The 143,460-nt window shown below is 40.4% G+C and overlaps 6 protein-coding genes and 1 pseudogene across 13 annotated transcripts; 5 read left to right on the top strand and 2 right to left on the bottom strand.

The window, feature by feature from the left end:
* The first annotated feature begins 41,711 nt into the window (after positions 1-41,711).
* Positions 41,712-44,245, top strand: LOC124069524 (aquaporin-1-like). The gene is made up of 4 exons (XM_046408749.1): positions 41,712-42,149; positions 42,870-43,031; positions 43,268-43,348; positions 43,672-44,245. Exons 1-4 carry the CDS (start codon positions 41,787-41,789, stop codon positions 43,849-43,851), a joined length of 786 nt encoding a protein of 261 aa, XP_046264705.1. The 5' UTR covers positions 41,712-41,786; the 3' UTR covers positions 43,852-44,245.
* A 5,974-nt stretch (positions 44,246-50,219) lies between these two features.
* LOC124069414 lies at positions 50,220-51,678 on the top strand (annotated as a pseudogene).
* A 15-nt stretch (positions 51,679-51,693) lies between these two features.
* LOC124069523 (aquaporin-1-like) lies at positions 51,694-54,374 on the top strand. Of its 2 annotated transcripts, none has more exons than XM_046408748.1 (5): positions 51,694-52,265; positions 52,412-52,573; positions 53,526-53,606; positions 53,700-53,982; positions 54,304-54,374. In XM_046408748.1, the coding sequence occupies exons 1-4, from the start codon at positions 51,900-51,902 to the stop codon at positions 53,892-53,894; spliced, it is 804 nt and encodes a 267-aa protein (XP_046264704.1). In that variant the 5' UTR covers positions 51,694-51,899; the 3' UTR covers positions 53,895-53,982; positions 54,304-54,374. The 2 variants fall into 2 exon arrangements, with proteins under 2 accessions (XP_046264704.1, XP_046264703.1); XM_046408747.1 differs by having other exon boundaries at positions 53,700-53,985; positions 54,307-54,374.
* Positions 54,375-59,020: 4,646 nt separating this feature from the next.
* Positions 59,021-65,338, top strand: thoc1 (THO complex 1). Its single transcript, XM_046407348.1, has 21 exons — positions 59,021-59,168; positions 59,390-59,463; positions 59,569-59,629; positions 59,725-59,794; positions 60,429-60,547; positions 60,653-60,701; positions 60,786-60,881; positions 60,992-61,074; positions 61,163-61,236; positions 61,326-61,434; positions 61,572-61,706; positions 61,920-62,020; positions 62,137-62,203; positions 63,019-63,069; positions 63,202-63,272; positions 63,393-63,488; positions 63,788-63,853; positions 63,992-64,075; positions 64,172-64,319; positions 64,439-64,523; positions 64,895-65,338. The coding sequence occupies exons 1-21, from the start codon at positions 59,121-59,123 to the stop codon at positions 65,170-65,172; spliced, it is 1,965 nt and encodes a 654-aa protein (XP_046263304.1). The 5' UTR covers positions 59,021-59,120; the 3' UTR covers positions 65,173-65,338.
* A 56-nt stretch (positions 65,339-65,394) lies between these two features.
* usp14 (ubiquitin specific peptidase 14 (tRNA-guanine transglycosylase)) lies at positions 65,395-72,153 on the bottom strand. Its single transcript, XM_046407349.1, has 16 exons — positions 71,974-72,153; positions 70,974-71,119; positions 70,513-70,545; positions 70,262-70,366; positions 69,844-69,947; positions 69,608-69,666; positions 69,369-69,499; positions 69,167-69,247; positions 68,973-69,055; positions 68,672-68,786; positions 68,373-68,438; positions 68,170-68,262; positions 67,935-68,063; positions 67,234-67,294; positions 66,622-66,729; positions 65,395-66,485 (listed from the first exon to the last, which is right to left on the bottom strand). The coding sequence occupies exons 1-16, from the start codon at positions 71,987-71,989 to the stop codon at positions 66,340-66,342; spliced, it is 1,476 nt and encodes a 491-aa protein (XP_046263305.1). The 5' UTR covers positions 71,990-72,153; the 3' UTR covers positions 65,395-66,339.
* A 443-nt stretch (positions 72,154-72,596) lies between these two features.
* rock1 (Rho-associated, coiled-coil containing protein kinase 1) lies at positions 72,597-100,402 on the bottom strand. Of its 3 annotated transcripts, none has more exons than XM_046407344.1 (33): positions 99,527-100,402; positions 90,908-90,989; positions 88,933-89,033; positions 88,639-88,776; positions 88,229-88,404; positions 87,157-87,241; positions 86,833-86,977; positions 86,459-86,597; positions 86,119-86,210; positions 85,432-85,591; positions 84,979-85,054; positions 84,750-84,838; positions 84,352-84,400; positions 84,017-84,152; positions 83,537-83,628; positions 83,194-83,440; positions 82,554-82,660; positions 82,298-82,448; positions 81,493-81,653; positions 81,219-81,403; positions 80,547-80,616; positions 80,354-80,457; positions 79,997-80,162; positions 79,799-79,892; positions 79,631-79,719; positions 79,338-79,529; positions 79,087-79,252; positions 77,245-77,315; positions 77,023-77,111; positions 76,839-76,917; positions 76,139-76,400; positions 74,859-75,066; positions 72,597-74,652 (listed from the first exon to the last, which is right to left on the bottom strand). In XM_046407344.1, exons 1-33 carry the CDS (start codon positions 99,626-99,628, stop codon positions 74,601-74,603), a joined length of 4,155 nt encoding a protein of 1,384 aa, XP_046263300.1. In that variant the 5' UTR covers positions 99,629-100,402; the 3' UTR covers positions 72,597-74,600. The 3 variants fall into 3 exon arrangements, with proteins under 3 accessions (XP_046263300.1, XP_046263301.1, XP_046263302.1); XM_046407345.1 differs by having other exon boundaries at positions 72,597-74,649; XM_046407346.1 differs by having other exon boundaries at positions 72,597-74,194.
* A 1,841-nt stretch (positions 100,403-102,243) lies between these two features.
* greb1l (GREB1 like retinoic acid receptor coactivator) lies at positions 102,244-142,519 on the top strand. Of its 5 annotated transcripts, XM_046408514.1 has the most exons (35): positions 102,244-102,458; positions 102,590-102,810; positions 120,610-120,721; positions 123,900-124,059; positions 124,640-124,813; positions 125,039-125,215; positions 126,222-126,398; positions 126,528-126,650; positions 127,537-127,659; positions 128,731-128,868; positions 128,986-129,111; positions 129,845-129,982; positions 130,468-130,653; positions 130,897-131,196; positions 131,321-131,449; positions 131,786-131,920; positions 132,266-132,466; positions 132,592-132,772; positions 133,360-133,549; positions 134,668-134,804; positions 134,986-135,328; positions 135,662-135,777; positions 136,182-136,414; positions 136,740-137,305; positions 137,714-137,825; positions 137,926-138,066; positions 138,217-138,356; positions 138,561-138,722; positions 138,894-139,098; positions 140,222-140,384; positions 140,587-140,814; positions 140,896-141,037; positions 141,140-141,340; positions 141,958-142,096; positions 142,333-142,519. In XM_046408514.1, the coding sequence occupies exons 4-35, from the start codon at positions 123,903-123,905 to the stop codon at positions 142,494-142,496; spliced, it is 5,847 nt and encodes a 1,948-aa protein (XP_046264470.1). In that variant the 5' UTR covers positions 102,244-102,458; positions 102,590-102,810; positions 120,610-120,721; positions 123,900-123,902; the 3' UTR covers positions 142,497-142,519. The 5 variants fall into 5 exon arrangements, with proteins under 5 accessions (XP_046264470.1, XP_046264472.1, XP_046264473.1 ...); XM_046408516.1 differs by lacking the exons at positions 102,244-102,458; positions 102,590-102,810 and adding an exon at positions 117,718-117,979 and having other exon boundaries at positions 134,671-134,804; XM_046408517.1 differs by lacking the exons at positions 102,244-102,458; positions 102,590-102,810 and adding an exon at positions 117,719-117,979 and having other exon boundaries at positions 132,269-132,466; positions 134,671-134,804.
* Positions 142,520-143,460: the final 941 nt, after the last annotated feature.

Genomic DNA, 143,460 nt, shown 5'->3' with positions numbered 1-143,460 from the left:
CTTAATTTGTCTATTTAAATTGGGAAGAATTTGCAGTGTGCTGCCAGGGAAGGCATTACAACTATTAAAAAATATTTCTTCACTTATCTAAAGGCATGTAACTCAATAAACAAAACCTCTCAGGCTGGAGGTGGTGCTGCTGTGCGGAGAAGCTCTCGTATAGCATCACAAGAAAAGTGCCACTCCACTCCGTGAGGCTGCTTGTGTTAACTGGCTTGTCGAACAGTACGTCTGCTCACTGAGGACAAAGAAATATGTTGATAGCAGCAACTTTATTTCCCAGAGGCTGATTTCTTACATGCACTTCATCACAATATTGCATGCTAGACTGACATGCCCTGGGTGCCTTGGTGAAATTGCCTGACAAACAGAACCGCCTTATTGGACGTCACTCCCACCGCTTCAGATTAACCTTGGGTGAATTTGTTTTGGTCTTTTTTTAGACTATGGTGTGCATCATACGTATTACAGTGTTTGAAATTGTTCCGATGTGTTGCACGAGATGTCTGTTTGAGACCCTGCTTGGGAGCTCTCAGCGCCAACTCGGTGGAAGAGCAAAGCCACGCATTACCCAAGGTCAAGATTCATTTTGACTGCAATGCCATATTACGCCTCTCGGTCCATGACACAAAGAGATTAAGCTGCACCAGGATGCTCTCATTCAAGCCTTTACAGACTCTAAACAGCTGCTACTCTTCTACTTCTACTCTATCACTAAGTTTGAGGTGAAATGATATGGTTTAAGCTTTTCATTAACCATCATTTCTATATGAAGAGGATCATGACCATGTGCTACTCCCAGTTGTGACTGAAAGCACTGTAACTATTTTCTCTTTTAATATGCTGGATGCCTTGGGATCTGCCCTTGTCAGAGGTCTTTTGTAAATTGTTTCCTCTAAAGCAGAGTTTTACTCTGGAGGAATATTTGAACGGTTGACTATACACGCATCATCAGTGAAGAGTGAACGACAAACATCATCCGCATCATCCTCTTTGTTTTGTCTTTACCTCGTGCGTTTATGTATTTGTGACTGTAAGAAAGTCAAAACTGTCTCCTGAAGCGCAACATCAGATTGGGCAGAATTACACAAATATGCATTCAAAATGTATGACGTATAATTTTGTACGTGTAGGCTATTAAACAGTTATCTGTTTGAGGATACTGCAGACACAAGTGCAAGAAAACGTTCATTTGTTTTCATGCTTTTGGCAATCTAGCTTTGCAACGACTTTAGGAAGAAGGATACACACAGTGTGTTTCTGTGAGTAACACTGAATGCAGTCTTTGTTTATGAAGAATCGCACGTGTAGTGTCCTCCTATTATGGGACTAATATGTAAGTATAAGGAAAGAAGACAAGAAGTTAGTGCCTGAGAGGCAACAAATTCATGTTTTCTTTGATTTCTGTGTAGGTCAACCATTTTGTGATTATGAGGTCATCACCTGCCATTGTGATCAACATCTGCCTTTTGTTCTCACTGGAAAAGAGTACAAGTGGCAATCATTTCTGAATCAAATTACTTTGCGGTAGTCACAGGTGTTTATCGGCTCCGACTCCGATCAGCAGTGATGGAAACATGATACCCGGGTGGACACGCTAATTTTTGCACCTTTTCTTGTGCAATGCTATAGCCAAGAACATTATTAACAACGTGCAACTGTGATTTTGTTCTCTGTATGATGGGAGATGTAACAGTGGCAAGACATAAAGGTGTTAGAGCTTCTCCTCAGACGAAAATGAAAGATGTGGCATGCTGGCTTCCACTCATCAGCTGACAGTAGGAAAGGAATGAATTGTCTATTTTTAGCAGGATGTCCTACATTAAAAAAACAAACAAAACAAAACAAACAATGTTGCTGGTAGAGAGCAGAGTGCTGAATGAGATTAGATATCAATCATCTTAAAATTACGCTTTAGTTACAAAAAATCACTAGTTCGTGAGTGCATTTCCCTCTGCCCACTTGTACTTCTTCCCATGTACCTATCGAGTGTTTAATTAGTACCTCACATACAATTTGCTGGCTATCCTTGATTTATGTTGTAGGATTTGAAGCCTGTTATGTCTGTGTTGAGTACACAAATTTAAATACAGTCCTCATCACAAGCAAGGCTTATCACGTAAATAAATATATAGAGAAATAGATATCATAACTACTGATAACCAGTCTTACTGGCTACCACGAGGAGGGCTCACTTTCTGCATCATCGTCATAAATTTGCTGCAGCACCTTAATGAAGAACCGATTGAATGGCGCTGAGGTCCTCACCATCTGGGTAATAGAGGTTATACTTTTGCCACTAGCTGTCATATCATGGGTGAAGCAATTCTGTATTCCCAACTCCTATGACCAGATGTCATTATTCAGGACATTTCTCCTTCCACTTGTCTCTGAATTGAAGACTTGCGGGCCAGGGTGCTGAAGAAGTCTAAATAGGATTTTTGATGTAAGCCCTCCTGGGTGTCTGAGGGCATGAACAAAGGAAAGAAATGTTAAAAAACATAGCAGAGTTTAAGATACTTCATCTCACCATGTCTTTTGCCAGTGGAATGAAAATGAAATCCAAATTTATGTTTGTGTCAGTGATTTTCATCGTGCTAGTTAAAGTGCTATTGTTCTTAATTTCTTCGTGCTGAGGCCGTTAGACCTCTGATTAACAAGGGTTTATTTTCTAAATGTTCAATTTACAGAGCATTCTCTGGATTGCCGTGCAGCACAATAAGCAGACAAAAGGAGGCTTTTTCAATAACGACTCTTCCATCCTCAAAATAAATCAGGCTGTGCTTTTCAGCTCGTCTCCAGCATCTTGGCCTGCTGTACTGTGTGCACTGTATGTTTGTTGTTGTTGTTAAAGCCACATCACTGCAGAGAATTCATGATGAAGCTCTTTAATCCACTGCCCTTAAAAAATGCTCAATTATAAATTTTAGTAAGCACAATAATTAAACTGGTTTCCATTTTATGGCCATATATTTCATCAAAATATCACTATTAAATGCTAGTGTTTTTCTAAATAGAACACAGACACCTCATCCCAAAATATGGATTATCTTTGTCATACTATGATAAATGAAGTGTATTATAGATGATTAGCCGGAGCACTGCCCTTGGAATTTTTCTGGATCATATAATTTGAGAAATTTATAAAAATTCTCCCTCAAAGATGATCCTTAAATTGTTGTTGTTTTAATGGTAACCTCTAAGAAATCATGACAGCTCTTAAATGAAAAAAAAAAAAAAAGCTGGTGTCACATATCAGCTGGAATTTAATCTGTGATGTGGTTCATTGCGGGAAGCAGATGGCACTTCAGTGAAGTCCCTAATCCCTTAAAGACATATGATAGCTGCAGTTTGGGTCATTTATTTCCACCTTGTATCCAGGCACACAAAGACTTGTGAGCTTGAAAAGCTAGAAAAAGCGACAAATATGTTTGGGGCATAACATGACAGAAAAATAATCTTATATTGTTCTGTCTTTAGCCTTAAAATACTGAGCAGTTGTGTTTTAGCCCCAATACCATTTAAATCATATATGCAGTATATTGGATTGTGATCCCTGCCATCTGTCCTGTGCTGTTTTCAATGTGCCGTAGGTACCACAAGAGCAAAACCTCACTGCCTTCAGGCTTCAGCTTCCCCAGAGATGTCAAGCTCATGCTGTACAGTCGAGCTATGTGAACAGAATGCAGCAATGGACATATAGCACTGAATTTCTTCCCTGAGGAAGTTTACATGTCACCACAGACAGTTTTTTAATGCAGTTAACTGCAGGTATCCAAAGTGGACTTCAGCATTGCTTGCAACTTTTTAAAATAAACATGTGGATATTTCAGTATATTAAATAAGGCTGTTAGCCTTGAGAACACAAAATGTTTAATATAAGGGCAACCCAAGGCCCACAAATTTGTGCTGTAATTAACACAAAAACAAATGAGGTGGGAATCAGTGACTACCTGTGAGTAATGAAAATCTAAATAAAATAGACACACCACCCATAAAATGTCTGATGTGAGCAATTTGTCGTCTGTCAGCGTGGAGAAACAGTAAATGTCCTGTGGTAGGACTTGAAGTCTCAGCATTAATTTTGGCCGCTGCTGGTTCAACGTGTAACATGCTTTTTGGGCCATGTTTAAATTGTCCTATAGAAGTTGTTGAAATAACAATGTTATGACAACTCATTCTTGGTTAAACCATGAAGGTTTTACTAAAATGTTCACTGTCATCCATCACATAGTTGAGTTATTATATATTGAGTTGTAACAATGTGGCACTATAGAGAAAAAGTCAAAGGATCATGAAAGTCATCACAATACACCTTCTGGGCTATTGCTATTGGTCAGCAGCATGATCACCTGGTAGCAGTATTTCCAACGGAGTCAAATGATTTGCATGACTAACAAGTCAAACGTGAGATTCTGCTTCCATTCCTTCCATTCTAAGTAGCCATATTTGGAACAATAAAAAAATCAAGTAAATAATATAAACTTATTGGAGATCATGAGATCTATTGGAGTTGGTTAGTTTTCTAAGAGCGTATCATTAGTTTGCAAAAGACACAAGCCAGACACAGCAGAATCTTACATCTTTTCCTAAAGAACGTATTAGGGCACATTTACATTCAGCTCTACGCATACTCTACACATTCATATCTAAATGTCATGTCGTATTAGTGAACAGTCCTGTCCCTCTGAATACAGAGCAGCAACACCATAACATGATGTGACAGCAGCAAAGGAGGAGGCTCCTCTTCTTTCTCATCAGGCACTCATCTGTTTTTCAGGGATTAGTGATACTCCAGAGGAAAGTGTAGAATACATTATTTAAAAAAGTCAAATTTGTTCTAAGGTTTGAACTTAACTGAAGAACCCACAAATACAATTAGACTTAAATTATTAAATTATAAAAATTTAATGAATAGACAGATGTGTGAGATGTATGTTTAAACTTTTCTATCATGTATCTAATGCTAATCTCTTTTATGAAATTTATTGTCCATGATCCCTAATCTGCATCCATTCAGTTTCTCGTACCATTCAACAGCTAAGATAAGATTTCCTTTTATTGTCCCACAATGGGGAAATCCACAAAGAAACAACCTCTGAACAATAGATTGTTGTAACATATGGATGCACATTGCACGGCGTGCAGAGAAATCGAAAATCTATGCATTATTTTGAATTTAAATGGGAACCTGCTGGTTGAATACGCCAGCATTCAGCCGCTTCAGTGATTGTTTCTCCACCTATGACACACACACACAAAATGTGGACGAAATACAAGATTCCACCAACCTCTTGAAACCCTTCCATGTTGCCTCAAACCTGTAATTTGTATTCGTATAACACATGACATGAATATTTAAAGTTTTGAAGGATTATGTGCTCGCAGGAAAATATAAGACTATGATTGCTACATTTTCTCTTAAACACTAAGACCTTGCTAATTTCAGGATTTTATTTTCCTTCACATTATAGGTGGTACTCTGTCTGCCTAAAAACATGCAGGGCAATATTTCCCCTGCATGCTTTTCATCCTTCTTCTGTCCATCCTTCCCCTCTATCACTTTCACTGCAGTGGTAGCATTGATTCATCTCCAAGACAGGAGAGACACCTTTGGCCCTCTGCTCAGATTTGTAATTGAACAGTTAGTGTTTGCACCTGTGAGTATGGAGTGCAGCCAGCTGGAGATTTAAATTTTGCATTTTGAACAGCAGCAGTCTTGCTAAAGTAAGATTTCAGTCAATAGGGGAGTTGTTTTTTTTGGGTTTTTTTTCTTATAAATAAAGATAAGATGCTTTTACAAATGATAGCTACTTTTTCAGATATGAATCAGCACGAAAGATGGGCATGTGTGTGTGTGTGTTCAGTCTCACTGTCCTGTCAGTGTTAGCTTTATGTTTTAATTTCCTGTCTTTTCTTGTGTCTGAGATGGAATCACAAAACTGATCCTTCGTGTTTTTACACAGTATACCACGTGAAAGGTGGGTTTATTGATATCCGGTGATGCACAGTTTTACTGTGTTATTACAATAGAATTATATGTTATATAATATGAAATGAAACATTTATAAATCATTTCATAATGATTCTTCCCGTAAGTCGGTCTGTCAGGCCTTCACCTGACCTATGCCATGTCACATTTTAATGGTTATTCGCAGTAAATCCTCCATTAACTTGCAGCTGTGCAGACTTTTTTTTTTTGTTTGCTTGCATGTGAATTACATTTTCCAGACTCGGTAATCTGTAATCTGACCCTCTTTATATTCAGCAAACATGAAAACATTTACATGAATTTGGAATTTGCATGATGTTTGTTCAATTGTATTATGGCAGTAAATTAGTTCCAAAGTTTGATTGCATAACTGTAATGTTATTATTATAATGTACATGTTTAGTTTGTGCAAATGGACATACTAAACATGGCTGGACTCCAATACTCTCTCTCTCTCTCTCTTTTTTTTATATAGAGATTAATCTCCATGATATCATGGACCTCAAATGAGCTCTCTGAATCCACCATATGCCATGTCCCCCTGCCAGTTTACGTTTGAGTCACAAAGAGATTACTATAAAATGTCTCTCAGAAATTATTTATAAACAGCATGAGATCCATTCCTGTTATGAGTTTACACACTGTCTTCTGTTACCATCCAGAAAAGTGATGCACAATAATCATATCTGTGATACAAGGATCGCAATTGGAATAGCAACTAAATTTTTACTGAATATTTTACAGAGATCAGTCTTTACAAAGCGCAGTCTATTATGTTACAAATGTGTTATTGTCATTGTAAAGTAGCTCAAAAAAACATCAATGAATGGGCTCATGGATGAATGCATGGACGGACAAGCCATGAGCAGGAACGAAATCGTGAAGGTTCCACCGAAATTCGGCATTTGATGACCTGAGAACAAAATTATGCTTGCGTTTACAGAAAGCATCACACCTTGACTGTGGGATTATTTGTGTTTTCTTTCATGAGTGTGAGCAGTTGAACAGCAGCTCTGTCTTTCCTCTCGACTCAGTGCTCCCCACACAACACTCTCAAGTCGAATATTTCCAGTTTATACAATAATATATAATGCAAAAGAAAAGATAATGCAAAAGAATTATTTTCCAGACAGATTTATTTTTATTTTGGTAAAACCAACAACTGGCAAACAGAGTGGTGGTGAAACTCCATGGAGCATTTAGCAGCTTATTGATGTTAGTGGAGATCAAAACAGAAACAAAAGGAGAGTGAATACTGGACTTCCATTAGGCGGACAATTTAATGCTATATGATGTTCAGTGTCTCCTGGATGCATGAATAGGCAATTGTTTGCTAACATGTACACCATAACAACTTTATACTGTAACATAACATGTCAGTGGAATGAACACTGGTTTTAAAAAATACCATGGCTAAAAAGTATATTATGAATCTCCTACATCCTCCCCTACAGACTAGCTTTAGCAGAGCAGTTAGCTGCAGCAGCTGGAGCTCATCATCCACATCTGTTGCAAAGACACGTGATATGCTCAAAAACATGTTTTTCCATTTCCAAAATTAAATAAACTGCACAAAAGTTATTTTATGTCTATGTATTTAATCAGCTCCTTTAGAGTTTGACAGTATTACTGTGAGGTTGTTCCCCTCTGAGGGGGCATCTACTGCAGTCTGCAATGTCCACCGCCTTGTCTACAAGTATTAGATGATACCCCGTCATTTAAATTATGCCAAGCACGCAGTTTCCCCCTTTCAACATCCATGAAATTCTCTGCTGTGCCCTGGACATCAATTGCATGTCTCTGTCATACTTTAAACTTTCCATCTCTCTGCCTTGTCCCCCTCCCTGGTTGGTTTAAGACACAGCCCCGGTCCATTAACACTCAGCTGTCATTCCTCTAATCTCTCTCAGCACCTGTTTCAGATGCCACCTCTCCTTGAGTGTCTTTTGAAGAGGAGATTCAAAAAGGTGGACAATTGAAAGTCTCTCTATCAGTTTTAGAGTCAAACAGCAGTCACAAATATACTTGAAAAGGATCTGCAAGAGTCTTGTCCGTCAGCAGGTGTTATTCTATCAATGACTTCAACAGCTCTTTGCATGGAGAAAAGTGAAATCCCCACCGGGATCCGGGGGCGGCAGCAATTAGAAAGATGTTCATTTTGCACCCAAAGCTTCACTTCAGACAATTTAAATTCATTTAAGATCTTTCTTGTAAGAAAAAGAAAAAAGAAAGTTTTAATTGGAATTTTATCATGCAGGTTTCCTAATTCCTTTTTGTCCGTGGCCTACTGATAGACTTCTGTCCCTGACTGTGAAATATTTGTCTTTCAGTTAATCTTTTTCATCCTGAAACCCTAATTTATGTCAGTCATGCATTTACACTGCCACCTCTCATTTTTATAAGGCTCTTTTCAACAGTGTAGTTACACCAGTCCACCTTCAATTATATCCAGTATTAATCCCTGTCATGTAGCTGTGGCAACAGATGCCTCAGAGGTGCTGACATTAATCTGGATATTACTGCGTGTCTCACTAAATAGCCTGCCTCTGGAACGCAAACATACACATGTCACACAAACAACAACTGTGAGCAGTAATTCTTGTTCTCTCTGTTGGGCTTTTGTTTACAATTAATTTCCCCTTTATGTGAATCTAAGACATTTGTATTCCTTTGTGTCTTTGGGCAGAATAATGCAGGCCTTTACAATGGCAAGTATGTACAGTAACTATAGCAACATAACATAAGAAGCAGTACTGAAATTAACAAACTGAAAATAGTCCATTTTTAATATTTGCTGTGGGGATATTGGAGTTATGGAGAGAAGAACACAACAACAAATATCATATAAACAAGAATTAGAAAAATAAATAATACTGAATTCAAGCAACTAAACCAATATGTCAGGAACATACAGTATAAATCAAATGTATTAAGTTGAGTTGGAAAATGTAGACAACAACAAACCAAAGAAACCAAAGAAAGACAAATTGCGTAAAACAAAATGACTGAAAAACTGGAATCTTGTCATATGCTGAATATATGAAAGACTGTAGCTTTGACAGAAGCTGTTAAGATGAATTCACGGCCTGAGGGAACTGGGGTGAAGTGATTTTATTTATTTATGTTACATTTTACAAACATTTATTGTGAAAACAACAGGTCAAAAAGATCCCTGTAGGAAACTGGATTAAATGCATCTGAACTTTATCAGGAAACAACAAACATGGAAATTCACCTTTAGTTTCACCATAAAACAAGGCATAAAAAACAAACAACCAAATAAATAAACAGACATACAATCATGCAATAAGACATACCGATACAAAAATCCATATAGAGCTACATGCATGAAAGAGGAAATGTAAAACACAAGGAATAAAAACAAAACAAATGAAACAAATACAACTCACAACTGCATCAGAGTCTTAGAAGCTCCAACCCTTTTCACAATCTTTGGTGCAGGTCTTGTTTTCATTTATAATCTTAATCACACTAGGGACAATTGCTATTAACCATCAGTAGTTTATAATGTTTCCCTGAAGGTAAAAGTTGGAATTCATTGTGCAGTGGATGAATAAGTTCATAAGGTTAATAATTCTGTTTGCCTCATTTGTTGAGAGTTCATCATACTGCTGGCCCTGAGTTTGGTGTATGTGGAGTTAGATGATAATATTTCCTATACATCAATCTATGAAGTCGGGCATACTGGAAACCATGTAAAAGCATGAATCAAACTATACCATTAATCTGATTAATCTGATCAAGTTACATGGTAAGTGCATGTAAATGAACTCTATGATAGCACACTTTTGTTTAAATCTAGGACGTGGGCCACCTTTTCTGTCAGCCCTCCCTGATGTTGTTGTTGTTAGTGAATGGAGAGTACTTTGTGTGCTGCTTACCTATGAACAATAGACTTGGTACTTGATTTGCATAGGCTACTTACACTTATCATTCAGCTTGGCAAGCAGCCTTTTTGTTCAACAAGGCATCTTTGGAAAAATAGCACACTATACGCTGCCACATTACAGATTCATCATTTTCCACACGGAGATGAATTCCACTATAGCCATATATATATACATATTTGCACACATCTCATTCACGTGATTTATAATTCTAATTTAGAATTAGTGGATGAATGTATGAGCACTGCCCTTGAAATCTCCAGACCATATTTTATATGCAGCTCACACCAGCAATTCAATTAAGAACGCACTGTATACTTACATATGTTAAATCTGTGGCATGCAGCAGTCACGAGCGGCTTTCTAATCAGCTTTCGTGCCTTGAAGAGATAACATGTCAATCACATTCTTCTTCTGAATTAAATTACACAGAGGTGAGATGTGTGCCGCGCACACAGGAGATCACTCTCTCACTAATTTTGTGCAGTACACTTCGAGTATTTGCCTGAAGGTCTTTATGCATTTTCAAAACAGGCTAAACCAGCTTGGAGCCAAGTACAAACTTTCAGAAGCTGACTGTTTCTGTAATACCTTTGGAACATGGATTTTCTGCAAAGCTGCCCTTTAGTGTCAGAAAGAGGATGCTGTTACATCTTCAGCTCATTTTCTCTGATCTTAATCACAGAAAATGCACTGTAAATTAAAGTTTACTTTTTATTTGCATTCTGCTTGAGTTCAAATTCAAAGTTTTAAGCACAAAAAATGTGCACACAAAAACCGCGTAGACTGAGAAGTAGCTGTGTAGTGGACGTCACTAGATGTCATTCTGAAAGGTTAGAGACAGCAGTGACAAAATGTTCTCACTTCTAAAGCTCCGGACTAAAGTCTGAGGACTGAGACACATACTTTCAGCCGTCTCGACGGAGATCTTTGGTCCACGGTTGACTTTGATTGGCATTGATCTCCCCTGCCACCTGCCAAAGGAAAGAACAGAGATAAGATAAACACTCAAAGGTTGGAATAGACCTCTCAAAATAGACTTGTTGTATATGTGCCCTCAGTGCCTTTCCACTTCCACCCATTAAGATGCTTGGTGACATTATGGTACTGCCACAGAGCCCAGCATTTTCATCTTCTGTGGAAATGTTCTTTTGTTTTCAGGATGTTCACAATCCAATTTTCACACCTTTACAGAGTCAAGTTGCATGCCATTCAGCAGTATCTGCATATTAAAGTAGGCAGTGTTGACAGGACACAAAGAGATGCTTGTTGTAAAATGTAAGCAGGTTAGGGATAAATAGCAGTAAATGAGATGTTTGGCAGAGGGCAACTGGTGTAACTACTTCGATCCTGTGGTTTTGTTATGTAACCACCTCATTAACACCCTTCTCATTCCATTGTCAAGGCAAAGACCTGAGGAAGATATGGGGAGATTAACATAATGAAGTTCTCTCTAATAATTGACTTTTGTGTAAACACTGGTTCAATAGCTGCGCAGACATGTAAAGATTATATCTCAGGAGATTGTTAGAGATATCTTCCAATCCAAAGATAAAATGAAAAAAGTACACTTAAACTCCAGAGAAAATAGCTCAGAAATTTCACCTTTCTATCTATCTAAGAACTGCATCTCTCATTAATATGCTAGTTTAAACTATACCAAGACTTGGACAGACTATCTAGTCACTTTTTGCAGTAGGTAGCAGTCATAGTGGAAGTGGTCCAGAACAATGTTTAAGTTCATTTAAGTTCCATTGATAAAGCAATTATGGAATGATAAATAGTTTCCTTAGCATCATAATGTAAAAGACTTTCTGAAAATATTACATATTGTTTCATGTAACACCCATGAACAGATGGAAGCTTTTTAAGCTTTTTGAAGCTGTTTAAAGTAGCCCATCTGACAACACTGGTCACAATTTGTTTACCCCCATCGGACGGAAGATCAGAAATGACACAGATGTTGCTAGCCTCGTTATTTTCATACTGCCACACACCCTAAGTGCTAAGAGTGCACATTGAAGTGTGCCCACAGGTTGTAACGTCTTTTCCCAAGTTTCTCCTCTAATATCTTAGATAACAAGCAAGCAAGCACGGATCAGATTAACTGATTAACAACTGTTAGTTACATATTTTGTGGAATTACAACATCGTCTTGATCTTGGGATAATATTAATACATTTGCTTTTTTTTTATAACAAATCCTAAACCCTAAACATCCTTTGTTTAGCTGACATTTCATTTTAGGATGAGGGAGGACATGCCTTATTCCTTTATACATTTGTCATTACTGTTGATGATCAATTTATGCAGTAAGTAATGTTAATGTTCTTATCCTTCATTTAATTTGAAGCTGTTCTTCAAAAGACTCAGATGAATAATGAAGCTGAGAATCCCAGTGAGAAAGGGAAGAAGGAGGGGAAGCCACTTGTTGCTGGGCGCATTGTGAATACCGGCTGTTATCTGGTAAAAAGGAAACACCAGCCTTAGTGATGGGCTTAGCTTCAATGAAGAGATTTCATTTCATGTTCCTCTGTGGGCTGCATGGGGAACCCATAATTTCATGAGACAATAGATGAATGGAAAAATGTATGAGGATGATGTGAAGCATACCAAAGCTGACGTGTGTGTTGTCTTAACTACCTTTTATAACTAAATGGACTAAATTTTAGCTTGGGGTGTTGTTTAACAAACCCATCTATTTTTTAAAACAGCATTTTACACTATTAGTCTAATCCTTCTTTTTACTTTTACTCTTTTTTTGAACTGTTTCCAGCCTTGCGTCAGATTAGGTTATGATAACACTGAGTGGAAGAAGCAATTGAATCCTTTTCTTAAGTAAAAGTAACGATATCCTTGTGTAAAAATACTTTGTGCAAGTAAGCATTACAACTACTCATGATATAAAATGGCCCCTTTCCTAATGTCTAATTGTGGAGCCTTCAATGTCCCAAAAACAGATCTAAATATTTTAATCCTGTGCAATGTAATAAGATGATAACACACACAAGTTCGAATTCTAAACCACATCAGAGTAACGCAAGAATGAAATTTACAGCTGAATAAAATTCTGAACAATTTACTTCTGTTACAGTCTCTTACCAACATTTAAAGGATGTTCCTGGATTTCTGTCAAGCATTTACAAATCAACTGTCTTCATAATTCCTGGGGAGAACGAATCTTTTATTAGACGCTCATTTTACAGTCAATTTAACTAACTCCCTTTTGAAATGAGATCATCGCAGGGGCCATCACCACTGACCACATATATTCATTTTGCATTCTGTGATAATCAGAACTCATGTTGAGCAATCAACATTTTTGACAAATGATCAATTAAGTGGAGACTGCGGTCTGTGTACAATAGCCATCACGACTGATACCTGGTAATCAGTCCAAACCTCTGACTCAGGAGCGTCACCATTAATTCCTTTTCATCTATCATGTTGTGCTACTTTGTAAATAATAGCTAACGCACCGCCTGCAGTTCAGCCTCTCTGCTCCACTGTCTACAGTCTATATTATGAATGTATCTATGAAGAAAAGGCTCCCTGATTGGGGCAAAAATCACTGGCTCAAGGGAGATGATAGAACATCCAGTGCAGCACACTTCAGGAGACAATAAGCTGATTAGCTTTGCTTTGTGGCCACATGCTTTCCACTTGAGTTAGAACAAGAATGCAAAATGTGAGTGAAGTAGGCTCAGTAATTCACCTGCTGACGTTGTTGCCGCGGTACTCTTTGGACTAATGCATAAGAGTTGTGTCTTCAGAGAAATTCTCAGAACCCTGGAGTCAGAGGAGGATTATTCATATCCATCACAATCACTTTATTTCACATCACAGTGCTGACGCTCAGTGTTTTTCATGCATACAGCATATATGCGCCGAACATGTTCTTGTTTTTAATGTACCTGTGTTTTGATTCAGTTTAAAGGACCAGTCTCTGGGATTCAATAACATCTAGTGGTTTGGTTGCAGATTGCAACCAGCTGAATACACCTTATCTCACCTTCCCCAAAGGTGACCACCAAAAAGAAGAAAAATTCTCTGGAGCCAGTGTTTCTTTTGTCCATTGTGGGCTATTGTAGAAACACGGCACACGCCATGGAAGAGGAGTCCGCTTCCTTTGTAGATGTAATGGGCTCATTCTCTGGTAACAAAAACACAACAATTACTATTCCAGGTGATTATACACTAAAAAAACACATAATTGTGAATATTATATTTCATTGCTGTCTTCACAGTCTCGGTCAGTCGGTCTGTCTACCACTTTGACGCAGAATAAACTATTACAATAATTATTAGATGGACTGAGATGAAATGGTAGGAACAGGTAGACACGGTTCACAGAGTATCAGCACTGCTGACTATTGGAGATCACTTGACTTTTTCTTGCCACCATACCACATCAAAGTCTCAACAACTATTTTATACAGACATTAATTGTACCCAGAAGTTGAATTCTGGTGAGTTTGGAGATCCCCTGATTTTTCCTTAACTCCCACTACTGAGTGAAATGCCTGGGCAACTCTTTGATATATTGTTGTGGTACATAATTTATGCCTCCCACAGGATGAATAGTCAACATTTTTAAAAGAAAAATAAAATAATCCGGTCACAGTTCCATTTTTTCCAATTCTTTATGAAAATAGGACTGCTTGCAAAAGTAATTCCATTCCCATTAGCCTTACCTGCACATTGTGTTTTGAACTCATGAACAAGTTTAAGCAGGCGAACATGTTTAAACATGGAGAATATGAACATCTTACCTGCTGAACATCAGCATGTTAGCAGTGTCACTGGGAGAATTTTTGCATGTTGATTAGCATTTAGCTCAAAGCACAGCTGTGTCTCAGTGCAGCTTCACATAGCCGCGAGCCATGACTGTAGACTCTAAGTGCAGTTACACACTCTGCATCCTATTATATCACTGCCATGTGATGCCAGTGTGCATTCTAATACATGATCAGTGCTCTTCTTATCAATCTAGGCAAGATGTGAAAACAGTACAGAAACAGTGACCATGACTTTCATAAATACTATTCTTTACCAGCAGGAAAGATGAGCTGCATAGCCCCTCTGTAAGTTAGCTGGTCCCCCACTTTGGTCCAGATTGAAATATCTAACAACCATTAGATGGAATGAAATGAACTGTTGTAGAGACATTCATGTTCCCCAGGGGATGAATCTCACTTACTTTGGTGATCCCCTGACTTTTCCTTGCTTTCCAGTATGTTTGCTCAAGGTAATTAAGCAGAGCCTTGTGACGTCAGATGAAATGATAGCTGAGAAATGATTTCCACTTCTTTCATCGGTACTATTCTTAATCTCCTGTTAAGATGAGCTGCACAGACAATAGAAAATCCCTTAAATGTGGTATCAAATAACACAAATTTTCAGAGAGAATATTTTCAATAATTTAGTTTCTGAGAAAAATATCAAATATTCACACGGTGTCTTCATTACAAGGTCTGATCAAGCTGTTAAACTGTGTAAAATACTGTCTCTATCTTTCTGTATCCCCTTCAGACACAGTATCACTATTTAATGGCATAACAGCTTGTTTCAGAAATTAGCATTTTAATTTAATCACGTTAAATACTGCAGATCATTCAGTGAGGTGCTCCTTTGTCGACTTAATGTAAGGTTTATGAGAGCTTTTTGTGGTCTTATTACATTTTATTAATAATTGTATATTTGATTGTGTATTTGTCTTGGAGTAATCAGAGTTGTGGTGTTGAGCTTGTTATAAGTCCATGAAGATCTGTGTCGGTTGGTGTTCACATTCTGAAGACAAAATCACACAGTGTGCGTGTTTTAATTGCTCTGTTGTTTTACTAGCCATTATGGTCATGCCATAATTTCATGGTGTGAAACATGTTTGATTTGTACATCTGTGAAAGGAACTGCCAATGTCAAAGATGTGAGCGAAAGTAATAATAATAATAATAATGCTTACAAACCTGGCCAAAAATAGCAAGAAAAAATACTGCAATGTTCCATGAGTGAGAGTATTATTTCATAATCCAGGTCTCATCCAGTTCCATCTGGATTCCACTGCAAAGTCACTTCTCTCTGCAGCCCTCCCTTTGCTGCCAACATCCATCCTCCAAGTCAAATTCTTTATTCCTGGATTAACTGCTTTCCTGCCTGCACAACATCCACTGCACGTCTGCCTGTTCTGGGTGAGGGATCCAATTTTTTCCTTGTTAAAGGTTTTTCTGGGAGTTTTTCCTTAGTCGATGTGAGGGTCGAAGGGCAGAGGATGTTGCTAAGATGTTACGTAAAGCCCTTTGAGACAAACTGCTAAAAATGGGCTATACAAATAAAGTTGTCTTGTCTTGTTTATGTTTTAGTCGTGTCATGTTCTTGCAGAATTTCAGACTGCAAATAAAACTTTTAAGCTATAATACACACCTACAACACATTTACTCATCTGTTCAGTATCTGATCCTTTCTAACCATTAACATTGTGTACTGTATTTGGTGGAAGTAGGTCATTATGTGGGGGGCCATCCGGTCTCTGTGGGTGTCAGTAAGCGTCCGGTCACCATAATTGTGCATCTGCATATCACTACAGGGTTTTTCAAGTACTTCTCAAGTCCAGTTACCAAAACAAGTGCCTGACGTGAAATGTACCCCAAACAACAGCTGGAGTGTTACACAACAATAGTGCTGTGTTCCTGCCTCATTGTGAGCTAGCATTGAGTGATTATTAAATGTGTGATATTTCCTTTAATTATGTATGCCACTTGTATTTTCTGACGCCATTTCCTCGATGTTGCATTGAAGAACCTCTCATGCAACTGTTTAGTGCCACTGGATCCATTCTCCGTGTATGTGAAGTGCCTTTTCAGAGCTTTGAAATGCATTACAAACAAAGTCCAATGAGAAATGGCAGTTTTAAAGTCCTCAAGTATGACTTCATATGACACAAGTGGGACCGTTTCACTCAGTATTAAAAAACTCTGACTCTACTGCTGACTTATATCACAAATCTTACTGGATTCTCTTTTTAAAATAAGCATTATACTACCCTAAATCATCACTCCAACGATGGAAATGTCGTTCTGCCAGCTGGTCGATCCACCACTTTGGTCCAGCCTGAAATATCTTAAATGTTGTACAGACATTTGTGGTCCCCAGGGGATGAATTTTACTGACTTTGGTGTTGCCCTGAGTTCTCCTCTAGCACCACCACGAGACTGACATTTTTGTTTTTTCACTGAACTGTCTCAATCAACAACTTTGGGATCAAATGTAATGAAATTTCGTATTACCCAGATTCACGTTCCTCTTAAGATGATTTGAACTGACTTTGGCGATCACTTGGCTTCATCTAGTGCCAACATCACGTCAAACAAACGTGAAATAATCTCATGTAGTTTCACCAAGAAAATTGTTGTTTGTGTATTTCTCCTCCACATCCTCCAGACAATGTGGAGAACATCCCTGTGCACATCAGAGGAATAGTTACTTTTGTATTTGACTGTGCAAGCGTGGTGAATATCTGTGTGTGCATGTGGGTGTGCGCACACATGTGAGTCTAATTGCAGCAATCTGCCAAGTGTGGAAAAAATACATCTGTTTAGCTGTGCTGTACGGTCCTGTAGGTATGGCAACAAAGTGGATTATCAAATAATGGAGATTATCCAGTCATCACTAAAGTGACATTGGTGTGAAAATGGTTGGCATGCAGATAGAAGCCATCATGGGGTTTGACAGAGTCAGACATATTTCAGACTGAACAGAAGTGCAATAAACCAGAGCTGAAGTGCAAAAAAACTGCAGGCTGAGTGTGGGATTGAACTTTAAAGCTTAGCTAAAGACTCGGGAACACTGAGAGAGCAAGAGAGGGAGGAAGTTGGATCAACATGTGCTGCAGATTATCCTGTCATCACAATCGAATAGAAGTGTTTCCAGCCTCTGCATCACATCAGACACACCAGACATCTCGTAACTGACCTGATGCCCAGTTGTAAATTTGGGTTGTTGTCAAGTCTAAGAGTCCAGATCTACATGAGAGTCTTAATTACAACAGCACATACATTATGTGTATGTACCATGATGAAGAATTGTGATACATTTTGTTTCAGATATTATACCTCAAATCTCAAACATAACACATGCAAATGATTCAAAAGTGCACATACATTGATGCCAACTTATTAGGTCTTAGCATTCACAATATTAATGTTGTGTCCTTTGTAGTTTTTGGCACACACTGCGTTGCTGTGAGTTCACCCAGCATGTCGCAATAACCCCTCTGATCTCAGACAGCCTGTTGAATAAACATTATTTTGATGTGGAATATTGTAGAGCGGCTTTAAAAGCTGAAGCATCACAACTTGGTTTTCATGGAGTTCACAGACTATAGACTTGTGTGTGTGTGTGTGTGTGTTGGGGGGGCGGTATAGAACACTGAACTGTCCTGTATGTGAAAGCTATTACAGTTGTGTGCCAGGTAGGAAACTTTAATTGCTTTAATTTCATATGATAAGCACAAATATGCAGATTCCTTCACCTGAAGTTCAAATAAATCCTTGGTGGATTAATAGTTGTGTGTGTTTTATGAAGATCTGTTCAGAGGTATTTATATTATGTCCATAAACCTCAGTTTCTGAATGCTACATACCAATGAGGGGAGGAAAACTGTAAATCTAACCTCCATTTGCAAGAGGCAAGTAAATTGAAAACTGAATTTTACTTGCGGTGAAGGTCTAAAATGAGTAGAGATTGTGAAGAGGAGTGAATCAGAAAAAGCAGAGAGACGACACAAGCATGCCGCTGGCAGAAGGCAAAGGAACTTCAAATCACTGAAGTAGACAGCAACGGTGGAGCAAGACACAGGTGTAAGAGACAGCAAGACTACTTCAAATGATATATGACAGAACATATGCAAATGTATTTGTCAAGATCATGCAAAGGGTGTGAGCAACATTAGGAATGTAGAGAATATTAAAAATGAATTATTAATCCATTATTGCCCTCTGCTGGACACTGGCCTCACCCTCAGTGACAGGGTTAGGGTTATGATTAGTCATTTCATTCATACAAGACAGCTGTTCTTAGCTTGTTTTCATCTTGAATCCATTTTTTCCCCTTGATTTTCTTCTTAGGGCTATTGTAGTTATGTATGATTTGCTTACAAGTTTTTCTGTGTATTTTCTCAAAGTATTTCTTGCTTTTGAAGTAACTTTTCAAAATCCTCTGTGTGTGCAATGGAAATTTGTAAACTTTTTCTTATTTCCAGTACAACTGCAACTTTCCTAATAAAGTACATAGTAGAGCATGCAATGTGTAGGACACTGGGACATACCACTTTGTCATAAACTGCTCCTTAAACTTTGACATCTTGGTCTTACATTCACTGCAGTCTGTGCTGATTATACACAAATGGGGAAAAAAAAATTGGTGCTTTAACTTCAGCTTTTAACTGTTTAACTATCTTAAATAATAACATTTCTTCATTATGTTAACATCCATCCATTTTCTACACCGCTTACTCATCAGGGTCACGGGGGGAGGGGGGGGTGGCTGGAGCCTATCCCAGCTGACTACGGGCAAGTGGCGGGGTACACCCTGAACTGATCACCGGTCAATCGCAGGGCCGACCATTATGTTAACAGAAACCAGAATTTTTGACCAGTTCCCTTGTAAACATATTTATTGTTGCAGATTAGCTCTAGGAGACATGTCTGTAGCCTAAGACCATTAAGTATCAGCGTGTTTTGAGAGAAATGCATTACATTGCAGCATACCTCCACTGACAAACATTTTCTACATCGTTTGAATAGTTAACGCACTGCTATACTAAGCATCTAAGATAGAATGCATAATCGGCAGAGGTGCAAGCATTTTGTATCCATCATTGATCTGGTTGTTTCTTTTGTGTTCGTGTTTCCAGCTTCCAAGAAGACTTGTGTCTCATTATAACTATCAGTGGTTTGAAAGCCCAGTCACTTTTAATCTATGCAGACGAACTCAAGTCAAGAGGAATCAATTTCACAGTGAGCTGATATAAAACGATACTGCCGGAATGATTCAGCTCAACTTGTGGCAGTGAAATAAACTCAAATTGAGATCTGTGAAGAGATGGGTGATTAGATAATCCTTCCCCCCCAGCTGCTCTGGTTATTTATTGTATTGTTTTGGAACAATGTGGCTCAAATCAAATTTGCATGCTTAAAAAAATAACAGCAGTTATGCTTAGGATGGATGTACTGTGGCCCCTGCTGTGATGAGGAGAGAAAAAGTCAAAATGTCAGGATGTCAGGGGAAAGATGGTACAGTGACTGACTGTGCATATTTTTTTACAGACATGCTTGCCAGTAAAATATAATAAAAACTTAAGTGCTTTGGATAAATATACCCAGTCATTTTCAGGGGCACAAGCAGCCATTTAGCAAAGGACATGATGTGATTAGACAAGAGCTTCAAGTGCTGCACAAATACTGTTGATAAAAAAGTTCAAAACAGATGCGAAATTGTCCTTTTAGCTGATGGACAAACAATTCACACAAGCTAGATGAGTATTATTAGCAGTGTTTGCTGTTACATTAGTAACTTTTTTGAGATTGTACTTTTTGAAATAGTTTTAATGCTGCATACTTTTACATCCATCACACTGCTTTTATTTATTGATTATTTTTATTCCTTTATGCATTTTGATAAGAGTCAGGTGGCCAACTGGTCCCAGGTCTGCTAGCTCTCCAAAATGTTAATACTTTTCATACTATATAATCTACGCATGGTAGATCATAATTCAAAAGTAATGATATTTATAAGACAACAATGACACATCACAGCTTTATCTCCTAAGTCAGACCTTTGATGTGAGACATATTCAGAAAGATAAGAGCATAATTTGCCCAATTCCCTAATCTTATTGTCTCCATGTTATTACAGAGATCTGAATCTAGGTGGTCACACCTGACCTGTGCTTGTCTCTGATGGGATCCAGCACTTGTAACATCTGTATTGGAACTATCAAAGTTTTATAACACTCTATCATGTTAGCCCTCATTCTATTTACCGTTGTACATTTAGACCTGCTCTATCATGCTATAATATAGGAGACAACAAGCAAGCGAAGACTCAAGACTTGACAGTTGAATGCACTAGAGTCAGTTGTCTGCCTCTGCCTCAGTTAACTGCCTTGTTTACCTCAAAGCACTTCATGTTCACCAGAGGGCAATGGTGAGGCTCGGGGATGAGGGCAGTCACCCAGAAGTTTAGTGCTGACCCTTTATTTCATGCTGCAGGAACATAGTACATATTTTGTATCTCAGGCTGCATCTGGAATGAGTGGAATTCAGATAGAAATCAAGGAGTCTTGCAAATGCTATGTTGTCCACATTGAAGAAAAGTCTATTTGGAAATATCCATGGACATGTTTTGAAGTCGGATGCAATCACAAAACATAATGCAGAGGAAGTTCAAGCACTCTGCTATTTAAAGTTTTTGCACCACAGTAAACAATGAGATCTATTCAGAGGGAAATTGTTGGGGCACTATGTTGATTTCAGTCAATCTGACCTGTGTCACGTGGAGTAAGTATGTGACTGAAGCAGTATTGTATCCCAACAGTCAGTTGCACATTAGACCCCACCTTGTTGCTATAAATGCTTCCATAGCCACCAATGGCTACACCATCTGGTGGAGGGGGAGACAAATTCCTGCTGGTTATTCCCCAGTGTGCCATTTCTGAGGGTCAAGGAACTGTGCATTTCCCTTAGGCTGAGGAAAGAAACAAATCATATATAAATAAAACAAATATTTCATGCCTCACTCCCTGATAGTTTGATTTTTTTTTTTTTTTCATCAAAACAAGGACTGATATGTGGGCAGAGGGAGATGAAAGTCAGGACAGAATATCCAGCACACAGTAACTCCCACAAGATACCAATAAAGCACAGCATGAGGCTTCTCCCAGCTCTTTTTCTCTTGCAATAGCAGACGATGATTCCAACAAAATGCATGAGAAAGGTCGCCGTATCAGCACGTCAGCTTAAGCAGTTCATATCACCAGACAGAAATTAAACGTCTTCCAAGATAGTTTTGTCAGGTTGTTCTGACCAACCGACGCAGAACATGGGTTTCACCCCATGGAGACATCTTTGGAGACATAAATAATCAATATAGACCCATCAAGCCACGCCTGATAGACCATACTCAACAATGTATGGAATTAAGGAGGTTCACTAAGTTGTAACAACATCATAAATACATAAAACTTTTTTCATTTGTCACAATCAAACTCACTCAGGATTTTTTTTGTTCAAGCTTGCAGTTTTTTAATCTCTCCTCCTGGAAATCCCTTTCAGTGTGCACTAATTTTCATCTCCTCTTGGAATGCTAGAATGTAGCATGTTGGCTGTTTTATTTCACCTTTCAGCAATCATCGATGTAAATCTGTGTCATGGTTGCGCACCCGTTGACAGCCTTTTCATCTGAAAAACTCACCTCAGCAGTTGTGACCCACCAGAGAACCACCAAAATGTCCTCTTTGTTTTTCTTCTTAAACACAGAACTTTCTCACTGCTTACAACAACCGAGCTTATCATAGATTGAAAATAACAAGAGGGTGTTGAATGAGCTTTCCCATTTCACCTAATGCAGTGATAAATAATACACATCATTCATAGGATTTGGTTTCTTGCACACTGACAAATCACAAAATTCCATTAATGCGAACCTGGTGGGTGGCCTGATGGGCCTCTGCTGAATGCAAGGTATGTCCTGATAGCAGCAAAGATAAAGTGTTCTATATAAGCAAGTCCTGACCTCGGAGGACACCTATAAAGTCTCTCCAGAAAGTCGTAGTTGGTATGTAATGGTATAAGTTTACTCTTAATAACTCTAGAGATCATATAAGCCAATACACACCTGGATCTACATGAAACTGTCTTAGATCACAAAGATATCTTTCTTCACTCAAATGATCACAGGCTTAGTTCACAGACCCAGTTTTGCAGTCCATATTTTATGTGGTCTGCTTCAGGGAAAATCCCATTATAAACTGCAACTGAATCTTTTTACATCAATTTTTGCTCCTCAGCTCATTTTCCCATCCTAGCCCATCTTACAATGGCAGGATACTGAGCTAAAATAACATGCAGCCCATACCTTCCTTATTTTGAGTTCAGCAAAGTGTTATCCTAATATTTGTGCAAGTGCTTTGTAAATAGTGATGTTTCCTGTCTTCTTATTTTACTTTCCCCAAATAATTTCTATCATGAGAAATTTGTAGCCAAATCTGAACTTCAATGTTCCAGTCATACAATTCTGAGGGAATCGTTTCGGTTAGGGCCAATGCATAAACCAGCGGTTAAACAAGTGTAAAAAGTAATCTTAGCTTTTCTGGGTATATTAATTCAGACAGGAATGGGGAGGCAAGGGGAGACAGTGAATGTGACAAGGAAGGGCATGGACTCACTGACAATATCTCTGTGAAGCAGTTTAAAGTATAAAACTTGACAAGGTCAACAAAAACAGCTCTAGATGGCCAAAGGATTTTTACCATCAATCATTACTGGATGAGTCTGCTGATTCTACTTAATGTATAGTGGGCCCTGTTCACATATCATCTTAGTCAAAATTAGTTGGTCTGGTTACTGCAGCTTTTAAGTGTTTGCATGTTCTTGGGAAGCAGAATAATCAGAACCTGTGCACTATGGGTAGAGCTTGGTTCCTCTGTGTGAAAATGGACATATTATCTGATGTGAAGGGATTGTTTCTGGTCTGTTATGGTTGGCCCTGTGCAATAGTGTTGCGTAAGAAACCATGATAATGTTTTATCTATTGCCTGGCTACAAAAGAATGAAATCAGTCCCTCAAGGCCTATAGTTTGCAAGACAATGTCTGACTGCATTTCTCTGTAATGCAGGCCTAAGTGTTTTCACCATTCAAGTTTTTGGTGGATTTAGTGAGACCACATTAGGCAAGTTTTTTTTTTTCTTTTTCTTTTTTGTAGAAATTACCAAAAAAAAACCAAAAACAATTTGTGGATTCTGCACAGGAATAAAACAAGTTGTAAATAAATGTGCACTAGCGAATGGAGCTCACCAGCTACCCACTGAGACAGGATGCAATGCACATATCAGACTTTCCAAAAGAAAACAAGCTAACCAGTCCAGTCTGGAAAGCGTGTTCTGAACTTGGCAAAAAGCTGTCACAATGACTGGCCCTATGCCCTGACAGGTCTTGATTTGTAGACGACATCTGCTCTGCTGCTACTATAACCCATTGTGCAAAGTGCCCTATGAAAAAGAAAATGTTAAAGAAAACCTGCACTGCACAAGCATGCACACATCTTCAAGGTGTACGTATAATTTTATCAGGAGAGCTCAGGAGAAGAATTTGGTCATTTAGTGATATTCTAACTCGTGCTCGTGCTAAATCTACAGGCCTTTGTTACACAGGAAGTAAACTGTGTCAGCCCTCAGTAAATTTGTTGACTGAGATGTTGCTCTAATCACAGCTGCCTAATTTATTCTGTGCACATAGGGTGCATCGAAAAGACCTCCCTGTATGCTCTGAGTTACAATGACTCACTCTTCCTTCTTTGATTTTTCATTTTGGCAGAGACACTCGTCAATGAAATATGACAAAGTGCTTTACCTGCCCAAATGGGAGGCTCATTTCCGAAGCACTTATGTTACTAATAGAACTTCAGTGCAGAACGGCTGGTCATCATTTCTACTTTTATATTTCAGCAGTACAGCTGTATACCATGCATTGATGACATGTAAAGTGCAATCCAGGATATGACTGAAAACATTTTGCTGTGTTTTCTCTGAGCTTTGTCACAACTGTTTATCTGTTCAGTTTAGGTCTCAGTCTTTTTCACATCCTGAGTCTGAGCTCCTGCAGCAACAGCCTCTTGGCATTGCTCTCTCATTAACATATACATCTGAAACAGCCTTCTGCTCACACATTTGATCCCTTTTCAGCTAAGGGGCCTAACACCCGAGTTGCCTCAAAAGCTTTTATTTGTCACTATGGGGGGGTTGTTAGGAAACTGCATTAAAAACAGCAGCAGATCCTTTCATTACTGTGTAGCAATGAGAAAGAGCCAACATCTCATCAGTGATTTCTATAAAAAAAGTAAAAGTGACCTTTTAAAATACCAGGGATTTTGTAATTACACTTTGTGATATTTATATTCTGACCTGCTCCCATTGAAAGAGGTAAAGCACAAAGGTGAGCTGAAGCAGTCAGAGGATTTTATGTCCTCAGGTTCATGCCCCTTGCAGTTTTGCAACCTCATTCTGTGCAGCTTGAAATTGACATGTATCATTTTCCATATTACTGCTGTCATTACATGACAGGCTGCATCAAATGCTGTGGCATTCAAAGTAATGGCCTGAAAAATGCACCCTTCTAACCCCATTAAACTAGTGGGCAGGGGCAATGCTGTGACCATTTTTATTTATCTGGAAGGAGAGATATTGAATTAATGTTGTTAAGCCTCCCAAGATTAATCAACACTCTCCCCCTCCATTAGTAATAGCTGAGGTGCCCTTGAGCAAGGCATCCAACCCCCCAACTGCTCCCCAGGCGCCTGACATGGCAACCCACAGCTTCTGTGTGTTTCACTGCATGTTGCATGTGTGTGATCAATCAGTGATGGGTTAACAATTCCTCTTTTGCTCTTCAGCCTTTGAATTTGGTTTTCTAAAGACTGAAAGAAGACAACACCCTCCAAACTCTGTACATAGTATGTACGCTGCTTCACTATGTGAAGAAATTGACAGGATTGACAGGCCTGGTGTTAAAATGCTTTCTCAGGCCATGATTGAACAATCACAGTTTGGGAAAGGGGCCTAGCTGACAGTCAGTTTGTTTGAGACTGATTTTCTTGCTGACAGAATAACGAAAGGATTCCAGATATGTCCTGGCCAGATGATAAGAATATCAGGAATAGCCTTAGAATTGTTTTAAACATGCACTGTTAATTTGACCATCTATGGGTAAAAGGAAGGTTTGGTGTGTTCTGGAAAAACAGATCTAATAAGGTGCACCATTCCCAACACAGGGTGATGGATCAAGTTTGACTTTCAGGGTTAAGTGTAGATCAGGTTACAAGTCTGATTTATCTCAGGCAATTCAGACAATATAGGGGCCTGAACAGCAGCCCACCAATTCATGAAGCAGAGAACATGAATACAGCTGTTCAACCTTTTAACAGCCCTCCAAACATCTTAACAAAGTTGAGTGTTACTATGCACAATAGGGATACTGAGTCATCCCTCTGTCCTCGCTCTTGCTTTTAAATATTGGAGTGAATATATTCATATTAGCAAAGCAGCAAGACTGTGTGTGTGGAGGACATCTTGACAGAGAAGTGATGCTTAAAAGTGTCAGTGTTGTGATAAAGTGGATTCCTACTGTGCTGCTATCCATTCAAGAAAAGGAAAAGGACATGCTCTGTTCCTCTACCAAGTTGGCAGAGTGTATTTTTTTGTCAGGGCTGTTTGCCAGTGGAAGTGAATGGGCAGGCCTCTTATTATGCAGATACACAGCTCAGCTGTTAAGTGAATTTCAGGTGGAGGAACAGTCATGTCATTTATAGTTGGAAAATAAAAACTTGGCTTTTAAGAGCACCAAATGTGGCAACTTTGTTTTGATGAGTATGTAGGAAGATTCATGTAAAAAAAGATGACTGAATTTCTTACCCTTCTTATCTCACCTCTTATATTTATAGCTCTGTTTTCACCTATACTCCATATCAACTTCTGTATAATCTCTCAGATTCCTGTATTTGTTTCCGATATGTCATAACAACTAATATTCCTCGAAAGCGTAATCAAACTTACCTTGAGGCAGCCCTAAGCATTATCTTCCTCCTGCTGACTAATGCAACCTCCTCTCACTTGGGGGAACAATAACACACAATGCAGGGAAGCAGCTTCCAGATTATTTCCTTCCCTTGATAAGGCAGTGGCTACTACAGAATAGGAGAAAGGAGAGTCCTTTTTGCACCCCTGGGACCAGGACTGTGTGAGAAGATCCTGTGCCTTTGGAGCCAACACCTGCCCTGTTGCCACCCACAAACTCCTGCTACAGTTCCCAGTCGACCTCCTGCTGATTATCTGCCCCCACTGATTTCCACCACAGCGTACACAATGCTTTGTATGTAAGATTTAATGCTGACATTCAGGCATCTGGGAAATGCTTGCAATGTCATATAACTGTCTGTCTGTGGTTTTGGGAGGAGTACACATACTTAGTATGTACATACAGTACCTACTTGCCTTTTTGTAAGCAATCAAGATAAGTAACATAAAATAAGTTACTTTTAAAGACATTTTGGTCAATTTGTTTGAAATCCTTGATTAAAACAATCCATAAAACCTTCATACTTTTCCAAAATCTACTTTTTTTGTGGCTTATATATACTATATTTTGTCAAAATAATGCTAAATAGGGTACTTCCACCGGATCTTAAGAGTTGCAAAGAGTATTACAGCATGGCACGCGAGAATTATTTTTATAGCCACAAAAAATACAATAGAGTCACTGCATATAATAGCTTACTGGGATATTTTATTATTCCCTTTAGAGGACTTTTGTTTGCACTTACATCAGACCAGGAACTGGCAGGGATGTAGTGCCTTGTTTAAAGCCACTTGAGTACGTCAGGCACCTTTTAACACAAATGCTGCAGCCACTTTCCCCTATGTGGTTCAAAGACAGTTCCTCTGATCACAAGGCCACTCAGAGGAACCTGAATCCCTAATGCGACTCTCTTCCTCACCCAGGAGCTTCTTCTCAGAATACTGTCATTGATCATTACTAAGAAGCTAGTAGACAGTATGGGACACTGTCCAGCACACCCGTCAGCCAGCATTCCCCCACATTGTTTTAGTCACTGTTTTCCACCACATCAAAGACCTTGACGTTCATCAGCAAGACAGGATTTCTTGGACTAGCTGGTCGACATGGGAAGGGAAAAAGGGGTGTTTTCTCATTACCCAGTGGGCAGAATTGGCTCTGTGTAAGTTGGAAGAAGTGAGTGGAGTCATTCAGACAATGGCTGATTTTATTGCATTTAGCTTAGATGTTGTTGAGGATATGGTTTACTTAAATAATACAGAACCTGAACATTGTAATGCCTCTCATTCAGTCACAGTGCTCAAAATACTTTTTTTAATTTCCTCTTTTTACTGCATTTTACATATTAACAAGATACAGCAGTAGCCACAAAGGTCAACCTGTGGTCAACACCAGTGTTTTTTGACAGTAAGGATTCCTCATACGTTACCTTAAATCGTCATAGTCATTGATCAACAGTGACTGACACAATGTCACTATTAGTGAGTCCAAAGAGGAAATCACAGCCCTGCCCAAATGTCAGCAGTTTGCTATGTTCAGTCTGAATCCTGGCTGACTTTCCAACTGTCTCTGTCTGCTTCATACCTTCTCCAGACAGCATTAATTTGTCTGCTCAGTCCACTTGTCAGCAATGACAACATTTTTACTTTTCTGAAAAAAGTAAACACCTTTGCGTTTGTGATGCAGTTTAACGCGTCTTCAAAATGAGGCAGGAATAAAGTTTATAAATGAAAGATTTTGCATGATACAAACTGTAATTAATTAAAGAATTCAAAGAGTCTTCCTTTTTTCCCTGAACTGCAAATCCCACAGCTAAGTAGCATCATCACTTCCAGTTTTGATGTTTAGCACTGGCGACATCCCTCTCCCACCCGTTTTCCACTCAAAGTAAAAAGAGAAACCAATCGTGGAATAAACCTGTTGTGACGTAGTTTTCTATTGTACTATCTGATCTCTCACTGCCACCAAGATCTCATGTCAGATTAACCACATCTGCATCCCAATTCCTTGTATTGTCTTCTAGTCAGAGCCATGAAGGCCTCTTCAATCACCTCCATCAGACCAATAATGGTAAAAGAGCTTTAAAGCTGCCTTGGCAACAAGTTGTACCAAGGTCCTCTTCTAACACACAAAAGCATTAAGATGCTGATTAATTTATTCATAAGCCTCTGTGTGCTGTTTGAATAAAAGCATTATTATAAAGGGTTATTACGTGTGGCAATTATGAGCAAATTTAGAAAACTGGCTAAAAATAAAAGATGAGGTTTGAAGGTTATGTTTACTGTAAAAGAAAAAAAAATGTAAATCTTGAGAAGAACATTGTGCACACAAAGAAGGATGCAGCTCTAAACAAGCAATGAAACAATGATCAAAATGAAGCATTGGTGACTGCTCAGTGCCACATAACTTTTGAGTATCAAACACATTTGTAGAAGAAAGGTTGTTTATCTTGCAGGAGCAGTTTTTCCCCCAAATCGAAATCATATAAAGTCATAATTGAGGTATTAGGATAGTTAATAATTAGATGAATGAACTGTATTTATATAGCTCTTAACAGTATTTCCTCTTATTCACCCATTCACACTCACATGAAAGGCACTGGTGTGCCCCTGTGGAGCAATTCAAGGTTTCTTGATTCAACACATGGACAAGAGGAGCTGGGGATCAGACTGCCAAACCCAGGATTAACTGATGACCCATTACACAAACTGAGCCACAGCAGCCATAATTAAAACTAACTTCAAGAACCAGATACTTGAATATCTCTGACAACAAAAAGCCTGCCACTATGAATAAAAACAGCATTGGTGTGGGTACTTTGTTTCCACCACCTGTCATCTTGTCAGTGTTGGAGTTCATGTCAGTGAATCCAGGCTGCCTCAAAACTCCACAAAGTGCAAAAACTCCAAAGACTTTACAACCCTCTTTCAAGTACAGGGGATTGGTGTTTCTAAACTATAAAGGTCCTGAGTGGAATATCACTTTGAATGTAGACATTGACACTGCAGACGCATGTAAAATTTACATTCGCATCCCACTAAAATCACTAACAAACACAAAGTTAGATGTAAAAGACATCTTCTAACACCTTAGAAACCTAACAAGTCACTTGTGCAATGACTTGGCTTACTTAAAGGCTTCTGAATGCATCAAATTTACAGTCTATTCATTTTTTGCAGTATTATATTTTATACTGTACCAATGAGGCCAGTTGCTGCTCTATCAGTATAATGATCTACCCTTTTTAGTCTGTCTGGTCTCTCAGTCCTGCAATTATTTCCTGCAAGTGGTCTGGTCATGTAACTGTAGCTTCCTCTGCTTCTGCTACTCTCAGTGACGTATCTTTCGTCTCCTCTCTTCTCAGAATTTTGCCTCCCTGTGGGTTTGCTTGCATATGCTGTGCCTGTGCTGATGCTGTCACTGCTCTTGCTTGGCTGTTTGTTCACTGTTTCCTCTTCTTGTGTCGTGTCTCGATCTTCTGCGTGGTTGCTGCTGATAACCATTCCTTCTGTTGTTGTTTCCTTGAACCCAGTAATTGTCGATGGGTGAAGCCTGCGATACATCCTGCCAGAGGGCATCAAGGTGGTTCTCCTCGTCATGTAGCTCCTGATGTAGTTGGAACATGAGGCTGAGTGCCAACCTGTAATCTGTCTGGATCTCTGGGTCTTAGTGGAGCTATACACTAAATTTCTGCCTTTTGTTTTGCCTCACTGAGAAGTTCTCCCACGGTTTCAGTCTTGCAGTTAGTACACGGTAGTCTCTTTAACCATCTACACCTCTCTGGGACTTACCTGCACATCATGTAGTGATGTTGAAACTTCTTGCACATGTAGAAGAACTAAAACTGTTTCTTTGTGGACTGATCCAGGAAACCTGACTGTGATGATTTAGCAAGTGATTTTTTCCCCATTCACCTTTAATGTTCCCCACTGAGTGTGCTACCTCATCTGACTTCAGAAACGCTCCCAAAGCTACAGATTGCATTGTCTGTGATGAGAAACTATCGTTTACGCTCAAATGACATGGAACCCATTGTGTGAAAAATTTACATTTCAGTACAAAATCATACTTTTCTAACTCTGTATACTTTAATGTGCTTCATGATAAGAGAGAAAGAACAGACACCAGAGGATTGGAATACAAGATACCTTATCAACTTATCAGTAAAAGACTGATGACCTTAGCATGTACAAAATCTGTAAAGGTATAACTTTTTTTAAAAAAAGTAATTCACTGGTTTTCTCAGAGGGATGAAAGACTTTGATAGAAGACCAGAAAATGAGAGACATACAGGCAGGCTTTTGCAAGGACAGTCCTGCAGATACCAGATTCTTCCACTGCACATCATGATCAATGGAGTAACTTATTATATATTCATCCATTTATTATAGTTGTTATACAACCCTGTGTTATATAATGACAATTAAATGAACCTTGTACCTTGTTAATGCCTAGATATGGTGTCTGCTGTTACTGTTTCAGTATCTATTCTCAAATGATTGGATCATGAAGACAGCATCCACAAGAAACATATAAGCAGTCCAGACAAACTTGTGGACACGGTTTCAATGACTGCTGGGTTTAGGTGTAGATAATGATGATACTATGGCTGCATTTTCTATGGTCTCTGATGTTTCTTTTTTGTTACATCATGAATAAAGCCAAATTTGGAAGCTCACAGTAATGACAACTGGAAGACAGGAGGTTGCAAATTTACATGGGAAGATCTTGCCCTTATTCTGAAACATTGCTGGACTGTCGTCATACTACCAGTGCCACCAGAAACACTTCAAGAAAGAAGGCCTGCATCACTGTTATATTAGTTGGTTGTTGGTCAGCATCATGCTTGTTCTGCCATTATACAGATCTGTTCACCATGATGTCAGATAGGGATCAAATGGAAAGATGAATGTGAACAGTCAATGCAAAAAAAATCAGATTTGAGGAAAAAAAAAATCAGAATTGGACAACCATAGTGTGAATGTTGTCATCCAAGCAGAGTTTGTGAAAACAAACCAAGATAACTCAAACAGCAAATAGAGCACTATTATGCAGCTGAATCTAGCAAAGAATCTCCACCTCTCAACACTCTTGTTTAACTTGTTTAAACCAGCAACAACTCGCAACTGGCCCACAGTTAAGTGGGACTTTTATTGCTTTTTCTCAATGTCACTTTGATCAGACATGAACTGCTACATGAAGTCATTTTGTTTTCAACTAAAGAACCACAAGGAAAGAAAATTTATGGACCCTTTGTATGGGGTGGGACTCGAGACTGAGTGAAATTAAAAATATTTTAGGACGTCCTAAATTATTGTTGACAATTTTTACAACCATTCTCTTCTAAATACTGGCTTATGAAATCTTGGTTTGAGGCATATGACACAGAGACCAAATGACCATACCAGTCATTTTTGTTACTACTAGACTCACCCACTGGCATGAGTGTCACATGCCCGATCCCAGTGTCAATACATAGCCTTGTACATAGCCCTACATAGTTTTGCCCACATCCTCTAACAAGTAACCAAGTAAACTCACTGTTTTTATGTTTGAAATGTTTGCATTCTCTTCACCTCACCAATGCCTAGATCTACTAGTTACCAGATCTACTAGTGTGCAGTCTTCATTGTGGAGCCCTGCTATGTGATAAGGAAGTCAGTTTTATTGTCATCATCTGTGCACCTCAGCTGATTGTCTCGTAGGACATAGTCTAATTTAGTTTTGTTTCCCCTCTCAGTATGAAAACAGATGGCCTTACACGCCCATACACACCCCCCACACCTACTCTCTTGTGCATCCACACACTCTGGCCTGAACAGATTCTTCACATGGAGTGATGTTGCACTTACTGACCCCTCTTTAGTCAGATAGGTTGTATTTGTCTCTTCACACTACAGGAGCATATCAGCTGTGATCTGACAAATATGACATCACGGTCTTTTATAAAACTGTAGTTTTCTGTGAATTGGAATCAAACCAGGACATAAGTTAGAAAATCTCTGTTATCATATTTTATATTTAGTCAGTTAGCAGTAGGCTTAGAAAGAAGGGGGTCTCTCCATCACAACTCTCAGAGGGTGAACTGTCAGCCATCTTAATCTGTACTCTCTAACTCTTTGCTCTGACATTGCTCTGTTGGTTACACAAAGTTTTGGCCCTTACATGTGAGGGTCGAAACAGAGAGATTAGACCATCAGTGCTGTTATCACAAAAGCACAAATGTAGATGTCTCCACTCTGTCTAAGCTTAGATCGCAGCTTGACAAGAGAGACAAAGTGTGAGTTGTCATGTCACAACATCAGTGGCTGCTTATGTTGTATGTCATATGTGAACATATATACATTTTTATTTTTTAAATATATTTGCTAATTTGATTTTTTTCTCTAAGTGACATCTGTGTTATATGATAATAATATACCAAATGTTAATATTAATAATATTTTAGAGACACATTTTCACCATAAAATGTACGTTCATTTTCTTTACTTTTCTTTTTTTCCTAGTCCAGGTCCTCCAGCTTGATGGCTATTTCCGCTTAGTTTTTATTAGGAAGTGTCTTTCCTGGACATTAAATTTTTTTATGGGCTAATAAAAACTGTAGGTATGCTTGTAAAATCCAAGCAAACCTGTAAAAGATCATTATCTGATCTGTCCTGTCTGAGTAGTATAAAATAACTCGGATGTCAGTGGCACCACCAGTTACTAGTTTGAATGTATTAATGTTGTAATAATATATACAGTATCAGTATTACGATTTACTATACATGGTATATGGAGAATCCCACTTTGACCACAGGGAAACCTGTCCACTGTCATGTCCAAGAGATGATGTTAAGTTTGTTTAATCAGTTTTTGTCTCGTGTCTGCATTGTCTTGTGATTTCCTGTTTTATTTTGTCCCTACTTCCTGTCTGTGTCTATTGTTGTGAGCTTTTCTTTCTCCCCTTGTCTGTTTTCCCTCCTTTGGGATTACCTGTCTCCGCCCTGATTGTTTCCACCTGTGCCCTTACCTTGTGTGTATATATAATCTTCGTCTCCCTTTGTCCTGTGCCACTTTGTGTTGTCCCTTGTGTCAGACAACTGGTGTCAGGTCTTGTTATTTTGATACTTTGCTTTAGTGATTTGATTTAGTGCAGGTTTTTTCCTTTGTGAAGAGTAATTTTCAGTTTGTGCATTTTTGAATAAAAGCTTTATTTTGAAACTTTGAGAGTAGTGCATTTGGGTTCTGGTCCATAGTTCAGTCATGACAGTCCACAGTTTATATAGACAGATCAGTGCATAGCCTTTCCTCCCAGTGAACCACATTTTTTTGCCAAGGAACCATCTTGCAAGAGTTTTTGACAGGGTCAATGACAATTTTCAGCTCTGGATCCCCTCATGTATACTTCCTAACCCAGCACCAAACAGTTGACAGTAGACAAAGTTATCGACTAGCTGGTGAACAGAATGGGGCACCTTGCCAGCTAAAGAACCTAAACAGTAGAGTAGTGGATATGGAGTACCTCCTAAATCAATGAGAACAATTTCTTCTCTCCCAGAGCACTTTATATTCCAGCTGTTACCAGACTAAGAATGTAAATAAACACAAACACATCAAATTAAGTTGGCCTCATGTGGGAGTTTTGGGCTAATAGTGTATCATTATCTGTTGGATTAAAGCCAGAGATGAGCTAGCCGACAGTACGAAGTCCATCCTTATCAGTTGGCACACTACATTTTATTATTTTATTAACTTGTTTTCATGCCAGAGAAGTTAATGTTACCCCAAAGAATCCAGGATGGCATAAAGCCATAAAGCCATCATAAAGTTTAGAGTTTTCTGGAGAGGAAAAAGGTTTTATTGGGTGACAGCTACAATATACATGATATCATTATCCTGCCACAGGGGAAGCCATAATTGTCCATATTTGAGAGCAAATATTTGATCAATTTTACCACCAATGCCTCAATTTATTTGGTTTTCAAACATGTCACTTCTCATGATGTCCTTATTGTACTTTTACAAATCCTCTGATCGATTTCACATCTCAGTTGTCTTGGTCACATCAATCAATATTCAGCAATGAGCCACTGAGCTGCTCCTCTGTGCCTGCTTCCTAATGTGGTTGGTCAGAAAGGTCTCCCTGGTGATCTCGCCACAGAGATGCGTAAAACATGATATGGTCTCTGAAGCGGGAAGAAGTCTATAATGTTGGACCTGTTGTCATGGCATCACAGACCCCTGACTAAGCCTTTCAAAAATGTTTTTGTATAGGTTTGTAGAGGTGGAGGACACAGGCTGGGGGCTTTACAATGGTAATAAATAGGCAAAGAGCCAGGAGCCACATGTAACAATTGAGGAGAACTGATCTCCCTAATAAAAGCCCCCCCTATCTGTTTTGTGAGTCTGACATGCTCGAGAGAACACATAGAGTGGAAATATAAATCTCTTCACAGATGGATATATGTAAGCATCAACCCGGGACCACATTGCAGAGGTTGGTTTGAGTCATCCAATCGCTCAGAAACTTGTGACCACACAAAAAGATTTGGTTAGAACTGAGATAAATCTTGACAATTTAAACACATTTAAAAATATAGTATGTAGTTCTGCTGCCAGGGGTCTCTCAAAAACAAAAACAAAACAAAAGATGCAAGTGGTGCGGGATTATGGGAGTTCATCATGGCAAATGTGATGTGACAGAAATGTTCACAAGACAAACGTGATTTTTTATTCATAATACATTTAGTCATGTTCGTCAGCTTTCTTCTTCACTCAGTGACTCTGCCCTGGAAGTAACAGGTGACCAAATGAAATGAAAACTTGACTGAAGTTTCAGTACTTCTCTGGGTTGAAACATTGTTGAAAGGACCCAACTCAGCAAAATTTATAACAAGACAACAAGTTTAGTAATTTTTAGACATTTTAATTGTACTTGCTGGTTGAAGCTCCGTTTCATCTGGCAAGTACAAAATCCCTTCACAGACTAATCGGTTAATGTTTAAAGGTATATGAACCTGCCGCAGATAAGACTACTTTGATGGTGTTGCAACTGTCGTAAAACAATTTGAGGGTGCTAGCAAAATCATTTGATTCACTGAAGAGGTTTAGACACGTTTCCTCCACAGTGATAAAGTATATTATCACACACTGCGGGTGTTATAATGAGTTATAATACATTAGTTTATCAACAAAGCTGTTACACCAGAATCGACTGTAGGAACAAACAGCAGATCTGCACAGTTGGCCTGAAAGGAATTCTACCATCCTGCCATAATCACTGATGAATGTTAAGAAGAGGCCTGCAAATTTACTACCGTTCTCCTGTCATGAGACACATGCAGAATAAGAGGATATCCCACGATGGCTGTTGCAAAAATAAACAGTTTCACATTATAACTCTCTAATTACATTCCTACTGTGGAAGTCAGATAAGCCAAAAACCATTAAAGCGACATTAGACCTGCTAATGTTTCCTATTCTGAGCAGCCACACCAAACATTACACCTTGGATATTTTATAAACAAATAAAAATGACGCAGAGGCAACAGGAAGTTCCTGGGATGTCATAACTCACCTGTCGTTTCTAACAATATCTGGACGCAAGGCTCTTTCACCACCTTGACACTGTTGAGAAAAACTGATCAATCAGGACGTAAACAAACGTCTTAAAAATAGCCCATGAATGGTGCCTGCGAACCTACAGAATCATTTTCTGACGATTCTGATATTTAAAACCCCAACACTGAGAATAATGGGCCAAGAAGAGGCTAATTTGGGCCTATTCATTTGCAGGCTCATGTTTGTTACATAACTGATTCCAGTCCAGTCTGTGGGCAGTTCGTCAGTGCGCTGACCCAAACTCGCTAAGCAGCAGCGATCTCATGATTGTGATTTGTGAGTTATACTGTCTCCAGGGGCTGGATGGAAGCCTTTGAAGGAAGCAGTTCACCAGTGATGATTTTAGAGTGTGTGTGTGTATTTTGGCGCTTTCTAGGCAACATGACAGTCAAACACATGAGTCTAAGCTCTGGCAAATTATTTAACCAGTCATTTGTCTCTTTTGTCTCTGTCTGCTTTCACGTGCTTATAGCGAAATTCCTCTCCTTGTCTGTGAGAGGTCACTGTGAAGAATGACCTCTCTTTATCCCAGCAATTAAAACATCTGTTAAGGATCAAATTTATCAAAGTGCTTTCTCTTTTTTGTTTCTATTGTAGCCTTAACATAAAGTTGTTGTTTTTTTGTTTTGTTTTTTTTAACGGAAATGATGCAAGCAGTGATGCTAATGTGCCGTATTTGTCTGGCGGTGAAGAATGCTTCTTTTGGACACAAAATACCTTGTGACCAAACTGTAATTAGATAAGTCTGAGCAATTAGTAAAATGAGCTTCTAACTGTCACAGGAGGTTTTTCAGGTCACCGGATTTCTGTGTCATCCATGTTCCTCAACCTTTAACCCGTCAGTCTGTTTGTTTAACAGCCACTCACAGTATTCTCAACAAACACTTGGAACATGTGCATGCTTTGGTTTCATCTTTACCTTTATGAGTGAACTGTACAGAAACAGTGAGTAAAGGGAGGGAGGAGCTCTCAAATTTGGCAGTGAACTGAAGTACTGAAGCAGAAAGTCTGGAAAACAATTTTCAGTTTGAATAACAGTTAAACTTGAATATATCTCGATTTTTTGAAAATTAATGCACAATTTCCCTCAAAGCCAGAGCAGGTTTCACTTTACAGATTTTTACTACGTTTTCTGATATCAACCCACCAACTTTTACTGCAGTTTGTACTGTCATTTATGGCTGTATGTCCAATCTGCATGCATGGTTGGATTATTATGGTTTAATAGCCACAACCTCTGTTTACAGTGTGCGTCACCTTTGAACCCGAATACCAAACAAACTCATGTGATAATTAAGCCCACCATGACCTTGACCTCCCTTTGGCATTTACTTTCTGCTGTTGTTATAGCAGTATCGTCCATTAGCTGGAAGTTTTAACAGTTTTCAGAACATTTATTTCAACTCTTACATAAATCACTCCCACTGTGATTCTCACTGTGTTCATTTTTTGTGTGTTTTTAAGCATTCTCCTCATTCCTTCTTCTTGTTCTTCTAGTGGTCGCAGTTCTGTCTGGTGTGACGTCTCTCCACAATCTCCTGCCAAGGTATTTTTCCGACAAGATTTAAGCAGAGGCAAAGCTTGAGTGGTCTGAAAGCCTGATAAGACACAGAGACATCTGTCAGATTGCCAACTGTGAAACGTTTGTGAAAACACTTATTGTAAAATTTAGGAAAGTTTTGCACTTAGCTTAATGTCAAAACAGGCTTCCCATCATGACTGCTGATGTTCATGTTCTGTATGTGTGCAGCAGGTATACAAATTCCAACAGCCAACAGCCAGGCTCATCATGTTCATGTTTTGCTGTCTTGTGTCTGTATTTTTTTTATTTCTGTCTTTAATTTGTTACAGTTGACTTCAGATTAGGGAGATGGTAAAAACAAAAAAATGAAAGTATCAGAATACCGGTGACAAAATGGATACGTACAATTATGCATTTTTGAATCTCTTCTAAGATTTAGCTGAGTCCACACTTCATCTGTACATGAAGGCTCATTAACTTATTTTTTGAGAACAGAACAGTCTAATGCTTTCCTCAGAGGTGATATGGTTTGTGTTTTTGCACTTCGGGGGGTCATCTGGGTCATCTTGATGTTCATGCATTTCAGTTATCAAGAGAGATAATCTTGGTCACCACGGGATTGAGCGTCTTGAGTTTTAAATAAGCTAGTTAATGACTAAACTGCAGAATTTTGCAGCCTGTATTAGTGCTTTCACAAATGCATGTGATGTTCTGTGCCGCCAGCAATATTCTGGAGAAATAGAGAGTTGAGATATTTTCCACTTGTTCCAAATGAAATCCTCATTCTCTGTCATTGATCGTAATTTTGGATGCTTTTCCAAAATGTCCATAACTGCTCGCTTTGTAGATTTGTTGAACATTCACTTCATTCTGCCATTTTCATACTAGAAAAGGTGGCTGTAGAGGAGGAAGGCATGCTTATTAAAGGTTTATCAGATGTGACTATTGAGATATGACAAATGGTAATTAATAAATCATTTATTAGTTCCTTTATAAGCCATCAAGGTTTCTCCTTTAAATGTTAGTAAGTCATTACTCGTGGGGCCTTCTGCTCCATTGCAAAGCTGTCCTTTCACCCAGGCAGTACACTGCTTTTAAAGGGACTGAGAGAAGCTGGTTTGACTGACAGTAAGTGATGCCAGGTTTGACAATATACTGTGTGGCTCCCAATTCCAACTCATTTTGATTATCTGCTGTCTGTGCAGTGCACTCCTCCATCTGTGAAACTTTCCAAACTTTCACCTCTCCGGCATACACACAGTTTATTCAGCGTTTCCATACTAGCACTATTTCTCAACCTTGTCCTCAGGCCACACCTGTCCTGGAACTTTTTGCTCCAGTGCTACTCACTAGATATTGTAAAGGAGTCATGAACATTTCTAGCATGTTGCATCACATATGCAAAAGGACACAAGCAAGTAACAGATTAGAGGAAGCTGGTCCTCCATGCATCAGTCCACAGTTATAAATACATTTAGTTGGTTACATTTTTTAATATTGTTATGGTGATTCTGTGTTTGTGCTGAAGTAAGATTTGGAATGTGTGACTATTACTCGTAATTTGGTATTTTTACAATACTGCATTGGATCTGAATTCCTCTTCCATGACAGGGCTGTACTGACAAAAGCAAAGCTGGTGCGCTGAGCTTGAAATGGAAAAATGGTGAAAAGGCTTCATTCGTGAATCCTGTGTAGTGATTTAACTGAGTGTGCTGTGGTATATTTTGCATATTTTTCAAATCAAACTGTATTTTGTGCAGGACTGAAGAGGATATGTCATCATTCCTTACTGACAAACTGTGCTTATCTACATCCTGTTCCTGGGCAGCAAAGCACAGTACAGGAACATACAAAAAACCTCAGCTGTAGGTGTGTCCCAGTCAAAAACTGTGATGTGACATAATACAAAGTGGTATTTTTACATGCAGAAACACTTTTCGCTTTTGCTCTTGTACATAACAACTACTGATACGTTGTTGTTTAATTATCCCTGGTAAATGCAAGGGATGATTGCATTTACACATATAAAACACTGATTTATATGTGTTTTATATACATTACTTCATATATGACAGGGCAGCTTCTAAGTTTTGGGGACGTTGGGGATCTTTACAGACTCATACTGATATAGTTATATCATAATTTATTTGTAGATCACATTTTAGATTATTAATCTGAATCCTTAAAGTACCTCGTAACCTCAATGTGATCAAATATGTACTAAAAGTAAGTCTAGGAGTATAAAGTGCCAGAAAACGGAAATACCTTAAAATTGTACTCGTATTGGTTACTTTCCACCACCGTATGTTGCAAGGGAATAAAAATGCTTGGAACAGGTCAACTAAAGCATCTGATGATCCAAAATTCCAATGAAATCAGAAAATCATGACACAACGCCAACGCACTCACTGCTGACTGACACACATTTTGAGGTGAATGCACAGCACTGAGCCGAGCAGATTAGTCCATCTAGAATTAGTCATTGTGGTTTAAGAGCATATTGCTCTCTCATTGTCAGGAATATGCCAAACCCCATTGACTGTAAGAGTACAGGCTGTAACAGTTAATAATTAAAAGGTCATAAAACAGTTTAAGGACAGAACACTTTCCCTCATCTGCCTTTGATGCTGCTTAAAAATAAATAGAAATATATTGAAATGGCAAAATTAGTCACCATTATATATTCTGTAAATCCAACCGGCTGACTCAGCTTCATAATGACTGTTGCGCCACTGGGAAATTATGTGTTTCAGTAACACAGTTAAATTTGTTTGATTTGAATCGGATCAGACAATTAATTTCCTCTGTAACTGAAAAAATAGATAAACTTGTTAACTGGAGAAGCAGATCACACACGCAGGCATACAAACTCCCACAGCAGGAGCAGCAAAGTAAATTCCAGGGCAGATTTTGCAGTGGCCTCGCTGCTGTTTGCTGTCACACCCCCCTGAGTTGGGGACCAGGTGCAGCAGGCAGCTCATTTCTCAGAGCTGATCTTTTACTCTGCTCCAACTTTTTGCTCTACAAAGCATCTAAAAACTATTTATCAAATGTCCTTCCAGTTAATGAAATGCTACATCCTACACATTTTAATTGATTTGTTTAGGAAAGAAATAAAAAAAAAAAAGAAAAAGAGGCTTTTTGTTTATTTGTCACAGACAAATTTTGTTGTGGTTGGTGAAAAATAAAAGCGAGATTTTATTTTGTCTTTGTCTTTTTATTTTGTCTCAAAGTGCACCTCGGAGCTGGCATGCAAGATGACGTATGGGTGGTCTTGTAAAAGCCAGAAAACTCTGTCTGTGTGTCTGTGGAAGGAAGGGTGAGACCTGAAATTGTTATTTGGGAGTTGTCTGGCTTCTGTCTGGCTATCCCCTATGTGCTATCAGTCATCCGTGGTGTGATTAAATCCACAGGAGCACAAGACACAGTTGAGCAAAGTTGCATATTTTTTCCTGCAACTGAAGCACAAACTTAATTAGGACAAATTAAATGTAAAATACTTAAATGTAAAATAAAAATAATTGATCTGGATTTAAAGTAAAAATATTTTCCTTTTGAAAACTCTATGAATGCTTGTGTGAGTGGAAAGTGTACCTTTGGATTCAGCTATTTCAGGACCCAGTACTCATACTCGCAAAAGTCCAAAGACCAGAAAGTGGTGCACAGGGAGGTACTGGGAGAGGGGCCGGAGGACAGGGAGAGGAGGGGGGAGAGTGGGGGAGCAGAGGGAGGGCAGTAAGAGACCAGTCTTTTGGATTTCTCATTAATTCAGTGTGGCCCTCTCTTTCAGTTTTTTTAAAGCCCGCCCCCTGACCATTATCAGTCCAGGCCTTATATATGCAGCCTGTCACTGTTGTTTGTGAGTGCACCCACGTTACAGAGCTCCAACCTGCAGCCTGACAGCCACACTGCCACCACCATGAGAGAGTTCAAGAGCAAGGACTTCTGGAGGGCCGTTCTGGCTGAACTGGTTGGCATGACCCTTTTCATTTTTCTCAGCATCGCCACAGCTATCGGAAACAAGAACAATAGCAACCCAGACCAGGAGGTGAAGGTGTCACTGGCCTTTGGATTGGCCATCGCCACGCTGGCCCAGAGTTTAGGCCACATCAGCGGAGCCCACCTGAATCCTGCAGTCACCCTTGGGATGCTTGCCAGCTGCCAGATCAGCGTGTTCAAGGCCGTCATGTACATTGTGGCCCAGATGCTGGGATCAGCCCTGGCCTGTGGCATTGTGTATGGAGCACGTCCAAGTACCACAGATGCACTGGGGCTCAACTCTGTAAGTGAAACATTTCATATTGCTGTTGCTGACAGAATATGTGATAATATGTGATTCAGAAGTGGGAGTTCTAAAACATCCCACACTTAGAAGAAATGGGATGCCACAGTTTGTATTTAAAGTGCCTCTGTAGTCCAAAGTTGACCTCCCATTGAAAACTCAGGCCTTTTTGAGGATGTAGACACTGTTTGTGCTGTTCTTTTGACATTCTGTCATTGCTTATAATTGAATAGTGATGACACATGATTAAAGCACACCGCACTGCAACAGCTGAAAGAATCTGCAAATAAAGATATGCAATGTCAACTCTTTGACATTTCTACTCAGCTATCCCTGGACAGTTTGGGGTTTTTGCTTAGTAAAGCTGTTGAAATGCTACACTTTTTCATTATCATTACCTGTAATGAGTAACATCAGCTGTCCTCTTACCAAAAAGCTTAAGAGACTCAAGTCATAATATCTACTCAGTGTGGAGAAACTGCACTGCCCATGCACGCTTTACCACAGCTAAATTACACTGAATAACAATGATCAAGTTTTCCATAAATGAAAAATGAATAAGCAATGTGGCACTTTAGAGTCTCTGCCAAATTAGTGTCAGACTTCCAGGGCAATGCCAGGAGCAGCCAAATGGGAAGTGGTTGTGATGGGAAACTATCCATCTATCTGACACAGACTGACAAACTGTTGTTGTTTTGAATTCCTCCCTAACTCTCACAGCTCAACGGTGTCACGCCCAGCCAAGGCGTGGGCATAGAGCTCCTGGCAACCTTCCAGTTGGTGCTGTGTGTCATTGCAGTCACTGATAAAAGGCGACGTGATGTCACTGGCTCAGCGCCCTTGGCCATTGGCCTCTCGGTCTGCCTGGGACACTTGGCAGCAGTAAGTTGCACCACACAATCCATCCCCAGAACGGTGTAATGTTTATCAGGGATTAGACACAGTACATGTGAGCAGTGTGAACAAGCAACAGACACGATAGAGCTCTTGGAGTGAAAGAATTTCATGCATTTTTATTATTTCAGTTTATGCCCCTCACTCCTGCCAGGCTCTATCATCCCATCAGATCATGTGGCCGAAGAAATCCTCTCATGTTGTCTCTTTGTTGTTGATTACAGATCAGCTACACGGGCTGCGGCATCAACCCCGCTCGCTCCTTTGGTCCGGCTTTGATCCTGAACAATTTCACAGACCACTGGGTAAGTCAGACAGGGAAGCACACAAGTTCTTTATGCATGCCTCACATTTTTCTGCATGCATGTTACATGTCAAGCTTAAATAATTCAATAAATTCAGAACAGACAGACGACTTGTGAATCCTCTTGCATGAGTTAATCAGTTATTAATCAGTCAACACTCTCATTCTTTCACTCTGTTGGATATATTGGAGATATTGACAAAACCTTTTGAAATCTCTGGGAATCTTTGTGTCCTGCTATTTTTTCTGTGATAACAGAAGTTGACATGTGGCAGGTGTTAACTAAAGCCCAGTCCAGAGATTGATCAGAGTTATCTATTGCAGGTATACTGGGTGGGGCCCATGTGTGGTGGTGTAGCAGCAGCACTGGTGTATGATTTCCTGCTGTCCCCAAAGTTTGATGACTTCCCTGAACGCATGAAGGTCCTGGTCAGCGGCCCAGTGGGCGACTATGACGTTAATGGAGGCAATGACGCTACAACTGTTGAGATGACATCAAAATAGTCCCACACAGTTAAAGCCACTTACTTTCATTGTACATGCCTTTACTCCTGTAAAATAAATAAAAGAATTTAGTGTAGTGTGTTTTTGTGCTATTGTGAATATCAATGAAGATTGTGGCAAAGGGTCACTTTCCAGTTCACTCCTCTGTTTGACCCCATACACAGTTTTCACCCAAACTGCCGCTCGAACAAACATACAAGCCGAGGTCGTGAGAATCTTGACATAGCAGTTTGTTGAAATTTTGTCCCATATCAGTATTCTATGACGAGCCATTTTTTTTAATGTATAATTTCTGTGTCTGTATCACTTTTTACTTCTGATGGATTATGTACTGTGTGTCCATTCCTGAAATGTCTTTCACTTTTTTAAGTAAATAAAACACTTGTTGATAACAGCTTTCACTCAATGTGTTTTCTTAATGCACAATGAAATGATGGTATTTGATGTTATAAACGGGATTTTTTCTTCTCTGTTCTCTGTACAAAAGGCCTTTAAATTATGGCCGTGAATTCAGAAAGTGGAAAGCATCAACACATAGTCATCAAATCTGTTTAACCAAATTACAGTACAGTATAAAATTGAGATAAAAATAAACAGTCCATCCATGGCCACAGTAAACTATACAGTTAACCTTTATTTATAAAAATGCACTGCATAAGCACAATTATAAATTAATTAAGGTATCAGGGCTAGATTTCGACACAAGGCCATTGAACAAGAACTTCACAGAACAATGCAGAAGCCTCATTTGCTGATGCTGTATGTTAGTGATGCAAATTTCCTTAAAACAAGTGATCACATTATGAAAAACCATTTCATAAGCACTGAACCGGGGGCAGTCCTGGATTTATCTGATAAGTCATAAGTGTATGAAAGTCTGCATTTCTGTAGAAATTGGGCCAGATCATTTGATTTATTATTTACTGGCCACTATGTTTCAGCTTTTGTATTTCTCAAGGCTGTGCAGGAGAGAAATATGTGAAAGAGAGCAGGTTTCCTCACAGGAATTCCCTCATCATGTTAACACAAATGTTAAGCCCAAGGAAAAAACAGCAACACATCCATGGTTGGTTACCACAGTAGTGACAGGAAAATTAAAGACATCTTAACCACTAAAGAAAATTAAAGCATAGGATCAGAAACTGCTATCAGCACTCAGTGGATTGACTGATCTTTAAACACTCATTTAAGAATAGACAAGAGATAAGTCTGAGTTGTTGACATTCTGTCACGTCAAAGCTTGATTTAATCAGCTAAGTATGATCATTTTGAGAGAGAATGTCAAATTTTTTTTATCTTCCATAATTAGTTCAAGTTCTTCAGTTATATTTGTGAATATGCCTGTGATTCACGTGGTCAAAATAGCTGATGTGACCCTGATTGGCATACGCTACAATGATCAGTTGCACAAATATATGAATGAAGTTGAGAGGATACTGAAAACGTGGTCAATCTGATGATACATAACATCTTTTGCCATCCCAGCTATCTGGTCTATTTTGGTTTTCTTCGTATTGTCCAGTTGTTGTTAATGATTGACAGATTTCCCTCAGTTTTCAGCAGGTGATGCATCCAGTGGCGGGTTGCCAAGTTGGTGAGAATTTCTCCCCAGTGGCCAAGAAGCAGCGCATATTGGAGGTTTTTCTGACTCACCCTTTTTACAGAACTCCCCCGTGCGTCTGTTGGTCAGCATGTGGCAGTTTGCCAGTGGGGAAAGCCTGGATGGCTTTTTGGCTTTGTTCCCTGCACCCTTTTGCTCATCTTTTGACAGAGGATGCCTGTACTAAGCCTCCAAGTGTTCTCTCCAGTGAAATTAAGGAGCTGCACAGAGACTTTCAATGGATTTGGGCAAAGATGAGAAAAGTGGCGCCTCCACAGCATGCAGGGTATAGGTCGGGCATGGGCTTCACATTTATTTTTGTTTGGATTGCGTGAGCTGCATGAAGAGACATTAGCCGTTATCATAGTTTTTTGGAGGCATGATCAGAGCAGGTCTGTCAGGCTCTTGGGCAGAGCAGAGTCAAACTTAGGCTGAAAATGTGCTTCTCTGTAGAGGATCATGTATGCACTGAAGTGTCTCATTTGGGAACCAACATATCTTGACTGGATTCAGGTCTTTAATACAGATTCAGAGTGATAAGATCCGAGTCAATTAGCCTTATTCTGCAGCAGCAGGGAGTTTGCTGCAAAGAACTTGATAAGATATGTTGTCTAAATTTACTTGAGATGTTTTCAATATCGGGCGGCACGGTGGTGCAGTGGTTAGCACTGTCGCCTCATAGCAAGAGGGTACCCGGTTCGAATCCCGGTCTGGGCCCTTCTATGTGGAGTTTGCATGTTCTCCCTGTGCCTGCGTGGGTTTTCTCCGGGTTCTCCGGCTTCCTCCCACAATACCAAAAACATGCACATTAGGTTAATTGCTAACTCTAAATTGCCCCTAGGTGTGAGTGTGAGAGTGTGTGGTTGTCTGTCTTTGTGTGTTGGCCCTGCGATTGACTGGCGACCAGTCCAGGGTGTACCCCGCCTCTCGCCCGTAGTCAGCTGGGATAGGCTCCAGCTCCCCCGCGACCCTGACGGATAAGCGGTATAGAAAATGGATGGATGGATGGATGTTTTCAATATCACTCAGCAACAACAAGAACAGAACTGCCTACATGTGGTCTACATCATTAGGCCAGAAGAATTCAAGTCCATCCATGGCATTAAGGTCATAGTGAACCTTTTGCAGTCAGCCTTGTTTTCAGGCATAAAGCCAACTCCCTCTAGCAATCATTCCAGTTGCTCCCAGATGCAAAAGAGCCCCAAGGTATATGAAATAAACCAAATGGCATAACTTAATTTTTGTCCAAACCCCCTCTCTCAGATCATCAGTATGATAAACCTGATACGGTGATGTTCTGAACAAACAGCTGATTGGTTTGGCCCTGAAAGGCTTGTGAATACAGGACTGCACAAACTAACCTGAGGCCTCTGGTGTTCCCCCACTAAGATGTACACATGGGTCATTTCTTCATCATGTCACCAAGTCACAATCTTGATGTGATAGGAGGAACAGTGCAGAACAGAATTGCCAGACTGCAATGGCTTTGTTGGCTGGTGTTTTTAGGTACGCCTATCAGTGCAGAGGGAAATCACCACCGCTTATGCAGTTTTCCAGGAAGGAACCATTTTCTATGAATCTCAAGTCGCAATTTAATGGTGCTTTAAAAGTTTGCATTGGCTCACAGCCTGTTTTCAAGGAAGCAACTGTTTTCCAAGAATTTGCTGGTTCCCTATTTCATGGAGCCTCCAATGGATTGTTTCAGCTCCTCCTATGTAAAGATATTTATCTGGCAAATTATTATATTTAAGTGTTAATCACGTCTTTTTACACATCATATGTCTGCAGTACCATAGCTGTACTATTGAAATCTATTTTGTTTTCATATATAGGGTTATTTGAGCTCTCCTTTATAGCAACATGACATTGTGGGAGGTGACAGAAAGGTTTCTAGGAAAAATGTGATAGGGAATAACAGGTGATTAAGGTCCGTATTTAAGGAACACTGACAAGGCTCAGCAGGACTGTTTTTCTCGGCAGACTGGATGCACAATTGGGACTGGGATTAGGACTGAGATCTCAGCTCAAGCTTTGGACTGGATGCACTGAACTTTTCTGCGGTTACACTTGCTGTTCACCACATTATGGTTTTATGTTTGTCAATGGTTCTAGGCAACTGGGAGGGAAACCTTTGATGCTGTAAGTATCATTTTACTCGGCTTAACAGACCAGTATACATATTGATTATTTACTTGACTTGCTTCCATTTCCGCATGGTTGAATATAATCTCTGAGTTAGCTTAAGGTCCAACTCTTATGATAGACCACAGTAATAAATCCTTTTGGGGGCTCTCAGAACACCTGTATGTTGATGTTTTTTATTCCTCTGGGAGAAAAAATTTGGGGAGTAAGTCACATTCGAGTCTTATTTACATCTGCAAAGCCGGGGGCAAGAACATCATGGGTGAGTGGATGGCACACATGATGAGGGGGGCCCACTCACAGGGGATCAGAATAGGTTTTGGTGAACTGTAAAACAACCCTCAACCAGAGAAAACATTGGCCGATTCAAAGGAAGTCCTACTCTCTGACTAATCAACTGGTCAGAAATAAATTGTCTGCGCTTGATAAATTTTTCTACTTTCAACAGTTTTATCTTAAGCACTTTTTCCAATCAATTTAACTATTGCAAGAAAAGAAAATCCCTGTGATAAAGACAAGTGAAATCCAGTTAGAAGTTATTTGCATGTTATTATTGTTTATTTGTATCATATTGTAGGACTAAACCTGCAAAAATTATCTTATGTCAGTATAGCTATAATATAACCTTATTACTTATTACTTATTAATTAATTTGCCAGCTTCATTCATTTGCAGTGGAGGTTGTGAATGAATGTAGAATATGTACAGAGTTTATGTTTGAGGCTTGGGCTCTGACCTCCTAATGTCCCACAAGGAAGCCCTGAGCTCAGCACAGCAGGGAGCTGGGAGGGAGAATGGCCACTTCTCTCTCTGAAGGTTCAAAGCCTGCAGCCAGATGCAGGGGTGAGCGCAGGGCTCAGTGGGGTAGTATCAGATCACATCAGATCAGTCACTTACCAAAAGAAGAAATGAGGTGATTTTTATTAAAAAAAAAAAAAGATGCTCACTGACAGTTTCATTGGAGCACTGGAAGGCCCAGAGCTGCCTCTGCTCACAGGGTGAGAATGCATAACCTTCATGCTTCCTGTCACTTAATGGTTGTCTCTCCACTCTTGTATTACATTTACTTTATAATGTGCAGTTCATTACTGTACTCCCCTTCCATCCACAGATAAACCCTACATCCTCCCACATCTGTTATCATCTCTCATCTCAGATATCTTGTCTGCAGTATAGTCAAAACTGCAACATATTTGTGGGGTTGTCTGAAATCAGTCTCTAACAAAACTCAGATAGAAGATGGCAACAACTATTTGAGTTGAGAAATGAAAGAGATTAAATGAATCCAAAAAATCAAGAAATATGGCAAAGATGTGTAGGTAAAGTTACACTTCCTTGGTAAAGAAAAATGGCAATGTATTCTTCTGTTGGGTGATGTATTGTTGCCCAAGTCAAAGGTGATGCTTTGATTTTCTATATTGACAAGAAGACAAGAAGCAGCATGACCTTTTAACCTGTCAGTCGGTTCACACAGAAAAAGCAGAATGGGAGGCTGGTTTCCTTGTCGGGAATTCAAAAGGTCCCATTTCCTCCGCGGCGGCTGATGACTGATGTTAACTTCAATGCAGCCGGCCCTGCATGACACACGCTCAGAATAGAACAAAAAGGAAGATAAGGATTTACAAAGACCTGCAAAAAGTAATGAAGCAGTAAGTGTCCTTCACACATTTTATAGTTCACATGCCTGGAATAAAGCCAAATCAGGGAAAATATGTTTCTGATCTTTCCTTGTCACTCTGATCAGACATGTCTGGTCATCCCCCGGGCTCGGCGGAAGCTCAGGGGTGTCCATGCTTTTTATGTAGCTGCCCCACCACATCGTACCTGCCACATATACTGAGTCATTCAAAGCATAGCTCAAGGGCCACCTTTTTTGGCTTTCGATCATACCTAAACTGCTGTTACTAAAAGGGCTGTCATAATAGTTGTTTTACTTGTTTTTACATTGCATGTTGATTTTTGTCTTAAGCTCTGTTTGTGTATATGCATAATTTTTGCATAACTGTCTGCTCTGTTGATGTTTTCTTTGGTCTATGCTCTGTGAAGCACTTTGGTTAACTAACCTTATTTAAATAAATCTGACAATGGCTTGGGATAATATCAGGATGTATTACATTTTTTCAGAAATTCATGGATTGTTTGGGAGGATGGATGTAAATTTACAGTTTGATTAAATATGCATTCAAACTGCTGATCACTGCATGGGCTATTTTGCACTAAAGCTCTTTTCATTTCAGTAAAGCATTCAGATCATATTCATCTGAACAGGTTTTCACTCATTCATTCAGCTGACACTTCATCTCACACAATCTAACAGTTTGTTGTGGTCTTTCATGAGTTGTGAACAACAGTAAAAAAGCAGCTCAGTCTTCTGTTAAACTGGAAAAGTACTGAACAGAACAGGAGACATGGAGGTCATCGTCACTGTTCGAAACACATATCTCTCAGCTGTTTCTAATCAACCAGATTTTTTTTAAAGCCGTACACCTGATGAATGCCGATGAACATCACTCATGGTGTTTTCACTTGGGTTGCAGGTGTAACCAAATCTCAGCCTGTGCTACAGACTTGTAGCATTATTGCCCCAAACCTGCTTTTTAGCATGAAGTTGACATAATCTAGGTAGCCAGGTGGCCTCTCAGCTGCAATAGGAGACCGAAATAATTCTTATCCTGATCAGGAGATAAAAATAGCATTTGCCTTTGGCTTTGCTGTTGCCACGTTAGCCCAGTGTATAGGTCACATTAGTGGTGTCCCCCTAAATCCTGCCATCATCCTTGGCCTCCTGGTCAGCTGCCAGATGAGTGTCCTCAGAGCCTTTTTTTTTACAAAATAGCTCAGATTTTGGGAGCAGTGGCTGGCAGTGCCATTGTGTATGGTATTAGGCCAGAAGCCACGCATTCACTTGGTGTTAACAAGGTAAGGTGGGATCCATGTGCTTCTTATTTTCGTGTGTAATCCTCCCCTTAATGAATGACATGCACTGATCAGGTTGAGTGGCATTTGGGGAATTGCCTCCAGCTTGATTGAGTTTCCTTGCAAATTCCAGACACTAATTGTCTAAAGTTTTGTAATCTTTAAGACTCCCACAATTGCTAACTGTGGAAGATGAGTTGTTTAATTTAAATGTCAATTTTTAATTATCACTCCTGTATTGTAGCTGTCCTGCAAGAAAGGAAAGTCTTCTCTCACCAGGGAGTGTTTACAAGATGAAAGCTTGTTCCATCCTCTCTACTAATTTCAGGACTGAATAAGTTAGGCAACTAAATACTTTGAACACAGTTGATTCTTAGCAGCACAGAAAGTTCCAATTTTGTTGTTAAGGTCTTTTTCATAAAACAAGAGTGTTTTGTTCTCTTGCAGCTAAATGGAATTAGCCCACACCAAGGTTTTGGTGCAGAGTTCCTGCTCACCCTCCAGCTGGTCCTGTGAGTTCTTGCAATTAATGACAAAAGAAGTGATGTCAGTGGATCTGCACCTCTGGCTATCGGATCATCTGTAGGGCTGGGACACCTTGCAGGAGAGAGTATATCAAAACATTTCCGCTCTTTCCGCTTTAATCTGGTAGATGGTTTCTCCGTCTTGCTCTGGCCTGATACAATGGATTGGCATAGGATGAACCTGACTGTAAATCAGGTTTGTGTGTTCTCTGCTGACGTGCAGCGAGGGAAGCAAATGATGTTTTCCTCTGATATGCTTTACAGATCAGCTACACAGGATGTGGTATCAACCCAGCTCGATCCTTTGGGCCTGCAATTATACAGGAGTCTTTTGAAGATCATTGGGTATGTATTGTGGAGCTGTTAATTAGATATTTTGCAAGTGTGGGACTCATGAGTCATTCCTATTGAAACCGGGATGTGTCCACCCTGTTACATTGTTTTCAGGTGTACTGGGCCGGACCAGTGAGTGCCAGTGTGGTGGCAGCTCTTCTGTGTAATTATCTGCTGGCACCCAGAGATGAGCCCTTTAGCGAACAAACAAGAAGCCTGTTCTGCTGTGGCTCAACACTGAAAAATGAAATTTGTCAACCCTTTCTGGAGGATGTTAAAGAATGGTCAAAGGAGGCAGTCTGAGAGGAAATGCCTACTGTACGTTGCTTATTTGTATTCAGTAAAACATTTTGTCAGCATAAGTAGTTCTATCTTTTCTCTAATACTCAGATGTGTGACCTCGAGTCTTGTGCAGCGCATCTCTTTCCTGTTTCATCTTTTTCTCTCCTCCCCCCCTGCACACAAACCTTTTCACTATAAATACTGATGCACCTACATGTTGGTTTAACACGCCAGACACATTTGACAAAGAGATGACAGAAATAAAAAGCTGGGCGTTTTGGAGGGCGGTGGCTGCAGAATTTGTTGGGATGTTACTGTTCATATTCATTGGTATATCTGCTATCGCTGGAAAAAATGAGATTGCCCCGCAAGAAACGCTCGCTCAGGAGCTTAAGGTTTCATTGGCCTTTGCGTTGGCCATTGCCACATTGGCTCAGAGTTTGGGGCACATCAGTGGAGCACACTTGAACCCTGCAGTCACTTTGGGCCTACTAGTCAGCTGCCAAATCAGTGCCCTCAGGTGTGTTTTCTACATCTTGGCTCAGATGCTTGGGGCAGTTGTAGCTAGTGCTATTGTGAATGGATTCAAGCCATCTTTTTCTCTTGGTGTTAATAAGGTAAGGCATAAACCTTGTCTGTTTTTTGTTTGTTTTTACTTTCATTTCAGAGGGCAACTACTGTGATTTCGAAATTTTATGTTTTATAATGTGGTGTATCAATTCTAATTCTGAAGCTTAATTTTGTTAGTTGTTGTCTTTTGCAGCTATCCAATGTGAGTGTCGGACAAGGCTTCATCATAGAGTTCCTTGCTACCCTTCAGCTGGTTCTGTGTGTGATAGCAGTGACTGATAAGCGACGGAGTGATGTTAAAGGATCTGCACCGCTGGCTATTGGGCTGTCAGTGGGGCTTGGGCACTTTGCAGCTGTAAGTGAATCACAATCCTTTATAATTCTGCTAAATCTGTGGTTGGATTTTACAGCAATTTTGACAAGACCAACACCAGACAAAAATCCTTTTAGGAGACAAATGCATGTGGTAGAGGACAAACTTAATGGAAAAGGTTACCACTTCAGCTAGGATACGCAGAGATGGGCGAGGGTTTCACTTAAATCATAAGAGGATGGAGAAAATAGAAGCACTTACAAAATAGCTCTGCAGTAATCAGTAATTTGCTGAAGATTTTTGATTTATTTTGAGATTGCCAGGTGTTGGTGCTTGATACTTTTTGAGGGAATTTGTAGTGTTGTGAGGCAGATATCCTGTTCAGTCAGTGTTGGTAAGGGCCTGCTTGAGACCGGTGCTCCTCCTTGCCAGTACAGTTTTCCTCTGTTTTGAAGAAATTGTCATGTCTTGAGACTTTTTCATTGTGGCCTGTTACATAATTTTTCATTTTGGCTGATGTGCCAGCAGTTCAGGACACAAGTGCATCAAATTTCACACTTGCAGCGACAGCTACACAAACGTGTCCAAGTCTCTTTTCCTGACCACAACATAAGGCAACTTGAAGAGTTATGAATGGTCTGCTGCCTGGTGCCAAGAATAAGTTGAATAATGTGGCTGTGAAAAAAGTATTTAAAATTATTATGATTCATGCTTAATGCAGTAAACTGCATTGCAAATGGGAACAGTGGTCATAATTATGCCCTTGTCATGAACTACTTTAAAACATACCTGGCTGATATGACAGTTAATATATATATATATATACATATTTATCATTTGTTTTGGTAAGTCAACACATTTTAAAAATTGCATCTTATTGTGTTGTCAGATTACCTTGTGATAGTAGGATTGCTAACTGCATATTCCTGAACTACTGACCAGAATTCCATAAATATAATTGAAAATGTTGAATAACTGAATTTACCATTTACAGATAAGCTTCACTGGATGTGGTATCAATCCCGCTCGCTCCTTCGGTCCAGCCTTGATACGTAGTGACATGAAGGACCACTGGGTAACATCAGCAAACAGATGGAGCTTTTCCTCTAATATCCCGTTTTATCTACTTCACTTTGTCAAATATAACTGATCTGTGCTTTCATTCCAGGTGTACTGGCTGGGGCCCATGTGTGGCGGCGTAGCAGCAGCTCTTATCTATGATTTCCTTCTGTATCCACGAATGCAAAACTTGCGTAGGCGCAGGGATGTCCTGCTTCATGGTCAAGCAGATGAAAATGACGCAAGTGAAACAGTTCAAGAAGACAATAGCAACCCAGGGCCAAGTCACTGGCCAAAACACTGAACAACATGCAACATTTTCGCATATCTGTAAACAACACATGATTTTATATATAAGCTTTAAATATGGCTGTTGTTTATATCTTTGCTTTTAGAATCAGAATCAGAATCAGATCAGAATCAGAATCAGAATCAGAATTCCTTTATTTATCCCTGAAGGGAAATTCTTGTTCTTACAGACATTGCACATGCAGTATTCCCGACCAAGAAAGGAGAAAAGTGCGGAGTATAAAAATAGGATAAACAATAAAGATAGGTTAAACAAAACTAAAATCTCAAAATACAGGTATTTACATGTGTTAAAACCAATATATACATTGTATATATAAAGTGAGTGAGTGTGACGGTCACAGTGCTGAGTTTAACAGTTTGATGGCGACAGGCAGGAATGATTTCCTGTGTCGCTCTGTGTGTAGTGTTTTTTAGTTGCTTTTGACATGTTTTTTTTTTTTAACCAGTGGTTATGATAAAGATTCTTTTTCATCCAGTTTCAGTGTTTTTCTCTCAAAATGATTTCTGTTTTGCAAAGTTCAAAGTAAGAACAACATATCCTTATTTACATTGTGCAGGCATACCAGAATAACACAGTGTATGTTTAGATCTGCCTGACCTTGACATTACTTTCTTTATGATGTATCATGTAGTATATGCAGTATTATTCTACTGAAGATATTTGGCAACAGTCCCAAAAATCTCCCTGCAGTAAAACAGGATGTGGATCAGGTAATTGCACATAAAAGCACTTCATATTCTTCATAAGAAAAGCCATGATTGGACAAGATGGGGAGATCATGGAGATATCCTGTTTGGCTGTGTCACAAGAATGTCCTCTTTCCAGTTATGCACATGGCACCTCTGACATCCAGTTTTATGGCTTATGATTCCCACACCCTGGGCTAATCATTGAATAACCATCAAGTGACTTTAAACTCCACAGCCGAAAACATTTCTCAACAGAAACGGTCCGAGGGCAATCCAGCCAAGGTCGTTTAAATAGATGCAAGTTATTGTAAGCTTAAGCACCAATCAGGGGCCGGATAACTGCTGTGGTTGGATGCACATCCCCTTGTTGAGCATTCCTATTATTCCTCTCTGGTTAACAACATTTCCGTGTCCCAAATAATTTCAACATGTCATGTGCCGTAGTAAAAGTGTAGATTTTGTTTTATGGTCATGCTCCAGGATCCTCTTGTCACCACACAGCTAGGCAGGTGGAATCCATGAAGAAAAATCGCTGACATAAAACATAAACTTTGATGGAATATTAAGCATCTGTAACAGATAGACATGCAAAAAGATGAGGATCTGCACGGCCTGCATAAATCAACACATTTCATTATAATTAATTGCAATGGCTTGAATAATCAGAATAAACGTATTTGTCTACATTCAGTCTATACATTATTCTATATGAATTTCCTCCCTTGAAGGAGGAATATTGCTCTGGTTTATGTTACCAAAACTCTGTCAGTTTGGTTCCTCATAAACCTACTGAGGTGCACTGTGCTTCTAAATTTATATCAGTGAAGTATAGCTGTGCTGATGTGCTGATCTCCCTTATATGACAGGAGGCTTCACATGATTTTTTATGGTGGAATTTCAGAGGCCAGTCATGTGATATGCGGCCAATCTAAAATCTCCGTCCTTTGTGTGCTTAACCTCCGAGGTCACAGCATTGTGTTGAGCCTCTTGTTTTGAAGTTTGTCCTCAACAACATGGACAATGCTCTTTTTGTTGCCTCTCAGTAATTTTGTCTGAGGCCGTCCTTCATCGAATTATTTGGCTTCCATGTTGAGCTTGATTATTTGACATGAGAGAGTATTCAGTGGTCCTCTCATTATCTTTATCTTGACAAAATAAACTATTGGAAATGAAAGGTTAATGTGATTTAAACTGGTTTGACAAGTTAACACTGTTGAACCCTACAATATGGCCTATCTGACACAAATTCTGAATACTCTTAATGGTTTCAGTTGTCAAAAAAAACAAAAAACAACCCAGAATCCTTTACTTTTTACTTTAGAAGTTAATACATTAACAAATAAGGCTGGTAATGTTCTACATATTTTTATTGTCATCAACTAATAGTATGAAAACACCCAAACCATCAATGAACTGATTCTACTAACAGCCAGGTGCAACTTCCTCTCTGTAACACACCTCAACTGCTATCCAATAAGTTAAAAAAAATCAATGAGCTGCACTGTTGCATTCAGTCACATTCCTTCATTACAATGAACGAGGGCACTGTGGTTTATTTTTAGTCTAATCCTCCCTTCAGCCCTCTTCACCCCATCCCCACATACTGACTGATGCTGGGCCCTTATCTGCAGCCCAAGAGTTACTCACCATGCTCACTCCCTCTCTGTTTCTCATCGGTTTTTGGCAAGGGTTCAAAAAACGCTGTGTCAGAAAAGGGAGTTTTGGGGGCTTGGGGCAGATCTAGATATCTGGCCAACTGTGTGCAGAACTGTGTATACAAGACACAAGCTGCCAGTCAAAACTGTGGAGTAAAACAGTTTTCACTTCCCCTTTTTATGACCACTGCAACCGCACAGACATCAGGGAAATTGTCCATCAGCTCTTTGTACATGACACTACTGGCCTACATGTTCACAGCTTTAGCGTCTTTCTCCGAACATCAGCACAACACCTTAGGTTCAGTTAACTGTCTTTGTGACTGCAGAGCTGTAAAGACTTGTCAGAGGGTGCAGAAGGTGAATGGTCCCAGTACTGCAAACTACTTCAGAGGTCCTGACCCGTTAAACTACTTGGTAAACATAGATCGAAACAGGTCACGGTGTTCACGTTGGTTCTGCCAATGTTAAAGGCAGAGTGGGTGATTCATATGTAAACCAAAGGGTCACCCTGCTAACAAAGTCCAAAACAAGGGGTTTAAACCTACTATAGCTCTCAAATTGATTTATATGTGTTTTAGTAGAATAGACTAACACGGTCACAACAACCAAATCCAGATCACTAACGTTTTCTGGTGTTGTTAAACGTATGTTTACATCAATCATGTTTGTAATTTCTTGAACACATACTGTGTATTTGGTGAAGAAAGCCTGAATCTCTGTAAAATAGCCTTGTATTTTAAACTAAATATATAAAATGATGATTAAAATCAAACGTGTATGTCAATACACCTTGAGTTTATGTAACCAAAAAATTACGGACTGGGCTTTTAATGATTGACATCACAGTGTAATGCACCACTGGTTCTAATGCACTGTGTGACATTGTTCAACAGGGAAATCCTATCAAAGATTTCAGACCCTGCAGCTTAGTAGTTGTGTAATTTAAACTGCATGCTCATAACACAAGAGTGCGCACACAGACATATGCAAAAAAAAAAAACCCAAACAAACAAAAATACCTAACATGACTGCTGTGACCTCTGTGCCATGTACTTCGCAACTTCATGTCAGCAATCTCCATGATCAATTTAAAAGTTCGTGTGCAGCCTCTTTAAATTTAATTTCCTTATTCAGGCAGATGGTGGGGGAGGCGGGGAGCACTCCATCATGGGTTTACTCAATGTAAGGATGATACAAGTGATCACACCGTGCTCATTAACCGCCTGAATAGATACATTGTTGTGTGAGGAAAAACCCTTGAGTACTTTGTGTCATATTTGTTAAATATGTGTGGGTTACTATGTGCCCTCGTCTGCTCTTCTATTACATCAGGTGCCTCAGAGGTCAGTCCTCTCTGAATGTACTTCCTGCGGTCAGATAATCATTTGCTTTTGTTGTATACGCTGTAACTGTTACCCAGATGACACTCAGCCATATGTTAAAGTAAAACTAATTGATTTCTGTTGTCAAGGACTGGATGTCACTTAAATCTGTTCAAATAGATTAATGGCCCTGAAAATACTAAGAATGGTATTTTCCAATTTGTTGGCCTACTTACCTTCAATGTCAAAACAAGCTTGTATTCAAAGTGGTTCAAACATTTCTCAGCTCAAAGGCATTGCAAAAATCAGACCATTATGAATGGATTTAGATTTATTTAGTCTTCACGCTGTACAAACTGCAGCAGCTAGGCTCTTGACTGGCTCTGTCTCATATATCTCCTGTTTTAGCCTCTCTGCATTGGCTGGCAGTGAAGTTCAGGACTGATTTTAAGATTCTTTTAATCACTTATAGGGCCTTCATTTCTGAGCCACCAAGCTCTTACATCAGGGGTGTGAAACCATACCAGACCACATCATTCATCAGCATTTTGGGTGCACTCAAAGGAACCGCTGAAAATAACACCTATTTGTGATCATATAATGTCCCCTGCCTTCTGTTATTATTGATTTTAGTAATGTCTTAACTCAAGCTTTGTTTTTATTGAATTCATAATAGCTCTGAGAGATAAAACAAAAATAACAAAATAAGGATGCATTCTTGGACATTTTAGGTATTTTATGGACCCTATACTTCCATAATGCAACGTAGTTTGTATATGTATTGTGCAAATTATGTTTTTTTCAAACTCTCATAGGCCATGTAAAATAAGTTGTTGGCATGCAAAATTCACATCTTGATGTCTTTATAATGCTCTGAATGATGACTGGTTGCTGTATGCTTTCTGTGTTCATATGTGCATTACCATATGCACATACAGCCACCAGTTCCAATTTTATCTGTGCAAACAGAGCACTGTATGATCAGATAGCTTCAACGACAGGGTACAAAAAGAGCATGCAACACTGCCGCCCTCTGGTCTAAATTGGATCTAGGCCACAATGCAGTCACGTTACTAACATATTAAAGTTACACTAACATTTCATGCTAATACGTGAATGAATCTTAATAATGTCAAGAAATTTCCTTTTCAGTCAGGCCTTTCTGACAGAGACAAATGAACCCCCGATATCACACATTCATAAACACAAGGAGCAATAGTTCCCCTATCATAAATGAATTTAATTTGTTGCAATAAAATAACTGTCAAATATAATTCCAGTAGGTCAGCTTCTAGTCTGTTAAAGCTACAAAACTTAGAAAGCATTTTAGATTTTAGAGCAATGAAATCTCTCGTATTGCGGGTGGCGCCAACCTTTCTGCATTAAGTTTGGCTTAATAATAATTCAAAAAAGACAATTTTGACAAAATACAACGCGGTTGTGTTTTGGGGCGATGTCCTGGCTTAGAGAGACCCTGAATGCACCATTCCACACAGCCAATGAAACCGGAAGAAGTTTAGCGGCAGTTCCGGTTGCAAAGGTGTAAAGATGTCGCCGTCCTTATTTAATTTTGTCGACGCTAAAGACAAATTTACGGTGAGAAATCGCCTTTCTTTATCAAAGCGCGTGTTTTTCTATACCACATGCCGTAATTAAAATCATAAATAGGTTGCAGGTTTGTTACTGAAAGCTACTGCTTGTTCTCGCTCTGTGTTTTCATAGCGAATAGAAAATGCTAGCTGAGCTAACAAAAACGCTATCTTAACGACACATTTTCTCTCTCAAATGTTCTCTCCGTCCCTCTCACACACCTATAGACGTCTGCCAGACATGCTTTAGCTGGTAAAACCGGCAAGCATTTGGTAAATGCTTTCAACCAGATCCCTGGGAAGTAAGTAATGTTAAGCTGGCATCGTGACATGACAATCAATATCGTACAGTAACGTAAGTAGCAAACTTAAGCATCTTTTGACTTATCCGTACTCGTACGTTACAGCGAGACGGAAAAGAAGTCTACTCTTGACCAGGCGTTGAGGGGTGTTCTCGGTGATCAGATTGTAAGTAAATCAGTCATTTACACTAAAATATCATATGTCATTAAATTAACCTGTTGAAATATGAAAGCCTGAAACTGGTGCGTTTTCGTCTGCAGGTGGAGCAGAAGGCGAGCTGTGAAGACTACTTGTCTCTCATCTACCTGAGTATTGATGCAGTAACAGAAGGTATATTATCCTCTGTGCCTTTTAGCCTGCTGGAAAGACAATAAAGAATACTTCACATTATTCTTATTGCCCTGATTATATTAGGATTCCAGCAGTTGGCCTGTTTGTTCCAAAGAAAGACATACATGTTATACATCTTCTGAAAGTATAGAGAAGAAAGTTAAATATGCTTTACAGAAAAACCAGACTGAGACATTCCTCAGCCATTTTTAACAATAAGGCATTTTCTCTACTCAACTACTACGTCTTATTTCATTACTAAGACCAACGAAGTAGTACTGTGTGTGTGTTTTAACATGTAAAATGATGTTAAGCTTAAATTCTACCCCTTTTACATTCATCAGTTAACTTCCTACCCGTGTCTTCACTAATGTCATGGCATGCATGTGAAAGTGTTTTCTGACTACACACAAACTGTACCACGCCTCAGTTGAAACAGACAGACCATGTAGTACTGGCAGACAGCAGAAGACTTTTCAGTTCAGCCCCAGGCTTGGAGAAATTAATGTCTGTTAAGCACTTACTAAACTGCAAGTACGGGAGGACCATAAGTCTTTGGAGCAAGCTTTCCACAAAGTTAAGACTCATCATAATAATGGAGCTTTTCCTGCCTTTTTTCACTTTCTTCATGCAGGTATCTGTTCTGCTACAACTCCTTTCATCCTGCTGGGAGATGTATTAGACTGCCTCCCTCTGGACCAATGTGACAAAATATTCTCTTTTGTCGAGGAGAATGTTTCCACCTGGAAATCGGTAAATAAGACACAGTCTGTCAGTAAAGGTAGTTGAAGTATTTCTCCAGCGTAATGCACATCATTTGATCAATATGTCTGCACTCTTCCCTCTTTCCCTTCCTAGAACTCTTTCTACACAGCCGGGAAGAACTACTTGTTGAGGATGTGCAATGGTGAGGATAGTAGCATTGATTTCGATGAACAGGACTTTGTTTAAAGGACATAACTGTTTGTAACCCGCCTCTCGATCTGCGTAGATCTTTTACGGAGGCTGTCCAAATCTCAGAACACTGTATTCTGTGGGCGAATCCAACTTTTCCTGGCACGTCTCTTCCCCCTGTCTGAAAAATCAGGTAAGTGCAGTGTTTGTGAATGTTACTAGAATAAATAAGACAGCATCAGCTTCAGCCTTGTCCAGTTGCACTTTATATATTTATGCGTATGCTATTTGTGTTTATTCCAGGTCTCAATCTACAGAGCCAGTTTAACCTAGACAACATAACAGTGTTCAACAAAAATGAACAAGAAAGCACACTTGGCCAGAAGGTAAAGCATAGACACCTCATAATGACTGAACTTAAATTTCAATCTGAAATCCCGAGTTGCATCTTATTTTGTGGTTCCATGTTGATAGCACACAGAAGAAAAAGAAGATGGTATGGAGGTGGAGGAAGGAGAAATGGGAGAGGATGATGCTCCTGCACCATGGTAGGTGAAGGTCGTGCTCTAAATTAATACAATGTTGTGCATGTGTCTGTTTTTAAGATTAAGACCACTTAGGCAAACTTTACTTTCAGTTCCATCCCAATTGACTACAACCTGTACAGAAAGTTCTGGACGCTGCAGGACTACTTCAGAAACCCTGTGCAGTGTTATGATAAATTCTCTTGGATGACTTTCCTCAAGGTAATGCACCTGAGCACAAAACGCAGAGTAATTTATTTTCTCTCCTTTGCTCTCCATTTGTCGGATAATAACAAATACCAGAGTAGATGCTACGTAATGATTCACCGCTCATTTGAGTTTCTTTTTGATGCGCACAGTTCTCGGATGAGACCTTGGCGGTGTTCAAGAGCTACAAACTGGATGACATGCAGGCCTCTAAGAGAAAGCTGGAGGACTTGAGAGCATCAGGAGGAGAACATGTTTATTTTGCCAAGTTTCTAACAAGTGAGAGGGTGAGAAAAGTTGTTTTACCTTGGAAATAATTGTCAGTTCACATTTTTTATTTATTTTTTTTTTAACTCTGAGACTGTTTCAAGGCTGGATGAGATGGTAAATTCCTCTTGCTAAAATAAGACGGCATAGCAGTCTTGGGTCTTGGGTGCTTTATTTCATATTTATATCAGCTGTTGGGCGTTACTCACTTCTTCTTTCCTCATCATCTTCAGCTGATGGACTTGCAGCTCAGTGACAGCAACTTCAGGCGGCACATTCTACTGCAGTACCTGATCCTGTTCCAGTACCTGAAGGGTCAAGTCAAGTTTAAGAGGTAAACCATGTCTCTGTTCTGATCTGTTTTATGGAAAAAAAAAAAAAAACATGGGCATTGTTGGGGGATGGGAGGTTAATATTAATATTTATATTATTTTCTTTATCCTCGTACAGCTCCAGCTGCATTCTAACTGATGATCAGACTACATGGATTGAAGAGACAACTAAACTGGTTTATCAGGTCAGTCCTAAGTCACACTGACATAAGCCCTTTTTACACAGAGATCCCACAACACAGCCGTAAGGAGGCCTGTCATTACTTTGGCTTTGCTTTTTTGTACACTAAACCAGACAACAGGGGCGGAAGACGAAGAAGAATCTTTGTCTGTCACATACAGTCACACAAAGTACAACATTATCAGCATTTAATCCATCCCTGAGGAGCAGTGGGCAGCCAGCCAGACCACTAACCTAAGATACTCTGTGTAGACAGAAGTACTGGGTCACCTGACCATTACACCGACAGGAACTTTAGTAGCATCACATTCTGAATGCACAGACAGCTTTGCAGCAGTAACAGCTTCTACTCTTCTGGGAAGGTTTTCCGCAAGACTTAGGAGTGTTTCTGTGGGAATTTTGGCCCATTCATGCAGTAGAGCATTTGTGAGGTCAGACACTGATGCTGGACGAAAAGGCCTGGATCGCAATCTTCATTCCAGTTCATCCCAAAGGTGTTGGATGAGGTTGAGGTCAGGGCTCTGTGCAGGCCAGTCGAGTTCTTACACACCAAACTCAGCCAACCATGTCTTTATGGGGCTTTGCTTTGTGCACTGGGGCACAGTCATCCTGGAATAGAAAAGGTTATTTTACTTGTCTTAATGGTATGATACATCGGGATCATGATAGGTTTGCAGAAGGTCCTTAGAAAGAGTCAGCACAGTGAAATCAGTCATGCCTTTGGTGTGAACTGGTATTTTGTTTTGAGGTACCTTCCATTGTGTTCCTTTTTATTTGCATTTGATTGACACCTGTGTTAATCTAACTGTTCTCTTGTAGCTGCTGAGAGAGATTCCTCCTGATGGAGACAAGTTTGCCACCATGGTAGAGGTAAGCCATGCTTTGGCAATATTAAAATTAAATATTAAAACGAGGGGCATTCGAATGCTCGCACTCTGTCAGGTTTGTTGTTACAGTTTCCTTCACACTAGTGACACAAGAAACTTTCTTATCTTTAAACAGCATATCCTCAACACAGAGGAGAACTGGAATGGCTGGAAAAATGAGGGCTGCCCCAGCTTTGTTAAAGAAAGGTACAGTTGTTATTTTATTCAGCTGATATGCACATTGATCAATTCACTTTTACAGTAAAAGAATGCATTGTCCCTAGGCTACAAAATGACACTTTGCCCCACTTGTTTCCTCTTTAACAGGACCGTAGATGACAAACCCAAAAGACCCACCAGGAAAAGACAAGCTCCAGAAGACTTCCTTGGAAAAGGGCCAGACCGCAAGATTTTCATGGGAAAGTATGTGATCTAATACGGGGGTGGGCCAGCAGAGAAGCACAGGGAGGGAGACTTACTTATTTTATTATTTTTAATATTAAGTCTTATGTTTGGACTCTGTAACGTAAAAGTAAAGTGTCTGTCCTGCTAAAATGGCCTGAGGCGTGTTGCTCTGTGCAGATCACATGCTTTCCTGTAACATGTGCAAACAAATGAGAAAAGATCATTCTTTAATAACCAAGTGAATACTATAATTGAAGCTTAAGTGAAGTCAGCAGTAAGCTGTGGAATTCTGATTCGAGCTTTCTGTATTTTGTTAGTGATGAGTTGACTCGACTGTGGAACCTTAACCAAGACAACATGGACGCCTGCAAGTCAGACAGCAGGTCAGTGGGTCAGAAAATAAATGTTCCCATCTGCAATCCCAATCAACTTTTTTTTTTTTTTAATTTAATATACATTCAGTACTCCTTGTATACATGCAGTATATACAGCATGTGACTTTTCCACCTGATGTCTTTCAGAGAGTTCATGCCATCATTGGACGAGTTCTTTGCTGAGGCCATTGAGCAGGCCGACCCTGCTAACATGGTGGAGGATGAGTACAAGTAAGTTCGCACATCTGAAGATACCTCTCCCACAGAAGGTTTCCTCTCTGCATGTGATTGGGTGACTCTTTTGTATCCTCCTGTCAATCATCGTAGGGTTGTGCGCAACCCGAACTACGGCTGGCGAGCTCTGAGACTGCTGTCCAGGAGAAGTCCACACTTCTTTCAACCAACTAACCAGAAGTTCAAGAGCCTGGCGGACTACCTAGACAGCATGGTTAGCAAGCTGGCCAAAGAACTGCCGGTAAGGATTAAAAAAAAAAAAAAAACTGATTCTTTTGCTGATTGTTATAAAAAAGACTGCAGAATGGCTAGAAAAACTGTTGACACACGCTGACCTTAATTTTCATTCCATACATGCAGAAGGATATTCCTTCTGAAGAGATCAAGACAGGCGAGGAGGATGACGATGACAATGGAGACAATCTTCTCAAAGACAGCAACGACAGTAAGTTTGAATAGTCACTTATTGAACACATTTTGTTTAGTTTCAGATCCATCATTTAACTTTTAGCTCTTTTTTTTTTCCTTCCTCCATGTCAGCCTGTTTTTAACTTGGGTACATTCATTTATGGAAATACATATGTGATTGTGACTTCAAGCTTTTCTCTATGAATAGGTAAAGCATTCATTCACGGCCCAACTAAATCATCAAATTCTACTAAATTTCCACGTATCCCGGTTCATCCTTTCCCCTGCTTGACCTCATTATTTTTTTAAAATCCTGGTTGTGATTATTAAAATCATCCCATCCTCTCATCTCCATCCTTTTTAGCTCAAGAGTCTATTTTTATCTTCCCTATTGTGTCTTTCTTCCAGGTCCAAGCATACAGAGCAAGATGGTGACAAACCAGCAGATGGACGACATAGCAGCCAAACTGGGCGCTCAGTGGAAGACGCTGGCTACTCATTTGGAAATGAAGGCAGCAGAGCTGCGGGAGATCGAAACAGACAGCGAAGATGTTGACATGCAGGCCAAACTGCTGCTTGTAGCCTGGCAGGACAGAGAGGGAACACAAGCCACTGTGGATAACCTGGTTGCAGCTCTTAATGCTGCAGGATTCTCGCAGATTGCAGACAACCTCAATGAGGCTTAAGGTAGATTGTTCATTACTTAAATAAGCAGTATCTCCACTATATTGTTGCGGGAGCATCCTTTTCATACCAAAAACAATTGGAGACTAAACTTTTTGTATGTTGTGTAGGCTAAAGCATTTTTTTCACTGTAGAAAATCCAATAAATGTTTTTTTTGTTTAATAAGACAGTTGTGAGACCACTTATTATGATCTCATTCTCACATTAAAAAAAAAACCTCACATTTTGGTATAACAGTTTATTTTCACCACCTATGAAAGCAGTCAGTCAATAACTTATTACAGAGTGGTGATGGTTAGGTCTTACACATTGTGGCAGGGTAATCAGGAAATCTGCAAGAAGAAACAAAGTGAAGCATAGCATTTTAATGGTACAGTCTGAAATCAATGTTGGCAAGAACAATGTTCAAGGCTTGTCTGAAATCAGTGCCGGCGAGAACAATGTTCAAGGCTTGTGGCGTAAACTATCACAGTTGAATCTCAAGTCTTTATTTAACTGCACACAGTTCACCACAAGGGCAACTTGTTCTGAACCAGTTCCCTGCACACTTCCCCCAAAAAAGAATTAGTGAAGATTTGGCAGAGAACCTCATCTGTCTGTACATCTGAGAACAATTCCAGGAGATGATGCAAGCCAAGCACTTAAGAAAAGACCTGAGATTGAACCCAAATTTTCCCAGAGGGCCAACAGGTGAGCAAGGGCAAGTCTTTTCAGTGTAGCGTGAAAATCTCCATAACACATCTGAGAAGATACAAGCCAGAATGTCAAGGACAACAGCTTGGCTATGCATTTTTTTTTTGTACAGTTGATTAAATGACTAAGATATGATATGAGCACCTTATCAAAGGCGTTAAAAAATATACAATGTGTATAAAACATTTAATGAAACTGCAGAGCTAGACTTAAAAACCTCTTTCAAGGATCCAGTCCAGAGATTGCCTCTCGTCATATCTCCATTTTCAAAGCCCACTATGGTTGAATATTTAACACCATCTGACAGGATTTGTTTTACAAGCATCTGTGTTGGTTACAAAAAACAAACAAAAAATAAGGTCATCAAATCTTTAAAGACACCAGTTTTACTGCACATCTATGCAGACAGTGCTTGGAAATGGCAATTTGTATGCGTGTTGGATGTCGTCTTTGTCTTCTAGGCAATTTTCCACAGCTACTGTTCCTCTTCAAGTATTTCCAGCCGCCGGGGGCCGTACAGTAGAACATATGCTATATGCCAGTCGCCGCCACCAGACAGCCGCAAAATATCCTCCGGAGACACCACACTCACTTTGTCATCATCAAACTTGAACCACTCATCTAACAGAGGCAGAGACCACAGGGGAAAGAGGAAACATTAAGTTGCCGAACAGCTCCGCACACTTGGGATCAGGTTCTAGCAATCTGTGACCGATGACACGCACTACATGCTGAACCTCAGTTTTTTTTTTTTTACCTTCTTTCCTCTTGACCCATGCCACGTAATGACCTGATGAGCTAGAGCGGCCCTGGTGTGTCAGCACAGCCTGCAGGTCGTAGTAGCCACTGTTATTGGAACCAGCGTCTGCAGAAGAAACAGCAGTATGTCAGGATCCCCATCAGCTTTAACTGACCTTAAAGGGGAAATCTGCCCTCAAATGCCATTACGCTGCTAGAAGGCAAAATGTGGTGCTCAGAATTGTGGGACCATGAAATTTTGACTTGAAGACTTCTAAATATTTGACATTTAATAGTGACTTGGTAAATGTAAGTGCATTTTCATAACAAAAAAATGGCTGAATACAGCAGAACAGTAGAAAAATGTAAAATCCAATGGATAACTTAATTCTTTTTGCTGTGTGTGCCAAAGTCCATATTAAGTGATGTCTATTCTGCAAGTACCCAGCGCATGGTTGAAAGCATACTCTTCCTCTTCTGTGTTGACATTGTCAGTATTTTACCAAATATGTACTAATAATCACATTACATTAAAAACTGTAAGATACATTTCAATGTTTTTGACAGTGTTTGAGTGTTTTAGTGTTGATTAAACACTATCTACACATGTCAGTGTCATGTCCCAACATACCATCAGGGAAGAAGAAAGGCTCATATTTCACTTCTTTTGCTGCGTCTGGTTTCTTCATCAACTAAAAGAGGGGAATAAAAAAAAAATAAAAAAAAAATCATACACCAAACAACAACAAACACTGTGAGACCCTGTACAGAATTGGTAATTACTGTATGGTAAAAGTGGGAGCTTTGCTGCTACTAAGACAAGCAGTAGTAACACAAACGATCGCTGCAAGCGGCAATTTTCTAGTTCAAGCCCTTTTGTGCTCAAATGTAAAGCTTCAGGCAGCAACAACCAAGTTAACAAAAGGTAAGCAAAGTCACTTCAGCTAATTTAATTCTTTTTAAAAAAGAAGTACAATCAGTCACAAAGCCTGCAGCATTTCAATAATTGCAGACTCAAAGTTCTTCCATCTGTACTCCCTCAGTCTGTGTCCAGTAAAGGGGCTGCAGCAATGAGACACCACAGGGAAGAAAGTTGTGATGCATTTATGGTGAAACATGTAATAAAATAATATTAATAATAAACTAAAATTAAAATAGACACAGGGAGGTATTAACTATCAAACCATGTAGAGGCACGTCAAGGCAAACTTGCATGTAAGGCAGCCTACTTGGCACTGCATCATGTTTGCTCAACGATATGTACCAAATTCGGATAAATGGTTAACTGGCTGTGTTCCTGCTAAGCGCTGCGCTTTGTGAAGAAAGCCTTACTTTTTGTTGCTGTTTCTCTAGCTTCTTGTCCTCGACCTCCTTAAACTTTGATCTGATTGGCAGCATTTTCTCCTGGAGCTCTGTGGTGCACAGCTCATAGACATCCAGCATGAGCGGGAACTTGACATCCTTCAACAAACAGGTGATTATTTTTTTTTTTTAGGCTTCAAATTCAAGTATCAAATATAAAAGCCCTTTAATTAATTAGAGTTCATTGTGACATGCGAAGACAAACCTTGAGGACTTTTGCATTGACGGACTCCTTCTCTTTGTAGAAAAATCGGACCATTTGAACAGTCAAGTAGCCAGGCAGACGGCTAAGTTTGGACTAGAGAGTTAAGGGGATGGTTTCAGAAGAGAAACACATTTCAAACTCAAGTTTGTAAATACAGCAGTGTACAAGAGCACTTCTTCCAAATTAATGAATGAAAAACTTACAGATTTTATATACAGGGCATTTCTTTCCAAGGATGTAGACATTTTTGTGATTTCTTCCTGCAGTCTCTGGAGAGAAAACAGATAGACAAGTATTCCTTTAACGCATGTATGCTACAGTGATTGCCTTGACTCTGACTAAACCTGGACAAACAGAAAACATCCTAGTTCAGCTTTAAATACAGGCTACCTAAGGTACATGTCCTGCTACACAGAGCGACTCAAGTTGAAACTTCTTTCATGAAGGAAAAAAGAAAAACATATTGGTACTGAGCTCCTTTGCTTTAGAGTTTGACACATACCAGCCTCAGTCCTGTTGCAAGGTATTTGACTTCTTGGTTGATGAAGCAGCTGAGCTGAAGCTGGCTTTCCTTGCCTTTGATTGGCTCCTCTTCCTCAGACTCTGTGCATTTCATACTGAATGGGGAAAGTTAAGAAAAAGCCGAGCAGGGTATCTTCACAAATCTGGGTGACCTTTGCTGAGGTCTTACTTCAACACAATTGTGACACGACACACCACTCTTTATGATCAAGTCTTTTAGAGTCAAATCATACTTAACCAAAATATAAAACGCAATCAACAAAGACAAGCTGAAAAGATACGTAGTTTCAAACTCTACACCGAAATACTGGTCAATGAAGTTCTTCTTGGTAGTGGCAGAGGCAGCTCCACTCTCGGAGTCTGTCTGTAGATTGAAAGACAAAATGCAAAAATGGAAACATCACTTATTTGTGCTCAACCGAACGATGTATTATACATTCCATCATTGCAAAACAGGAAGTATTTTATGTTTTACCTCCATGGGGGTCTCTGGCTCTAGAGGCTCCAACTTTTGTTGAAGCACTCTCACCATCTGCAGCCAGCACTCATTGGCATCCTGAGAGGGACAAAAAAAGCCAATAATTGAAGTCGCATGTCCTATTACATTTTTATTCCAAGTTTATGATAAGAATATAGGTATAAGATAGATGCATCTATTTCAGTGGTAGTAAATGCACCTGCTGGAGGTACTGTCCCTGGTCCCCCTTCTCAGCAAACTGTGGAAAGGCCATGTGAAGGAACTGCAGCAAGATAATGGGTGGCAGGCTAGATGAGGTCTTGTCCATGGTCTCATACAAGTCACGGAGGGCTGAGGATGCAAATATAAACACAAATTCATTTTATACACATTATTAAGTTTAAGACGTTAATATACTACCATGATTTCACAACATTAACATTTAACTGGGCCTCATACCTGCTGTGATGTATTGTGATGGTGCATTTGCCCCTGAAGATCGCAGAGCACCTGAATACCTACAAGGAGAGAGTTGATTTCAGCAAGAGCAAAGCTCACTTCCTCAATAAAACACTAAAAAAGATCATTTCAGGGAGTTTATTTAGGATTAGCAATTTAGACCACTTGAACACAACATATCTTTATATTGTCTTAAACCACTGAATATCATCCGAGCATAATAGGAGAAAACCCACCTTCTGAGAGCAGTTTTGAGCTCTGGCACAGAGCGCAGACACTGCACTGTGGCATTCATGTAACAGGTGTTGCCCAAGTTTGTCAGCCCACAAGGCAGCTCCATCTAAAAGGTGACAAGAACAGAGGAAGCTGAGCAAGTTTGTCTTGGTATTATCAAGGCAGAATTAAGCTTAAATATTAAGCTTTATCATACAAATGCTTCATAAGAGATGACAATACATGAATAGTGGTCACAAATCTTCTTATTTTCAGAAGCTATTCTCCCAGAAGGGTCATAAATGTTATATTTAGTTTATTATGTTCTCTACTCAGCAAACAGCAAATTGAGGTAAACATGCTTAATTGGCCACGTCAGTGTGGAAGCCAGCAGTCACCATGTTTGTTTTACCCTTACTGGTAATTTTCAGGCTTACTCACCGCTGAGGCCAGCTGCTCCTCAGTCATGTCCTCCACAAACATGGGCCGGACAGCAGGCTCCTCGGGCAGGGCATCTGCTGAGCCCATCATCAACAGAGTCATTCCCTACAAAGAGAACAGCAATAATAACAAAAATAAGCGAATAAAACAAAATCAAAAACTTATGGTTTATGTAGCATTTAGCTTGTAGCACAGCTCTCTGGGCTAAGACACGCTTGTTGTCTGTATCCAAACACAGCTAAAATACTCACATTTTTCAGTTTAATGTTCCCCCACTCATCATCCTGTGAGGACAAGATGCTGGTTAGCTTCTTGCACAATTACAGATAAAATTGGAATTGTTTTTTACTGTTACAGAATTCCATGAAAAGCCTAAAGCCAACAATGTGTAAGTGCACTTGTCAATACTTTTGGACTTCCCTGTCTGTGGTACACAGCACCAAACCCATTTGTTCCGCCTATTCTCAGCTGTGGAATAATATACATTCGGTGCTCTACTGAATATTTAGAACAGCAGGGCATGTTCAGCTCATTACTGCATTTTAACAAATTTTGGACTTGTCTAAAATGCTACTAATGCCCTAACTGACTTTGGCTGACACTCTGCAGTGCAATTGTTGGTTTTGGTCCTTTCATAGAATTTGTTTTGCTTGCAGTATTTTTTCCACATGCACTTCAGAACCAGATGCTTGATAGTCGTTCAAGTCCATACCTTCAAAGTACCTCCCTTCACCATGACCTTCTGTCTGTCTGGCTGAACTCCTGTCAGGGCAAAAAGCTGAGCTTTGAACACCATGGGTGGTTCCTCAGTGTTCAGCTCTACAGCATCAAACTTCTCTTTTCCCCATTTGACGTTTACTGAAAATAACAGTGGGATAGAACATCACGTTAGCTTCCCAGGGTGACCGGTGTTAAGCACCACAACTCTGTCAAACTGCTGCCATGTATGACACAGCATCTCGTTAGGAAAACACTCCATGGAATCAGATACCCACCGTCGATTCAGCTAAAAGCACGAAACGGAAGCTAATATACAGCTACTTGACTACCGATGTAATGAGATAAAACGGACGACTGGACATTCTAGTGACTCGTATGAGATAAATACCACGTTAAAATCTTCTCCAAGCATTACTGGTCTCCGGCAAACCGGTCAAAAACTAAAAGTGTACACTCACGATTTGGCTAACTCGGTTAGCAAAGTTAGCTGTGCTAATTAAAGGCGTGATTCCGTTCATTTAATGGTGGTATAAAACTGGACATATGCATGGCTTACAATAACAATTATACAACCAAACCTGTTGCATTGTGCTGAGAAACAATGGTTTTAAATAACTATTCAAGCCACATACTTCACGATCACAGTTAGCTAACGTAGCTAGCTGACGATTACCAGCAGTAACGTTAACTGCTAGCTGAGCAGACAGCTTCACCAATTAAATTCTGTAAACTCAACTGAACAGTAACACATTTAAAGCACTGCAAGAACTTTGTTCGTCGTCTCGAAATATTGCTCTCATACTAACTGTATCAGTGGCCTAACAGACTGACGCATTGCCCGTAAGCATGCTAACTGCACATAAGGCTAAAGCTAGCAAAGCTAGCATGCTAAATGTAATTTACGTTACAACATAGAGGCACGTGTAAAGGTTCGTGTTTTTAATGGTCTTTTTCAGCGGCAACAAATGTTTTGTTATAAATACGCGTCATACCTGTAAACACCGGCATATTTGGCAACCGTTTGCTTCCTCAACTTTTTATGTATCCCTGCTTCAATTCACCGGGGCTCAAGCGAAGAGTTGGCTAGTTCTCAATCTGAACTTCATTCAAACAGAATGACGCTGCAACAACACGCTGGGAACTTATCGATGCGCTCTGACGTCTGCCAGCCATCCTGTCGCATGCAATCAACCCAGATAACACACACCCAGATTCTCCGCACAGATCTGATACATTAATTACAGTACTTAAGGTTGTTGTTGCTGAGGTTTGGTCAGTCCACAACATTTCGAGCAGGTGATATTTTCCCCATCATGTAACAACTCGCCCTAACCCGTTTATCCTCTATAGCCACACATTCTTTCACTACATTCATTTTCCGTGTAGTGGTCACTTTTAGTACGATTAAATGCATCTTGGACAAACAGTAACTTTGGTGTGACCTGTTGCATTTAACTTGTCCTTAACTAACCCGTTTATATTGCTCTTCTGCAAAACATATTTACAAACAAACTGGCTGTTTATCCAGTTTTATAGCCTGACGATGAGGATGATGATAATGATAATAACAATAAACATGCAATATCTCCAGTGAGAACTAGTACAGTACACAGTGAATGATATAGATATGTTTATTGACATATCCATCAGTGCGGAGTCCAATGCAATTAACCATGCAATTTATCCAAGACAAGAGTAGATCATAGTTCCAGTGCTTTTTTTTTTTAACTGAACAAAAAGTTACAAATAAAAAGATTGCGGAGGTATTCCATAATCCTTATGTCTCTCTCATTATATACACTGTGGGGGGTTTGCATTAACGGGACATTACCATGTTATAGAAACAACTTGTAATTGTTAACAAGGACAATCATTGACACAGGTTGGCTCGCTTTAGGTGCACCATCCCGAAATTTGTCATGTGATATGAACCAAGAGTGGGGAATTTGCTTTGACACACTAACACTATTGCAATGTGTCCATAAAGAGGTAATCTAATATATATGTTTTATATACTCAAACCAGAGAAAAGTTCAGATAAAACCACAAATGTGTGGCACTTCCTTAAAAAAATAAATGATGGAACAGTTAAGATTTGTCTTGTTTTGGAAGAAAAAAAACAAAAAACAAATAGATATGGCAGTAAAATCAATATCCAAACGTTAAGGCACTAGGTGGGCCAAATGCTACACCTGTTTAGTCTCCTACAAATAATTTACAATTCAAACAGTGCAGTTTTACATTTGTTAACTTAATGTTTTCCTTTTGAACCATTTATCTATGAATCAATGTAAGGCAATACATTACAAAAAAAGGAAAAAAAAAACACAATACAAGAAAAAAATATTACAGAGACAATGTACCAAATAAACAGAAAAAAAAAATCAATTAAGTTTTAGGACTCCTATATGCCATTACAATGGAATTTTCCTTATGGCTTGGAGCAATAAAAATAATTATAATAATAAAAATAATGCATAGATTTAAATGATGATCTTGCATGCTCCTCACTCAATACTCAAAATATCTAATACTCAAGTCCCAATACTCTGCCCCAAACCTGATAAGTGACTTGCAGAGTGATAAGAATAAAGGCAAAAAGGCCAAAAATATTAGATGAAGGCATCAGTCTTGTTTTTTTTTTTTAAGCTGGAAACAGAAGTATGCTTGCATTTAGCTTGAGTATCTGTCAGGTGGGGAAAGAAATTACAGAACAGATATTCATTTTCCACCCCTGAGACACAACCATTCACTGCAGATCTGCAATCCCTGTATGACAGTACCTTGAACTGAACACATGCTTGCAGGAGTCCCAGCAAAACCCCCTATAACCTTCCCATTTCCATCATGACTGTCATATAATATGAAACACAGAGCGTCTTCCTGACGTCATTCCATTGTCCATCTTTAGTTCAAGACTAGTTCGCCATCTTGTGGTGGAAATGGAGAGTTGCAAGTTTGTTGAGCTCGATGACGATTCTCTCTTGAATGCAGAACGGTTAACGGAGGTATCAGGCCTCTTAATGTCCATGATGCCTTGTGTTTGACATGTGTCGCAATTTTCCAGCGCTGGTTACTTATTGATATTTTTTTTTTCTTTTTAATGATTATTTTTTTTTAAAATGCAATACAGGTTTCTCCGTTTTTGAGGATGAGAAAGGAGGGAAAGTTTAGAGTCCAGGAAAAAAAAATCCAAATGGTTCAGATGGTTAGCTGCAAGACAGAACAGAGACAGGTGTCCAGTAAAAGGAAGACAACATTTTTATTTTGGTTAGTAACCAATCTAAGTCAACATACAAGAGAGAAGCTGGTTGATAGGTACTGCAACACCATTAACACCTTTGCATCAGGTTTGACAGGTAATGTAAAAAAATGTTTAAGTGGATAATTCCAACAAGAGTTGTACAGGAGTCTACAAGTTAGTTACTGAACCCCACATCATATTAGTGCCAATTAGAACAATCCCAAGTGTCAACTGGAAAGAGCCCAGGAGTCAAACAACCAACGAACCAGAAGTGTCTCGTGTTAGAAACACCCATTAACACAATATATAAATGGACAAATGCAAAGCTGTAGAGAAAAGTCTAAAAGACATCAACACTTTCTGAAGAAGTTCCTGTCAACAAGTGCTGGATGTTGTGTCTGCTGCTTGGAGGCTGGACTGCGCTCTGCTACAACACAGGAGACAAACAGCAGGTCACGCGACTGACTTGACCACATCTCAGCCCACCAGATGGGATAAAATAAGATTTCTAACTGCAGCACACCCTCACTTATTGCCTTAAATAACATTACAGAGCCTCACTGCATGTCATGCAATTATCTAATTACAGAACATCTCAAAAGCCTAGACATCAATCACAAATGGTCATGTTACCTCAGCTTTCCTGTATTGCTTTTAGGGTTCTTGCGGAAGGATTGGTTTGGTCCGGAGCGAGTGGACATAGAACGAGGTGAGGCTCTTGAAAATGTGGATGGTGGGGTCTTGGGGATTTTCTTTCCAAGATGGCCAATCCACTTCTTCTGCTCATCTTGGGTCAGGGCCAGCAGGAGCATGTCCCGGGCAGAGGTCACATCGTAGTTTACTGTAGGGGAAGGCACAGAGTGTTTGCAAGTCAACAAATATGTGACAAATATGACCCCTGCTCTTCATCTCAAGGTTGGTCCCTGAATCAATAACAAAAAAAGTAGGTTTTATGCTATTCGTGTGATCAACAACTGGCAAAGACGACTGCTAGCAAATTAGTGTCCTGTACAAGAAGGGACAAAGTCGCCTACACCTGCTGAGGATACTAAGGTCCTTCAGAGTGTGCAGGACATTGCTAAGGACCTTCTATGACACCGTGGTTGCATCAGAAACATTCTATGCAGTGGTCTGCTGGAGGAGAGGTATCACTGAGAGGGATGAGAAAATTAAAAAAAGACTGAACAAGCTGATAAGAAGGGCAAGCTCTGTCTTGGTCTGTCCTCTGGTCCTCTGGTGTCACAGTGGGGGCCCTAAGCAGCTCCTTCAGTCAGAGTCTACCACAGCAGTGTGTCCTAAGTCTGCTGCTGTGGCAGGACCAGCTAAATCCTCATGTTACCACTAATAAACCACCATTTACCTCAGTTGTATAACATGTACAGCATGTACACAACTCTATATTTTTTGTACTGTAAATATAACCTGTATTGTTCTTTCTTTTTTATATAATCTTTTATGTCTTTTTTTTTAATACCTTTTCATCTTTGACTGTCTTGTCCAACCTAATTTCCCCTCAGGGATCAATAAAGTCTCATCTTATCTTATCTCATTAATTAACATGGATGTGAATAACACAGGCTTTAAAATACCTTAGGGAAAAAACAATAATCAACTTGAAAAGGTTTCTTGAGGGAAACGCACTCAACATGTATTTTTGGTTACTGAAAATGAACATAAACATTTGTTTCTGTACAGAACCTTTACAAAAGCTTCAAGTTGCCAATTTAACATCATGCTCGTCCCTTCTAGAGAAAGTGTCAGTATCTCCCAGTGTTTATAAAGTAATTTTTACACGAGAGGATCAAGAAGAAAAACTGTACAGTTAACAACACCTCATTCTCATCTTTAAGTTGTAAAACATGTTTGCTCGTGACAACTCATAACAGCTCGAACCACCGAGACGAGCTCTTTACCTTTGCAAGGAGCAATAACATCCTCCTTTTTGTCGAGGTGGTCCTTGTGGCACTTGACGTGGCAGCGGCGACACTCAAGGGCCGGAGGCGGCTTGAAGACGTGCCAGAGAGGCTTGGAGCAAGCCTCACAATTGGAAGGGAAGTGATATAGCGTGGGGATGAACTCGTGGCCTTTGTGTGGGAGACAGTTGGTCTTGTCGCCCTGAGGGACCGTCTCCATGTCCGCCTCCTTCCTGCATTCTCCCTCGTTGGCATACAGAATCTGAACATGGACGGAGAGCAGGCCACGTCAAAACAAATCCGCACTAAAATAAGATTTTTCTGAGCAGAGCTTCACAGATTCTGACGTCAGAAGACCAGGCTGAAAATATTTTATATATATGCATATATACATATATATGTGTGTATATACAGAGTCAGCCAAAATAATGTATACACACATATATACATGTGCAGGAAAAGAAAAACATGCAAAAATATTTAATTTGTACAAGTACTTCTATACATATAGATGAAGTTTGATCAAATTACGATAACACTGTGTACTGTTGCACAATGTTTTCCCAACAGATGGCATTACCCTTTTTCCTGATGTGTGTATACATTATTTTAGCTGACTCTGTATATACACTCACACATACACATATATATATATTTATTATGTAGAGAGAGAGATCTATAACAAGAAGAAGCCTCTAACCTGAAATATCCTGGGAATCTCTTCTGTCTCAGCTCGATACACATCTCCTTGTGTCACTGGTCTCACGTGAAACAATTTGCTACACAAGAAAGCACAAAATTAGGAATTACATATTAATAAGACTATTACATATAACCCCTGCAACATGACCTCTGTGGATTTAAACGGGACAAAACATACTTACTCGATATCTAGTACCATGGAGGGGTTGGACTGTTCCTTATCCTGCTCATCATTGTAGAACAGAATCTTCTTACTGCTCACCACCACATACTGCAAGAATTGAAAAGACAATGAGAGGAAGACGGATATTGTCCTCATGGGTCTGGCAACATTCTTAACAAACCATAACAGACTTCAAAACAACGCAAGCGCGCAGAGGAAACGGCAAATAAACACAGCATACCTGCTTCTTCCATCCGTATCGCTTGATGTTAGCACGGTTAGGAATGGACAGCCAGCCTTCCAATCTGGATTCTGAAAAGCAGCCCAGAGGCAAAATTAATTCTGCATCTATGCAGTGGATTAAACACACTGCAGAGAAAAAACATCATGCAGTGTTTAAATCCAAACTCAACTGAGGGGGAAGAAAATAAAAATAATGTGACAAAAACCATAACTATTTCGAAACACCAGACGAAGCCCTCAGGGATTTCTGCTAGTGTTAAGGTAACTGCAACGGAGCAAGGTGATAAGAGATGAGTTTGGTTATCCCATGCTGCTACTGCACACTCCCCATGCAGGCATAATAAATATGGATCAGTCCTTCTTACAGCATGTAAACAGAATGTAAGATTTTATCATTTCAAATTATATTGAAAGCTTTTCAGTAACAGTTTTGCAGCAGGAATTAGTATTCATTTTCTCTCTGATTTATCACTCACTCCTTTCACAGGGACAACTATGTACCTTGCAGGTTACACATATCATTTGGCTTTAAAATTAGATTTTCAAGTGCATGCAGCTGAAACAAGAGAAGTTAAACAGGAACAGTGAACTAAGAGGGGCTTGTCTACTAACAATTGTGAGGGAGGTCTTCGTGTTCAAACGAGCAGTACTACTAAGTGAACATGCCAAAAAAAACAATAAAACCCCCTCCAACCAAAAAACGTGTTAAGTGTTTGAAGCACAAAGTGCCATGAATATAACACAAACAAACTGCTTTTTCAGTTTCAAGACACATTTTGAAAGGTGCTGACAGTGAGGCGATAAACCTCACACAGAGTGTAGTCTTAAACTCTGCTCTGTTACTTTACTGTTAAAGGTGGCCTCGTAACATTGAGCAATTCACTACGAGCACCTTTGCTTCACATCTTATTGAAGTTAATGATGGATTCTGCTGGTCAAACTGTTTTAACAATTTGGAAAGATATTCTTCTCTCCACTACATCAGGCTTCTTTCAAAAGTGCCCCCAACCGCCACCTGACAGAGGTGGTTTTCTCACCTCTGGGGAAAAAAAGAATACTTAATAAAGTCTGAGGCAAAAAAAAGAGAGAAAAAAAAACAAAACACACAAGAGCTGCTGTACAGGCCAGGCAGGAGGGGTTTGTCCACTCAGTTACTCACAGAGGGAAAGGAATAGAGGTTACAAAGATAAGAAGAGCAAGGAGAACCAGCTGGATATGAGGGGAATATAAAGAGAGAATGATTTAACCACAAACAATACAGACCACATTTTTAAATTGAAATGAATGTTAGAGAAGTTGCGAGATTGCCAGTTTTCTACACCTTAATGTAGTAGACTTAAAACCACAAACACCTGTTGAACAGTGTGTTCAATAAATAGAAACACTGAATCGTTACTTTAACTGTGCTAAAAACACAGACTGAGCACTCTTCACAAAAATTAACAGAAAACGATAAAGTACAGCTTTTCGTTAGTAAGATCATTTAAAATGTCTAAACCTGAGATGACTCAACACAAAACAAATCAAGTGGGAGTTAAACACCAGTCCAGTACTTAACATTTTTGCCAATTTATTACGAGACAAGTTGTTTTGTTTGTTTTGTTTTAAACATATAAAAGAATTTTCAGGAACCTTATCTAAAGTCTAGTTGTGTAAAAACCGTGTCACATCGCTATGAAATATCGATATATATAAAACTACAAAAAAAGATGCTCTTAAATTAGATTTCCGCAGTTTTTTTTTCAGACTTATTAGTTGCAGAAGAATCCTACAATGGGACTTGAGTCTCCAACGTGGAATAAAAGCAGCAGTGTCCAGTTAGGCCCCGTGGAGACCCTACCTGCTATGTTGCTGTCTGTCTCATCTGTCTGCAAGCTGGTGACACTGGAGTTATCCATGCGCTGCTGGAGGTCGTTCAGTTTTTCCCGAAGCTGCTCGATGTCGCTCTCCTTGCTGTCCAGCTGCATTTGCAGCTCGTTGCGATATGTGCATTCCTCTACCAGTTGCTGTTGGTAGACAAGCCCATCAGAATCGGGTTAAAAATGTGTGATTATACTGCAAGAGACTTCAAATGAGACTTCATTTACATACTGCCTGCATCTCGCTCAACTCCTTCTGGTACTTGATGGCCATGTGATTGAACTTCTCCTTCTCCTGGTTAAGTTCTAGCTGAAGCTTGCGGTTTTCCTTCTCCTTCTTCCGCAGGTCAGCAGTACTGCCCTTCTTCTTCTGGTCCAGCTTCATGTCCTTGCGGTTCATGATCTCTGCCAGCTTGTTCACCGCCTTATCAAGCAGGTAAAATAGTTGAAAAGCATCAGTCACCACTCTCCACTTGCATTACTGCGGTTTGCAGACATCTTGTGACGGAAAACATGCATCTTTACCTGAGTCTTCAGTGTGCGCTCTGTGTTGAGGACCTTCTCATAGTTGGCCTTGATTGTATTTGCAATCTCTTCCTTCTGAGCTGCATACTCTGTCAAGAAAAAGGGACCCCGGCTTGTACAACAACGTAATATATCAAAGAGACATAAAAATGAAAGAAGGGACAGTACCTTCCTCCTGAGTACGAAGCTTCTCATTTAACTCAGTCTTCTCTTTGCTGAGGTTCTCCACATCTTTGGTCAGAGTTTTATTGGATTCCTCAAGCTGCAGAGAAATTTAAATAAGATCACAATTTCCTTTGAAAACTGCCTCCTATTAAATATAGACAACATAAATTGTGGAGGAAAGTCCGTTGAGGTTATGCTCACCCGTGTAATAGTAGCCTCCTTCTCCACAATCTCCTGCTTATGTCTAGTCCCTGACTTCTTATTCTCCTGGCTGAGCTCAAAGTACTGTTCCTCCTGAAGTGCCCGAGCAAGCTGTTCTGATTCGGCCTTGGTCACCGTCAGATCCAGCTGGGCAGACAGGGAGTCCCTTTGTTCGGGATAAAACAAATTTCAATCTTATTTCTTCAGCACTATAGATGTTTTTAATCTTCAAAACACAATAAAAAGTTACAAAACAACAGAACATAAAACCACTAGCTGATAATTAATCAACATTTGGTTCTTTAAATCAATAAAGCAATTGCGTTGAGGCCTTCAATGAACACAATTTAGTCTTACCTTTCACTGCACAACTCCTGCACCTTTTTATGAGCCTCCTGCACCTGCCGATTCTTTTCCTCAATCTCCTCTTTTAGTTCCTTGACCTGAGTTTTGTAAAGCGTCTGAGGGAGGACAGACAGACACTTAAAGCTGTGACTTTCACACGAAATGACGAGGACAGAGAAACTGAGGAACCGAGACTTATACTTACAGAAAAATACTGTTCAGCCTCAAGCTGGTCCTGAAGTTCCCTCATCTGTCCCTCGTTGCCTCTGTATTGTCTGTTAACACACCAGCCAAAAAAATGCATAAGGCACTTGATTTTCATTATTCATCTATCTACCGTAGCTAATTGTACACATAAAAGGTGGAGCATTTTCCAAACAACAACACAAACGAAGCCAGCCCCAGAGTCTACCCACTGTAGTAAAATGTAACCCGGCCACATCCAGCAGCACTGGCTAGAGCACCAGCCAAAGGATTAGCAACGGAGTGGATGTAGCTGGACTTGGAGTAAACCCTAATCCTTTGATGTAAATACTGTTGCAGAACAGCTTTGGCGCAATCACCCTCTAAGCTGGAATAATAGCACTTATTTGAAAATAGCAGGCAATTGTAGGCCAATTTACGCCTTGACTTCCAAAGAGCATTACTGGCCAATGCAGCAATAACAGAAAATTAGAGCTTCTGGTTGGAGCTACTGCCAGCTAGCTTCACAGTAATATTAACCAGCAAAATGGCCTAAATAACCTGAAAATTTTCCTATTTTCTTTGTTAACATAATTGAAGTGTTTATTCTATTTATATATTTTTTCGATTCTGTTTTTTCCATGAACGTTACATGAACGCATTATATGAAATCTTGTAAAGGAAGCCGACTCACTTGGTCAGCTGCGCTAGCTGGAACTCCAGCGAACGTTTACTCTCTAGTGCTGTGTTGATCTCCTGTTTGAGCTGCTTCTCTGAACACCGAAGGCGGTCCACCTCCTGCGTGCGGCTCTTCAGGTCGCCCTGGGCCACCAGGCGCTTGCTCAATTCCTGTTCACCATGTATCCGCAGATTCTTCACCTGGAGAGTCAAAGATGTGACCAGTGAGATATCACATGTGTGAGGCGCACGTGAAGGCGTCTTTTATTTGATACTGCGGGACTTCTCACCTCATCTTCCAGCCATTCCTTTTGCTTCATCAACTGCTCCATCTTCTGCACAGACTGTTTGAGGTCAAACTCTAACATTGAGCACTGCTTTTCAACCTCCACGACCCTGCTTTCTGCTCGCATCCGCGCTCCAATCTCCTCAGACATCTTCTGCTGAACAGCTGGAGCAGAACAGTAACCAATAAATTGGCAATTACTCATTTGACTGCCAAATTAAAGTGTATAATGTGCAAGGTTTTCAGTAGCCTTGATAATCCTTTCAGTGTGCTGGTCATTTGTTAACCCTGAATTCACACTAAACCAACCATCTGTCCTTTACGTCCACCTCTGACTCCTCCAATTTCTCTAATCTTAGCTGTATTCGGACTATGTGAGCCATGTGAACGAACAGCAGGATAAATCCCGATGAAAAAAATGGCTTTAGAAAAAAAAAAAATATCAGCACTTGTTGACATAACACAGACAACGATGAACCTTTCATTCTACTTGTAGGCGAAAGGGCAATAAAATCACCCTGACATATTATTGCAATAATTGCTTTAGAGCACAGCTTTAATATGCAGTGAGACAAAGTCCTGACATGCTGACTGGCTTATACTCCCATGAATTCCTCACACCAAAACATGCCCTTGAGGTAAGTCTGATCTCTTTTGTCTACCACTTGATCAAACAGGAAGAAGAAGTAAAGGTAGAGAAGCAGATAAAAATTAAGAGACAAGAGAAGTTCTACGATAAAGAGACAGAAGAGAAAAGCGAAAATGAGAAACATTGGAGGAGGGCGTGCTCCGACACAGGACTGGCATACCATTCATGGCAGCCGATTTGGCTTCTTCAATAGACTCATATTTGTCAGTTAGCTGTGCCCGCGTCACCCTGTGCTCTGTCTGTTCCTGCTCCAGACGCTGCTGCAACGTCTTCAGCTTGTAGTTCAGGTCTATCTCCAGATTGTTCTTTTCCTGTGAAGAGGAGTCACAAGCCGGCAGACAACATGAAGCAAGGTGAACACACCACTGTTCCGTTTAATTAGATGCATTAGCCAATTAGATTTTTCTAATGCATACCTTCTCCAGGTTATTGCTCCTCTCCTGGGCCTGTTTGCGATCCGCCTCCACTTTGGAGAGACTGAGCTTCAAGCTTTTGTTGTCTTCTTGCAACCCTGCCATCCTCGCTGAGAATGAATAATAAAGACAACCAATCACCATCATGATGTTTATAATATAACATGGAGCTGGTACTTTATTTGCAAAAATCTTTTCTTTCAGCCATTCAGAAGTTTCAATGTCTAATACTTATCTGATTTATAAAAAATGATTCCAATGTCCCTCCATAACATTCCCTTCCTTCCCCACTAATTCTGTTTCTTTCATAAGCTTGTTCCCAAGATGACTGGCTGACAATAAATAAAAGACTGATGCAACCGCTGTGGTGTGTTGTCAGTGCTTGGGCACGTCTGATATCATTGGAGAGTAAAGGATGGCTTCTATAGCGTGGAATCTTGACAGCTGGTATTATTTGACTTAAAGAGTTATTTGGATTCAGACTAAGATGGTTTAATATATTCAAATTCTGCCATCTAAAGTAAGCTTTCCCTGATGTGATAAATACCAGACCTAAAAACCTTAAGGACTGCAAATAGTAGTGTGATAAAACTGAATTTTCGCACTGGATTTTCATTTGGGCTCATCACTGTTTGTAAGTCACCTTGCAGATCCCTGATCTCCTCAGAGCCCTGGCTGTAGTTCCTCCTTTCCGCATCCAGGGTGCTCTGAACATGCAGGAGCTCCTTCTCCAACTGGGCCTTCTCCCCATCTGCTGCACGGCTCCTCTCCTGCAGCTCACGGTTCAAGCTCTCCAACTGACTCATTGACTTGGCCATCTCTGTGTGGCTTTTCCGCAGTCTCGCTGCCGTGTCCGACTCTGCGCGCAGGAGGTCATTAGCTTCTCCCAGCTGTCAATCAAACAGAGAGGACGAGAAGGGAAAACACAAAGTTTCATGTATTGTCCTCCTCCTCAAGCAGATTGTGCATGCGTGTTTACTGTATACCTGATTCTGCAGCTGGACAATCTTGTCATTCGAGGCCTGCGAGTTCTGACTAATCTTCCTCATATCTTCAAGCTGCTCCTTTAAAGTTGACACTACAAAAGAAAACAGACGAAAAAATAATTAGACAAAGCTTCATTTAAGCTCAGAGTTCAAACTCAAACACGCCACAATTTCCTGATTAAAAATATTAAATCAAACACACAAAATATCGAGTCTTGTGGCTTAGTGTTGTTTTCTGCTGCAAGACAACAGGAAAGGAACTGAGACATTTACGGCTCAACAGTTAACTAGAGATGTAGTTAGCAGTGACTGAAATGAAGGTCACATATGACTTATCCACATCAAATGAGACCAAGAAGAGGGTATTGGGTATTAACAAAACCATGTTCAAATACAAATTGCATCTCCGCTTCACTCTGCAATTACACTTCAACCACAAAGAGTCTGAATCATATGTCAGCATCACCGCATTATCTTTACCCTCATTCTCCAAATTGCGTCTCTTCTCTGCCTCCTGGTCAGCTTTTCTTTGGTACTCGGTGAATCTGTGCTGCAGCATGATCTTGTCCTTCTCCAGCAGAGACACGCTGGCCTCTGCACTCTTCCTCAGGTTTGCCTGCGGCACAGAAAAACAGAACAGCTGTGATGTGGCAGGACTTTTTGAATGTGTTACCAAGCAAAACCTGCACATGTATGTGCATGCATGTTTCATTTTATGGGTGTAATTGTAATCAAAGCAGAAAAGATCATAAATTTATAATTTTGCCATTAGAAGAATGTTTGTTGAGAGAAAGAAAAAAAGTGTCAGCTTTTACCTCTTCATCCAGTTCTTTCATGATCTTTTCGATCTTGGTGTTTGATGTCCTGGGGAGAACAGAATTTGAGAAAAAAACACTACACTGAATATCTCTCACAACCGCTGGCTGAAGTTAAATAAAAATCTTGAGTGCATTTCTGTGTACAAAAGTCTGCTTAACTCATTATAGGATGCACATGCAACCAGGAGAACACACTGACAACATGTTTTAATTATTCATATATGGCCCTGTTTGTATTTACAAATATCACAAGTTAACTAGAAGTAATAGAATTACTTTTTTTAGTAGTAAAATATGTAAACCTCTCTTTAATGCTGTTGCCGCTTTTGCAGCCAGTCTGTGAGGCCAAAGCATTTACATCATATCCATGACTTTGACTACATCAAGTTTCGCACCTGCATTTCTGCTCCAGCTCATCCTTCAGCTGCATCTCGCTGTGGAGCTGCTCCTCCAGCTGGTAGAGCCTCTTCTGCAGGTTCTCCAGCTAAACAGAAACAAACGATAAACAATTTTAGGTCTTCAATGATGCGGTCAAATGTTACAGATACAACACATTATGGAATACTGAAGTCGCGGGAGGAGAACAAGTAGCAGATATACCACATTTCAAAGCCATCTACTTACATGACTCTTGTCTTCCTTCGTGGAGCTGCTACGTTTGTCACTGGTCTTTGTGGCACTGGAGGACTTGCGCAAAAGGCTGGAAACAGAACACGTTTTATTATTGGTATATTATCACAACTATTATATTAAAATCTCTTCATTCAAAAAACTAAAAACTACCACCACATGTATATAATTGGCAATGTGATAAGTTATAGGAGCATATCTTTTAGGTTTGCTCCAAATTCAGGTTCAGGCATGTCTCCTATGGCAAACCCCAACTTCAAAACAGTCAACGTTACAGATTAATATAGAACTCATTTGAAAACATGAAATACTGACGTATCATGTCCTAGATACATCACTGTAATTATCCAACATTTTCATACACATGTAATTGAGCAGACACTGTACTGTTAAAATGAGAGCAGACTGATTATAAAACCAGTATGGAGGAAAGTCTGGCAAACTTACTGCTGATTGCTGTAGTAAGTGAAGCCTACAAAGGGGAGCTGGTTGCCCACAAAGGCCTTTGGTATGGGGAAGGTCTCCTCCTCGCCCCGATCCTCCTCAATATCATCAAAGTTACTGGTGTCAATGTCACTACTCAGTTCAGGCACTACTGGGGCAGCCGCTGCATGGGACACAAAAAAGGTGGAAGATTCAATAACAATATGACAAGGCCACCGCGCCTCATCACGTGTAGTAAGTGCTTATGTGTTAAAGGCACAGTCTCTGAGATAAGCAAAATTTAAAACACCGGTTTCAAAAAACAATCATGAACATAAATCAGTTCATAATGTTGCATCATTAAATATAAAGCCACCAAAGAACTGACTATAGCTTGTGGATTTAGCAATACATTTCTAATCTCTCTCTTGGCACATTAACATTTGCGATGCACTGCTTCCCCATATTTGTTGGCCTCAAAAAAAAAAACGCCGTGTTGCCAATTATTGCTCTGAGCAGGAATCACGTTTAGTCTTGGAAAGGATACTGAATGAATGGCTCGTCTACAAGAATTTCCTGCGACTGTCTGTAGTAGGTCAAATGGAAAACATGGATGCTGGCTGCATGATTGCAGTAACTTTGAGCAGACTGCCAAACGCAAACAGGAGGCGAAAGCGTAATCAGGAATCTCAACACTGAAAATGTTCTCACTCTCTCTGATGTTCTCCCATGTCCATTGGTCATTCTTGAAGAAGGGATGCCTCTTGATCTCATCTACACCATTGCGGCCAAGTCGAACGTCCCTGTGGGGGTCGGCGGGACATGTTTAGTTTGATTGTTGATAATATTAAAAATTCTGTGTTTGATTATCATGATCCCAGCAAAGCTGTTTTAAACATGTCTGTCCCAACTGGCACATGAGTATTTCAATCAAAATTCTTTCCACTGAGGGTCCTCTAAGCTGTAAAACAATCTCTGTCTAAACATGGAGAGGCGTCTCATGATAAGAGCCCTCTTCAACAATCCAGTGCCAAGTCTGTCACTATCTAACCTGTCAGTCAGGAAAGCACAGATGAGATTCTTGGCATCATTGGAGATGTCACTGTCGTCAGGGAATGTAAGGGCATTCTTGTGGTTCATAATTTTGCTGTAGGTCCCCACCAGGGAGTCTGCATAGAAGGGAGTGTCGCCTAGTGCACAGAAAGACAAAAAGAAGAGCCACCTGTTACTGAAATGACCACAGCGAATTGTGTGAAATATATACACTAAACATGAAAAAATACACATATAGGGATGTTCAAAGTCCATGTAAATACTTTCCATAGTTTTTCTTTTGAACAACATAAACTTCAAATTACTAATAAGCATTATGACAGCTGTAACAGAATCAACGTTGACCGGCTGACCTTTTCACCAAATACTCACCAACTAGCATTTCGTACAGGAACACTCCCACTGACCACCAGTCACACTCTCTGCCGTAATAACCATCTCCTCCTTGGGATTTCAGTACCTCAGGTGAAATGTAGTCTGGAGTTCCCACTGCTGTGTCACATCGTACCATACCATCCTAAAGCATTTTCAAAATCAGCACAGTTTCAATACTTCAAATAAATATCTGTCCAGAGTGTTTGTAGTAGACCTAAATAATCAGAAACAAGCAAAACCACCTGAAATGTTATACTTCTAATTACTTTTCAGGATATAAGTGATGATTCATTATGTTGACTGTTGAACTGAATGTGATACCTTGTTCATTTTCATGCAGGTCCCAAAGTCTGCCAGCTTTAAGTGGCCTGCTTTGTCTAGCAACATGTTATCAGGCTTCACGTCCCTGAGAGGGCAAAAAAATAAAGTGATATCAAACACACAGACAATACATCCATTTCACACATACAAAAGAAAAAACAAAAGCGCTCCGCATGTTGGTATGTGAACAGTTAAAGGTTAGAGCTGCTTGACGGTGGCCCTTGGAAAGACAACTCTCCAAATTACAAGAGTCTGAAGGTACGACGGAGGCTACAGGGCTGAGACAGCAGAATCTAGATTTTCTATTTTCTATAAATATTATCTATATTTCCCTTCAATGCACTTTCCAGAAAGCTATTAGGAACTCAGCAAGAACTATTTAATACAACAACTGTTGTCATATGAATTTTCCACCATGTCAGCTGTGCACAGAGCTTACCGAGTAAAATAATATCAGGACCCACTTTCTTAAAAGGAAAAAAAAATATTTCTGAGGACTGTTAGTGCACATAATTTAAATCATGAAAATGTACCAATCTCCGGTGCCGAAAGATTGATTATCTTATTACTCCATGAGATAAATCAGACCTCTTGCCACCATTATGGAACTGAACTCAGCTGAACAGAAGCAATTGTAAGACGATTTAAATCGCAAGTAAATCACTGCTGAAAGAGCACAAAAAATGAATTCAATCAAACTCTGGTATTTAAGTCGACAATCTCCGTTCTGTAAACAAGCAGTAATGCAGCATGACATCTAGAGTTGCAACACTACCAATAATTCATATTTACGCTAAAAAACAGTGCCTCTAAACCTGCACTACATCCTGCTTATTACCAAGCCCCCTGAGATCCTAGGTTGTCACCACACCTTCCAGACCCTGTTGCATAGCTCACACTTGTGAAGAACCACAAAAGACTAATGATTTGAGAATAGACCATTAAAGATCGACTACACAGGTAACAAACAGCATTATCCAATTAACATCAATGTGTTGACTGCAGCCAATTTGAAAACCTAACCAACAAACACAAGAGGAGGACATGGAGACAGCAGAAGTTCAGTCGACACCTGTGAATGAAGCCCATTGCGTGGATTCCGTCCAGAGCCAGCACCACCTCAGCTGTGTAAAAGCGGGCCCACTTCTCTGGCACGTCATAGTTGCTCATCAAGTTTACCAAGTCACCGCCGGGCATATATTCCATCACCATGTAGAGGTAGCGGTCATCTTGGAATGCAAAAAAGAGCTGCGGAATAGAAAAGAAATATTAAAAACAACAAATGAAAAAAGAAGTACTAGTTAAAAATAATGAAAAAAAAGGTGTGCAGAACCATAAGACCCAAACTGAAAATTTGTGGTCAGAATGCATATTACGCTCCTGGAACAAATCCCTTATTTGCATGTGAGCTGGGTGTAATATTATCACACTAATTTGAGAAGGTTTTAGTTGTTTTTCTTTTTTTTCTAAATCCCAACATACCTGCACCACCCACGAGCTGTTGGCAAAAGCCATGATGTCCCTCTCCTCCCAAAAGAAAGCAGAGTCCGACCTCTTGATCATCTCAAACTTGCTCAGCAGCTTCATGGCGTATACCTTGCTTGTGGCTTTGTGTCTAACCTGTAACAGATAAAGAGGAGACAATCAGGTAACATTACAGTATTTTTAAGCTAACTACAAAATACTTACTATATTACTTATACCACTGTAAGCGTCTTAAAGCTTTATAGACACATTATTCTCAACACAAGGAAAAAAAAAACCTGTAATTCTTACCAACTGCACCTCTCCAAATGCTCCCCTACCAATAACTTTAACCACCTCATAGTCCTCTGCTTTCATGCGCAGATCACGAATTTTACTAATGGTTTCCTTGTCTGAAAAGAAAAAAGCAAAGACAGATATTAACAGAAAACTGACATCTGGTTAAGCTACTGCACCATTATGGCTTTGTGCACTGAAGCATCACAGCAGATCACAAGTACCGGTAGAAAAATCTGATTTTATATGGAAGATCCGCTCACTGCAACCCTGTTTTTACTGTCCAACATCACTCTGGCGTCACATAATGTCTACATAAAGCAGAAGTTGACTTTCATAGGAACATTCAGCACGTTGGCAAACAGAGAAGACGACGCCTCTGCACAGCCGAGTTACGTCTCTAGGGAAAGTTTGTTACATCAGGGAGAGGCTGACTCTCAGTAAGCTAAAATGTTAACTCCCCTAGGGGAGTTAGTATTTACTGTTAAGCCAAATTTGGTCATAGTTGAAAAAGGGGGGTAATTTTCAATTCACATGGGTCACAACTGGCATGGGATCGCATGGAAAAACGGGGGTGTGGGGGCATCCAAGTTCAATTGATCTAAAAATAAAAAGCAAGGCCTGAGTTATTAGCATAAAAACATTTAAGAGTGAGTCATTTCCACTCTGCTCAATGTTTCCTGGGATCGTTATACCTATTTGAAAAATCCCACAGGACCAAAAAGACATAGAAACCATGTTTAGAAAAAGGTACAAATAGGATGTTATGTTAGTGTGTGGGAGAAGAATGATTATTTCCAGTAGGTCCAAGCATATATGTGGAGTAAAGAAATCAGCTGAGGTGATCAGGTTGCAGAGCACAATGCAAGGCAGAGAGAATCCAGAGTAAAGAGCCCTTCAGGCAATGCATGCTACTGAGGACCAGTGTCTCACAAGACAGTAAGTCCAGCAGACAGTAAGTAGTTCACATCCATCAATGCATTTCCAAACGTGGCTACTATACACAAAAGTACTGTACAGGGAGCAATTGAGGAGATCCCTAATGGCAGTTCTAGCCCAAGGGCTTCCAGTAGCTTAGGCTGATAATCAAATATGAAACACTGCATTTTTAGTTTCCCCCATTTGAAACATGATTATTGGAAAATGCAGCAGTATAATGTATTTTTGCTGCAGACTTAGGGAGAGAAGGCCATATGTAACAATCTCTACACCTCTGCAACAGAACAGCAAGCACTTCCCCACAAAACCTTTACTATTCTGTCTAAAAGCCATGATGACAGGCATCATGTGGGTCAGTAATGAAGAAGAATTCTTTGAGAAGCCTGGGAAAACAAAGAGTGAAGGCTTCAAACATGTGACAAAGGAAGAAAGAATATGATGAGTTGTAACAGAGAAGGTGGGAGCAATCATTTGTTGTTTACTTTTATTTGGTGAGAGGTGTTTGGGTTGAATTTTATGTTTGTCTGTATGTAATTCTGGAAACTGAAGACGTTTATCCCCAAAACATAACCCCTATGCCCTCCCCCCACCTCCTTTACAAGAGCAAGTTCTGATGTAAACACTGTAACATGATAACTGCCATTTCTTGAAATGTAAATGCCATGAGGTGAGCAGTTATACTAGATCTGTAAAGGAAAGACAGATTTAGCCTCACTATCAGCATTGTAATTGGTATTTTGCTGTTTTGTCTAAACACTGTTATGGGGGTTCCCCTGGTCTGTGGAAAAAGAGAAGCCACCATGACAGACATCATGTGGGTCAGTAGCAATTTATGAAAGCCCCTTTGTTGGGGACAGTAAGCAGCAGACACCTATTGTACTCAAGCCTACATAGAGGCGGTGACCCAAAAACCGCCTTATTTTCTGAGCCTAGGCTTATATCCATTTGTAACAGGGTCTGCAAAGCAACACAAATGGTTCAAGTGAAAGACAGGCAAGGATCAGGGTACAAGAAGATCATCAAGGGAAAAAGCATGATGTGAGCTACTTACATCTATTCAAAAAGTTGTCAATGCTCTTGTTTTTCCTCAGGGCAGGGAAGTCAAGGTCATACACCAGTGCATCCAAGCCATCCTGTGGGAAGAGGAGACGGGTTAACATGCAGGCAAACAAAGCTATGACAGAAACAACACGTACAAAGCTAATGGTTTCCCATTAGGCCGTTGGCAGAACAGCTTTGAGACTACCATGTAAAGCTCAGAAGCAGTGGGCTTCCAGTATAGATTATATTAGTTATGTCTAGGAGGGTGACTGAAATGACTGATCTAAAATTGATTTTGGCTGGATGAACAAAGGCAGAACTCCCCAACCTGGTCACAAAATTTCTAATTAAAGCAACTGAAGAAACGAAGTACCTTTTTAGACTGAGGCAACAGGGTAGTGCATAACAATAACCATGCAGCGAGATCAATCGTGTGATGACAAATGAACAGGGCCGTGCATAAAAACTCATTTCAAGTTATGCTATGACGGATACAATATTGAAATTCCAAGAGCTACAAACATACAACACAGGCTAGATTGGCCCAGGCTAGGCAGGAGCACAAGTGCTACAGGCGGGATTTAATCTAATCTTCCGTAATCCAGAATGGCTGAAAGAAGACGGGCACACAAGCACTCAAACACAGCGTACAGTTATGCATTTCCTCTAGTGGGTGTGTGAGCCAGATGTTGAAACTGAGCACCTTCTGACATTTTGCCATTTGTCACTTAACCCAATGTTTTTTTTTTCCCAAAAGGTCAAAAATAAATATTGTGGCCGATCTAAAATAAACAACTTTCTTTTACTTGCTGACATAAGAACGCTATCACTGAACTCACTATCACAGCAAGAATCTGGTCTTTCCTGTATCATAAATGATCTTCTGCTAAATAATGACAGCTTTTGTTTTGCATCTCAGAGCAAAACAATGACGACACATGGTGAATCAGCAGCTCAGACGAGGAGAGGAATCCTCTTAAGTTACTCTGCTGTTTCTGCTGAGCAGAGGAGGTCAGAGTCATACCCCCCACTATGAGACATGAAACAAGGAGGCACCCTGCGGGATGGGTGGAAACAGGAAAAAAGACAGATGGGTGGGGAAAAAGAGAAACGGGAGGTGCAGAAATGCCGGTGGAAGGAACAAAAAGTAACATTCACGTGGACAGAATGTGGGAGATTAATGAGAGGGTAGGCTGTGATCAACAGGCATGATTGAGCTGAGAGTGATCATCTATCCAGTTATTTTAAAAATTATCTTAAAAAATTTAAGTCAGCTCTCAGGAGGGAGAATTTACACAAAACAGACCACAGTTTGGTGGAGAAGAGGGGCCATGTTGGCTAGATGGTATCCTGTCCGCCTGCAGTGGAAAAAAAGCTGAAGAACTGAGTCCTTCAGGACCCTAATCACAAGGCTCTGTGCTCAGCAATGCACGTTTGCATAACTTCCTGCCACAGAAAACTCTGGACAGCCACAGTAACATTCCTTAACAGGACTGTACACGTCAGAGAGCTATTTTAGGTATGTGGCCAAACAAGTTCTCAACAAAAAGTGAAGGAAGGGAGGAAAAAAAAATCCATCCAAAGTACAGAGTCACATAGTGAGCCTTATTTTCAATCAGCAGTAGTGCCTAACGCTACAGTATGACGGAAAGCGGGGCTGGTGCACGTGGAGCTGGCTAACAAATGAAGGGAAAAAAAAAAAACAAAGAAAAATCAGAAGACAGCCAGATTTAGTAAATGAAAAAAAATCTACACTGTACCATCAAAAAAAGAAGAAGAATGTAAGGTAATTTCTTAATAGAACAGAGCAAATTGAATCTGTGGTTAGCAACTGTTTCAGGTCTCAGCATTTGTATCTCTGCACTCATATTGGCTAATTAGAAGTAAAGAAGGACTGTGTGGGCACTGTATTCAGAGACGTTAAGAGTTAGCTATATAGATTTAATCCTCTATCTCGATATGTTTTTTTTTTGCGATATCAATACATAGTGATACAGATTTTCTACAAAATCTATTGAGAAAGTATTTATGAATAAAGTGTATGTTTTTGGCTATTCCAGCATAATGTATGGCAAAATCTCTACCTACAGAGTGTATATATATATGTATAAACCATAATTTGAACTTCAATATATCACTAGTAGAAAAAAGATACTCTATATTTCATTTGATAATATGGCACACAAAATAAGATTGTGTTTTTCTTTCCTTTTGTTCCTTAAGTAACAACCTGCACGCAGTGCTGGTACAGAAAAAGCTATGTATCTGTGCAGCCCTGGGGTGAAAACCTGACTTCAGAACTTTTGATACAGATATTGCTATACAAAACACATATTGTAATCACCAAGGTTAAAAGTGAGCAACCAATTATCTTGTCACTATCTGGCTTCAACTATCTGAGCCAGATCAAGCAGCCTGTAGCACCGACGTGGCTCAGGCCAAAATCAGCTCCAAGCTACGGAGACTGATGACCCAGGATCACTGACAAAGCTCTTCCTTAGCCAGTCACTTCATGAGGTGAAACTCGTCCTAGATAAGCACTTGGATCACTCAAGAATTTTCAAGGCCTCAGAAGACTTTTTCCCTAAGTTGTCAGAGATGTCTACTTATGGAAAAAAAGTCCTCAGTAGGTAAAATGCAGCACCTAGTTTAAAAGAATGCTGCACAAGTGAAGATAAATACAACAAAAAAAAGGTTTGTGGTTTGTGGCTTTGGCCTTGAGCCTGTGAGATACCCTTATTCACTGCAGAGATAGCTCTGGATGAGCCAGGCAAGAGCCTATGACAATATTGATGTAATTTCAAAAGCTAGCGAGAAGAATGTACTGTTAAAATAGAACATATTCTGTATCCTTACAATCTACCCTACTAGAAACAGAGCAAACCCACGCATAAAATTCACTCAGTGTGCAACACTGGCTGGTAGCAGTCCACAGGCCATGTTTCATTATGTGGCAGTCTTGGGAGGGGAGGGGAAAAAATGCTGGGAAAACAAACCAAGAGCTTGCAAGACTCGGTGTTATCCTATTTCTGCTGATGCTGCTTCAGCCAGAGGGCGACACATCCATGGGATTACTAAATAATAATATGAAAAACAATCCCTTCACCAGATTAATCAAATATTGTAATTAAGTTAAAAAAAATGTATAGTTACACAAAATGCACAAGCCAGTGGTTGACATTACATATGGCAATTATTTCTTTAAACTTTACGGGAGAGAAATCCACACACAACACACAAGCTCTTTTCCAGACATTAAAGTCTGAGTTAAAATTTCCATGGCAGACTCAGCCACATCATCCCATTCAGCATGCCAGCATAAGGCATGTGGACTGGCCTAAGTCGAGCCGTACTTCTCACTTCCTTTTCTGCCACCTATTCAAGACAATATGCTTTCCACATGTAAGCAATTGTGCAGACAGCCATTCAGTTTGCCATGCAAATAAAGGCAGCTCCGCTGGAGGCAGTGGCCGTGTAAACACAAATGTGATCATAACCACTGAAGCCATTCAAAGTATGAAATACCAGACTGCTAACTTTCGGGTACAGGCAGAAAGACAGATGAGAAACTCTAAGGGAATACATATATCTGCTCCAGATTTATCAGTTTAGTAAGCTTTGAAATCCACCACTGAGAGATTTTTTTTTTGACTGAGCACTTGGTCCACAATGCTGTAGTACATAATATCTACTGACAGGAAATCCCACTTACCTAGAAAGACTGCATATCTAAACTCTGCTAGATAAACGGCAGTGACAGTGAACCCAGGGGTGGCAAAACAAGGGCATTCCATTTCCTTATGAGGTCCGAGTGAGTGAGAATCACTGTCACAAATGCTTTCACGTCAAAATATAATTGAATTATTCCAACAGTGTAGAGCACTCACGAGTTTCCACTGACCGAGCTGTGAATTCTCAAGCTAAACTCTGCTGTCCTGCCACCTCTGCCGAGGATTTCAGGCCTCACCCTTACAAATAACCACCGCACTACACATCAACCCAGTTCACGTCGACCATCTTCACTGGACATGGGTAGCAGAGTCCTTTGAAAGTGGGCCAAACTAACTGGGATCGTAGCCCGTTAGGCCAGTTAAGAAATATGATGAGAGATGAGATGAAAGAAAAGCAGGAGGATGTGAGGTTCGATGGGTGAATCAAAGGCAAAAGCGTTCCATTATTAAAAGACTGGAGCATTTAAGTATGCATTCCTGCACATAATCAGTCAGTTGAGGGAATGCTACAAATAGCTCAGCCAATTGTTCCCATAGCTGAATAGCTGAGGAGAGCAGTTTACAACTGACAGCCCTGAACCTTTCTGACAATAGGGATAGATCAAATGCTGACTGCTACCACTGACATGTTTTTCAGCTCAAGGAGATGTACTTCATCATTAAAGGACCACACTAGCAGTTTCCATAACTTAGGCAATTGAGTACAAATTGCATATGTTAACTGTAGATTACTGTTTCCCAAAGTATACAATAAGTTACTAAAATGCTTTTGTTGCTTCCAGGCAGTACAGCATGAAAATTAACTTCTAGAGGACTGAAAGATGACTAATGTAGATAATCCATCACAATGATAATTTAGTCACTTTTAGTTTTTGTCATAGTTACTGTTCATTAGTGGTGTGGGTGCAAAGCTGCTGTGAGCAAGGATCATTTTGCTGAAAATATTGGCCCATTCAAGGATGCTGTGGCATCCAAGTTTCCAGAATGAGTTTCCAAATCAGTGACTCCATTCAGCTGCATTACTATCTGCTAATAACAAAGAAAGATTTGACAAAGGAGGAAAAAAAATCAAATATCACAATTATCTTATGTATCTGCCTGATATAATGCTAAATCTTAATTCAGCATGAAAGGGCATCATTTGTCACACACTTTTGAATTAGTATGTTATTGACAAAACAAGGCAGAAGCAGGTGACTGAAGTGCACTGGCACGCCCTGAAAGCAATGGCTGCCTGAAAGGTATATCAACCTAAAATTTTACAGCTTGCTGAAAGAATGACTATAAATGAAGTGTAAGTAAATCATACACAATATGCAACTTAACAAGTGTAAACACATAAAACCACAAATACAGTCCTGGAAAGAATGATAACTGGCACCTTAGGCACTGCTTCAAATTATTACAGAAATGACACTGATAATATCCTTTTACTAAATCTTCACTTAAAAAGTAAAACGTATTGAGTTCACCCTGTAAAAAAATTCATGTAGATACTCAACCACTATTTCCTTCTGTCAAAATTATACAGAGTTTTCTGTGAGTCATGAATTACAGACTATTGCTGCGTTATCAGTACCGACAACACCTCGCAGGTAAGGTCTGTTCAATGAAGGCAAAGTTCGCTACACGTGCAAGAGCTCTACATTGGCAAGACGAGAATTGACTTTACTCTGGCTGTTTGTCAGGATAGGCCTGCATCTGCTAAGGCTATGCAAGACATGGGGGGGGGGGCACGACTGAACTAATAAAGCCCATATTTAAAAAGTTATGACTGAAAACTGTCTCTGGCTGCACAAACGTTCTTCACAACCTTTTAGTAGATCCAGGTTTTGCTAAATGATTGTTTCCTTTAAATGCCTAAGCTCTGAGAAGTGGGGTGAATTTTGCTTGAAATACAAACCATGTCATGTTCTGACTGTTGCAAAGTAACCATAACTGGAAGTGAAAACAGAACTCAAGATGGTAAGTAAAACTTTTCACATTAGTCCATAGCTTCTTCGCCACACAGCACCATTAACTATTGATAAAGATATAAACTTAATAATAAGCACCACCTTCAAGTAGTCATCAGAGATATTGTTAGGGGACTAAAATCAAATTTGAGTGGCAACTACTGGCAGGCATGAATCTGCAAATGTGATTTAACGACATTAATTTAATAAGGAAAGTGTTATCTCATCTGTGAATTTGCTCACAGTTCACAGCTGTTGTGAATTCAGCCATTTCAGCTTAGTCAACTAATATTCTAAATCACATGAAAACAAGAGCATCCATACATCCACCCATGTACATGAAGCATTCACACAATCACTGTCTACAAATCTGGTTTACTAGCTTTGCAGTTTCCTGTAATTACTCTTATTACAGATTTAGAGTCCAAATAACAGATGAAAGAGGGATCAAAACACAGAGACGCTAATGCACCCCAAGTGTCAAAGTAAGAACAAAGGCTAGGCCAGGAAGCCTTCATATAGCTCAAACAGAGGCAAAGCCCATGCAAAACAAGTTCTAACGTATCAACTCAACCAATCTAATTCACCAAATCAACTGACTCCACTAGTGAATAACCTGGAAAAAAAAGCCAACTATGAAATTGTATTTTCACAAGCTGACAAACACCATTTCCTGCATGGTAAATTTCAGACTCCAACCAAAGTAAGTAATGTTCAATCCAGATATATAATTTAATAAAATGAAATGATCTGATGCAAAATATTGATTGTTGCTGACACTAAAACATAAGGCCAACGCTGAGATTCTTAACGTCAGTGAGCTTTCACACGACAATGTCAGGAATTCTGTCTGTTCAAATTGGCCCTTAGAGTCGTGCCTAGAGCACAATGACTGGGGAGGGGGCAACCCATCCAGATAAGGTGCTCTTCTCTCCTAGCAGGGTTTATTTAGGGGGCGTAGATAACAGCGGGAAGGTCGGAATACTGTCCTCAACAGGCCATTCCAGGGCTGAGTGGTGAGGTGCAGGCCAAATGTCACCATCATACAACACAGACCAGGCTTCTAAGGGAAATAATGTATAATCCCAACATGGCTATGCCTTAGACAGAAATCAATGCCAATTCAAGACTCAGGTACAGAAGCATGGCTAGTAAAAGCCCTGCATTGTGCATTCTGATGGAACCCATTACTCATAGCCAAGCATGTTGGCTGCTTTATGAGTTAAATGTCCTGATTCACAGCATTCAGAAACATGAGTCTTCAGTCCACATAATTTTGGTTTATGGGTAGAGAGCAGAGCCCACACCCAGCTACCTCAGAGCTGCCTGCCTGCTCTCAACTCTCTCCAGACGTACAGAATGGCTTTGGGACGAACAGGGAACTCCAGGCCAGTCAAAGACAAGAGGTTATTTGATTAGCATGGAATTTTATTAAGCTGTGGGTGGAGTTGCATGGTGGCAGGGAGAGCCTCAGCAAAAGGCCTCCATTCATTGATCAGGCGAGATTGCAGAAAGGGGAAAAAGGAGAAACAACACCCTTGTGTGTGTGGCTGCCAGCAGGAACAGTCCTCACAGCTTTCTGCCATTAAAAATGCAGTGCGTGTGCAGTCTAAGGTGAGTTTAATTACCTCTTTAACAGGACTGGAGATCATAGAGACTAAGCAAGTTTTCTTTTCAAACAACTGTGAACAGGACCCCATACACAAACACTCTAAATTGAGTGCCCCCTTCCCAAACAACTAACCTGATGTTCTTTTGCTTGGTAGGTCAGTGTGCCTGCTAAAACATCCATGAACATACAGTCAAAATACAGGAATCATTAATGAAAGAATATGACTTCATATGCACAACTCCTGACTTAAAATGAACCAACATTAACAATGAGATTACTGTATAAAGGGAACCAGAACTACCAGTCTGCAAAAACACTCAGACATACCAGCAAATACATCAAGGTGTCAAGTCCCTGGAAACTCAGAATGCTACATCAAATTACTGACTTGAATTTTCATTATACATCTTAGGGTAATTGCACCAGTGTGTCATTATGAGCCAAATCCTTGTGAAAACACTGAGTGTCACTGTCACCCCAGCCAAAAAGCTTCTGATATCAATAAACACTCGACACAACAACATCCCCTTGGTCTCTGCTCCAAGGTGAGTCAGTTCTGGGATTTGCACATGTAATAAAAAGCCACGAAGGAGGCTGCTTTATGGTTTAGCACGTGGCAGCAGCCGCCTTCTTTCACGAGGATCACTTCATGACTCGTCGCCCATACACAGGAAGCAGCCAGAGTAAACCCCAGCCAACAGGTGTACTGATGCGGCCGAGGGACTGCAGGTTACAACAGCAACCTATCACTTGCAGCTTAGATAAGTGGACAAAACAACACCCCAAACCACCCACTTCCTAGTGCAAAAAAAGCACACTAGCGACATCACAAACCGTTATCAGTGTGAAGTGTGTGTCACGTAAACCAATTCAGATTTAATAGCACGATTTGTTTTAACTGACCTAATTAAAAATAATCTGATAAAGTGTGTCTGTATGGTGGAGAAAAAAAAACGGTTGCCATCTGTCAGTCTAGTTCAATTACCGTTCCTTTCTAATTAGACTTAATAACATTACATCACCTTTAAACATCAAGCACACTGCTAAATATGACAATTGTTTTTGGCTGTGGGTGTATACAATATTTAACTGTAGAATACCAGTATTTAAAAGCGCTGTTTACTTTTCGCAAAGATTTAATATATATCACACATCAGAGATTGATCTTGATCGAATGTACGGGATAAACTGGCCTGTCGGCGTCAATATCAACACATTCCTTCAGTGACAACTGAGAACGACTTGTTGGTCTCGGAAAGAATTTCTGCTCCAAGGAGTAGACTGGCCCGAATGCTTGACTCGCTAACGGACTAGCCAGCTAGCTAACTTACCAGAAGACAATCCGTGTTTATTTCTGACTTTGGGTCCTTCAACATGGCATCGATTTTTTCAAATCGAACCTCCATACTTTCCCCAGCAGACATTTTTGCCATTACTCTCAGTCCCGATATCGGGTTGTGAACAAAAACAGCTCACTGGCGAGGCAGAGGGCTGGCTAGCTAGCTTAGCAGCCAGCGGCAGCTAGCTAGCCAAATGTTCCTTTCTTCGTGTGAACTTTACACCGCACTTCAAAGGAAATACATCGTTCTCCTCGAGCTTTCACAGGCGATGAAGCGTTTAAGGTTGCGCTGAATATACACAGGCCACATTGTCCGAGTCGGAAGATGTTTTCCCGGTATGAGTGGCAAACTTCAGTGGCAAAAGATAAATGCGCCGACAGATTAGTCAGCCTCCGCAGGATGCCACTGAGGAGAAGGGCTTAAAATGTTGCATCCAAACAAAAGGCAATTCAAAATTGAAATGCAATGTCTATTTCAAAAGCATAGTTTGTAGGAAGGTTAGTCCAGGCCCGTTGCCTTATCTGTGCCAGGCCCTTGCAGAAAACGGCAATAGAATCTGACAGCTCAAAAGTAGAAGTGGTGGGAAAAAAACTTCTGCTTCTTCCAAATTTCGATCAGTTTAAACACGGAGTCCTTACAACGTTTACAGCCAGTCGTTCCGCTGCACCCCGTGCAATGTCACTGACTGTCAACTGCTTCCCGTCCAAACAACTTTATCTCTCAGTTCGAAGGCATATAAATCAGGGTTTAATCTGAGATACTTTTCGGGGGAAAAAACAGCAGACGATGCCCGATTTTCTCCCACAGCCTGACCAACATGTCCGCCTTCCTGTTCAAACACCCCGGAGAAGCGACTTCAAAATCTCAAGTACTGCGCATGCGCAATGTAGAGGCGCATGCAAAGAGTTCACAGCCTGGCAACATGTTGCTGTTCTCAAATGTTCCAATGTAAACGGATGCTATTGAAAAGCAGGCCTCAGAGGAAGAGAACAATAATAATAATAAAAAAGAATTCATAATCATTCATATTTAATATTTCCAAAAATCCAAATCTTCTCTTCTCTTCTCTTCTCTTCAGTATTATCCACATGGGTTCCAGATGCTCTTGGTTCTGGAACATAATCAAATATTCTGTTCTATTCAGTTCAGTTCAAAGGGAATGAAGATTTCATTAACAATGTCTCCAGAGCATTAAAAAACAAATAGCTCAAATATTTGGACAGTACACAATACCAGTAAGTACTAAGACACAACATTAAGATTGATATTAATATTATACATAAAGTATGCGCTGTGCATGGATGTGCGGGGATGTATGTAATGCATTTTGTCAACAATTGGCAACTTTTTTTGGCATTAAAACCAAGCTTGTCCTTATGGTGATCAAAATTTCATCCTAATGTCATGTCATTAAAAAAGATATCTGCAAAAAGACTTACGTGTTTGTGTCTGTGGATGCATACATGTACTACATGTGTGTCTAGATCATAGTCTTCCATGTTGTGGCATGTTACATCCCGAGCAGCAGGATGTGCCCTGTCTCCTTCTTGTAGGAGTATTTTTAATAATCAGAGATCTGAGAGAGCTATTTGAGATTACAGAGTTGAACTTGAAGACCAGGCTTTTGGTCTCAGCACCAGCTGACAAAGGCAAATCTTTCCTGGGTTAAGCTCCTGGGTTTGGAGGGTTTGCAGTGGATGTTGTCTAGGGGGCTGGATTTAAGATAATTAGAAAATTTGAGTGCTCTCTTGTGAATGTAAATTATCATTCGGTATCTGCCTAATTCTGCACTACATGTATTCGTTGGGTGTTTTTCTATATGCACGTAAAACATATCTGCAGAATTTTGTATGTAAAGTTGCTGTTTGGATGTTTGCCCCAGTGGGTAGCCCGTGATGACTGAGTGGACCCCATACTTCACTACCAAACAGAGCAATAACGCTTTCAAACGTTTTTCGGCTTGCTTTTAATCGGAATTTGGAAATTATTTAAAAAATCGCAATTGTTTTGGTAGTTTACTCATTTTATTATTTCTTCTAAATAATGAAAATTATTCACATGTGTTTAATTTGGTTGTTGGCTATAAATACATTTCCAATTCTATTCTATTCTACTCATATGGGTTCTATTCATATTCATATGAGACACTTCTTCTCCAAAGGGACGTTAAAGTTATATCTGTGGATATTTGTTTTACATAGCTTGTAACTGGTTTGATTCAATGTGTCTGTACTTGTGTAAGGGATTGCCGCACAGGATGATTGTTTATGGCTGATTTATATTGTTGTTATCTTAAATGTACAGGATGTTGTTTATTCTCAGGTGTCTCTTACAAAAGAGATTCTGATTCCAGTGAGACTCTCTGAATAAATAAATCTTCTATTTCATTTTGTTAAGAAATTAAAATGAAAATCACCAATTATCTTGATTCTGTACGATATTACATATTTTACTCTGTTCCGTTTCCCACAGTGCAAAAAAATTATGCTTTTCTAATCTCCCAAATAGCTTGCATTAACTGCCACAACAAATAATCTTAAAGCAAAGCATGCCCTCTGTATTAGCCCTGTTAATGATGACGTGTAGAGAGGCTTAGACACAGCAGCTCCATCTCACCTATCGATCCGTATTTCTCCCTTCAACGTGAGGGCCAGCAGAGGGCAGTGTTCTACTACTCTTACCCCGAGAACTCAGTCGCGTTCAGAAACTTGAAGCTCGTGATCTTGACTTTTATGGCACTAAAATATTTACTCAGCCTGCCGCCACGTGCTCCTCGGAACGTGGCAGTCACTTTTTTTATATATATATATTAGTGATATAGCCCATCAGCCTACTTTTTTGTGAAGGTTGTAACTGTAGCCTACAACCTGCGCAATACGAAGCCACGCATCAGTTCAGATTCAGATGTAGCCTATGCCTGCAGGTAAATATGCATACAGGCGATGTAGCATATGTGGCACGTGTAAACATAATGCAGCGTATAACATGTTAATAAATATGACATAAATGTGCTGCTCTCTCCTCTCTTTTCTTTTTATCCTCCCACCGGAGTAGCAGCAGGCTGAGCTGAACTTTTTCTTCCGTTCAGTGAACCAAGCGGTACGTACAGTAATTTCCTGACGTCACTCGGCGGCTTCCGCGCTGTCCTCAGATCAGCTGTAGCAGAGCAGGGCGACCCGAGCGGCAGCAGAAGCTACGGCCGGTGGTGGTGTTGGTGTCGGAACCGAGGACGCAAATTAAACCCACGCACAGCCGCTCGAGTGTGGATAAGGAAGGTAGGCACGCACGCTGCTTCTTTTGTATCCCCACTCTTTGCTGAAAGGCACATGTGATAAGAAAACATTGTCACTGATCATAAACAAGGCTTGCGCTGTTGACGCTCACCGGAGGGATGGTCGCCCCTGCAGCCTGCCGTCGGTCCGTCAGCCACGCTGAAACGGATGCTTGAAGTTTGTTCAGTGAAATTTCAATTGGCGTTAAAGCCACTTCGGTGCGAACAGATGTTTTATATTAAGGCGTAATTAAAGCACGACTAGAGTCAGTTAGGTCTAACCAGTTCCGTGAGTGAACCTGTTTGAAAGCTGAAGAATATTGCATGAATATTTTTTTAAAAACCTGTTGCGTTTTTCTTCCTGGAGCCTGTTTGCGCACACTACACACAACATCTGGGCGAATTACTAATCCTCGTCTCTTGTCGTGACTGTCAGTGATGCTGTAACGCGTTTTGCAGTGTAATGTGAGTGTCAGTGTGGAAAATAAGTTTTGTGAAACCTGCGGTAGAAAAGCAGGGTCAGTGAAATCATGCTTTAGATCAGCAGTCAAATACGGTCATTTATCTTAAAAAATTGTCTGTTCTGCCTCCAAATGCGGTTAAAAGACCCGCTTTATCTCACTGAAAAGGTACATTTTATCTCGTCTTTGAAAATGTCACTCTTGCTGATGTTACCAAAGTTATGTCAAGTATATCCCAAACCAGGTAACTAATTAACATGTTTGCATGTTGAATACTGTGGTTGCCTCAGGCTTGGTGTTGAAACAGGCCTCAGCAGCTTAGATAAAGTCATATCAGATAACAGTGACCAGGAGATGTATTTGGTGGTTTGTCATTGTAATTACAGGCAAACCAGTCTGTCTTGACTACATCTAATCTGCCATTCCTCTTGTTCCATGTCCCAAAGGTTGCATTCCTCTTGTCTCCAGAGCTAATGATGATTACATGCACATCACAAGATCCTACAAACTACTGCAGAGTTGAGATGTTCGTCCACAGCAACTGTAACGTGAACAGACCGCTTTTTAGGTTAAAGCTGCCTTTTAATTTAAAAAACAATTTCAAGTCCAAGCCCATTTTTCTTCACAATGTTTGTAGGATTAGAAACATTGCCCAGTTGGTACCATTAAATGCACATTTATCATATCTAACATTTGTGGCCTTCTGTTCCACTAAATACCTGTGAAAAATAATCTACTAAAGGGAAACGTGACGTGAGACAGGAAGTACAGTACCATGCGAGTACATGCTCTGTACAAGCAGTGTGGATCGTGAATTTTCTGGGTGGCCTGTCTCGCCTCAAGCACACGCAGCCCCGTCAGAGAAGGCAAGAGCTGGAGGGGTCAGGGGGCTCTGAACGCTGACCATCTGGCCCTTGGGGGGCTGGTTTCCTCACTGGTTGCCTTTGTTCCCAGCGAACAATTGGGACTTAATCTGGGAGGAGATAAGTAAGGCCCCCGTGACACCACTCCTGCGCTCGGACAGGTTTCCCTCTTTACTCTTGAAGGAGACATCTCTGTCCCGTGCTGCTTTGTGATGGCCGTGAGTTGTTAAGGCAGTGGGCATTTTCTTTGTTCGACTGGAGCATCTTGACCTTTTGTTTCTCGAACAAGAAAATTAAACTGGCTCTGGGAGTACTGCAAGAGATTTGGATATGGTCTTGCTTTAAATGCTTAAAAGTAAAAATGGTTTAAATATTCTGAATTCCGACCTTATAAATGGGTAAAAACGCAGGTTCACTCCTTGTCGTTTTAGCAATTCAAATGAACCAGAGTGAAAATAAGTGACGTGACCCTCAAAAGTAATGACTCATCATTTCTACCATGTCCCAAATACTGTTTTATCATGTTATGATAATGGTCCCCTTTCTGTTTTTGTTTTTTTTTTTTTTTGTCCTACTTGGCAGTTGTTTTCTCACAAACAAGACCTGCTGTGAGGCAAAGAGGTTTTCCAAAAGTGTAACATGTCATTTGTCATATGAAAAAGCTCGACCAAGCTGTGGACAGATGATTATTTCATATCCATTTGTACACAGGGAAATTGTCACCAAGGTAACAGATTGATTTATTTTCTCTCATTGCTCCCTGGCTATCATTTGGAGCATGAGTCCTCTTTTTTTCTGTTTGTGCTTCGTGTTTGCTTAGTTGGCCCTCAGTGTTTCTATTTTATATTTTCCTGGTGAGGAAGTAGAGGACGCACGTTCATCTGAAACCCAGCATTTTTCATTCACTTGTTACGACTGTTATGACAAGTTAGCGTTTGATAGACGGCTCAGATTTGTGTTGGGTGTCATAACAAAAGGGCATACATAACAACTGATTACCAATCCAGTCAGTAAGAAAGAGGTGTCAGCTTCTGCTGTGGCTTCAGTTAGCTACAGAAACATAGAATTTTCAAGTGTGATCACTGATGAAAAATCTGTCACTTAAAGCGCCCTCGCGGATCATTTCCAATACGAGTTTAGATCACAAAAACACCACTGGGACTGGTCTGAAAAGCAGGCAGATGTTTCTCTTGATCCTTTCAGATCCTTTCAGATTGTAGGCCTTTCTGATCCTTAGTGATCTACAGATGGCACGAGGGACAAAATCCCAACTAGAGAGATCAGCTCTATTGTTTCACACTTTTTTTTGGAGCATGATGTAAGAGGACCTACTAAACAAGTGGTCCTCAAAATAGCCATCATTCATCCAACTGCTGAAGCAGGAGTCAGGAGCAAGTTTCAGAATTGCTTTTGTGGCCCATGCTTATGTCAGCATGGACAGATGGTTGTTTTGTGTCATCACCACACATCATATGATTTGAAACACCAATTTACATAGCAATGGTGCAAGTAGTATTTAGATAATTTAAAAACTAGCAATACCACAGTGCAAAAATACTCAATTGTAAGTCTTGTGTTAAAAATCTTTATCAAGTAAAAGTACATCAGTAAGTGATATCAGCAAGATGTATCAATTAAAACGTATTTATTCTGAAAATAAAGTCTCTATATTATGATTTATCATAATATTTTAATATTATTACAGTTGCATTAATGTCTAAGCAGCATTTTAATGTTGTAACTCGGGGAGGCGTTGCTAATTCTAACTGTCTCATATATAGTGTTGTGTATAATCTGGACGGATGCATCATATTTCATGTTAAGGTCACATATTTTGTGTATAAAATACTAATCTGCAATGTGGGTTTGTAAGTAACTCTCAGATAAATGTAGTAGAGCAGATTACAAGAGTAATCAAGTAACATCAAATGGAAATACTGAAGTAAAGTGTAAGTACCTTAAAATTAAATACATTTTTTTAAGCATAGTACTTGAGTAAATGTACAAGCACTGCCACTCTTTTAATTCCACCACCTTCAAATAATAACAGAGATTTTAGACAAATCTGGAGCAGATCATATGTTTAAGCCAAACAAATCACATAGAAATGCTGTATTCAATGCACTCCTCTGCCAGATTATTTATGATTGTTATTATATAAAGATTTTTTTTATTGCTTTATCAGTGTAGACGTTCAGTTATGTCAATTATGACTACCTTGCTGCTTATCTGCAGAGCCAAGTGTGTTCTGCATGGATGCTTGTGAACTTTTAACTTGTCCTTTTTTTACTGAGGGTCAAGAACTCCAGGAACACCGTGTTTGCTTGTAGAGTCTATAAAGGTAGGGTCAGGTTTTTATGTTGTTCTTTCTGTATCAGGAAGTCAGATTAATATGTAAGATTAGTTTCTCTTCATTTGAAGAGCTTGCTTAATTGAGTGTGTATCTTGAGCCGCTCATCCCTCCTAAATTACATTTCTGTGATGTTTTGCTTCTTGCTGTTTTGTCCATATGACTTCCATTTTGTGCATTTTAGAAGGTGGTCGTCTTCTCCTGAATTGGACTTTTAAGTGTCCAAACTCCTCTCAAAAATGCAGCATGAAAGAGGAGGGAGGGCAAACACAGATAAGGTCTGCAGAGGAGCAGGGGAGGCTGAGGACAAGAAGTGATGGGAGAGGAGGTTAAAACAGATGTGGGAGTGATGAAGAGGGAAACAAGGCAGCTGGATGCAGACAAAAAGATACAGATACAGTGCAACACGTTTTATCCAAATGTCACGTTTGTTGCTTTGGCTGGTTTAGTGAATGGACTTGCAGTAAGGGTGGAGTGTGCACAGAGTGGAGCAAAGAATGTGAGACAAACTGTACGTACTGTATGAAGGTGCATGACACAGTCGACAATTGGATCATTAAAGCCAATCTCACAAAGGCCTGTGCCCCTCCCCCGGCTGAACGGAGATGTCAAAGGTCTTTGACCTCTTCCATTTATGTGCATTGATCCCTCTGGTGGGGGTGGGGCTTCCTCCTCAAAGCCCTCCACCGTCAGCTGTTATATCTTAGTTTCACCTGCAGGAAATGGCACAATTATTTCATTATGATTTATTTTATTTTTCTCAATATTTTTTTTTATCTTTTTGAGCCATCTACTGTCTTCTCTTTTTAATGTTTAAAACTAGCTTCTAGCCATATTGCATGTAGAGTGTCTTCATGCCTTGAATCGATTTGTCGATCAAGAAAATTAATCAGCTTTATTAATCGATTAATCGCTGTCATCATTGATTAATCATTCATTTTATTTGAGTTAATTCCTGGCTTTACTGTACTTTTCACTAACTCTTCCAATGTAAAGCACATTTTAAACAGATTGAACTTAATTCTTTTTTTTTATTATTTTACCTTGAATCAACAGAAAAGTCCCATTACTACTTGTTCTTTCTTATATGAGCACAGATGCTGCATGTGTTCACCTCACACTCATCAGCTTACATACGTAGCTTAATTGTGTCTGACCATGAATTTGTGCTGCTGGGTGCGGGTCCTCTTCACACCTCTGCATTTATGGCCTGCTCAGGAGTGAAGGGGAAGGGGAAAGGTTGTGAGGATGAAATTCCTCCAAGCTAAAACATTCCTTTCTGCCTCGCAGCCTTACAATGTGGCATTTAGTGATGGATGAAAGGAACTTACAATCAGGAAAGTAGGACATGCAATATGTAGGAGTACAGCCAAAAAAGACTGGCCTGAACATCCTGCTCTTTGTTGCAAGGGAGGCGTGTGATACTAATTGTGTGTGTGTGTGTGTGTGTGTGTGTGTGTGTACATTTATGCATGAGTGGAACACAACCCTGGTAGATGGCACTTCCTGCTGTCCTGTTAGTTATCTCTGATTCTTCAATGCAGTACAGGTTCTTATCTGTCACTGCTGGATCTTCTGGTTGACTAACCAAAAAACTCGGTGAACCCAAACCCATGTTTATCTAAGCACTCTGTCTCTATAAAAAAATAATGATACTTGGTCCTATTCGTGCAGCTCTTTTCATGGCACTGTTACATTTTATGAAGGCATCTAAATGCAAAGCTTAAACAGTCAGAAGGAGTTAAAAGCTCCAAAGTTGAAATAGCTCTCTGACGGAAATGGATGGAACTTATCTGGACGTGGAACTCAAGTTGTTCGTCAGGAAGCGTGTCCGGAGCCAAAGGGCCAAAGCGCTAGTGCATCGGTGTGTTAGCAGGGGGAATGGCAGCCATATCAAGATGAAGGAGGAATTTCAGTCTTTTGTTCCTTGAGTGGAATTCTTGGATTTGCATCAGCTATAAACAACCAAGGCTAATAAGTTTGTGAGTCCTTCCTTCGTGCCTCGCATCACCGCAGAATTATGGCATAAAGTAGTGTTCCTTCTTTGTTTTGTTTTTTTTTTCAATCTCTTGGATCTTGGATTTTCCTTTTTTTTTTTCTTTTTTTTTTGCGGGCTCCGTTTCATCAATGTGAGCTCATGAAGAGCAAAGTGTGCATGCAGCTCCGTGGAGAGCACTTAGTAATAATATATGCTCATTCCTATCATTGAAACCTGGAAAGCATCCAGGTGAGAATCCCTTCTCGCACACTACTGTTGTGGAACAGTGTGTTCTCACAGGGTGTACTCCTGAATCCCCCCACCCCCACCCAATGCACAGATGCCAGCCCCAGTGGAACAGTACCTGCGGCCAGAAATGACTGCTTGCAGCTTACATGTTCTTATTAAAGAGTACAGTGTGTGCTGTACCACAGGCTGGATCACAGAGCGACGGTCTGATGGAGAGCTAATGGTTTTTAGGTTGAACATCATTGTTTGGCCTTTTTTTAAATAATGTTTGAATCATTCAACTATTTTGTTTCTATCTATTGCTTAACATGGCAGTTAGAGACACTAATGTTCATCCTCTTTTTATTATTTTACTTTTAATCCCTGACAACTACTGCATTTATTTCAAAAATCCTCTCTAGATAATGAAATATCACAACTTGTGTGAGACAGCTGGAGGGTTACTGAGTTATTACAATATGTATTTAAACAGCCTACTGTTAGTCTTGTTACATATTAGTGATAGTTAAACGATTTTGTGCTTGTGTCTAGATTTATTCTCATTTTAACTTTTACTTTTGATAGATCAATAACTGTGATAAATTTTATTGCAGTTCAATCTGATGCATGTGCTTACATGTAAATAGTGTTGTTTCTGTGATGGAGCAGGATACGTGCTAAAAAAAACAGCTGGAATCACTCAGGCTTGAAGCCAGATTTCTAAATTAACACAGCAGCATCGTTGCCTTTGCCTACCATACTGTCCCAAAATCTCCCTGCCCACACACACAGGGACACACACACACATCAACCCTCTTCATATTGAAGCACAAGGTCAGCGTGTGTTGATGCTGCCAGGGTTTGTGGGGGAGAGGGCTCTGTAGCAGAAGGCTTTTCCATAGGCTGTCACAGACTGTCCAAGGCTACGGTGACCAAGACCCAGCCCTCTGCTGCGAGGACTCAACGTTCCTCTGTGGCAAGGGAGGTCATTCTCTCTTTTTTCATTCTCCCTTTTCATTTTCTCTGAGTGTACATCTGAAGCTCATAAAAAAAACTCCATAGAAAAGTCTTTTATTTGCACGCAGTCCTTTTCTTAAAGCATCATACAAATGACAGAAAATCCCTGAATACAAGATTGGGGAAACATGACGAAGGCAGATTCCACACAGGTAATGAAGGATTACTGAATTGTTAAAAATGAACCTGCTGTGAATCATGTGTCATATGACCTTTGTAATAAACTCCTCTAAACCCAGTTTGAATAACTGATTTTAGGGTAGCAATTTTGTCTCTACCATCAGCATTAAAAGTCAGAAGAAGGGAATATCTTCTGGGAGAATGAAGTTCGTCCTTCAGTAGATTGACTGGAGAGAATCTTTGTATCTCTTGTCATTGAGACAATATGTCCGTTTTACCTTTAAATTATGTCTCATATCCCGTCATCTGTTTTGCTTCAATTTTTTCCCCAATGCAGAGAAAACTTCCACAATCTCATGCTTTGATGGGAAAAATATAAAGCACATTACCTGCAAATAGTCTCTCCCTATCTGTCTTTATGATAAGAGCAGCACGACCACATTAGAATACTGAAGCCACACTGTGATGAGGTGATCCATTTGGGTTGTGTTTTTGTCCCCTTTCTGTAAACTGAACAAGACAAAATACGACCTTAGTTACTGCAAGCAGAAATCCTGCCCTTTAAACATTTTTGTACAGATTAAACAAACAAGATACAAAGTGTAAGTTAAATATCTTTAGTGATGTTTGTGGATGGATTTTGTTACGTTTGAACAGAGCTGGGCTTGCACTCTCCCTTTACTTCCAGTCTTTATGCTACAATAATCTCATCTGCTGCTGAAACTGAAGCCCATGCACAAGCCCAGATTAAATGGGGAATGCTATCCAACAAGACAAAAAAGCAACAACATCTAGTTTGGACAAATAATGTGCATACTTTGGAGCAGGGCTGAAGTGAAATGGCCCACTTATCCATTAGTTTAAGCAACATGGCTGAACAGATAGAATGGTCCCATACCATTTTCCCTTCTCGATACCGATTCTAACACCTCAACTGGAAAAGAACATACATTATATTCGTTAACAGCTGTACTCTACTAGCACTGTAAGTATGTGATAGGGTTCTTCTCATTGAATGGCTTGGCTCAGGTTAAATCCTTTGTAAAACATGGACAAATTCATGAAGGGAATTAAGGCCATTGTGCTTTTGTTTATTATCTAGTTTGACGGTCACTCATAACTGCAAAAGAACACAAATATGACCATATGGAATGACACATGCTTGAAGTTATACATGTTGTTTGCCATTTATGGATATGAGCGAATTGCCTACAGGTGGACAGGTTACTGCTGAAAACTATCAGGGTCCCGTTTTGGGTAATAAAGTGGACTACCGTATTCACTGATACCCAATCCAGCATTTTAATCTGTCTTGACGGTTTTGCTGTTACGGATATCAATATTGAAGTATTCAAAAAAATTTTATTGCTTTGTGCCTGAGTGCCTTATTAGTCATTATTTCTGCCTGGTAGACCATGTTGTCCAAGGAGTTCTGTCTGAACTGTCACATCTGCCAGTTGGTAAAGTATCTCATCTCTCAGAGGGATCAGTGCAGGATGAAGTGCACCAGACCTGAATAGGTTTACTGTCACTTTTTCTCATCAGCAAGGTTTGTGCGTGGGGTCAAGCCCTCAACAAAGGATGGCCCTGCTTCCATTGTCCTATTAAGACAAAAAGCGTCCTGCTGATGCTGTGGCTCTTGCCAGAGTAAGGAGGACTGATGGGATTTAAGTGTGGGTCCTGTCACCGACGGCAACCTGGTGGTTATTAATCGGGAGGGTGGGGGGTGAAGGAGAAGATGTGCCAAAGAGTGGCGGGGGTGGGGTGCTGCTGATGCAGCAGTACCGCCTGGGGTCAGGAAGAGGGGGCATGATGGATACAGCTGATCGCCCGGTAAGGAAGTTTAGAGGGAAAGGGGAGGAGGCTCCTTCGTCGGGACATTAAGAAGCCTCTTTGTCACAGTGTCACTCAAATGGATTCAAGGTGGCTGAGACTTTTTTCAGGGAGGAAAAGAAAGGAGAAGTCCTATTGTGAAATGTGGGTCTCTCTCTGGATGCCTGATAAACACAACAGACCTCTTTCTTATGTCCTCTCCATGAGAGCTCCTGCATGGCTAAATTGAGTTAGTGTGTCAGCTGTGGGAACTTTTCAGACAGGCACTTTGACTGAACTTTGAGTGGATTGCCTCTCTTTTGTATCTGTGTCTTTTATGTGTATTCCTTTATCTAGAAAATAGTTAAAGGTATCCAAAATATTTAGTAATGATCCTTAGACACAGACTAAAGGGGTCTTTATCTTAAACTTTTCTTCAGTGTTTCCAATGAACAATCAGGATGGGGCTGCAGCTAGGCTATGGCTGTTTTCATTGTGGATTAATCTGCTAATTTGTTTCACATGTAATGAATTAATTGTCTCTAAAATGTCAGATGGTAGTGGAAAATGTCCACCTCGGTTTCCTTCTTTCAAATATCTTGTTTACCCCAGTCAGCAGTTCAAAACCCAACGATATTCAGTTTACTATTTCAAAAGAATAAGCAGAGAATCATCTGAGAAGCTCAAACTAGCAAATGTTTTGCTTTTTTCTTGTTAAAAAGGTTTAAATGATTAACTGAAAATAGCTCCCAGTTAATTTTCTGTCAACTGATTGACTATTGTTTCCCGAGTAAATAAGGAGCACAAAGATTCCAAAGATAAATTAATTATGAATTAATTTTTGGTTGGGTTTAAATTGATATTATCTAATATTTTCCCATTAGCACTGAATTACATTGCTGTTTAAAAGAAATCTTCTTGAAACAATCAGAAAAATATTGGGAATTTACTTTTGTTACATGTTTTTTGTCAGACACATTTTTCAGGTTTTGGTATTGGCACCAAAATTAAGCTTGATCTTGACAAATGTCAAACAGTACCAAGTACTGCCAATGTATTTTAAATTTATGCCGAACTGGTCATTGTTTCTGAAATCCCCCCCATTATTATCAAATGTTCAGCACCTCAGTTTGACTGACATGTGATGTGGAGGCAGGGTGGAGTGCAGCTCCTGGAAACAGAACCTGACCCCTTTGCTAGTCCTGTCATCTGATAAGAGCCAATGTTTTGATAGTGTTGGCCCTCTCAACGTGATCCATGGTTCTCCATTTACACCCCATAACAAATAGGGCTGTCTAAACAGCAGTTTATTGCCAGGACAAGGCCTGGTCAATCATCATCATCATCCTCATCTACTCTGGGATGAGCCATTAAGTGTGGACCAGATGTTAGAAGAAGCCATGCTGGTGATGGAGGATTATTGTCTATTTTAAAATAGGATAAAATACAGGCTAGAAATAAGGAGCTGTTGAATAAGTTAATTAATGTGCAATAAACTTAATATTACCATTTTTAAAATTTCATCATTTCAATTAAGGGATTATTTTTACAATCTTCCAATCTACAGACAATGCATTTGCCAAGTTAAGATCTTGCTCGTGTTTGAAGTTTTTTTCTCCTTCCCTCATCTTGCCCTTTACCATTGACCGGTGTTTGACCACTGCCACTGACAGCTTTACAGTATGAAATAGAACTCATTGTTGTCTTATTCAATATGGCTTCCCTGAATAAGTCCATAAATGCATTAGGGTCCTGTGTCTCTCCCTCTTGTTCAGACTTAGGTGAACTGGCGTTCAACCCAGCAGCATTGTAAAATGCAGATTGGGTTCACTGACAGGCCTTCCATTTTATTACACAGTCATGAACAGCATTGTAAACTGTCACTCGTCCTTCGCTTTCAATCACTTACTCTATCAGAGATAACAGGCATCGGACTGGTCTCTCAGTGAAGATATTTCACCTTTGCAAAAGGATAAAATTGGAACGAAATGTATAAAATCACCACGATAACACAAAACATTTCAGATATCTCTTGTCCAGTTGCATTGTTTTGGTAAGCTGTCTCAAAAAAATGAGTTGGTATTCTGAGTTGAGCTTAAAGAGTTAATTGATTATTCAGTCGGAAAATCTCTATTTTGCTGACTGATTAATTGTTCCAGTAATTTTCCAAATAAACATGCCCAAATTATCTGGCCTCAGTTGTTAAATATTTGCTGCCTGTGCATGTCATACATGTTAGTAAATTGAACTGGGTTTCATGCAGTCGGTTTTCATTGGGCATTTGGTGCATTCTCACCATTTTGTTGCATTTTATAGACAAAACACGTGATTTATCAAGAAAATAATTAGCTGCATTCCTTTGATCATAGTCTTAGTCTTCTTCTTTAGAGTTTAGAGTTCTTCAGACTGACTCCCCTTTCACTTTCCAAACACCCAAAAGACTGCACTAATTTCATCTATATTAACTGAAACTCCACCAAAATGTACACACAACTAGTACAACTTGTTTGGCACAAAAGTGAAGACTGTCTTCTTAGTAATATGCTGGGATATTGATTATAATGTATACCATCATTTCACTGTAAACAACTTGCGTAAAATGTTGAATTAACTACTGTATCTTTGACAAGGCTTGTTTTCCCATCTGTGTTGCCTCAGATATCTGTTTGGTACTCCTGTGCCATTAAATGATGCTGGCCTTTGTCTGTGCCTGAGATTTAGTTTAAGGTTAAATACCTTGCCCTTAAACTCATCCGCTGGGCCAGAGTGTGTGGCAAGGTCACCATTCAAATCAGCCTAGTGTTAACACAAAGCCTGTTTGTCCCCTAATGAATTAGTGCTACAGTTCGTCGGCAAGTCACTACGCCACCATCCAGTCCCTCGCGGGCCTTCCCAGCCCTGCTGCCCTTTCACACGCACCCCCTGGCCACTAATTTTGAAATGAGTTTTATAACTGGACAGTAAACTTCCAGTGGCTTAATGATGATGACTTCTTCATGTGCCCAAATGCTCCTTTTGTCCACCCCTCCTGAAGCCTGGGACCCTGCCCCCGTTCCCTCTGGTCACACCAGGTCTTAAACCCTGGTTCACCCCACTTTATAGTTCCACAGATAATCCCCTAGAACACACACACACACACACACACGCACGCACTCACACACACACACACACACACACACACCCTCAGGCTATTATCTCCACTGAGCCCTGCTCTGTCTCCTTCTCCCTCTCTTTCTCTCTGTTGCTGCCGACTTCAGCAATGGCATTCAGCTGGAATGTTTGCCTTTGTTTGTGTGGCCCACTGGAAAGCCACGAATGACCTTAGCTCATCTGCTATCCTCACTAGCACCGATTTGCACTTCAGGGCCCAGCAGGTAGTCCCGTGAAGCGGGAGGAGGGGGGTTTTCGAAGAAGGCTGTGGAGCTTTTATAAGGAAATTAGAGTCATGGACTGCCACCCGGATAGTAAACAGCAGTGCGAGTCCTGACACCCTTGGCGTCAGGTAGCCCACATGAAGTGGGTAGAAAAGGGAATTTTGTTGCGGGAATTTTCACATGGTGACAAAGTTTTCTTGTTTTGTTTTTGACAGTTGAGCTACAGGATTGTTTTCTTATTATAAGAGTCAGACGTGCTAATCAGCACCTTGCTTGCTGTACTTCCTCCCCATCTGATACTGATGAATTGTCAGTTGAACCTCAGATGCAGAAGATTCTTTTCAGTATCAGAGCCTCAACCTGCCATGTTGAGTAACCAGGAAGCCATTCTTGTGCGTTTTGTTAGGTAGGTCACCTACTCCAAATTGCTGTCATGTTTTGCTGAGTCAGCTAAGACACAGCTGTGACACTCCTCTGGGAATCCTAAGAGAGGAAGAACCCTTTCTCCCCCTACATTTAAGAAACTCAAGCCCAAGATCTCCCAGAACCCCCCACAGCTAATCATGTGACTCGTCTTTCCTCAGGTGGCGGTGGCAGGGATACTTCCCCTTTGTAAGGGACTTTAGCAGGAGCTCAATGCAGCGGTGAAGGATGGGCTTGGGGGCGGGCAAGCATTCAATCCACACCCTTTTGTTTTTTTGCACAGTGTCTTTTGAGGCCAAAGAAAATGCTGGGTTTACTCATTATCTCCATTTTAAATGGGCTATTTAAGACAGGCCATGTCAAAGTCAGGGGCTTAGAGATAAATCATACTGACAGCTCTTTTCCCCCAGTTGAACTTGTGCTTACGCTGGTGGAACATTGTAGAGATTGATAACTGCACTCAAATGATAATATTTCTGTCACTTAAAAATGTCGAATATAATCCAAGGCTCAGCTTGAGGTGTTGCTTGTGGATCCCGTGTGTGGTCTAAATCAGCAATAGGCGGACAAATTTCACAGTCAAACTCAAGCCCGGTGTTTAGACAAATGTGGTTGATTGAGAGAAATGAGTGCATGAAAGTCCCGAAAGGACTAATGGAGGCCCTGATTGGCTCGCGTGGTGGTTTACAGCAGCACTCACACTGACTGTGGCCTAATATAACCATTGGAGAGGAGGTGAGAAGAGCTGCACACAACTTGATTAAAACAACTGTTGACTGTGTCTGTGGTAATGAACTGGAACATCAGTCGCACTCACCAGTGAAGCAAGAAACCTGGACCAGTTAAAAAGAGATGTTTATAGTTAGAGGATTCATTGCATTTGTTACAGTATTTGCTATTATATCTATATATTTATATTTAGCATTTTTAAATGTTTGGTAAAATTTACAGAAAACTTAACTCTCAATGGATCTAATCAGCTAATATGAGGCAAAGTGCTGGTATTAAAGAACTGGAAACTGCCATAGTAAATGGTGAGTGCATCTTCCCAGCCACCAAGTACACGTGAGTTTACTCAGACCTACTATTTACCTGACAAATTCTTGCTGACTTCACTTGGCACTAATTAGTCTGCAGGAAAACAGGCACAGAAGCCCTCCAGGGAGCCGTACAATTCCTAACTTTATACATGAAAGGGTGTTTATCCCTGTGAGAAACACAGTGTAAGCTTGGCCATATGCAGTTAGACTTGACAGTCTGAAAGCTGGTCGTGTATACCACTAAAGGTGAGAAAATTTTTAAGTACGCTAAGAATTTCAGCAACAATGAGTAGAAAAAAAATAAAGATTTTAAAATGTAGCTTGTGATTTTGAACTGTAAACCCTTATTGTATAAACTACAAGGAAAATGGACTTCGTTAGTCGTATATGTTGAAGTAACTTTGAGATTTTTGCTCAGATTCTGTAGACATGCGTGTTTAGGCAGTGATGTGAAACACACCTAACTTCACTTACTTACAGTGTGGTCACTCTTGAGCCCCTTTTGGGTATTTCCTGTAAATGAACAGCCTCTCCACAGCAGCACTGATCACTAGGCATTAATGACATTCAATCCCTAACATCTGCCTGTGCCTGTTGATTTGTGGTACATTTCTGTTTATTTATTTTGACCAGATGAGCACCCTGGTATTTATAGCCGGAGTAAAAGCCCAGAGTGGGGTCAATCCTGGGCAAAGCTACGAAGACAAAATGCTCTAGTTGACCTGATGTTTTTGTCCCCATTTTGCTGGTGACTGATTCTCCTGGCTTTTAATTGGCCCCCAATTTAAAATAAAAGAAAAAAGAAAAAAAAAGTTGGGTGTGGGAGCCAGAGAAGTGAACATGAGAGTGAAAGTCTGATGCTACCACCACCACTGCACTTTTCAGAACATGAAAACTTCCACTTGACACAGTGCCCACAGCGGATGGATGTCTTGGCGTGCTGGGGGTCACGCGTGGCAGGACGCCGTGGATGTGTGACTGCAGGGAAATACATGGCTTCTTCATTGTGCCCCCCCACCTACTCACCCACACACACACACACATACACAGCTCTGCAGGCCTCCAAGAGCATCTGTCACCACAGGGGGTCAGCAGGGCTAAGATGAATGAGCCCCCGGTGGATTCCCTCCCTCCTTGGCAAATGGCACAGGACGGAGGAGGGCATAGGGGACTAGGGGGAGGGGTCTGTGGATATGTGTGTGTGCATGTTTGTTTGCATGTGAGTGAGAGAGAGAGAGAGAGAGAGAGAGAGAGAGAGGGAGGGTTTCTGCTGTATGGAGGGGAAAAGTGGGATTCCCATTTCTTTCTACAGAGTATCATGACAAAGGTGACTTGAGACATACCAGAGAAGAGTGAAATTCCATATGCTGCCTGGATACACATTTTTACACGGGGATTTATTATCTGAAATGGACTATATCTGAAGAGAAAAAAGCTTCACGATTGGGATTTACTGCATTTGATTTGGATTTGAAAGGTTCATCCACCGGTCGAGTAGTCATGCAAGGTACAGGAGAAGGTTTTAAACTGCTTGTTGAGTGTCACATGTGACCCTGAAGTAGCATTAATGAGATGGGCTTTTAGCACCTAATTTAGGGAATATGGAGAATGTTTGTCTTTTTTTTTCTTTCTTTCTTTCTTTCTCATTTCTCACCCCATCCCCCTTTCTCTCATGTTTGATGGGCAGTGTCTTTTCACCACAGGTTTTCTAATGTTAAGAGTGTGTTGAGCTCTTTCCCGCATATCAGCTATTGGTATGGAATTTAAATGTTAAAAGCATAACAATGAGGTAAAAACAGTTAAGATATTTATCAAATTTTCGTTAACATTTTTTCTGTAACCGAGGTGTAAAGAAAAGAAAATAGTCGCTAGGTAGCTTTAATGTAATCAAAGGCTGCATTAATTTTAGTTACCTTTAATTAGCTAGTTTTTAACAATTGCTAAGGGTCAAGTTTAACTGTAACTTGTTACTGTATGGACAGTATCAACATTTTCCTAACTCCTTTCCCAGTTATTTAAATGCCATAAAAAACAGTGAAAGGATTTCTTCACATTTATTTTGGCTTTGACTGGAAGAAACCGGGGTTAAGTGGGGAAATAAATTTAATCCTGCCTCTCTGCCTCTATTGTAAACACTGTAATGCAATTATGCAGCTGAGGGAGAAACAAAAGAAGGACTGGAGAGAAAGAAAAGTTAAAAGTAAGATTAGCTTATTTGGATAGATGATTATCTAAAAAGAAATGTTTAGGATAAATGTGTGTTATATGATGTTTAATTTATAGTGTGTGACTTAAGTAAAGATTTTAATCACAGCAGCCAAACCAAAATTGTGACGATTGGCACAAATTAAAGCAATTACAGAAAATTTCAAGAATATGAACACACATGCTAGATTACTAAATTCTAGTTCTTAAATTTTGTGTGTACTGTTGTTGGTTTACAGCAACCGACAGTGCTAACTGCTGTATTTTAAATCTTCATAACTCATATTTAACAAACCGATCAAATAAGCAAAGGTGCTTTTTGAAAAAAGGTCACAGCACTTTTGATTAGTCTTTAATGTAAAATCGATTACTGCACAGATGGCAGCTGACTGTTACAGAAAAGTATTTTCACAGTGTTAATGGATTCATTTAAAGATACTCAAATAAGATACTCAGTCAGCGGTCTAATCTGTTTTCTGCGTTAATGAAATCTTTCCTATCTTTATATACACATGTATTGTACATAGGTTGCCAAAAGAACATATGAATGATTTACACATGTTGGGTGTGTGCATGCACATGCAGTTGCACTTGCATTAGAAAGTGCTTGCACGACATGTGTGCATCTTTGACTGAATTTCTCTTAAATCCAGTCTGGTGGAGAAAGTAAACCGGTATGTAAGCTTAAACTGTACCACAAACGTCTTTCCTGGTAAAACAGGACCTTGTTAAGCACCTCGGGCTGGGCTCATGCTGGAGTCTAGGTTTACGGCTCCTTCGTCTTCATCTCTTGGGCTATCTGGGTCTCCTTCTGTTTTGTCTACCCTTCACGATGAGATAAGCATCAAAATATTTCAAGACTGCTCATTGGGTAATTAGCAGAGTGGGAGACCTTTGGTTGAGATTCTTTCCTTTGTGGGAAAAACCAGTGTATGAAATTGTGTCATGTCAGAATAGCACATTTCACATAATCAGAGCTATATTGAATTCTGACAGTTGTTCTGTCCTTCTGTTTTAAACAATATTTTCAGTAAGTAATTCGGGCACTCAGATGGTAAATGAGTACAGGTTTCTGACATATTGACATTTTAAACTCTTTTGTTTGAGTGGCTGTATTAAGCTGGCTAATCATTCACAAAATAAGGTCCAGTGTGATGATTGAACAGAAGTTGAACCAGTTTATGTACACTTGTAATTTGAAGGACTTGGACCCCAGACCAGCCTCCCTCCTACAGAAAAGCACCACACAGTTTGACGTGATGACGCCATAGATTGTGACAGTGTTTCGTAGGGAACTTTGCTTATGTTCTATCAGAGCCTGAGTGGTTAAACAATACTTTGTCAAAGGGTCAAAGTAACGGGCAGATCCATTCAGTTTGGAGGGACTGTGTGTAGTGAGTGCAGTTACAAACTAAAACACCCAAAATAGCCACAGGGCCTTGGTATCGCGTAACGCCTTTTTAGCCTCATAATGGTGAACCACGGCTGCTCTTAGTGTTTGAGTGGTCATGAGTGCACCCATTCATTTTGTGAATGTGCATGTTCTTTGGACTGTGGTGACCGACAGTACCAGACGCTACCAGTAGCGTACATGTCTCAACATATTGTTCATTCCTACAATCTTATTTTCATGATACAAGTGAAAATTGAAACTGCTCGTTGACAAGATTATTTCACCTTTCTGTCAAATGTTTCATAAAAAAATGTCCTTTCAGTTATTTTCCATAATAAGTTGTATAATTCTTGAGCTGTTTGAACATGTCTTTTAAAGTAAATTTCAAGCAAATGAGAAAACGCAGTATGAATCTTGACTCGTTAAAATATATATATATATATATTTTTGTATTTGCATAAAATGCATCATTTAGGTTTCATTGTATCCTCATCAGTGACACTGGCTTTGCTAATTAAGATCTCCTTACTCTCCCCCAGGTCTTAAAGGACTGAGTGAAATGTCTTTGCTGAAAGTTTCCGCTGAGTGGTAGCGATCCAGCATGTAGCAGAGGTGAACGAGCACCTTCACGCCTGGGAACAATCCGACAACGTAAGTCACCTCGCTTTTAGTGCGCAGCTGATGTGTTATCTGTAAGAAATTCAACTGACATTTTAGAGCGTCTGTGCCTCTGTCTCAAATCCACTGAGTGAAGATTAGACTAGCTTATGGTGACCTGGGGTCACATTCATGCAATCTGTTGATGCCACCCAGGAGCTGAGGAATGGCCTTGACTGACCATCTGACTGCCTGAGAGGTAGTTTTGTAGTCACCACTCAGTGACATGAGCGCCCTCTTTTTAGCCATTAGTCCTTGAACATTAAACTGCTTCTTCCCGGCAGAGTCCACTCAATATGTTTGACCATCCATCAAGCCGACTGCAGCCACTGACTCCTCACCCTCCCCTCCCGCAACTGACCTTAGCAAACACCTGAGTCTCACCTCAGAAACACCCGTCAAGTGACCTTCGCCACGGTCACGCTCTGTTTTAAGTTGCACATGTGATAAAAGGTCATTCTCTGTGTTCACCTCCGGCTTGTGTGAGGTTAATGACAAATCTGCCCTCTGAGGGTCAGCCAGCCAAAGAGGCCTCCGGAGCCTCCTTTGACTTCACAATCGAACAGGCAGCGGCTGCTTAAAAACGCCCTCGGGCACTTTTTACCCCCTCTGTCTTTGTTTCTCTGTGCAGCCGCTTTCCTCCATCAGTTAAGCAAGAAATACTGTAGCTTCACTCCGTTAAGCTTCTTATCTCTTTGACAGCACAGTCAGGCGCTGTTAATCTTGTCTTTTGTCTGGGTTGGTCAGATTCCTCCCCAGGAAGGTTGTTAGGTAAACACAGGTTCTGGAACCTGTCCTGGCGTGGGCAAAATGAGGCCTGGGAGGAGAAAAGCAGCTCCAACTTTATTCCCACCCTGCCTATAACTGACAAAAAAAAATAAAAGCTAAAATTCTTTTATCTTCAAGTAGAAGATATTTTTAAACAGCTGACATGTTCGGTGTGTGAGACAGATAAAATACTAACATTGAAATCATTGATTTAACTGCTGCAATGTGCATTCTGTTTTATTTTTATCATGGATGAGCGCAAACAAGCACACCACCTCCATGTATTTGTATCACTGTAAGATATGTTCATGAATTTTGGAGAAGAATAAAGAAAAAAATCAATTTGTGAATCAACAGAAACAAAATTAAACTGTATTTATAATTGATTAAGAGTTTCAAAAATGATGTTCTGTCTTTGAACATGTGAGGCTTTGCTGCTATGCCATATATGATAGAAAACAGATTATCTTTGGGTTTTGGGATGTTGTTTGTGTAAAACAATACATTTGAAAACTTCAAATTCATGGGATCTTGGATTTTTTTCACTCCTTTTTGACATTTTATAGACAGAACAACTTATTGATTATTTGTGAAAATAATCTAAATCAAACACGATTGATTTTTGATGATAAAAGAAACCTTTCAGTGTTAAATAGCTTACATTGTTTTGGTTTTGATAAGTGTTTTGTATTATCACCTTTGCCCCTAACAAAATTAGCACTGTATTTAAAAGCTGATTCATTAGCAACTCAAATAAATGTCTATGCACATCGACAATCCAAAGCTAATGTTGGAAAAATTTGTTCTGACAGGCTATATAAATTATTATGTAAATATTACTGAACTCTGACCTTAGGATTTTGTCAGTTACACAATTATAGCTATTGTTGAAAGTGAAGCTCCAACATAACCTTGTCATCTAAGAGGTTCAACAGCTGCACAGGATCTTTGTTAGATGTGAATGCAGAAGTTTGAACTGTTCCCAAACAGTTTGGCCTCCACTTGACTGCTCCAGTGTTGATGAACCACAGCACTGGTCTGCGTCAGTCGAATGTTGTCCAAGGACAAACAAGGGAGGCATTTCAGGCCAAGCTCCTGTGTCAGGAAAGCAGCCAAAACTCCTTTTATTTTGTTTTTTAGCCTTCCTCCCTACACGGTTTGAGCACCCTTGATTCTTGGCTGGGTATTGGAAGCAGAACCAGTGAAATGTTAGGGCAAACTGACCAATGGGACTTTCAGTAAGAAGCTCTGTGGTGTAATGAATGGACACCATGATGTGACATAGCCACTGGTCAGTGCTGGCTTTTGGAAGCCTTTCTGTCGGCCTTTCTTGTTCTTTTTTCTTTGAGATGATATGCTCAGCCTTCTGTCCAGCTGCCACCTGCCACCAGAGAGCCAGCAAACCTCGGTCCCGCACAGCCGACCCCGGCAGATGTCCTAAAGTGGACACAGGGGTGGAGGGGCATGGGGGCACAACAAGCAGAGTGACAGAAGGACAGACAGACAGAAGGAGAAAGAGCCAAAAAAAGACTGGAAAAAAGCCATTGGCCTTGGCCATTATGTTTGGGCTGTGAAAATTTGCCCCTGGTGTGTGACTGCAAGCACACATTTGTTGAGTGTAAGGGTTTGTTATTATTCACAGTAGTCTCTGGTAAAGCTGATACATTTATCACAAACACTTAATACTAGTTACAAAGTTTTCTTTGATTAATAGTTTAGTCTGTAAAATGTTCCACCACAATTAGCCAGAGCACAATGTCATATGCCTTAATATAGTTTGTTTTGTTTTGAAGAATCCAAAACCTTAAGAAGTTTCTTTTGAATAAGAAAAATCTTCACATTTGAGAAGGTGGAATTTAACTTGATCAACTTATTTAAGATTTAATACATCATTGTCGTCAAAGCTGATTTGCACCTTCTGTGAGAAAGAAATGTCACTGGTAAACTTGGGCTTGTCTGTCGCTTTGTCTTCTCCTTTCTCGTCTTCTCTTTTGTTCTTTTCTCCTCTTCTTTTTGGTGCTTGTGGCGTTGACAACACCACCAGCCCAACAACATGAGGCATTTTGTTCAGTAACATGAGGCAAATTAGCATTTTGAGATCAAGTAAGCCAGTATAAAACCACTCCTCGCTGTGAGTGCCCCTGTCTTTTATGAAGTATTACACCTGATCACTTTAGATTTAGACAAGGAAGCATAACATTGAAAGCTTAGACTCGGCTGAAGGACTTCTGAAGGACAATCACCACTGAACTGTCCAGCACTGCTCTGCTTGTTATCTAATTACCGACCTACACTGACATAACCCTCAGAAAATCTGTGCTTATTGTAGAGCATGAATGCTTTTGTGTGAAACTCTGGTTGCTGGTTTGCTATATTTGCTTCTCTTTTCTCGTTGCTGCCACAGATAATGGGGAATTCATATGCCGGGCAGCTCAAGTCTGCTCGATTTGAAGAGGCTCTCCATAACTCTATTGAGGCATCACTGCGCTCAAGCAGTGGAGATCCGCAGCCCATCTTCACACAGCTCTATCTTGAGCCAGAGCCGTATCCTGGTAACATGGAAGGTAGGAACATCACAGGAAACCACAAACCAGGACTTTGTTTTAAACATCACCAGGGCTAAAGGGAACAGTTACTGCGTTAGTGTTTGTAATTCATAATCTTAAAGGCTGCAGTATGTAAATTAAGTGAGAACAAATTCTCCTTCTTCACTTAAATGAAAATGGTGAAGTTGAAATTAATGAAGGATGTTTTGCATCCCATGAATATCTGGTTTACATTTTGTGAAGAGCTAGTTTTTGTAGCCCAAGTACTGATACGTTATCAGTACTGAGTCACAGCCGTGCTCATATTGTTGTTTTAAACAAACAGACAGAGACAAATTTCAACTGCACTTTGATTCATGTCTGGATTTCCTAATAATTTCCTAGAAATTTTACTAGAAAGAACTATATTATTTGGCTCTAGTTATTTGAAAATATTGACTGCAATACCCTGCAGGTTACTGTTCACTGTAACTCACTATGAAATTACGTACCTTTCCAGGAAAGAAGTTCTAGATTTCTTGAACCTTGCAGAAACAGAAATCAGCCTTAATTTTTGTCTAGCTCTAGTGAAATAATTTTGATCCAAAATGCCCATCAGACATGAAGTCCAAAGCCGACCTCCATGGTAGGGAGCCGCCAGGTCACGAGCTCATGAACGGCCACTCTTCCAACGATCTGGAGGAGCTGGAGGACGATGATGACTCGGACAGCAGCAGCCCCCCGCTTCCCTACCTGCAGGCGCCTGCACCCGACGGCTGCTGCACAGTGGACGGTAACCAGTAAAACCCAAAAAAGCCTCAAGTTTGACTGTAGAAACGCAACATATTTGTGCTGAAAGACAAAGCCTTTTACTTAGAATGGAATCCACATATTAAGCTTGTTGTTAAAGACAATTGTAATCATAGGAGACATTATTTGAGTCTTTGCTTTGATCACGTAATATATTAACTGAATATTCTTCATATGTTACATCTGTCTCATCCTCTCCTCTCGTCAGGGTTCTGTCAGGCCGGCAAGGACCTCCGCCTGGTCTCCATGGCAACAGAGCCCATCGAAGTCCCAGCAGGCTTCGAGCTGGTGGGCGCCAAGTCCCCTAGCGTCCCCGAGCACATCCTGGTGTGTGCTGTGGACCGTCGCTTTTTGCCCGATGAGAACGGGAAAAATGCACTTTTAGGTCAGTCTGTTCCCATGGTTTGAGATAAGAGTGATAGCTATCAGCATCATTTTAACACTAGGGCTGCCAAGAAGCCATTTTTACCCCCCAGCCTTCTTCAAATACATGCAATTCTCTTAAAATAAAATCCCTACATCTCTCAGCTCGTGACTTCTCCTGAAATGGGTTTTGGGATGGGATATGGGATGAAAAAAGAATATGATCATTTTGTACCTACAGCTGCCTGTTGTTTAGACATCTTTTGTTAAGCAGCCTCTCATTTGAGGAGCTAGAGCTAGGCCTATGAGATTTAGATAACATAAACCGAAGCAGAGGATGGATCAGTGCCCACGAAGTTCTGGCAATGCTCCAGAACATGAATAAGGGAGAACTGGATCGAACGGTAGGGGGAGAGGTAACGGCGGGGATCAGTGATTCATCCGTATTTATCCGACGAGGAATCTTCATTTGAGAATGAGGAGCAGACGTCCTAAAAATGTCCTAGGCTCCCAATGACATATAGACAAACATCTCAACTTCAGATAACCTCCAATAACTTATCTATGAATCATATGTTCACATGTGTTGAAATGCTAAAGCAGCTCTCTGTTTCTTTATTCCCCGTATAGGAAATAACCCAAAGCAACATGTTATTATCCAAAATTTGTTTTTAACTTTTACTCAGTGTTCTTCTTCTACAATATTAATTTGTTATTTCAATCTGTTAAGTATTTAATGTAGAGCATATGCCAGCTTTTAAATTATTGTAGCCTGCAGTAAGTATTTGACCTATTCGATTTGTTATAAGATTGTAAAACTGAATTTTAAATAGTTATTTTGTCAAATAAAAATATAAGAAAATGAACTAATTAGCTGCTTCATGAAATTACATCTTTACAGTTGCTGAAGGTGTTGGAGATGTATAGCAGAATGTTGCTGTAATGTTACTGTAAAGCTCCTGATGGGATGAATGTGCTCTGTTGTAAAACAGAAAACAATAATTCCATTTTTGTTAAATTACTTCCAGGTTTTTCAGGCAACTGTGTGGGCTGTGGTGAAAAGGGTTTCCGATACTTCACTGAATTCTCGAACCACATCAACCTGAAGTTGTCCACCCAGCCCAAGAAGCAGAAGCACTTAAAGTACCACCTGGTGAAGAATTCTCAGGGTGCTCTGTGCAAAGGACCCCTCATCTGCTGGAAAGGTTAAAAAAAAACAATCCCGAAATGCCAGTTTTACACAGTACCTGTGCACCGATTTACTCTGCAGTGATGTGCTGTTACATACTCTGCATGTCACAGTTTTTGTTATTCTGTTCTCTGTGCCTTCCCAGACTGTAAAACCCGTCAGTTCTCCAGCAGCGCGTCAACATCCAAACCCAGTTCGTCGTCCTCCCTCAGCAGTAAAGAAAACGGCGGCAACAGCGGACACAGCTCCTCTCCCTTTTCCCTCTCAGGTGACACGGCACGCGTTATACTAGCATATAAATCTGTTTGTGACAAAGAGGAGATTGTGTAGCTGTTTATTCTGGAAGCATGCTGCAATTACATCACTAGTAAATAACCTTTTCAGTATGTTTTCTATTTATTTTGTTATTAGCAGTGGCTGTTGCCATGTCTGCCATCAGCTGCCAGCATCATATTGAAATATTTTTTGGCTAAGAGGGAAATTTTATGCATTTGAATTGCATGCTTCTTCATTCTGTCAGCTTTAATCGTGTGTAATCATGCCAAGCAAAAATTGTAAAGGTGTTGGTCAATAAAGGCCCGAATCGTATCTTCAGGCACACATATAGCTAAATGTCACATGACGATGGGGGAGATTCTCCCTCTCTTCACGGAGATGCTGTTCTTCTCTGACCTCTCACAACAGGAGCGCCTGTTCCGTCTTTGATTGAAAAATATCTCCTGGGCTTATGGTATTGATTTGTTCTGAACCTGGAAGCTGCCTGTCAGCGGAGATCTCACACATTAACGTGTTAGGTCTTATTGTTGATGTAGCTCTTGCCTAAAGTCCCCTGACCACGACCTCCAGGCACATCCTTCTCTCAAAGAAGTCACCAACATGCACTTCTCCGCTCCAAATGACTGTTTATCCTGAAATGATTAATGAAAAGGGGAGTTAAGGCTTGTTTGTATTGTGCAATGGATGTTGGATACAAACGTTTGTTGCACAATACCTTTTTTTTTTTTCATACAAGGTCATAGGCAACCAAACGACCAATCAGTCTGAGTTTTGTGCTATCCCAAAGATTTGGACAAGGGAAGATCAGGCACAAACAGTTGGTGACTGTTGTATATATTTTAATAATACATTCTTTAATCTTTTGCTTGTATCTGCAGATTCTCCGCCCACCAGGATGACGCAGGCATCCTCTGTGTTTTTCGGGAGTCAGGACCTCAGCAGAGACTGCAGTTTCCTCAAACCTCTGGCCTCCACACCTGGAAACAAGACTCTGCCAATAGGTGAAGCTCTTTTCACAGCACACCAGTAACTTTGACCAGCTAATCACCTCGTCGTTGTATTTCCCCTCAGCGTTACGCTTTACTTCGGCTGTATTATTAATCACAGCCTATATTTTGCACGCTCCCTTAGCAACATCCCATGTTCGTAGTCGCTTCCTGGCTTTGACACTAGCAAATGGGTTGCTTAGCTACGGGTTGCTCTGTTTAAAACGTGCCTCAGCATGAGGCAGATGGAGCTGTGGCTGACCGTGCAGCCAAGATTAACATCTGCCCTGCTCAGACACACACACACACCTAACGTATACACACAAACACATTCTTGTGTGTGCACTTACACACATTAATCAATACTGAAGGGAGGAATGCTGTAATGACTTTTTAAGGCCTTGCTTTCCATTAGCCCCTTCACAAGGTTGTGATATTGACAAGAAAAGGCTACACATACCAATCAATGTTTTAGCATATTGCAAACATGGTGAATATGAGATTGGAAAATGTCCATTGCGGTCATTGGTAATTGACATTCATGTATAGGAAATCAATAAGCCACTGTTAGTACTGACTCATTCTTATGTATTACCCAGCCTCCGTAGATACAATTGTGAAAATGTTTTCAGTTTTACATTTTATTTCAGTGTTAATTATCCACCAATCATGGCTGTAGGGAGGGCCACCAAGTCAGTCCAGCTACTATTAGATGGATTACCATGAAATATTTGAGAGACGTTCTTGGTACCCAGAGGATGACTATAAAACTAATGACATTCCCATCAGCCTCAGCCATGCTTTTGTGTTTTGTAGTAATTAGCGAAGGTTAGCATGCTGTCACTCTAAACTGAGATTGTGACCGTTGCATCATATAAATCAGTGTTGGTGTTGTCACTGTGAGCATGTTGGCATGCTGATGTTAGCATTTAGTTGAAAGCACAGCTGTGCCTGTATATACCCTCACAGAGATGTTAGTGTTAGTGCAAGCATTACATACATTATCTAAATACTGTAAACTATAAAGTCTGTACTATCTGTAGTGTATTAGGGTGTATATTAATTTGCATGCACGTGTGTCTCCAGTACCCATGGCTCTGAGGGTGAACGGGCCGACTAGTGGTCTGGGTGCTGATGGGCGTCCTCCCTTACTGAGCCCCTCCCAGGTCTCATTAGGACCTCAAGGTCAGGGGTATCGCACTGCTGACTTAGGGGACAGTCCTGGTAAGTCCTTTAGTGTCAAAATAAAGTCACATATTTTTAGGAGTGAGGTAGATTATATGTCCATATTTTGCTCTGTTTTCTGTATTGATGATATTCTCTGTGTCTGTTGATGTTAAGTATCCTCTGCCATGAACTCGGGGCCTCCAAAGAAGCGGCACCGGAGCTGGCATCCTAACTCGTTGGTACCCGTCCCGCCGACAGCTGTCCCTGTGCCGGCCATTAGGCCGATAGTTTGTTCTCCAGGTCAGTTCCTGAACTCAATCAGAGCAGCTCTTTAAATGTATTTTACACAAGTCTGCGTGAGATGGGTTGTAATTGGACCCTCTTATGTCTCACGTCTTCTTTTCTTTCACGGTGTGTAAGCATGTGTGCGCAGAAGTGTGTGTCTTGGCCCTTTGTCGGAATAGGCTGTGTTGTTTATAACCTCTCTCCTCTCTCTCTCTGGATTGGGGATGAGTGTGCCGCATCCCTGACGTCATTTGTTTGTTAGGGATGATTCACTCAGCATCTCCGTGGAGACAGAGATGGAGAGTTTAAAAGCAGAAATAATTGGGGAAGATTTCAGAATGTAATTGTGGTTATATATACCACCATCATTTCAAATAAACTGACTACCCTGACATTTTTTTCTTTAATTTGTAACATTTCTGTGATTATATTACAACAATGCAAAACACTAGTTAAACCTATGGATCCTGTAGCTACTAAACCAAAGCTAAGCTAAAAACACTTCTTGTGAAAAAAAAACATTTTAGCTAACTGAACTGAAGAAAAGAAAAGTATTTTAGGGGAAAAAAATGAACTGAAACAATTTTGTGTGCTTTTGGTGCATACGTTTATTGAGATAAGGATGACTATCTGACTGGGAGCCAATTGACTTCACAAAGTTTTGAGTTTGTACTATAATACCTGTTCTGAACTTCTTTAGTCTTGGGCCACTGCTCCTTGTATTGACATGTTGTCTGCTCCGCTCCAGGTTCAGCATTAGGAGTGTCCTCTCCTCAGCCACCTGTAGCAGGGGTCATTCAGCCCCAACCTGTCACAGCTGGAGAGACGGTCATTGTCCCTGACAACCTGCTCAACTCTTCAGGAGTTCGCCCTGTCATCCTCATCGGTACAAGTTCAATTTCAGTCACCTGCTCGTTCTTAACACCGCGAATTAAGCATCATCCTGCAGTGCATATCAGAACAGTATTAATCAGAAAATATTGTCAGCAAAACAGAATGAGTGCCTGTTTTACCACTTATTTGAATCTGTCAACCATAAAGGTTTCACCCTCCTCACATATGGCGCTCATTCAACAAAAACATATCTCACTGCAAGCAGAAAATCCCTGGTGTGAAAATATTTCCAGTTTTCCTGTATTTCAGCACATATTTGCTCCTCGTTTATGGTTGGTTTGCCATTTTCTATCCACCTTGTCTCAGCTAGCTGTCTTTTGGACCTGTATGGAAATATTAAGCATCTAAAAATGAAGCTTATTATTCGCAATAACTGCACGGAGTTGTGTTACAGTCCAGCTGGATAAATATTAAGCTGGTGTGACTTGTTGCTGTTGCGAGCTGCTGTATTTGTCTAATGATAAGTTTTCTTTTCAGGGCATGGCACTTTACCTTATTTCTATGGGAATGTTGGGGATATAGTGGTGAGTCCCCTGCTGGTCAGCTGCTATAAGACCAGTCAGCTGACAGAGAAAACTCTGGAGACGTTGGGCCTGAACAGCAGCCAGCTTCTCTGCGTGGAGACGATGATTCTGCTCACTTTACAGTATCTTGCACGTTTAGGTATGTGACAAAAGCCTCATCGTGGCTGGGATCTTTACTGACATGTTGGATGTTTGCTGGCTGTTACCAAACACACAGGGTGGTGGGATGGATGACCAGGAGGTGGTGGCATCTTATTTACACATCTCTGGCAAATATCTAACTATGTTGTATGTTTTGTCACATCTTAGCTTCAGTATTCTGCAAATTTCTCATTTTTGAGGTGAACAGTTCTAGTAAATGATATTTCAAATTTCCCTGCAGGCTCAGTGCAGATTCCCCTGAGGGAGGAGCTGGAGCAGATTGTTTTGAAAGCCATGCTATGCTGTCCCGGCAGTCCTGCCATCTCCCCATCCCAGTTGCCCTGGTTGGCTCGGCTGGAGGCCAGCGTCTCTGGGGGCACCGTCCAAGTCGTGGTTACCCATAACTCTCTGGGAGAAGGCATCTCTGAGTCGCTACGCTCTCTCAGTGAAGGTCATCACCAGCAGCAGTGCCTGCCCACCTATGTAGTCATTATATGTGCCTCTAAAATGAACGGCAACGAGTTCTGTGTACTTGTTTTGGGTGAGTGCCGCAGTCTAGTTGCTCCCTTTATCTCAGTTAACCTTGTTGTTACCTCGACCAGTTTGCATAATATGTATGTTTAAGTTGTAATAATGTTAAATCCTAATTTATGCGTTGGACACAGGAAAGTACCAAGCCCGGGCCTTAGCTGAAGGCATGCTTACAACCAATGAGTTTCTGAAGGAAATCAGCTACGAGCTCATCACAGGGAAAGTCAGCATCTTAGCGTCTCACTTCAAAACCACATCACTTGGTGAGTGCTTCATCTATACGCCGTGCGCTTGTTGCTATGTAGCTGATAAAATGGCATAATGGTTGGGGAGATTTTGCTTATCAACCACATAATTTGTTTTGATTTGGTGCTGTGAATTATTTAGCGTGTATGCATGTATTTTGATTATCAATAAATTGAAACAGCAATTACAGGGCTACACCACTATGTAAAATTAGAGAACAATGAACATTTCTGTGACGTCAAATATTTTCTTAAAAGAGAACAAGAAATAATATTTTTGCACAGTTGTGTTGCTGCAGCTCTGTGTTGTTGGCGTTGTGTCATTGTGTGACCATGGTGATGTGTTGTTTTTAGGGGACAATCTGGACAAGCAGCTGGTGCGATACCAGCGCAGACGGAAGGGGCAGGTCATCCAGCCCTTTCAGGGCGATGTCACTGACTACATCCACTCACAGGAGGCTGCCAGCCTGTCACCACCCTCAGACAGAGGTTAGACTGCTCTTCATTGTACTCACCCAAAAAAAGCAAAAAAACAAAACACATATCTATCAATATATCTTTTAAATATACTGTAAGTCAGTATGTTGCTGAGTCCTGAAATGTTACTTGCATCCCGTCACATATGGACTTAATTGTAGACGGTAACTCTAATCCCGTTTTACTTCTGTCAAAAGTGGTAGGTAATTAAGACAAATTCATATAAATGTCACTGGTAGCAATATTCTCCATGCCTTAATTGTCTGTGTTACTTGACGTCATGCTTGTTTTGTTGCACATTAAATTGGCAGCTTTGTTGATGGATACTTGGCTTTCTTCCTCTTTGTTTCCCCGTAGCAGAGCTGCTAAGTAAAGTCTTTCAGATCTATCCGACCCAGCTGAGTGTTGCTCGAAGCCTCCTCTCTCAAGTTTGCTCCATCGCTGACTCAGGGACGCAGAATCTTGATTTGGGGCGTTTTTGTAAAGTGGATTTTCTTGTTTTGGTCCCTCCATCTCATATTCTGGTACACCAGACAGCACAACGGATCCGACAATCAGGTTTGTGTCTGATGACGGCTTCACTGTCGAAGATTCAGGGATAACTTTTCCACCTGCTTAGATCTTAGTTGTGACTTTAATGTTATGTTAAAGATTAATTTGTCATTTCTTCTGTGTTTGCTCAGGTGTGCTTGTGGACCTGGGAATTGAAGACGTCTCCTCAGCCCACCAGAAATCAGACAAGTACGTTGTGCGTTTGGATGGTGACGTTCACATCAAGATGGAAGCCTTCATGAAGAAAGTTAAACAGAACCCCTACACCCTGTTTGTCCTCATTCACGACAACTCACACGTCGACCTCACAAGGTGAGGATGCTACTTTGCTCTGTTCGACAGTCTGAAGATGTGTACAAAGATTTGTTGTTATGGCTTCAAATCTAGCCTTGTCATTTTTTTATTCACTGATAAAAGTGGAGAGAGGAGCACAGCTGCAATCAAGTGAAAACAAATACAGTACAAATAGCTATCACCTTGAATTTTGTTCAAATGCAGGACAGATACGTTGAACTCCCTGTTTTCTGTTTATTATTCTTTAGTTAGTTTAGTTCTAAGTGATGTGCATTTTTTGCTGGATTTTGCGCTTATGCAGTTTGACATTTGTAGGCATTTTATAGTCCTGTTCAGAGATGGCAGTTATTGCTACTTACTACCAAAATCTTCTGCCTCTCCCTGTCTCTTTCCATAAAATAGATCACTTCCTGTTTTCCAGAGAATTTTGTTTCTTGAGAATGACCTACGACACACTGGGCACTTAGCACAGTAAAAGTAAACTCCTTCACAAACCGTGTCCCAATCGAGTTGTTGTTTGCAAGCTGTTAGATGTCATTAACAGACTTGGCAATGTAGATTATCCCTCACAGGTTTCATCACACTTTGCTCTGCTCCCTCTGCAGTGCTCTGTCAGGCTCTGTGTGCCACGGGGAGCTGCAGGGGTTGGCTGACCGGGTGGTGAACTGCCAGGAAGTTCTGGATGCCATGAACCTCCTGGTCCTGCAGGTCAGCTGCTTCCCATACACACTGCAGACCCGCCAGTCCCGCATCAGCATCCACAACGAAGTTCACTGGCCCTCCAATGAAAGCCTGGTGAGTATTATTTCAGAATTCTGAAGGTATGAAGAAAGGCCTGCAGGTCATTATTAAAGGCTGTTTAATGTTCTGTTTTTTTGTGGTGTTGAAAAATGGAAAAACAAATGAAAGTGAAACAGCACAGAAATATGAAGAGACAAAGTTTAATGAAAGGCTTAAGGGAGATATTTTGAAAATTTCTAAATTTGAATTTCAACTTCTTGCAGCGTGCAGAGGCCAGTTTGTAACAGTTGTGGTTTTGTTGCTCCCCCTGGTGGACTTAACCTGAAACTGCACTGGCACTAACAGGAGAGGAAACTTTGTCTTTATTGCGTTTAAGAAATTAAATGGCTTTTTTGGCTTTTTCACCTTACTTTGACTGGTGTAGAGGTAGACAGGATCATGAAGAGATAGAAAAGGGTATGACTTTTAATTAAGGTCCCGACTGGGCTGTCAGGGTGCCTAAAGATATTATTTTTAAGCATATCTTACTTCTGACTTCTCTTATTTTACTTATAAGCCTCTTTACACTTAATACATGAAAGGGGATAAGGTCAGTCCTAATGATATTTAAGCTTGCACTGCTCATTATTTCTTTGATCATTAATATTTTATTTTTCTAGGAGTTTAAGAGCAGAGGAGGGGTGTTCTCATTATTATGTTTAGCTGACTTTACGGTGACACTGCATTATGTTGAAGCATCATCTGGATGGCAGTATATAGAGCAGTAATTCACAATCTGAGCCGACAGAACAATGATTTGGTAATTTTTTTGCTTTTCTTTTGTGAATAACTGCCTGATATTCAGACCTGTAAAGGATTAATCAGATAATTAGTTTTGCTTTTTTGGTTGACATGCTCATAACTCATAGACCTATGCAGCTGTTCCAGGGAGACACTGCTTGGTTTTAGAGCATAAATAATAATGAAAGCTTTTACTCAGCTGTCAGACGAAATGTCATGCAGTGAGATTCATTATGTGCTTAGTAAATTATTTCTGGTTTTCAACACACTGAATGCAGAAGATTGCAAATGGGAATAAAAGTTAAAAATGTTCACATATAAGGAAGTATGCCTTGTTCTCACTGAGTGCAAGAATTGCCTATCAATACTCAGCCAGGTGTAATTTCTTCCAGCAGAGGGAGCAGTCTCCTAATGATTTGGTGTACTTCGGCCTGCGGGACTACAGCAGCTCCCTGCAGTGGGGCGTGGCAAGCCCCATTCTGCGCTGTGATGACGCGTTTGAGAAGATGGTCCACACTCTGCTCGAAAGGTCAGTATGGTGGCATCTCTCAGACAACATAAACACACAGGGCCGCCATCATCCAATTAAAATCTTACAGATGTGCAGTGTTTTTTGCCTTTGTGAAAGGGCTTTTAATGAGTGACTATGTTTAAGATTAATTGATAAGAGACATCATGGTCAGTAATGTCTTCATTTATTTATGTCCCAGGCATCCACACCTGCACAGCATGGTGATCCGCAGCTATCTGCTGATTCAGCAGTACACCGAGGCCATGATGGCACTGACCTCCTCCCCATCCCTGAGAGATCACATAACCCCAGAGACTCTGGCCATGGTGGAGGACCTGATCAACGCCCCAAACAGAGAGGGCTCCCAGGGCCGAGGCCACATGCTGCTGGTTCGAGTCCCCTCGCTACAGCTGGCAATGCTGGCCCGAGAGCGATTAGAGGACGTGAGGGACAAACTGGGGCTTCAGTTGTGCTTTGCTGTGCTGCTGGGAAGCCCTGCCACTGAGCTCAGCCTGCCTTTAAACTTCACCAGCCGCCTCAGGGTGAGAATGGCGTGAAACCAGAGTAACATGAGTCATTTCTTTTCTGTGGAACATTTTAAATACCATTCACCTAAAGCATCTCACTCACCCTCTGAGGAACATTGAAACTCTGTTTCGAGGCTAGCAGCTTAAGATGAGGAATTCAGAACAATATTTTCCTTAATTAAATTTGTACTAGCCTTCTTCCTTAAATATATTTGATATGATGAATATTCAGCATGAGCCCAAAATGCATGATTGGTTGCATTATTAGTTCTAAATAATGCTTATAATGCTAATGTTTAGTTGATACATACTAAACTAAACATTATGTATTAATGGTGTTTGCCACAGGCGTGGAGAGGCTGTGAGAATGATGACTGGGTACCACACACTTATGAGGATCTGGAAGGACTGCCCTGCATCGTCATCCTTACTGGGAAAGACCCTCTTGGAGAAACTTTCCCCAGGTGAGCTCATATGATTTAACATCCCATCACCCAGAATTTTTAATGGAAAACTTTTAAGTATGTCCTTTACACTTTCAGTTTGTTTTATTTTATTCTCCAAGTGTTGTTTTACACTTCTTGTGTATTGTCTTCTCTGCAAGACATCCTGTTACATTTTGTGCCATGTCAGTCCTGAATTGTTTCAAAAAAATTAAAGATTTATAGCACAAAATTTGTGAGTTAACCCAATTTTCATTATAATTGAGGCAGCCTGACTGGGTACAATTTATATATACATTTAACACATTTGGACCTAAAATACATTTTCAAAACATCAGTGAGAATATAGAAATATACATTAAATAAAAATCCTAATATATGACCATTACTCAGCAACAATCATCTTTGTACTTTTACCCTTTTAGGTCTTTGAAATACAGTGACCTGCGTCTGATAGACTCCAGCTACCTGACTCGTACAGCTCTGGAGCAGGAAGTAGGCCTCGCCTGCACCTATGTGTCCATGGGTGTGGTCCAGGAGCCCACGAAGGTCACGGTCCCTCAGGAATCTGACGGAGAGAAGGCCGCCACCAGCTTAAATGATGGAGATGAGCTGGAAAGACCACAGAGCAATGGTAGTGCTGCAACCAGAACCTCTGGTGAGTCACTAGATTGAACATGAGTACGCCATCACTGAAAGGAAGTTAAATATATTGAATGGTTTTATAGACAGCAATTAAAAAAACAAACAGAAAAAAAAATAAACAGAAGAGAAGATCTGTAGAAATTCATGTCTTAATTTGGAAAAAAAACGAGGTATGGGGTCTCAACTGTGGTCTCAGTTGTTCAAAGCAGTTATGCTAAGGTTTCGCATTTTGTTAATGCATAAATTAAAAGCTTTGCAGCTCGTGAGAGTTAGTTTTATATTTTACTGTATATTGTATTTGTTTTTTCACATTTTATTCTCTTCATGTCTCTACTCAGGCTCTTTGGCAGAGAACGGTGTCAGTTCATCTGACGTTCCCGACTGTCTCCAGAAGCCCTCCACCTCCACCTGTCCACCTGAAGGCGCTGTTACCTCGGACATGGGCACATTAACACAGGGGTTCAAGCAGGAGTGCGACTCCCTGGGAAGCCAGCTCTCCTCCAACCCCTCTAAAGCCTCCAGGGCTCCTCCTTCTGTTTACTCTAGTTCATCCTCCTCCTCCCCTTCTCCGTCTTCTTCTTCCACCCAGAGGCCCAGTCAGTCCACACAGTGTGGTCGAGAACCTAAGCCCACTCGGGTGTCCCCGCGGACAGTCATCATGTCACGGGCTGCTTACAGTCTGCTGGCAGGGGAGTCGGGGAGTCAGCTGAGCTCCTTCTCCCTTCTGCCTCATGCAGATGTGGCCTGGAGCAGCCCGCTGAGGCCCCTTATCACTCCCAACCTGCAGGGGGCAGAGCAGAGCACGTACTATCGTCAGTGGACCATCGCCAGGCAGCATCATGCTGATTATGAAGCTCCACCTGTGCCACATCCACGACGCCTGCTGCTCAGTGGACCACCACAGGTAACCCAAGATCTGCTTCCCTTATAAGTGCATTATCATCATCATCATTCTTATCTGTGTTTTGATAAATGTGAATTCATAAGAGAGCATATTAATGAATATTTACGAATAGAAAAGGAAGACGATAAGCGATCAACTGAGGTGACTCTGGGATAAGTAGGGACTTTATTTTGAAATGAAAAAAGATGATTTGCTAATATAATAAGATACTTGAGGAATAAAGTAATTTTTCACAGCTGAAAACTGAACTTCAGAACAACTGTATTAACATCATGGCTATTTTCTTCGACTTTGTGAATCAATCAAAATCCCTGAATGCCATTGCTGACTATTTTTTGTTTATTTTAAACTGTGAAAATAAATCATAAAATAGGTCACTGTAATGATTTTTTTTTTTTAATTTGCTAGGTGGGGAAGACTGGCGCCTATTTGCAGTTTCTTCGTATCCTGTTTCGCATGCTCATCAGACTGCTGGAGGTAGATGTGTATGACGAGGAAGAGGAGGAGGAGGAGAAAGAAGGTGAAGATCACTGGGGCTTGCTGACTCATCTACTCTGAACTCGTATGTTCTTAAACCCGAATGAGGAACTAAAATTTTGTCGTATTCTTTTCCTCTCCAGAAACATCAAAGGCTCCAGTAAATACCCAGTGGCCTGACATTGAGGAAATTCGAAAGCTGCCCTTTGACCCCTACCCCCGGGACCCTAAGTTCAGGAAGGCCAGCCCTGTTTACACTGACAAGATGCCAAAGAGCTTAAAAGGTCAGCAGAGATGTGCAAGCACACAGCAGAAGCAGCCTCTAATTAAACATTTAAATCTGCCATTGTAAATACCACATGAATATTAATTCAATATTAAAGTTTCACGCCAAAGTAGGAGAGTGAACATGTTTTAATTTTCGCTACCTGCAGGGTTTAAGAAGGAAGGGGAGAGCCAAACACCAGGCAAACGAGAAACCAAGTCCATTCGTCTGAGCAGGTTCGCCGCTCACAATGCCTTTCATCACTGTGAACAGTGTCACCACTACTGTGAAGCAGGCCCTGCCTCACAGGTGAGTGCAGTACGCAGGCTTACATCAAACATCCAGGATACTCCTCTGCTGCTTTCTTATAGATGCATATACATAAAGCCCAGCCTGTCAAAATATTTGACACTTGAAAGCTTAAGAGCTCTTTACGTGCTGTAGTCATGCTCGGTGCTGATCCCTCTGTGTTAATAATGCATGTGTGTGTGTGTGTGTGTGTGTGTGCTGCAGCTGTCAGAGTGTACCTTCCATGCTTTCACCTTCTGCTCGTCCATGTTGGGGGAGGAGGTCCAGCTCCAGTTTGTCATTCCCAAAGCCAAGGAGCAGCACTTTGTCTTCAGTCAGGAAGGGAGCCACTTGGAGAGCATGCGCTTGCCTCTGGTCTCCACCAAGGTTGGTTTGCAGGGAACGTGTGGGACTGTTTGTGTTTGTGGATATGTATGTATATACACGTCTGGAAAGGGCTTGCTCATCTGTTCCTGCTAAACTTCAAAACTGAGTCATCACAAATCAGCGTGTTAAATAAGTAATTGATCAGTGGTTTTTTTTACTCTCTTTGTCCAGGACCCTGCACTGTTAAAGAGTCCAATCTTCACCCCGACGACAGGGCGCCAAGAGCACGGCCTGCTTAACATTTTCCATGCCATGGAGGGCGCCGCTCACCTGCACATTCTAGTGGTCAAGCAATTCGAGATGCCACATTACAGGAAGTACTGGCCCAACCATATCCTGCTCGTCCTCCCCGCTATGTTCAACCACGCGGGGATTGGTGAGTGGCTTATCTGGCTTGACTGAACTGAGATGTCTTAAATGAGAGTAAATTTTTTCTTTTTTCTGACCCATCCTCTTGCGCCATGGATGCACAAATTTTTAACAAACTTAGAATCGGTAGGATCTGAAAGATGCTATGCTCACAAAAAATTCTACGTGTACTGGCTTTATAAGAGGTAAAATAGACAAAATGATCATGCAAACACAGTAAAACTAAATCTCCCCAATATTTTACTGGTTTTTAAAAGGTGGACTGAAAAGGTATCCTGCAGATTTCACATCAGTGAAACCTGCTTGTTAGGTCTCAGCGATACACAATGTATTTCCTTTTACTCAGTCAATAATTTTTTTTTGTTCGAATATTTTGAGTCCTGCATTGTTTACGTCGATGTTTGTCAGCTTGCAGTCTTTATTTGCTCTTGCCTTTGCTGATTTTGACAATGTTGCGCATTTTTCTTTGCAACAAGTGTCAATACCACATTATGAGCGAAACAGGGACCCTCTCATGAAATTGCTCCATAGTGCTGCTAGTGGTCAAAATCTCTGCAGGATACCTTTAAGTTTACGTCACCTCACAACTTGTCTCTCTGCTGATAACGAGCGATTTATTACGGTGAGTGAGCCACCCTGTTAATAAAGATATTACAGTCAGTCACGTTTGTTTGCAGTAGGTAAAAGGTTAAATGATTTCTTGGCCAATCTGAGAGAGAGATCAGGGTGTGAAAATATCTGCAGCACAGTAGTCTGATTTGTATAAGCCAATCAGGTGGATGGCCTGTCTGAAATGGGTGTAAGACGGCTTAATTGTTCTCAGATAGTCTGCAACAGGGATCACTGAGTTTAAGAGACCATTTATATTTTGTCATTCAGTGCCCCTGAGTGTCAGTACATTTCTGTCTAGGATAGGCCCAGTACTTTTTGTGCTGCATATAAAACATGCATTTTTCGGGGTCACTCGTAAATCTGTAATGTCTACACACACTACGCAACCTTACTGTTCAGCTTTTAAATTTTAACTGCGCTGATTATTACCCCCTGCAGCACCATTCTTTTGTTGAAGAGCACTTTAGCACTTTTGAGTATCAAATGAAAAACCGACACCTGTGTCCTGTCTGTTTAAGGTGCTGCCCGCTTCTTGATCAAAGAGCTGTCATACCATAACCTGGAGCTGGAGAGAAACCGACTGGAGGAGCAAGGCGTCAAGAGGCAAGATGTATGGCCTTTCATTGTCATGATGGACGACTCCTGTGTGCTGTGGAACAGCCACAAGCCTGCAGACGACAGGTACTAACTGTTTCTCTTTGCCGACTTCTTAGCATTATAATTATTCACATTGATTATTTTTCACTTTTAACTAACATTTAGCTGTAATTACACCATCACTGAAGGTTGAAAACGTGTGTATTATATTAGAAAGCAAACTGTCTTGCCTCACAAAACATTCTCATGTTTTTGTACGTCGTCTTCCTTTTTGTTTATCTCTCAGTGACACATCAGACAGAGGTTCAGCCCCCACCAATGTGTCTCTGAAGATGGTGCTGCAGCATATGGAAACCACGCCGAAGATCTCCCTTTACGCAATGTGCGGTATGCGCAAGTGGAACAGCAACATGGCTCGCAAGTCTCCCAGCCAGCCCTTCAGCCGCTGCCACCTCCACGACTTTGCCATGCTTAATGTGGATCTGACGCAGAACGTTCAGTATGACCTTAACCGGTAAGTTAGTAAAGGATGGTGTCAGTCAGTTTGGTGATTTTTGCTGTGTCCTAATGTTCTGCCATTGCTTTCATTGTGCAGGTACAGCTGTGAGGAGGTGGACTTTAATCTTAGGGTGAACAGCAGTGGGCTCCTGCTGTGTCGCTTCAACTACTTCAGCTTCATGAAGAAACACATTCCAGTTGGGGGAAACAAAGATTTCCTGGTCAAACCTAAACTTGTGGTGCGTGTCATGTTCACACAGCGTCTGCTAATTTGTAAATGGGTTCCTAGTGATTTTTTTTTTCTTTGCATGAAACACTAAACTGATTTACTCTCTCTCCAGGAAATAGAAAACCCTGCCCCAATTAGCCCATCGCAGTATGTCTGTGCCCCAGACAGCGAGCAGACCCTGCTGGATGCCCCAGCCCAGTTTCTACTCGAAAGGTTCCTGCAAAGCTGCAGCCACAGGCTCTTTCCTAAGGCTGTTCAAAACAGAAACAGCCCAGTTTTGTCAATCGACAGCTACCTCAACATCAGCCCCGAGGTAAGCACTCCCAGGAGGTTGTGGCTGAAAGCAGGAGAGGAGACAATTGGCATCATCCCTTCAACTTAAAAGCCAAACTATCCCAAAAACCTCTTTTGGGTTGGAAGTCACATAGTGTCCTGCTGTTTCAGGGGAATCTCTAAAGTGTTAACTGATACCTAAATAAGAAAAACCTGCTGACCGAGTTCATTTGAAATGAGAGCCAAAAGTTTGTAAAACAGTCTTAACCTGCACAGAAGCACGTTGCACGATTTCGCCATCTGTTTTGTTTAGAACATTCTGACCTGCAAGCGTATATGCGCAAACAACGAACGCTAACAATTCATATTTGTACTGTACCTTCGTGTATATGAGTTAATAACTGTCCACTCGCTCTGGACCCCATGTACTTAGACACATTTCTTGTGTTTACATTTCTCCTGCAAGGGAAATAAATCATGATGCACAACTGCACACAATGCAAATTACACCTTCTGCTCCCAGCAGAGATTAGCAAGGTTTCATGATGATTATTAATGAAATTACCATTATTATTATTATAAAAGATTCATGATTTGTTTAGTTTGCATGAGTGGGATGAATTAATGAAGTGCATCTTGTTGCGTGTTTTGTCACAGATTTCTGTGTGCTACATCAACTCTCGCCCACACTCCACCAACCTGAACCACCAGGGCCTGCTGTTCAGCGGCCTGCTGCTTTATCTCTGTGACTCCTTCGTCGTCTCTGGACTCCTCAAGAAATTCCGCTTCCTCAAAGGTGACAGCAGTGCAGACATAGTTACAGCTACTGCTTCTGTTGTAGTCTGGATCCTATAACTTAAAGCAATAAGTCAAGAACAATTATTCGTAGATGCTTTATGCGTAGACGGTTGCATACCACACAAGCTGCAAGGAGTAGAAGATCTGGGTTAGCCCACAGCCTCTCATTGCCACCAGCCTGGCTCTAAGACTAGTACTCTGGCTTTAACTTTTTTACCCTTATCCTGTCTGCAGGTGCCACTCTCTGTGTGATCAGTCAGGACCGAAGTTCTCTGCGTCAGACCATTGTCCGTCTGGAACTGGAGGACGAGTGGCAGTTCCGCCTGCGGGACGAGTTTCAGACAGCCAACTGCAGCGAGGACCGGCCTCTCTACTTTCTCACTGGCCGCCATGTTTGATTCTGAAACATCCTGGGTCCGTTGTGCAGAACAGCCAGCAATCACAATGCATCCATTCCAATGGAAGGTCAGAGGGGACCTGTTGGAGCACATAGTGCCCTGGACATATGGTCACCTACTGCGGCTTTCCCTACATCTGCACTACCACAGTGCACTACACCTGGCTCTGACAAGGGTCAGCGTATGTTTTACGTCTTGCTTGTAGCTGGGCTTGTCTCCACTTCGGCTTATGTTCTACTAAAAAATATTAAAATGCTGTGGGGAAGAAAGCATAGCTGAAACTGAACTTCACTTGTTTTGTTGGACGCTCTCCGATCAATGATGTGACTGTTTCAAGACTGCATGTGTACATGGACTTAGACAGCATGTCCTGTTGTGGACATACTAGTTTATCTCAGGGTTTAAAAGGGAGATCTAAAGGAGGTTGCTTAATAGGGTAAAGCTTTTCTCCAAGTTCACCATATATTTTTTTGGCATTAACTTAAGTTAACGCCACAGACATCCTCAGCTGTCCCCTTGCCTTTTCACTTTGCTTTCCTTCTCACCTGCTCTGCCTCTCAAACTCCACGAAACTCACCAACTATGAAAGTCAGCTCATTACATTAAGGAAACATAAACACAGAGGTTGAAATTCTGTTATTGACAAAACAACCACACTGGGATTCAAACAGCAAGCAACTATTTGAGCTGGCACATTTAAACGACAATATGTATGTGGTATCGATAATCCGTCTGACCAACAGCAGCGTGAGTGTGGTTTTAGTTTCCAAATGACTTACAAGCAAATTTATCCAAAGACTTCATTCACAATTGAAGAAAAGTATAAATAGTGTCCTTTCAAGAATGAAGAACGTTAATGTACACTTACAGGACCTGTTAATGTGTAATGCCAATCATACATGGGAGTAAGTCTGGTTTACTGATATGTTATATGAGACATATATATGTATTTAGGCATCTACTG

This window comes from Scatophagus argus, chromosome 13, assembly GCF_020382885.2.
Source record: "Scatophagus argus isolate fScaArg1 chromosome 13, fScaArg1.pri, whole genome shotgun sequence".
NCBI lineage: Eukaryota > Metazoa > Chordata > Actinopteri > Scatophagidae > Scatophagus > Scatophagus argus.
Note: the sequence above shows the minus strand (reverse complement) of the source record. Positions and strands in the feature narration are given on the sequence as shown.

Bases quoted from the DNA above. Each gene is read 5' to 3' on its own strand.
- LOC124069524 (XM_046408749.1), top strand. From the start codon at position 41,787: ATGAGAGAGTTCAAGAGCAAGGACTTCTGGAGGGCCGTTCTGGCTGAA. The intron at 42,150-42,869 runs GTAAGTGAAACA...TAACTCTCACAG, and splicing joins ATGCACTGGGGCTCAACTCT to CTCAACGGTGTCACGCCCAG. The intron at 43,349-43,671 runs GTAAGTCAGACA...TATCTATTGCAG, and splicing joins ACAATTTCACAGACCACTGG to GTATACTGGGTGGGGCCCAT.
- LOC124069523 (XM_046408748.1), top strand. From the start codon at position 51,900: ATGACAGAAATAAAAAGCTGGGCGTTTTGGAGGGCGGTGGCTGCAGAA. The intron at 52,266-52,411 runs GTAAGGCATAAA...TGTCTTTTGCAG, and splicing joins TTTCTCTTGGTGTTAATAAG to CTATCCAATGTGAGTGTCGG. The intron at 53,607-53,699 runs GTAACATCAGCA...CTTTCATTCCAG, and splicing joins GTGACATGAAGGACCACTGG to GTGTACTGGCTGGGGCCCAT.
- thoc1 (XM_046407348.1), top strand. From the start codon at position 59,121: ATGTCGCCGTCCTTATTTAATTTTGTCGACGCTAAAGACAAATTTACG. The intron at 59,464-59,568 runs GTAAGTAATGTT...CGTACGTTACAG, and splicing joins TTCAACCAGATCCCTGGGAA to CGAGACGGAAAAGAAGTCTA. The intron at 59,795-60,428 runs GTATATTATCCT...TTCTTCATGCAG, and splicing joins TATTGATGCAGTAACAGAAG to GTATCTGTTCTGCTACAACT.
- usp14 (XM_046407349.1), bottom strand. The intron at 67,295-67,934 runs GTAAGGCTTTCT...CCCCTCTTTTAG, and splicing joins TAGAGAAACAGCAACAAAAA to TTGATGAAGAAACCAGACGC. The intron at 66,486-66,621 runs GTAAAAAAAAAA...TGCCTCTGTTAG, and splicing joins ATGGGTCAAGAGGAAAGAAG to ATGAGTGGTTCAAGTTTGAT.
- rock1 (XM_046407344.1), bottom strand. From the start codon at position 99,628: ATGGCAAAAATGTCTGCTGGGGAAAGTATGGAGGTTCGATTTGAAAAA. The intron at 80,617-81,218 runs GTGAGTCGGCTT...GTGTGTTAACAG, and splicing joins CAGCTAGCGCAGCTGACCAA to ACAATACAGAGGCAACGAGG. The intron at 79,530-79,630 runs GTAAAGATGCAT...CTGCTTGATAAG, and splicing joins AGCGCACACTGAAGACTCAG to GCGGTGAACAAGCTGGCAGA.
- greb1l (XM_046408514.1), top strand. From the start codon at position 123,903: ATGGGGAATTCATATGCCGGGCAGCTCAAGTCTGCTCGATTTGAAGAG. The intron at 124,814-125,038 runs GTAACCAGTAAA...TCCTCTCGTCAG, and splicing joins CGGCTGCTGCACAGTGGACG to GGTTCTGTCAGGCCGGCAAG. The intron at 138,067-138,216 runs GTCAGCAGAGAT...CGCTACCTGCAG, and splicing joins GATGCCAAAGAGCTTAAAAG to GGTTTAAGAAGGAAGGGGAG.